Raw genomic sequence first — 140729 nt, forward strand, 5'->3', positions numbered from 1 at the left:
GCCTCTTTGTACACATGTTTTATCTGTAAAGCTATCCTATGATTCAGTCCGAATATTTCTAAGTAACCGACGCCCACCCAGCATAGCTGGCAATTTACAAAGCAACTTGGGCGCTAAAACGCGTGTCGTATCGAAGAAAAGCCGCAGGGGGACAAGTGGATGCTAACTTGGCAAGGAGGTGGCACCTCAGCTGCAGCTTCCTTTAGTTCTTCTCATTTCAGCTGGCAGAAGGATACTGTAGTAATTATCTTCAATCTTGTGGGCATTTGCGCGACACTATGGCCACCGACAGATCCGGTAGTAAGTAACGTCTGCCCTGACCGACGATGGGGTCACGAATTACCGGCGATTCCCGGTCGCCCACTGCTGCCAGCCTGTCAACAGCCACGGAGACGGCGACAGCAGGCGAGCCAGGAGTTGGAGATTCCCTCCGATCAGACGGCTACAAATCTATTTCCACTCCATCCGACGGCTCCGATCCCTAAACCTAGTTTAGGTCGGAATTACGGTCACCGACGGATCCCGTAATTAAATGCCATTTATCCGCAATATACTGTCATCACTTTACCAATAATCACTAATAAAACAAGACTCCTCTCCAACCCCACCCCAAACCCTCAAAAAAAAAAAAAAAAAAACCACTAATAAAAGAAAGCAAGAAAGAGAAAGAGAAAGATGGAGGGGGAGGAGTGCAAGGAAAGGCGAGAGAGAGAGCGGAAGAGGGGAGAAAGGGGAAAGTAGGATCGGGTGGGGGGAGGAGAGAACCGATCGGTGGTTCTTTAGCTCGGATGATGCGAAGAGATTGCTGCTGAGTGGAAGATATCCCTCTCTCCTTTTCTTTCTTGATCTCTCCGATTTGGGATGTTCTTCTGAAGATCTGGTGAAAGAACCGAAGGAAGAGGAGGGTTTTCTGATCCAAGGGAAAATGGCAGCCAATGCAGGAATGGTGGCGGGCTCGCACAAGAGGAACGAGTTCGTGATGATCCGGCACGAAGGAGAAGCCGGGGTACGTGTTTCTTATATGCACATTCGGTTTCTTTTGTCTTAAAGATCCTTTCTTTCCCGTTTTCTTAGACATCCTTTTGCTAGTCTGGTGTCTGGATCCGCTGGTGGACTTAGTGTTACTGGGGTTTGACTTGGAATTCTTGCTCCTCTTTGTGGATTTTGGTAATGGCTTCTGGTTAGATCGGTTAGATCGGGAGAAACACCTTTGATGCGACTGAATTTGGACTTCTTGTTCGTTTTCGTTAAGATTAGTTGGAATAACCAGGTGTCTACAGGCATCAGCTGAATTTCTTGATAGATTTCTGGACCGGTGGTTTGTGAATTTGCAATTCAATTAAAGTTGACGGTTTTCTTCTTTGTGTTCATGGTTTTAACCGTGTATTGCTAATATTGAGCTTCATCTTTTCTGTATTTTACAAGCAGTTTGTGGTTTTCAGTCAGATTTCATAGTTAACGTCATCTTTTTGAAAGTTCTCGCCTTATTCATGCTGCATTTGTACATTCATGGCTTCTTGCTCTTTCAATAGAGATCTTTGTATCTCTTCTACCAGAAGAAAGAGATCTTTGTATATCTGCTTGATTTTGCATAGTTTGTTCTCATGTCTTCTTGTATTTCTTGGTGGATGCTATAGGACTGGATGCCGGCACAAAAGTTTGAAATTGTCACAATTTTTTTCAAGAAATTGTCAGATCTCTGTCCCTTTGCTGCTCCCGTTTGATTACAATATCGAGCATGTTCTGTTGAATCTACTCTTCTCCCTACTTCATATGCAATAACCTCATTGTAACATTTAGATTGGCACGCCAATCGTGGGTTTTATTTTGAGATATTTACTGTTATGTGAGGTCTACTGCAACCTCTAGGAATTCTTGTGTAGTTGCTGGAGAGTGGTGCATCATTTAACTTTTCTGTTGCAAAGTACATTCTGTTTGAAACTAAAAATCAAGATGGTTTAAACTTTAAAGTCTGTATTCTGTATGCATGGATATGCATATATGCATAAACACAACATGTGTCTGTATACATGTATATGCATGCGTTTACACTTATACACACACACATATATGCATTCAGACTTATTTATATATATCTGTGTGCATGCATCTGTTAATTTTCTGATTTTTCTTCTTCTTATCTTCTTGGACTTGCACATATGTCAGTGGTATTTTCGATATATGCTTAAGTTGAAGGTTATATGTTTGATGTATTTTCTGATATGTGGTGGCTGTATGAAAATGCGTATTGCTTCATTCAATTTGTTGATCTAATTTTATTCCTGTTGAACATGCAGCCTAAGCCCCTTAAAAACCTGAACGGCCAAGTATGTCAGATCTGTGGTGATACTGTTGGGCCTACGGTGACTGGTGATGTTTTTGTTGCTTGCAATGAGTGTGCTTTCCCAGTTTGTCGCCCTTGTTATGAATATGAGCGTAAAGATGGAAACCAGTCTTGCCCTCAATGCAAGACTAGGTACAAGAGACATAAAGGTCAGCTTGTTGCTTGTAATAGATGCATTCTCTGTGTTTTTGGTCTATTTAAGAGTAATGTTTCCAGTTTCTAAGAGGCTTTTAAGTAAATAAAATAAGGCCTCATGACGTGCTTCAATGGATTTGATGTTGAGGTCCGTCATTCAATATCGATCTTACTATTTATAGCCTATATGGTGTTGCAGGTAGTCCTCGAGTCGAGGGAGATGATGAAGAGGATGATGTTGATGATTTGGACAATGAGTTCAATTACACGCAAGGCACTGGCAAGACAATGCATCAGTGGCAGCTGCAAGGCCAGGGAGAAGATGTTGATTTATCTTCATCTTCTAGGCACGAGCCTCAGCATTGTATTCCACGTCTGACCAATGGACAGCAGGTAGACCCAAAAAACAAAGATCATTGTTGGAACTATGATATTGTTTGCTTGAATTGGGAGCTACCTTTAATATCTTAGGTCTTATGTGCTACTCAGCAATTGCTGGAGCATTCACATGGTTGACTGAGGAATTGTATACATTCAATCTTGCTGAATTAGTGGGACATGTTAAGAACCGTCAATTAGAAGTCAATTACGGTACATTATCATTCCATTGTATAATTTAATATAAATAAGCTTTTAAGAAATGCTTTTTTTTTTTTACAAACTGAAAATCTGGAGAATGCTTAGAGAATCTTATTTTAAGAAATTCCTATAGAGAAGTTTGAATTTTAATGATTTAGGAAATCGTTTTAATAAGGAAAGTCAGCATGTCTGTTGATTTGGAGACTATTATAGTATATTTTGTGTAAAAAGAGTCTTGGTCTGATAGTAGATTGGATTAGAAAGGTTTTTGATCTGTTTGGTCAATTAGGACTGTACTTTGGAGTGATTTGTGTCTTTTTATATAAGGTGCAGGGGAAATCTAAAAATTGTATGCGATCGTGGCGATTGATTTTTCAAAAAAGAATTTCTTCTGTTGGATTAAACCTCTCTATCCTTCTCCCTCTTCCTTCTTACTGTTGTCCTCTTCCTTTTACTTTTCCTCTTTACTTTTTCCCTTTAGTTTGAATTGTGTACAGTTTTTTTTGGTCTCTATGCATATTTATCTATGTTACTTTGTCTAGCCAAGTGGCTCTCTTTTATTTTTTGTGTTATTTCTTTGTTATTTAATAAAACTATGCTGCTTTTCATAAATGGAATCGTGGAAATACCTAGCACGTCAGTCTGAAAAACATCTGATACTTATACCATGTTACCTTCTCCTAGCCTTAAACGCTATATCCAATCCTTTCAGGTTTCTGGTGAAATACCTGATGCTACACCAGATCGTCACTCAATTCGAAGTCCATCATCAGGTTATGTGGATCCAAGCCAGCCAGGTACCTTTTTTTTTCAAAAAAAAAAATCCTGTTGATGAAGTTTTTCAATGCATATGCTTCCCAATCAATTTGACTTCCTGTTTCTCTTAATGTGTTATGTGTTGTGAATGCAGTTCCGGTAAGAATTGTGGATCCCTCAAAGGACTTGAACTCATATGGTCTTGGAAGTGTTGACTGGAAGGAAAGAGTCGAAGGTTGGAAACTCAAACAAGAGAAAAATATGATGCAGATGACCAATAAATACACTGATGGGAAAGGAGATATAGAAGGAACTGGTTCGAATGGCGACGATCTGCAAATGTATGATCCGACTAGTCCCTGCTTTGACTCTTTTGTTTCTCTTTCATGTTTTTGTCCTGCTTTTGCCAAGAGGTTTGCATAGATGTCAGATTTCATGGTTAAAAAAAAAGCTATCTGATGTACCTCAAATTTGATCAGATACAATATGGTCTGGTTTTGGGTAGTTGGCGTCTGGACAAGCAATTTTAGTTTAGTGATTTACTTCTATGTGTTCTTAAGTTTTTCAACAAAATATATTAAAAGTAAGAAAATCTTGACTTTTTTGTTCGCATGTTCATATTTTTCACTTCTTTGTATTATTTTCATTAATTTTACCTTTTTGACTGAAACTGCTGGAAGTTTTATGTTTGATAATTCATTATCATAACAAGAACATGGCTTCTGAATTGAACCCTGATGCAGATGCAATTAAAGTACGATTTGTCATTGGAAACTGAGTAACAATCTAAGCTTAACTTGCTATAATTGCAGGTCCTTTTTAAATTCGTATGTGCTCCCAATTGTTTGAACTTATATGCCATAGAAATGTCTCTTTTTGAACTTGTTCCCTTCTATACCTTGACCAAAGTTTCATAATTACCATTTTTGGTGTCTAAACATCATGCATTCCAAGTTTTTGTCGTTTCTTTCAACTTACAGAATCTTGTATCCATGAAAACTGGTGCTTGTTGTGTGATGCTTCCAGCAGATATAAGGAAGCTTTTATGGCTCTGATACTCATCATTTTTTGCAGGGCTGATGATGCTCGTCAACCTCTGAGCCGCATAGTGCCTATTCCTTCTAACCAACTCAACCTTTATCGTTTGGTGATCATTCTCCGGCTCATCATTTTGTGTTTCTTCTTCCAGTATCGTGTCACTCATTCGGTTCCAGATGCTTATCCATTGTGGCTAACATCCGTCATATGTGAGATTTGGTTTGCTTTGTCATGGCTTCTGGATCAATTCCCAAAATGGTATCCAATCAATCGTGAAACATACCTTGACAGACTTGCACTAAGGTCGGTTTTATTGTTATTATTCTTGTCCTTTAGAATATGGTGTGTTAAGCAAGTTAAATGTTACGGAAGCACCTTGTACTGATTCTTTCAATACATTTACCTCAGATATGATAGGGAGGGAGAACCTTCACAGTTATCTCCGATTGATATTTTTGTCAGTACAGTGGATCCCATGAAAGAACCACCTCTTATAACTGCCAATACAGTGTTGTCTATCCTTGCTGTGGACTACCCTGTTGACAAAGTTTCATGCTATGTTTCTGATGATGGTTCAGCAATGCTGACATTTGAAGCACTCTCAGAAACTGCAGAATTTGCTAGAAAATGGGTGCCCTTTTGCAAGAAGCACAATATTGAACCCAGGGCTCCTGAGTTTTATTTTGCCCAAAAGATAGATTACTTGAAGGACAAAATACAACCTTCATTTGTTAAAGAACGCCGAGCAATGAAGGTAAACTTGGAAACTATATTGTTATTGTTGGATAAATATCCTCGAAGAATCTGTTTTAAAAATGTGTTAAACCGTGAAGTGGTTCATTTCAGAGAGAGTATGAGGAGTTCAAAGTACGGATAAATGCTCTTGTTGCCAAAGCACAGAAAACCCCAGAGGAAGGTTGGACGATGCAGGATGGCACTCCTTGGCCTGGAAATAATCCAAGAGATCACCCTGGCATGATCCAGGTGCATCATCATTTTCATGACATTCCATTGCCATCATTTCACATTTCATTTGTCTGACCCCTTTTTTCTTAAAAATGCAGGTCTTTTTAGGGCACAGTGGAGGGCTTGATACAGATGGAAATGAGCTACCTAGACTCGTCTATGTTTCCCGTGAGAAGAGACCAGGATTCCAGCATCACAAAAAGGCTGGTGCAATGAATGCTTTGGTTTGTATCCTCTGATCTATATTGGCTTATACAATCACATATGTTCTCATAGTTTATCTGCTAATAGTGGTCTCGTGTCTGTAATTTTTCTGGTGTTGGTCAGATTCGGGTATCTGCTGTTTTAACCAATGGTGCCTATCTTCTAAATGTGGATTGTGATCATTACTTCAACAACAGCAAAGCTCTTCGTGAAGCAATGTGTTTCATGATGGATCCTGCGCTGGGAAAGAAGACATGCTATGTGCAGTTTCCTCAAAGATTTGATGGCATTGACTTGCATGATCGATATGCCAATCGCAACATTGTGTTTTTCGATGTAAGAATTCACATACATGATATGTGCATCGGACCTGGTAGAATGAATTAACTTCTTACCAAACTTACATTTTTGCAGATCAACTTGAAAGGCTTAGATGGCATTCAGGGCCCTGTTTATGTGGGAACAGGTTGCTGTTTTAACAGGCAGGCCTTGTATGGTTATGATCCTGTACTGACTGAGGCTGATTTGGAACCAAACATAGTCTTTAAGAGTTGTTGTGGTTCAAGAAAGAAGGGAAAGACTGGGAACAAGAGTTACATTGATAAAAAACGGGCAGTTAAGAGGACTGAATCCACCATTCCTATCTTCAATATGGAAGACATGGAGGAGGGAGTAGAAGGTAAGGATTTGATGCATATAGTATTTCTAATTTAAATGTTTCAAAGGATCTGAAACAGATTTCCTCCAAGGATTTGATGCATATAGTATTTCTAATTTAAATGTTTCAAAGGATCTGAAACAGATTTCCTCCAAATGTCTGAGTTAAGTGTGCATGAATCATGATCTTACATTTGCCTATAGCTTCTTTTTTACATTAGATAATTACACACATGAAAGGTCTATCAAGATATAATATTTATTGTTTTAGGATATGGCTGAATCTTAGCCATTTTATGTAGATTGTTGGTGAAGTTTCTAAGCCTAATACCTTTTTTTTTTGATGTTTTAATTTTTATTAGGATTATCTTGATTCTTCTGACCTTTCTTCAAGCTTGAAGCAAAGTGTGATAATTCTGTGAGGTTATTCAATATGAACCTCGGCAATTAAAAAATGACTCTTGCAAATCCAACTGAACACTTCTTCCCAGTTCTGTGAAATTTTCTTAACCTCTCATACTTCACAACATCATGATCACCCACTTGTGCATGTCTTTGCTTTTCCCTTTTCTTTATTGATTCTCCTCCAACTGTGAGTGGAAACCCAGGGGGGTAGGGGTGGGCGGAGTGATGGGATGCGGGGCGGGGTTTAAAAATATGATCAGACTGTCTGTGCTCAAATTCTGGGAAAATTATGCATGTGCCCCTCTGGCAAATTGGGCAACACCCTGTTGCCATGTATTTTGGATTTTAGGTGAGAAAATAAGGATGGAAAGCATATGTTAGTGGGGGTTGAAGGACTTATTTGGCCAACTGATTGATTAGGTTGGGGGGGGGGGATTTAAAAATATGATCAGATTGTCTGTACTCAAATTCTGGGAAAATTATGCATGTGCCCCTCTGGCAAATTGGGCAACACCCTGTTGCCTTGTATTTTGGATTTTAGGTGAGAAAATAAGGATGGAAAGCATATGTTAGTGGGGGTTGAAGGACTTATTTGGCCTATTGATTGATTGTTGTACTATTAATCTCATTTTAGAGGAAAGCAAAGCATTGCAACTAGGTGGGTGATACTTGTGTTAAAGAAATTTGGATTGCATATTTTGGTGCTATGCAATAATTTCTGTCTAGGTGCTTGCATTGCATATTAGACTTTAGTGGAAGGGAGCGCAATAATGGTGCGGAATCTGGAGAAGATTGGCAGAAACTGTTTTCTGTGTTAAGAGTTTGGGGTGGGGGGTGGGGGGGAGGTTGATTTTTTTTCTGAACCCATTCTTTGTTTGTGCTAAAAAGCAAGTAGAGTATGGGAAGTTAATGGGATCTTCCTCCTAGAGAACAAGAAGTTTGATAGTGTTTCATTGTTTTTTCTTTTTCAAAATGAAAGGAACCAATGGAGGAGTGTGTACAGTAAAATGAAAAGAAAGCAAAAGGTTATTAGGTTTCATTATGCTGATACTTGTTTCTATTAAGTAATTGATACCTTTCTGGAATCCTGATCCTCCCTTTCACCTTATTATGATCACAATTTTTGTGATCCTTACCATATTATGTGCCACTTCTGAATAATATGCTTAGAAAGTCTTATTTTTTGGTTTTAGTGTGCCAACCATCAAATTATCGATCAATATTTTGAAAACTAACCAATATTTTTACTGTAAATATTATGGTTGGATATTTCACTATCAAATATCTACCACCATCAATGTGATATTTGCAATTTTAGGTTATGAAGACGAGAGATCATTGCTTATGTCTCAGAAGAGCTTGGAGAAACGGTTTGGTCAGTCACCAATTTTCATTGCGTCCACCTTCATGGAGCAGGGGGGTATACCACCATCTACAAATCCAGCTTCTTTGCTAAAGGAAGCCATCCATGTTATTAGCTGTGGTTATGAGGATAAGACTGAATGGGGTAAAGAGGTTAGCTGCCATAACATCTGATCTTGTTTCTTTGTCAGGATTATGTTACTGGAAATGACAGCCTAAGCTTGCTTTTTTTTTTCCCAGATTGGTTGGATATATGGTTCAGTTACTGAGGATATTCTTACTGGATTTAAGATGCATGCACGGGGATGGATCTCAATTTATTGCATGCCACCCCGCCCTGCATTCAAGGGTTCTGCCCCCATCAATCTTTCTGATCGTCTTAACCAGGTGCTTCGGTGGGCCTTGGGATCAATTGAGATCCTGCTTAGTAGACATTGCCCTATATGGTATGGTTATAATGGGAGGTTGAGGCTTCTGGAGAGGGTAGCATACATCAACACCATAGTTTATCCAATCACATCCATCCCACTGATTGCTTACTGTGTGCTTCCAGCTATCTGCCTTCTCACAGGAAAATTCATCATTCCGGAGGTCAGTCGCCCTTTGTTTAGCATCAACTTTTACCCTTTCATATTTATGCCCATGTCTTTGCATTATTTCTATGCATTATATTTGTTCTCTTATGTCTATGGCATTACGTGGCTTAATGACTGTTAGAACAAATAATCTAGTAATCAAAATGTGCCGTTTCATATGATCCAGTGCATCGCAATATTTGATCGATAAGGAAAAATATTGATCTAATTGCAATTTGCAGATCTATATTCCTTATATACAATCTGTCATTTACAGTTGTCTTACAATTTAGGAATTTTGTAGGGTGCTTCTTGATTATATGTGCTTATACCATGGCCGACAAAGTGGGTCCCTTTACCCACTAATTGGCTCTCTAGATCTCATAGCACACCCCTCTTGCCTATTGTCTTGGCTAGGATTTTGGTGAAAGTTCTTATGAGATCTTGGAAGGTTGGCATCAAGTTGTCACTCATATGGCCTTCTCAACTTATATGACATTAAGTTGTCACTCATATAGCCTTCTCAACTTATCTGTGATCCATAGCCAACCCTTCATTTTGTAGGGTAAGTTTTGGAAGACAATGACGATGGCGGTAATATCTTGGTAGTGCCTTTTCTGAACCTCAGCATATGCTATTATATCAAGGTTCTTTGAGCTGGCAAATAAGATGGGCTGCTTTTTCCTTGACTTAGAGGTTGCAGTCTTTGGAAGTATCATCTTTTGGCCTGTTCCATGATAGGATTTATGAAATTTGGCTGGATGGAAGAAAATGCATCCTCCATGTCCGTTTGTTCATTTGTTTATATATCCATCTGTCCATGTTTATGCATGGATGGTTTGGTTGGTGTGGGGGTGAGGGGAGGGTGCCAATTCTCCTCGCTAGCCCCATGTTTTTCAGCCTTAGCTCTTACTGCTATGGTTATGCTGATAGTAGGAGAAAATATTTCACTTGGTAAGATACGAGTTGTAGGAAATATTGCTTGATTAATTAGATACTATTAATAAGGAGGGGAGATCAGTTGGTGCCCAATGACCTTCAGAATTACATAAAAGAATTGGAATGCAAAATCTTGCAAGTAGTTGTCAACTTCTGGGTGACATTTGAGATGGGGATGCTGACGAATCTTTGAGCACTGGCTACTTAAAAGGAGAGTTGCTATTGCAAACTATTTTAAACTTGTCGAGGAAGTGTGCTGCGGGATAGTTCGTCTGAAAAGAATCTTCTTGATGAGGAGTCTAATCTATAGGTAAATCTGTTAGTACTCGAGATGCAGAGTTTGTCTTTGTCCTTCATGAGATTAAAGGTATTTAGTGTGGAGGACCTGCATGTCAATTAGGAGGCCATTACCTTGGCCAATACTGTTGCTCAAGGGTGTGCGTGCCTTTAGTAACATTTTCTCCTTCCTCATAGTTTTGGGGAGCTTTTCGCTGTTTCCTGTTAATTTTCTTCATAAAATACTTATTATTAGAAGGAAGTTTGTCAAAATTTTAATGAATAAATATCGTTCTGCAATGATTTATGGACTTATTTTCTCGCTCTCTGGTGTGATTTGTATTTTTAATGTTTGACGAAATTGAGGAAATTCTCTGGGCTTCTGAATCGGATGACAGCATTGTCCTATGACTTGTTGCAGATATTTTCCTATGGCGTGCATATATTTTTTAAACAGAAAAAGTTCTAATCTTCAAGTTGTGCATCACCTCATACAGTGCATCTTCTTGTGTTCCTCTTTTTTCCCGTTAGTGGGTCATTGTCTGTTTGACACTTTGCATCTACTACAAGTCAGCATATATGCCATAAAAAGTAACCGAGGACTCTAGACCTATAGATATGATGCAGAGATGGAATTGCCCCTCCTGAATTGTATCTTCATGTCATTTGCTATTCTTTTTAATGCTGACTTTGATATTCATCTTGTTCCTAGATTGACTACAATTTGATGCAGGAGTTATTGCAATTGGTTTTCATGTATTAAAAGAATGTACATTGATTGCTGATAGCCATGGGCAATTCCAAAAAAAAAAAAAAAGAAGTCACATGACATGCGTGGTTAAGTTGAATGTCTTGGCCTAAAGGATTTCTTTACTACAAACTTGCTAATGCACACAAAGGTGCAGTAATAATACAACCCACTGTAAAATTCAGTTTTGGGGTTGAGAAATGCAAATCAAAACTGTGGGATATTGTTTTAGGAGTGACTTGATACATGGACAAGAGACCTCCAAAATCATGTTATTGTTGCAATAGGCATTTCAGGCATATCGATTATATCAAATGTTTCATATTTGCGTTTTTATGTGATTGCAAAGTTGTCTCCTTACATAGCAATCTACATTTCTTTTATGTGCTTGTATCTTGCATAACTAGTTAAATGCGTGTCCGTTGAATTTATCCTTGACGTCATCCCAACATCTGGTGTAGCATATGTAAGTCAGGCCTCTAAACTTTTGATCCTGCTATGGATTATGCAGATAAGCAACTATGCAGGCATGTGGTTCATTCTGCTCTTCGTCTCAATCTTTGCAACTGGAATTTTGGAGCTTAGGTGGAGTGGTGTGGGAATTGAAGACTGGTGGAGGAATGAGCAGTTTTGGGTAATTGGTGGCACCTCAGCTCATCTATTCGCTGTCTTCCAAGGACTGCTGAAGGTGTTGGCCGGGATCGACACCAACTTCACTGTTACATCAAAGGCATCAGATGATGACGGGGACTTTGCTGAGCTGTATGTGTTTAAGTGGACAAGCCTCCTCATTCCTCCGACCACTGTGCTAGTTGTGAACTTGGTGGGGATGGTTGCAGGTGTTTCATACGCTATCAACAGTGGATACCAATCGTGGGGTCCACTATTTGGGAAACTATTCTTCTCCATATGGGTGATAGTTCACCTCTATCCCTTCCTCAAAGGTCTCTTGGGTCGGACAAATAGAACACCAACCATTGTCATTGTCTGGTCCATCCTCCTTGCTTCCATCTTCTCATTGCTGTGGGTGCGTATCGATCCTTTCACCTCTCCCACCCAGAAGGCTGCTACTATGGGACAGTGTGGTGTCAACTGTTGATTCTTCTTTAAGAGATACGTTTTCTTTTCTTTTTCTTTTCTTCTTCTTTTTTTGGTGCAAAAGTTCAGCTCGCTGGCTCCCTCAATATCAGTAAGAAAAGATCTAATAGTGTAAGAAGACTGAAAAGTTTCAATGTTTTAGCTATATTATGTTTGTTTCGCACGGATGGTGTCATTGGCACCATACTGCATTGGTGAAGCTGGTGTCTTGTGAATACAAAATCCCCCTTTTTGTGTAGCATATAATTGGTCTTGTCAGGGACGCTGTACGAATGCGATGGAACCCTTGTTATTTATATGAGTATGTCGTGATTATATTTCGTGGCATGATGTGATCTGTCTTATGTTAGAATGTCATTTCTCAAAAAAACAATATCTAAATAACATAAAGAGTCCACATCTGGTGAATACTGTCACCATATATGACGGGATTTGCGTCATGTATTACTAAATCATCATTAGCTTATGGGATTTCGACATGCAGGGGCCAAAAGCCAACTCCAATTTAAGTCAGGACTCAAGATTATCGTCTTTGTGTGCGCAAGATGATGGTTTCGGTGGTGCAAACCTGAGATGAAAGGGAAGATGGATTTTCCCATCTTTAATGTCGAATAGTTAAGGGATGCTTTCGGCAAACAACATCCAAAAGAACATGCTAGCATTTACCACTGCTGAAGCTAAAATGGAGGTCGCAATGTCTAAACAGCTCCAAGTATAACCTTGCGTGTAAGTTTGCCTTGCATCTCAATTATTAGCCATGCAACAAACTTGCACCAGCCAGTAACATGGTCCAGCTCATGACCAAGGACTTTGTTACAACTTCGAACCTGACCCAGCTTTCACGGCAGTCGGCTTGACTTGCTAGCCATCTCATGTAAATAAGGAAAAGCCAAAAAAACCAAACACAAAGGGCATGACGAAAACAAGTTGGGGCCCCGTTGTCCCCGTCATTAAAAAAAAGAGAGTAGACTACACGACTCCTACTACTACACGACTACACGCCTTTATTAAGCAAACGCGAGAGACACTCCAGGGCACAAGAAAACATAGTTCTGGTGCCTACAACAACATCTAATGAAAGCTCTGCCCCCTTGACTCACTAATTATTCATGCACATGGGATATGCGGCTCCTCCTTGACATGAATGGCTGATGGGAGGCATTGCACCTTCTGCTGCTGCTGCTGTTGCTGCTTCATGAGACTCACTCTTTTGCACACCCTCACCGGCTCTCCGACGACTAGAGGGATCACCGGAAGGTTGTCGCAGTTGCATATTTCAATCATGAAGCCATCTGGGTCGTGAAAGAAGAGTTGGTCTACGTAGATGCCGGCCTCCTCGACTCGCCTCTGGATGTAGTTTATGCCCATCTCTTTCAGCTTCTTCTCCACTAACGCCATGCTCTCGCACTGGAAGAGAAGGACAGGACATTTCAGTCATTTCATGATGTGCGAAACATTTTTTTGGTTGGAAGACGTTTCGTGATGCGACTCTGCGAGTGTTAGGTAACGCAACAACGCAACAACAAGAAGATGCCATAAAAATGGGATGGTGATGCGAAAGCCACTAGGGGACCGTATGCAAACTCCTTAATTACCCTCTCAGAAGCTGCCCGTTTTGACGTTCGCTTCACCCGCATGCATGCATCGGACAATCTGAAGAAAAAAAAAACATGGCTGGCTCTAGAAATATGGCATCGTGATGTGACATGCATCTATCTCTAGGGCGTGGGTTTTCCCCTTTTTTTTGTGAAAAGAAAAAATATTCAATGGTAGGTTCCTCTGCAGAAATATCTTAATAAGTACTGACAAGAAAAAAAAAAAACATGGCTGGCTCTAGAAATATAGCAACGTGATGTGACATTCATCTATTTCTAGGGCGTGGGTTTTCCCCTTATTTTTGTGAAAAGAAAAAATATTCAATGGTAGGTTCCTCTTCAGAAATATCTTAAAGTACTGACATCAAGTTGTGTGCGTGTGTGTGTGTGTGTGTGTGTGTGTTATGGAGATGAACATCAAATTGTGATCCTTGATAAGTAGAAAAAGTAACTGATGTGGAAAGCGAAGCTGTCAAGAAGTCTACATCATGAATGTCCCACATTTTTAGTCTTTTTATTAGAGAGTGGAGGCAAGGCACGTTTAACGCAAATTCGGGTCGATCAAGAGCCAAAAGAAAGAAGAAAAGAAATGCCACGGCAATTATTGCCATCATCGATTATGACATCCGAACTTCATGAAATGAATTCTACCCATATGATTGCCAGTTAACATGGCAAGGAGGGATCAAGATTTCCCTACCATGCAACCAGGACAAAGCTGCTCGGCTCCATAAATAGCTAGAAATTGGTTTCCAATCTTATGTGGCATTCCACAAATGGCTCAAACCTCCGTGAAATGCCACATCGAACCAAAACTTGGTTTGAGATACTGTATGCCTCAAACGTTTCTCTCCTTTTTTTATTTTTTATTTTTGCCACCAAAACTGATCAGACAAAATTTCTCACAAATTGGCAGTGTTATGTTGTTCTTGTGATTGATTTTTACTCTGTTTTTAGATTATTCAAAAATCATAGAGAAATGAAATATTTCTTTTACCCTTCGATATACTTGGGAGAAATTGTTGGTGAAACCTTTGATCCCAAGGGCACAATTCCTTAAGGTGAGAACTTATCAGAGTGCCATGTCGCTCATCAAAAATAGCATCAAAAAATGTAAAACTCCAACAGGATCACTTCAAAATTAAGAACTTAAAGACATTATTTACTTGGAAGGAGATATGGTCATCCTTGGGATTGATCTCTGTTTTCCTCGGCATGTTCTCTGGATCTTCCGATTGCAACAAATGGATGCCAATTCCATAGTTGAACAACCTACAGGTTTAAAAACAAACAAATAAATGAAGATTAATGCAGACGCCACGCTCCACCATAAGATTGGTAAAAACATCGGAGGAAAAAAAAAATCGGAACAGAGTGTTCAACATACAGACTTTCTCATGCATTTGCTTAACCTACCATGCACCGTCGAAGTCGAAGGATCCCGGCCTCCTAACGGGGACGAAGCCAAGAACATTTTGGTAGAAATCGAGCGACATCTCAACCGATCTGCAGACAAGGGATATGTGATTCAAGGAGGTGAGAGGCAAGGCTCCGGCGTTGTGCAGCATCTTCTCTTCTGCTATCCTATCCTATCCTATCCTATCCTACTAGATAGAGAAGAATTGTTTGGATAGCGGGGAACTGGATATGGATTGCTAGCTTCACCTAGGAATTGAGAATTGAGGAGGTGGGGGGGAGCGGAATTGATGGAAGATGTTATTCTATTTTGAGGAGGTCGGGAGAATGGGTGGGTGAAACAGTGGAGACGAGAATAGCGGAGACTGGAGATAGAATAGAAATTGGGAAGCGATGGAAACTGATTGGGAGGAGGAGGTTGCGGCAACCCGCGGCAAAATATAGTGCTCGGCGATGGCTGGCCAGTCGCCACTTGCATGTCCCTGCCACGTGGCAGATGCATGCACTCCGGACACGTGGTTCCACGTTGTTGCTATCTGGAAGACTCCATGGTCAAGCAAGAAATAGGTAGAAACGTATGGCGTATGGGGACCGGATCTAGATTAGATTTCGGTTCGAACGGGCCTGGATCCAACTTGGTTAGATTTCACAAGAAGAGGAGGAGGATCCGTTCAGGTTTGTATCAAGGTGCGAACCGATCTGCCTGCAAGATCTTGTCGTGATTGTAGTAGGTATGTAGGACGACATCCCGCTTCTTAGCTCGACACGTAGACCCATTTTTGTCGGAGCTGCACCGTTCAAAATCTTATCTACAATTTAAATGTCTCATCTGCTGGATTTCGAAACAATTGGAATTTCCAAGCAGTCAGGCTTTCCAAATGTTAATGTTAGAAAACTAAAAAAAAAGACTTTTCATAATTGTATAATTTTTTTATCCCTTTTTCTTTCTTTCTTTCTTTTTCTTTTGGTTATGTTTTGAAATATTTTTCAAAGAATTAAACAAATTCTAAGAAAAAAACAACAAAATCATAGCTGCACTATGAAATCTTATATTGTGAGGACCAAATTAATTTTAAAAAAAAGAGACTGAACTTGCATCATCAACTCAACCACTAAGTCAAAAAAAAAAAAAAGTGGGTGGCTCTTGGTTAAGCTTATCCAGTTATCTTGGTCCTGCACTCTACCGGACAGGAAGGTGGTGGATGGCGTCACGACACTTTAAAATGTCTCTCTTGGCTCCTTGCTTCCTCAAGCACGCTTATTTTGGTCTCGAGGATAAGATAAGGACAACAGTTCCCTGCACCGTTCAAAGAACGGTAGCGATCGCCAATTGCTATTAATCTCAAAGCAAAAATATATACCAAAATAAAAATCTCAAACCCAAATTTTATATTAATATATAAATTCCAACTAATACAATTAGGGCATTTTGATGCTGTACTTAAATTATTAGTAGTGGGAACTGGTGAGTGATATAAGATGCAGTATCAAACAAAATGTGATTTGGATGCCATGAAGGAGGTCGGTCGCTTCCTCAATGAGACCTTTAACTCCCAACCAATACCTTGATGGCAATGTTGGCCCCTTGCGAGCTTGAGCCAAGGATGATCGAGTGTGACCCCTCACTCCTACCTACCGAAACGAGGATATGAGCTGGAGGGCACTGAACCCGTCGCCCAAGTACCCCTCTGCCCCTGGCTTCTACTAGCTAAAAGGTCTCAAAGAAATGTAGTCTAAAATATTGGAGTCCGCTTGTGGTCCTAATTCATTGGGTGACTTGGGATTTGTCATGAGCTAAAGCTTCTCAAGTTGTCTCATGATGCTTGCCAAGTGAGATAGAAGAGAAATCCAAATGAAAGTGCTTGTTAAATCAGTTTACAATGTAACTCATGACAGAGTGGTGAATTAATTGGTCAAGTTCTGTTGATGATGTTGATGGAAAAATGCGCGCCACGTTGCATTTTGAGCACCATTAATCTGTTTTTGATAGCAATGCCGATCCAAATGGTAGGTGTTTTTTTTTTTGGTTTTTGCTGGGTACAAGTAGGGAGGCAACCTCAAAAACTAATATTTGAAACAGGGGCTGCCGTAGCTATCGGTCAAGAGAAGGAAAGCCGAGAAGGGATAGTAGAGTTTGTTGTAGAAATCATTTGGTTTGTGGGAAGAGAGAAAAAAAAAAAAGTATAATCAATAAAAAAAATTAACTAATGCTTTATATTTAGTTTGAGTTTTTATAGAAGAAAGATGAAAAAATAATTTTTTTATTATGAAAATAAGATTTTCATATTTTATGCGAAAGAAAAACTCATGTGAAACATAAAAAAGTCTAATTTCCACCGACTAAAAATTAAGATATCTTTTTTTTTCCAAAAATACCTATAAACTAAATTTACATGGAATGATGTAAGATTTTTTTTTATTAAATGTATAACAAATATTTTACATAATTTTTTCAAAAAAATATATACTTAACTAAATATAAGTTATTTTTTCATGATCAACCAAATATACGAAAACTACTTTTCTAAGTATCATATATTCAGACATTAATTTTACAAAAAAAATTATTTTAATAACAGCAAATTTTGTCTACGAACCAAAAAGGCATCCCCTCTCAATCTATTACTAGTTTGGAGACTGGTTACCCTCCTCTGCAGATGCTAGCTGACTTTGAAAGCAATAGGATTGGAGGTACGGTTTAAATAAAGGAGATTTTGAGTGCAGAAGCTGGTAATGGCAGTCTGATAGAGGGCGGTGCGTAGATAGCTGATTAGGTTACAGCCTCTTTTTTAGCAAAAAGTTGGCGATCCTTCATCTTTTTTTCGTGTGGCTGGAATCGAACATGATCCAAGTGCGATATCACTCGATAAAGATGTTTCAAGATTCTTTTTCCTTGTACATTAGATTACAGTCTACAAATTGTCGACACAGAGACCATGGTTTCTCTTTTTTTATATAGTAATGGAGCATCGTTTTGCAGAGAGAAAAAAACAGAAAAGAGAAGAAGAAAGAAAGTGGGTGGCAAGAGCACCACATCTCATACTGTTATTTAATCTTTCAATCGCGTTTCAATAGTTCGAGGTCATCGTCATCTTGTCACTCACTGTCAGATTTCTGTTTTTGTTTTTGTTTTTTGTTTTTTTTGTAGTTCACGGACTGATCTCTGTTTCGGGGAGCAAAATGTGAATGATGTGTATCACAACAACATTCGAAGGAAAAATCTAACTCGGCATGACTGTTAAGGAGAAAGAAGAAGTGAAAAAGAAAAAGTGATGGCGCACTAAAATAATGACCACACATGAAGGACAAAAGGGTAGGGATAAAATAAGTGAACTGGCTTGCTTGGTGGTGGGTATGAGAATTAAAGGTATATCTTATTTGCAATAAGTCAAGTTGTGAGCACTTGGAGATTAGACAAATTGCGTATTGGTTTCATTAGCACGATTTAGTCGGTTATCACATGAGAGTTTAAGATAATCTTATATTCTTACTATTGGAACAACTTGGAATTTCCTTAATATACTAGCTTAATATTAAGTGTCAGCAAGTCCTTGGTGCTTGGAATCCGCTGGGAAGTCATCCTGCGGTGGAAAGGATAATTTAAGCCCATTCTCAATTAAAGTTTTGCTGAAATGTTCACATCTACATGCTTTTGCACGTGTGGCATTTGCTTTTTTGAAGACCGTGATGAATGGTCGATCTGGTTAACTACATAAAATATACCCGCATATGAATAACGTCGAGGGGTTAGGAATTATTTAGATAAATTTAATTGTTGATGTGAACATCCACATCTAAAGCATGCTTGGCTGAGGGAAGTTAAACTTTGAAGAGGGAATAAAAATAAATGATTTTTATTTCATCACTTTGGTTGGGAGGTATAACAGCTCAGGATCTTATCCAAAAAAGCTAGTCGGAAGGTATTATTTAGGTTGTCTGATTCTGTATAAGTACTCAAGATTTATCAAGCAAATAATTAATGTGGGACGATACGCCCGCACAGCTCCTCACATATTCTCTCTATTTAATTCCTGATGCCCTCGTTAGGGCTAAGAGTTTAAATCCATTCAAATCTAATCACAAGCACCATGATCGGTCTGTGGTTAGTCTTAATATATTCGTGCTGCAGTGTCCCTTAGTCCACATAGATTATGAGTCGGATCTGCTCTGATACCATTTATAACAACCTAGGATTTTACCCGAAAAGACTAGCCAGAAGGTATTATTTGGATTCTTTAAATTATGTATAAGTATCCAAGATCTACCTAACGAATAACTAATGTGGGACGACACACCCTCACAGGAGGAGGGCCATCCCCGTTCTGATTCCACGGAGGAATGAAAATGCCCCAATTCTTCAAAATCCACTTTCAACTCTTCCATAGTATTTCAATTCTATTCTGATTCTGGTTACAAACCAAACACATCGGGGGATATTGCCATTTTGATTCTTATTCAAATATTTCGATTCTGATCTTGATTCCGGTCGCGAACTAAACACGCCCTAATGCAGTGTGAAAGTGTCTCTGCTTAAATCTTCCTCACACCAAATATACCTTAGTCTTAGTTGAAAGATGGGAAGTGATAAGTAGATTGGTTGTAATCTCCATCAAGTTACAAGTGAAGGAAAACCACATAAGTTTATTTTAATCCATTCTATATTTTGTCACTCATCCATTGGACCATGCTCGTGTTGCCCTGGAAATTTTAGGTGCTGCCCAACTTAAGAGGAATTAGTTAATTACTTTTCTAAATTTTATCCTATCAATTAGTTTGCATTGTACATCAATTTGAAGACAGATAATAAGAAGCAATGCCAATCGGCTTTCTCATCTTCGTTATTCAAGTTGATATATTTGTATGTACTTTCTGAATATCCATAATTTTATTAATTTGTAATCACAAAATTCATATCTTCTTTGTCTCCACCATCAGATACACTACAGTCGAAGTTCATCTTGAGATAGCTGGGGGTGGGGGCTCCCAAGAGACAAGGACAAATCTGGATGCTGTGAAAGCGGAGTTGGAGTCGCAAATGTCTCTAGCCATACAAGAAGAAGTTATTGTAATAGCCTTGCTGATCTCAGCAGCATGAAGAAGTGCTTTATCCGTTACGGTCCTCCGATGCACCCTTTTATTTTCAAAAATACGGAAATTTCTGTCAAGCCAAATAGGCACAAGTGATACCCCATTTTGTAGTGTTGGGTCTCCACAGAAAATCCTTCAGATATCATAGGAAGTCCTCTGTCGATACCACAGACCGCGGCAAGCTTGAAGAAATCAGAGCCCTCCTCCAAATATCCACCGCCCGTGGGTAGCCAAGTAGAACATGACTGATGAACTTCTCCATGTCAGGACACCGCGCGCATGCTGTAGTAGTCCTCACACCCTTTCTAGCTAGTACGCTTCTAGTCGACAGACAACTCTATGCCACCTTTCAGATGAACAAGGCCATACGTAGATAGACGCGCATTCTCCAAATCAAACCTCCATCGATCTGTCGAGACGTCCTTTCGTTGATCACAACATAAAAATCTTGAACGCATATCTTCGACCTCCCCATTGTACTTTAGACTAACATGTCCACAATCTCCCGAATAGAAATACATAGTGCTAGAACTTTTTTTGGCCAGCTGCTCTCCAAAGGCTTGCCAAATAAAATCTCAGATCTCTATTTTGGTGAGCAAAATTTGAATGATGTGTATCACAACACAAAACACATCACGTTCGAAAGAAAAAACCTAACTCGGCATTATTGTTAATGAGAAAGAAAAAGTGAAAAAGAAAAAGAGATGGCGCACTAAAATAATGACCACACATGAAGGACAAAAGAGTTGGGATAAAATAATTGAACTGGCTTGCTTAGTGGTGGGTATAAGAATTAAACGTATATCTTATTTGCAATAATTCAAGTTGTGAGCACTTGGAGACTAGACAAATTGCGTGTGGGTCTCATTAGCACGATTTAGTGGGTTATCACATGAGAGTTTACGATAATCTTATATTCTCACTATTGGAACAACTTGAAATTTCCTTAATAAATTTCTCGTTTACTAGCTTAATATTAAGTGTCAGCAAGTCCTTGCTACTTGGCATCCGCTGGGGAGTCATCCTGCGTTCGAAAGGATAATATAAGCCCATTCTCAATTAAAGTTTTGCTGAAAATGTCAACATCTACACGCTTTTGCTGAGGAAAGTTGAACTCCGAAAAGAGAATGAAAGTAAGTGGCTTTCATTTCATTAGTTTGGTTGAGAGGAGTGCCATTCCTATTCTGATTTCAAAGAGAAATGGGAATGCCTCGATTTTTCAAAATTCACTTTCGATTCTTCCGTAGTATTTAAATTCTATTTTGATTTTAGTTACGAACCAAACAGATATTATCATTTTGATTCTCATTCAAATATTCTGATTTTGATTTTGATTCTATTCGAGAACTAAACACGCCCCTAATGCATTGTGAAAGCAGCTTTGCCTAAAGCTTCCTCTCACACCAAATATACCTTAACCTTAGTTGAAAGATGAGAAATGATAAAAAGATTGGTTGCAATCTTCTTTGTCACTCATCCATCGGACCATGCTGGTGTTGCCATGGAAATTTTAGGTGATGCCCTACTTGAGAGAAATTAGCCGATTACTCTTTTAAATTTTATTCTATCATTTAGTTTGCATTGTACATCGATTCAAAGACAGATAATAAGAAAGCAATGCAAATCGGTTTGCTCATCTATGTTATTCAACTTGATATATTTGTATGTATTTTCTGAATATCTATAATTTTATTAATTTGTAATCACAATTTTTACGGTTAATCTTTTTTTCCCTTCATTAAAATTTTCATAAAATGGATGTCTTTAAATAATGGATATTATTTTTCTATTCCAATGTAACAAAACCAATAATTATTATGTGTATTTTGATATACTGTTATCGTAAATTCAAAAAATATCATATGTTTGACTTATTATTCGTGGGTATCAACTTGTCAAGCTATTATTTTATATAAAAAAAAAAGGTCTTGCGATTGGCTGCATGGTCGGAAGTCTGAAACCAAGCCTTTTGCCTTCAAAAAATCACTGAAATGGCTCCACATTGTACGTGTCACACTGTAGGATACGTAACTTATAGGATAACTACCAAAACTTTTTAGGACAACTTTCCTTTTTTTTTTTCAATCGAGAGAAATTTTTACAACTGGTATTTTAAAAAACCCTGCTTAATGCCTCCCTCGTTTCTGGCCTTGCAAACCGGGCTGACATTCTGCTGAGCGAAAGGAACCCTGAGCCGAATCCAGTTGGGCCAGTCCAGCCCATGAAAAGAATTAGTGGGCTATCATCGTCACATTCCAAGGCCCAACAAATTCGCCGGGCTCGATGTTCCGTGTAATGTTATCTGAGAAAACTCGGAGAAGGCAAAACCGTTACTACTTGGTCTCAGAAACTTTTTTTTTTCCTTTTCGGTAATAGAATTCTTAAAACTTTTGTGAGCTAAAACCTTTTTTTTCTTTTAATCGAATGGGTTGAGCTGGTTTGCCACTCTAATGTTCGAAATCATTTGAAGATCCCTGGATTTGCTGAATTGGAGAGGGTCACTAATCAACTTCTAGTTTATATGGCTCCACCCTGTTGCTGTCTAAGATCGGCTTGATCTAGGCACCGAGTAAAGAAGGATGTTGAAGGATTTGGCTGTGAGCTGGTCGGCCTGTACGAAGCTGCAGTCCGTTTGGGGTCGCGCCGAGGAACTATGGTTGCATTCGGAATTTTGGTCCGTAATTGAGCTCCGATCTGAAATAACAAAGATAAAAAAAAGTCCTCTTTATTGGAGAGTGTTCGGCGAGAAACCCTTCGATACCTAGGTTAGGATGATACTCAGAGAACATAGAAGGTTTTTGGGAGTGACAGCACAATGGTCTATCAAAATACCAGAGCACTTACCTAGAAGGTCCCACTAAAAGTGGATTGTATAGGTAAGGGCCAGCGCTTGCAACCAAAGAATTCAGGTATGTGAGTATGCTGTGATTGGTAGGCTACCACACGTTCCGAGAATTTTGCGTGAGAATTTCGATTCCCAATTGTGGTTTTGGAAATCGTCCAAGATCACGTTCGAGGTATTGCTAGTTGTGGAGGATTTTGAAATTCGAAAAGCCACCGACACGTTTCTTAGACTTGCCATATATGGCCGATCTTGGTTAGCAATCTAGAAGCTTCATGGAAAATTTTGGTTGCACATCACACCCAATTAAAGGTGTGCTTCTTCTGTGGAGACGGTGGCCTTGTCCGACCCCTCTAGATCACTTCGGTTACGATGTCGAGACCTTACCACTTCCACTGCAACACGGCTCCTCTTTCACCAGCTTTCCGAGGATTGTCCATCACGTGATATGATGTTCCTCCCTTCTTGATGGTTGGATTGTAGTCCCCACCATCCCACTCAATTTGAATGCCGAAGCAAGCCTATTTGGTCGTGGTTAGGGCAGCCCGCTCAGGCCCAAAATCTTTTGGACAGGCTAGAGCCAAAAGTTTTAGTTCCGAGATCATTTTTTTAGTGCTTATTTGGATATTTTTATAGAATTGAGCTAAAAATTATCGGGCTTGTAGACCCATCTAGCTTTCATGTTCTAAACAACCTATTCAAACCTAGCCTAGAACCTAGCGTTTGGGCTAATTCTATAGAAATACCTAAACAAGTCTTTAATAGGATTATTTTGCCCAAGCCCGGGCTGCCCTTTTTTTTTCAAAAAAAAAAAATTATATTATTAGTTTATGTTTGATGTATTTGTAGATTTAATTAACAATTTTTATTGATAAACACATTTAATGGGACAATAGCCATTAGATTGTTGCCAATATTTAATTATTCTTATTTATCTTTTTTCTCTGTAAAACTATTTTTAAATAATGTTTTATATTTTAACAAGATTTAATAAAACCGATCATTAAGCCCAAAAGTCGGGCCGTGCTTGGACTTGGAAGATAGGCCCCAAAGCTGTGCCGCGCTGAACCAAGGCTGGAGTCAATTGTGTTGGATCTTTGGATAGAGCCTGATCCGATTCCGAGCCCCGTCCATGAACAGGTCTAACTGAGTCCGCGAGGTGGCCTCCTGCCCACCTGTGGACCTTCGCTGGTCCCTCAGCCCAATATGGAAAGGGCCGGGTCCTCTCGCCTATTGGACCGAGAGTGGGCTCTCCCACCCGATGTCTCTCGAGACTGCAAAGGCTACCACGCAGGGGTAGGGGTTGTATCTTTCACGAGGAAAAAGGATTCATCTTCCTTCGCGCGAATCCACCGGCGGATCGCGCAATCTTCTCTTCGAGAGCTGTGCACGTTGATGAACGAGGAGTGTGGAGCGCTTTGAGAGCCGTGTGGAGAGCGATGGAACCGACAACATCGCGAAAGAAGATCCATCGTACTTTACAACCCGAACCACCCGCCGACCGCATCCATAAAGACGAAAAAAAAATCTCTGCCGCCGCCGTGGAAACTGAGAAACGGACTTCGGATTGGCTGGTGATCAAATGGTGGCTAATGCTAAGAAGCAGAGGAACGAGTCCGAGCGAGCCAAGACCGAGGTTAACGAAGGCAACCAAGGAGAAGACCGATGCTGCTGCACCTGCTGTGGAAGAGGAGGACTTCCTTCTAAGGTTCCTGTCTCCGGAGGCGCTCCTGCAACAGGGGAGAAGATGTAGACTTCGCCTCAACCTGCATTAGTATGCTCAGGCCTTGACCTTCGCCTTGGTATGGTTATCTACCAAGGTATTATGTTTGTTCTAGTGTGGCTTTTTGTTAGTTTGGGTTTAGTTATGCTTTTCTCAGATTGTCATCAATCAAAGACCCATTACTTTTGTCGCCTCTATCTTCTGTTTGTTAGCTTGGATGGTTTCTTTACCGTGCCCACATACTAATTACTTAAGGGCTGGGTATGCCTCCTAAACGCCAGGCTGCTAGATGCCTAATTAATCCTCTCTTCAAAGTGTGATATTATTGCCTGGCAAGAGTGAAAGCTAACCATGGCATCCCCATCCCTTCCCAGACTGATTGGTGGTTTTGAAATGGACAGCTAGGTTTGTCTTGGATTCTATAGGATCTGCAGGGGGCGGGCTTAAGGTTGGTTGGGACAGTAAAAAGTTTTAGATGGTTATCTTCAGAAGTGAATACCCTCTCTACTGCAGTGCGGTTGGAGGAAGTTGCATCCAAGCTGCATTCACCTTTTTCTACTGTTTATGGGCCAAATGATAGACAGCTCGGACATTCTTTCTGCGCAGAATTAACAACCGTTAGACTGAGATTTCCAGGTCCTTGGGTTGTTGATGGTGATGTTGATGTCACAAGAAGAAAGAGAGACGAGGCAGCTCAGAGGACAGTCGGGACACTCTACTCTGGAGCTTGCTGATTTTATTAGAAAACTTGGACTCCATCAATTAGAATCTAAAAAGGAAGGCTTCATAACAGCGAAACTCCTCTAGCTTGATTTCTGATCTCCAGTGAATCAGAAGCTTCCTTCCCTCTCTCCTACCAAAAAGCTTTTGATCGGTTCATGCTAGAATCATGTTCCAAACAGGCTATACTCAAACACAGAGTAACCCAATGTTTAGTTCCATATTAATTATTTGCTGGATAGATTTTGGATACTTGTACAATATTAATAAATTTAAATAATATATTTCGGTTGGCTATTTTAGGTGAGATCCTCAGTTGTTACAGCCCTATCAAACCAAATACTTCAAGTTTGAGAATCAATGGACGAGAGAACCTAAATTTTTGAGGCTATGCTAGAAATTACTGAAAATTATTTGATGGTGGGGGGACATTATGTGCATTGGATCTCTCTAATCTTCTCTCTCCCAGAACCAAACTTGAAAGAGTAGGCGGCTGAAATAAGAAGGCAGAACACCACTCAAACAAAAAACAGGGAGGCAGAATAATGCTTCTATGATCGAATTTCTCAGCACCACTCATAAAAAAGTAAGAGGTGCTAGCACTGGATGATTAAAATAGAGAGAAAAGAAGATGCATTTGCTGAAACACTGAGCTCGGATACAATGGCTCGAGGAAGGAGACCTCGACACTGATTTCTTTCATAGGACAACAAGCAATTACAAGCATAGAAACCATTATAGCATCGACATGAGAGAATGGTAATGAGATCACCAACCACGAAGATATTAAAGCAATTTCTTAAAAGTTCCGTGGTCGACTTGTTTGGCCACTCATCTTCTCCGACTATGGAGATTAACTGTGTTGAGGAACATCAGAGGAATAACAGTTTCATGTTGTATAGGTTAAGCATTTTTATGGTGCGTATATACTCTTAAGTATATTCATCTTCTCTTAGATTTTTGCATAAAAACTTTTTTAAATATTAAAATTTGCATGAATACTCTCCTAAATCAATATTTACGTGCATGCCTTCACTAAATATTATTTTTGTATGAATACTTTTAACATAAGAATTTAACTGATATAATTAAGCAAAATCACATCTTTTTAACTAAAAATTAATTCAAATTATTAAATTATATTTCTATCCTTGAAGCGGGTAACAGGTTTATGGATCTCGTTGAAAACTAATATCTCTATCTCCTATAAGAATTTTTTTGATCTTTCTTGATTCCTCTTTTTTCCTTCTTCGTTTAAAGTCAAAATCATTTTCTTGACTCCCTTGTCTACCATAGGCAGTACTTCTCCCTGTCTTCCATTTGTCCGAGTTCTCACCATCAGAATCTGAGTCCCTCTCTTACTGTCGAAGTTCTTTCTTCATTGTATTCTTTTTTATATGAAGATAGTCAAGTTCTACTTTTAGCTTTATAAATTATTTAAAGAACGGTGTTACGAGAGATTTGTAACATTTACCTTTTAATGTATGAGATTTGTAATAATTATTTCTTAGAGCTGGAAAATTTCTTGTGTACAGGCTGGTGACTGATTTAAAATTGTTGTAACAAGATGAACCTCATACATTAGATCTTTTTTTCTTTTAGAAAATGAAGCTCTAAAAAAAATAGCTTAAGATATACAACATAAGGGGTGGTCTTTTATTAGATGGTTACAGAGGTTGTTAGTAAATCTAAAAGATTCCGTGATCCTTCAATAATTTTGCTTGAAGATAATTGATATTGTTTTTCCACTTACGAGCATATTAGCAGTAAGAAAGCTTGATTGTTGCAATGTATCGTATGCCTTTAAGGAATTCTAATCACTTTCTATATTCTAATACATGCCTTCATAAGTTCATATATATATTTATAACAATAAATAGTATGAGCTATGATTCGATGAAATAAGATATAGTGGTTATAATAAATAAAGAAGAACAAAGCAAAATAATCTCAGCGAGGAAACTTCTATAATTTTTTGGGTTATCTAATTGTTAAGTCAATATTTTTATAGAAAATATTGAGGAGCAGGCACTAGATTAAAAATCGAGTGCCAAAACAAGTTGAATTGATAAAAATAAAATTAACTTTTTTTTGCATACAAATCTTTCTAAATATATAAAATTGTATGAACATCCTTATAAAGTTGCTATTTGCATGCATATCTTTCTAATATTTTTTTTTTTTACATGTCTACCTATTAAATATATTTTAATTATTTTTAATTTATGAAATTTTTCCGTCAAGCCCTGATTAATGAATCTATAAAATCTCTCAAATTGAATCTGACTAAATGCAGGTATTGTGTACATTCCCTCATTCCCATTCCGGAGCATCTTAATCTTAAGTTTCCTGTTTATCAAAAAAATCCCATTATTGTTTCACTATTTTTAAGCTGCTAATTTTTTAACGTTAGATGGTGCATGTGTAAGAAAAAAAAAAAAAGCATATAAAATAAATATTTTATAAAAAATATACATATAAATATTAATTATAGAAAGATATTAATATAAAATTTATATATTATATTCCTTATAAGACATATAATATGTACGCTATAATTGATATTTTTCTCCAAGACGGGAGGAATCGATGCCATCGATTGCGGAGAAATCATACCTCTCCCTGCGACGGCGGGAGAGATGCAAAGTGGGTCCTGGAGGTCGTGTTGGTAATTACGTAGCCCTCTTGAGAATCGAAGAATGGCAGCGACCCGGGTTAGGTTTCGGGAGAGAGAGCGCGTTCGATTCTTGTCTTCTCCCCTTCCTTCGGAAAGGTCCGCTTTCGATGCAGCGGCTTCCTTCGTTCTTGATCCTTTTCTTCGTTGGGTATAAAAAGGAAATCCAAGATTGACGAATTTTGCCTAAATTCGTGAACGAGGGATTTCGAGGACAGACAACCTTCAATTAGGACATCTTTCTTTCCAAAGGTTTGTTCTTCTTGATACCGCGATTTATGGTTGTTATTTATGTATGCCTAGGGGGCAAAAAAAAAAAATCATGGATAAAGGTAGGATTTTGATTTGTTTTCGTTGTTTTGTCCAGGACTGACTGTGTGGTTTGGGTTTGCCAAGAGAGAGAAGCCCTTGATTCGGGTCTTCTCTCTTTCAAAGGTTAGTTTCTTGATACAGCGATTCTGAAATTTTTCTTTGGTCATTCGTTAGGCGGGGAAACAAAAATCCAAGATTGCTGAATGTTGGGTAAATTTTATGTCGTGGTTGTTGCAGTCTCCATGAGTGCTAGTGTGGTTTCTTGGATGGCATAATACGTTCGAATTCTTTGTTTTGGATGCTTTGTGCTTGCTCTTTTGTGGAAGAAGATAAAAAATGTCAGGGGGCACGCCGGTGGGTGGTGGCTACGTGAGGCAGAGACGCAACCAAGGGTACTTCTTCAGTGGTGACGACCTCGAGAGGCAGCAGAACAGTGGGGGATACTCCTCGACTGGCGATGATGATCTTGAGGACGATGCATGTTCCAGGCCGCCAACCTATTCAGTACCAACCCTTCAGAGGGCTCGGACATGGAAAGAAGTCGTTGAGACGGTAATTTGGCTTGTCTTTGCAGCATTCATCATCTACTATGGCGACCGACGCTCGAATCTGATCTCTATCTTGTGCTGGGATGGGAGGATCAAGAGGTAAAATGAATTAGTCTCTTTATTGTCTGCTCGTTTCCTTTCAAGATTATGCTTTACTTTTAGAGAATTTTTGAAATCCATAAAAGTGGATGTGATGGCAATTTTTGTTCAAGAATAATATTCGGAAGATAAGTTAAAATAATATTTCTTTTATGAAAATGGAAAATTGGATGATGTCATGACTGCCCATTATTATATGCGGGAGAATTCCTAAGTTGTAATATCTTCTTCTTTTTTTTTTTGCTTTTTCCTTTTATTTTGCTCTGCTGTTGCTTTTGTTCTACTTACAGCTGGAAACAAAAGGATTCATCTCTACAGATGATGTGGAGCTCTTGAAGAAGTAAGGTTGACTATTGGTATCATATTTAAGCAAAGATTTGATATATGTTCTTACCGAGAAAGGCAAAGAGGAGATATACAATGGATCGAGACTTCTTAATTGTAAGATGGGGGAGGTTCCTTTTTATGCGGCAAAACAGAGTGGAAGATATGTGAGTCTGTGGCTGCCAGTGAATGTAATTTGGCTTGAATTTCACAACTTAGCTATTGAATGGTTTCTGGAATGAATCAGGAGATCTTAGATATAGATGGCTTGTTTGTGGATTATTGGCATGAAATCAATGTGGATTCTTTTAATTCTGAACTGAGTGGGGGAGCATCATCCATTCTGTTGAATATTTGAAAATTACATCAGTCACATTCCATTATATGAGTAGTATGTGATGCCTCCAACGAGTGACCTATTATTAACGGTGATTTCACCTTCTGTGTTTCCTAGGTGATAGAGAGGTGTCTGAGTATTTGAGAATAGAATAATTATTCCCCATCCTGCTTTTATGTTGAGGTCTAGGGAGTATGATGGGAAAATGTATATATAATTGCTAGATAGTTCATGTAGTTTTGGTGTATGACTCTAAAAGTTTTTAAGTATCTGAGAATTGAATTATGATGTGAAAGAGGCCTTCTTAGATTAGGTACGCATATTCACCCACGTTCTGCTCTTGTCCTCCTCTCTGTTGTCTATTTTGTGCTCGCTGTTATGTCATTTTTTCTGGTGATGTGATTGATTGCCATTTACTATTAATTAATGTTTCATTCCTAAAGAATACATTGATTTTTGGAACTTGAGAATTCAAGAGGCAAAAAAAATCCATATTTAAATGCTGAAGTGCTGTTTTATGTTCCAGCTGATCATTAATCTGATTTGGTTTAACTTCAACATGTCAATAATATGGATGGTATTGTTACTGCATCTGTGTCCTATTGTCATGGTTGGTGACAGTATTCATGCTATTTAGAGTGTCCCAACAATCTGGTCATTAGTGAATGTAGCAAGCTCAAAGGGTCTGATTGCTTTACCTTGACATCATTTTCTTGCTCGGAAACTATTCGTCATGTCACGTGTCAACAAGACATAGCTTGTTGACTTTTCACTCCCTCTCTCTCTTCTCATAATCTGTGATCAACTTTGACTTTGAGGTAAGGTAGTGTTAATGACATGCTCTATTGAAAAATTTTGTTGTGCATATTACTTTTTGTATTGCGGTATATTTACTGCATGCAATACTAATACTGGCTATTGCCCTCTTTTATGGACTAACGCGTTTTTTTTAAAACTTTTTTTCAACTTTCATGCCCCAAATAAATAAGAGCAGAAGGAAACAGGCAAGTAACCCCTTTGTTCATACGTTGGTTGCAGGGAAATGTTGGTGGAGAGGAACCAATCACCAATGGATTATAACTTGCCCTATGTTTTAATAATAAATGTATTTTTGGTCAATAAATTAGGAGAAGTGCGCAATGGAGTAAAGTTAGTTGTTGCAACATCTGTTGATACAGTAAAGTTGATCAAATAATACTATCATGTGCAATGTAGAGTCGTACCAAGGAAATGGGGCACAAAGGTGTTAGAGAGTTGGAAAAGAGCTTGGGAAAATTAAAGAGTGCTTGAATACTGTGAAAAAGACCTTGAAAAGCTTGATATGATTACAATTAAGCATCTGATATAAATTATTTGTGAAGTATTTGTCATACTGATTCTGAAATTCAATGATTTAGGCCCACTTTTTATGGTTTAAGAAGTCTTTTCTTATTGACATCATGGACCAAAATTACTTATATGATGATTGGTTGTTCTCATTCCTACATTTGACCTAGATTTTATTGGAGGGATACCGATGGACAAATAAAAAGATTCCTTTTTTACCTGTAAAATGCGAATCTTAATATAGCTGAATCTTAAAGTGGTACCTCACTTTTGCATTTTTCACCATTTTTGTTGTTTGACATCTATGATGTTCACATGGATCTGCTATTTGACATATGTGATTCCCACATGAATCTGCTAGATTGTTGTTTAAAAATATTGATTTTGCAGCAGTTTGCATGCATCTCATTCCTATTGCTTTTGTCATTGGTGTATCATTATATACCCTCTTTACCTTTAAAATGTGAAGCTTTGATATATCTGTATCCTAAAGCTGATATCTCAATGGTGCTTTTTTCACCATATTTTGGTTATTTGACATGTATGATATTCACACGAATCTTTATTGTTTAAAAATGTTGGTCTTGCAGCAGTTCTTTGCATGCAATCTCATTCCAACTGCTTTTTACATTAGTTTATCATTTTATTTTGCAGGACAGCTCTGTACCTGGGCCTACTAGGTGTTGCCTTGGATTTGGGCCTTGTGTTATATTCTACATTTTTCTTGTGGGGTCCACAGAAGCTTTATGAAAAAAATGAAGCCTTTTCTTCTATAGCACCATATATCATCATGTTTGGATTCATCTCCTTCTGCTTGTAAGTAGAATTATTTGATGTACTCATTTATGAGAGTATGGATCTTAGGCTAGAATTTAAACTAAAGTCCTCTGCTTGATGTAGACTCTTGTGTTTAGTTTGTTGAAGCTCTTGTTTTTCAGGTTCTCATTTGCTTTGTGGCCTATTTGGAGTTTTTTATCCATTCCTCTATTGGTAAGAGACTTGCATTTTTTACTTGAATGCTAAAACATCCCCGATTTACATTTCATTGATGCAGATTTTTTTGTATTACAGTTTACACTATTCATGGCTTTCATGGTTGTATCTCCGTATTTGCTGATTGGACCACTCAGGCTATCAGAATTGGCAGTTCGTGCGGACTGATCTTTCCAAATAAATTAGCTGAGAACTGATGAAAAACTGATTTTAGAAAGGTGATTTTCAAATATATTTTGTGGAACTAAAACCATCATGGAACAATTTGCCAAGCTATGGTAGACTGAGATTCTTGAGGATGGCTACAATGTCATCCCTTGGTGATGAGTTCAGAATTGATGAGGCTTGTCATCCATGCTGCAATCTGTTTGAGAAAATTGTCTACAACTTCTTCCAGCGCATGCTTATGATAGAATAGCTGGGTTCTGATTAGCTCCTCAAGCGTTTTGATAACATTTGGAGGTGAAACAACATTTGGCATCAGCTCAGTGTATGTGAAGGCGCCGTGGACTAAAATTATTTATAGAACATACCCATTTGTTTTCCATTATTTAATACAAATCAGTTTTTAGATTTTGATGCATGAGTCTTCTCTTTTTTGAGCCACCTTTTGTCAATTATTAGTCTTGGAATTTGTTCCTTGCCTAAATTTTATGCTGTGGAGAACCTGTTCTTCTAACAGATTAACCATTGGTTGAAGATAAGCAACATGAGTGGTACTTTCTGTATTTATTTAAAGTTTTTGAATTTTAAATCATGTGCTCTGTATGACTAATATGGTTACTTTGCAGCCATTGCTTGGATATGTATGGTATTTTCCTATCTCTATATCCAGACTAAATGTATAATATTTCTAACTGTGATAGATGTATATCTCCTAAAAAATGATTCACGTGGAATCACTTTTAATTGAATTGCAGGGAATCCATTTAAGTTGATTTCAGCGTACATGCATACTATTATATTATGTATCTCGATTAGGCAATGTCTTAGCAGGGTCCATTTTTCATGATAATGATCAAAGCAAAAGTGGGCATGCCTTCCAGTACTTTAAAGTTGGCAAGTCAGATAATATCTTCGAACCCTTGTGGTCATACAGTTAGAAATAACATAAAGTGGGCATCGAGGAAAAAGATGATTCTGATATACATGCATGAATTGCATTTTTCGGTATGTATGATGCATAATATTTAACTAATGGCTATATAATATGATAAAAAAGTTAGATTCTGATTAAATGTTAGCAAGGTTGGCATTTATAGTAATCTCCATCAAGATAACAAATCTATAATGTAATGGAAGAAGGGAAATATTTGAATATTTCTATTCTGTTAATGGTACAATAACTATCCGGAGACGAAATTTTATACCCCTAACTGGACTTATTGCACCTCCTCTGCATTGTTGTGGCATCCTACTCTCTTTACTTAAATTAGCCATTATAGAAATAGATTATTCCTTATAGTTAACCAACTTACCATATTTTCTTTAAGTTATGTGTTCTGTAATCATGTACAAGGAGTTCGTTGGTCCTTACATCATAGATGTCAGGCCTGAGGCAGGACATCTAGAAACATTCAATCACTAAAGAATTAGGAATTTAGGAAACGAGTAGCATTGCCCCTCTTTCCAGCCAAGGAGAAATTGATTGAATGACAAAGAGTAACCAAGGAGATCCTAATTCCATAAAGGCTATATCTATTTGAGATTTTGGATGTGAATCGGGCTACCCATTTTCAATGTTATGTAAACTATTTTTATTATTTGATGTTATAGGCATAATCTCAATTATAATTTTTATGATTGGGTTAGTAATTGAAGGTAAGTTTGTCTCCTGTTAGTGCTGCAAAGTGCAAACACCACCTTTCCTATCCAACTGTCATTATCATCATTGATAAAGTTACATGCTTCAGTTTTGCTCTTACTGTTTTTAAAGCCCATTTTGCTTACTATGCGATATGCAAAGAAAGCTGAACATTTCTTTGTTTGATTTGCTTCGCCTGCATTTCGACATGGATTCCTGCCGGTTGAAAAAAAACATCCGAGGATCTGTGACCTTCATGCAAAATGATTGCACCATGGCAACTTTGAGCTTGCCAAACAAAATGTTCCTACTATTTATATCGAAATGGCATCACGTTCATGTTGCTGGGGTACTTTATACATCCAGAATACTGATTTTGTAAGATAACTATAATGTTAGAGGCCTTGCGGTTTTAGCCTATAATGACACAGGCTTCAGTCACATTGCTAGCAATTATAGCTTCTTGCAGCATTTTAAACTGCTTTGTACTTGTTCTCCTAGTTGGTGAAAAGTCGTTGAAGTCAGGTTTTAACTTGAAGTCTCAGCTCTTAACATTGTTGAAGCATGTCTCAGCAACCAGGGGCACTGGACTTGCCACTGCAAAATTGTCGAGTTCTCTCTGGTTGTTTTGCATGTCCACCCTTGCTTTGTACCTATTTCGAGTGAGCAATTTTCTAATTATGATTTTTAGTTGGCATATGCCATTTGCTACCAGGGAGTTCCAGGTTTAATCTTCTCCTCTGCCTTGTGGTCAATGGTTAAAACATAGTGTACGTATGAGAAATTCTGATAGCTGCAGATTAATATGATCAACAATGAGGAATGAAGCACACTTATAGTTCTGTCATTATTCAATGGCAAGATTTGGGAACATGTTCTACATTCAATCCACTCAGCTGTCTCAGAATGCTGATTCTAGAAGGGAGGTCAAGCGAGAGAGGAAAGAATAATAATGTTTATATTGGATCTCATAATGTAAAAATTTACCATGGAGGGATACGGCAATGAGCAATGAAAAGTGCAGATTTATTGTAGGTTTCTAAGTTCTCATTTTTCTTGCAAAGGGCTCGTTTTCAAGTTTTTCTATTGTTACATCTCCTCCAACTTACAAAAACAGAACCTGACTGTCTTGTTTGCGAACATAAAATTCACGAGGAATGCTAGATGTTGCTGTGATTGATCTGGTTATAAGGATGTAAAGGAAAAGGAGCCTTGTTATATTTGAGAATGTTAACTTATATCTTTTTTCTTTCCTGAACTTTTCCCTTACTGATGTAAGTATGGGAATATTGCCTTTTATAATAGTTCTGTTAAATGGTGCAGCTTTTCCGTATTTATTACTTTTCACTGGTGTTTTGTTGGCTTTGAGACTTCTGTTCTCTGAACTTTTTGTATGGGAGGTAGAATAAATGAATAATGGATCTTGGCTAAATATTTAACCTATGTGTCTATTGTAATACGATATCTGTGATGCAGTGGCCTCCCCCTTCTCCCCTCTTTCTGATGCTCATTGATATCATATACCATGAGGGAATTGGCTTTTACTTTAAAGTTTTCATTTTAATCTGAAATATTAGTAGCAAATGTGGCCTTGCCTGCTTCCCTCCTCCTCCCTCGGGGTTCGGATAATCATTCGACATCATGTCTATGGAGTATACATTGGATTGCATATAATTTTTTTTCATTGATGTTACTAGTTGGCCTTTGAGCAACTAGTTTAGGAAAAAAGATAGTTCTCCTTGCCAGTTCATTAGGTTGAATTGTTGAAATATGTTTGGTAGTGAAGGGGTGCCTGCAAAGACATTGTAACAGGTGTGGTGGTTGCACTAGTAGTGGCAATACTGTTTTGAAGTAGCAGTTGCATAAGTGGAGGATCACAGAAAGCCGGACATGCCAGAAGGGTTGTTTTGACTCTCATATCATGCCGAATGGATAATTGAGATCATGCCTAAATGTTTATTCTTATTAACTCTTGAATGAGACCTTTCTGCACTTTATATGGATAAGGGATGTCTATCTTCAATTTCACATCAATAGTGCTGACATTAGTTTTTATATTATTTTCTTTAATATGGAAAGTTCATTGTTTGTGCCGCTGAGGTCTTTTCAGCCTTGTCATAGTTTTAATGATCTGCAAATGTTAAATATATTGCTAGTTTTTCCCCTTGAACACGAAAGTTATTCTTCTTATATTAAATGTCTGTCGTTATATATTCGACTTAGGAAAAAGTATATGATGTTCTGGACATGAAATGGTCACCTGTACTGTCTTCTGTGAAATAGAAGTTATGATGATGGCATTGATGCAACCTGTTCCTGCAGTATGGCAGATTGATTTTTCGTGTTTTGTATCTGTCATCTCTCAATATTTGGCATTAATCTTAAATCTTAGCAAGCTACCATCTTACATTTCCAATATTCTAAAGAATGATATATTATCTGGTTATCCATATAAAGATTAGTGTGTACTATAAGATGGCTTTCATGTAGAGTTTGTCAAGATGTTTCATTATCATGGGTTTCTTGTGTTGTCAATTTGTAGCTATCAGCCTTTTGTTTATTTTCGTACGGGTGCTGAAAGGAAAAAACAACCTGGCATACAACAGGAGTTTATATATATATATATCTTGAACTAGTCATTCATTTTATCGGTCATCCTAACCAGGGTTTGAACTGATCATTTTTCATGATTTCTTAAGTAATTTATTTGATTATTTTTGTATGGGTGCTGAAAGGAAAAATCAGCCTGGTGTGTAACAGGAGTTTATATCTATTTGTATCTTGAACTAGTCGTTCATTTTATTGATCATCCTAACCAGGGTAAGAACTGATCATTTTCCATGATTTCTTAAATAATTGAAGTTATTTGGATCATACTGGATAGGTTTTATCATCAAATTTGTTTCAGTCTTATCCATTCCTCTCCCATGCTTTAAATGGCTATCTTTACTAGTTCAGATGATGTTTGCGTGGTGCATCCTCAGAAGTTTTACATGCTATTAAGAAGACCCTTATGGTATTAAGTTTTGCATCCAACAAATATATGCACCTAGGTGCCACCACAGTTTACATGATGCTTCATTATTGTAACTTTCAGCTTGTCAAAAAATGATGATATTTACAAAGATTCCCTATTCCATCTGCTTGAAGTTTAATTTTGGACTCTAGTGATCCCAATTCAAGAGCCAAAAAAAAAGGTATGTCATGGACAGACTTAGATTTATTATAAACAACTTGCCCTGCAATGACCATCTCCATCAACTAGCTATGACTTTTAAACAACTTGCACTGCTATGACCATCTCCACCACTCAGTTAAGACTCTTGGTTTTGGTTTTTAAACACCCTATGCCTATCACTTATTTGCTCATATGGGTAATTTAGATTTCTGGAAATTAAGGGTGTGGTACAGTCTACTTGAAAGTACATAGATTCACTTCAGGAAGATCTAAAAGCGTATACAGTCCGACAGAGGAAATTGTTATTATTTTCTTTTCCTATACTAATTGGATGATACTGATGTCTTTCTTTATCAACCGTGCAGTCTTGCCACTGAAGAGCTTTCCAGAAAGCAGTGTTTGGTTCTGCTCAGGGCAAGGAAATGGCACGGAATTATCTTTGGTATGTAATAGTCAGAGGAAATATTTTGTTAAAGTTGTCGATAATAGTGATTTATTTTAATAAATCAATTTTCTTAAAACTTCATTAGATCCTTGACTCATTCATGTGGATACCAATGTTTGGCCCAGATAAATTAACAATTGCCTAGAAATCTACTTATTGATTTCCTGTTAAGATCCAGATTTGGTATTCCAATCCAATCAATCAATTCAGCCATGAAGTTCCCAACACCTTTTCCTTCTTTTTCTCGTCTTTCCTTCTCCATTTGTTTGTTCTTTGGGGCCTGAATGGGTAATTGCACGGAGTTTGCTTGTGATCGCATATCTCACAAGCAAGGCTGATATATCTCATTTAAAGATGCCTTTCTCGTGCAAAGGACAGTAGATGGTTTGCACGAGAAAGGCATCTTTAAAATATATCTCATTTAGCAAATAGAATACGGGGCCCAACTGGAGTCTTTAATCTGCAGTTACCGCTTTTCATTGGAAGTTTATGATGTTTCATAAATTGCAATAAATCGATGCAATTTGTATGTATGTGATTGGTGAAGTTGCTGTAGGATGGGGATGATATTGTGACTTTGGTCTTACTTGTTTGTTATTATAATCTTTGATCGTGATAAATAGAATTGACAAATTAGTAGGGCCGAGTCTTGATGTCTTCCTTTCACCTCTCAAAAATAAATTGCGTGCTAGGTAGGTGACAAGCAATGGCTGTCATAAATCTGTATTACACCAAGTTGGTATAAGTCTCCAAGTCACTACTGCTTTGACCTCAACAGCCATTCCTGTCGGTATTAGGGCCTTTATTTGTTTTGTGAGTCATGTCTACGGACTATAAAGCAATCTTAGTATTTGATGTTGTCTAGGTCAGGCTCCTTCAAATGAGAATGAGATGCACGCCCTAGCGAGCTTAATTCAATAACAGTTTAGCTTTCAGCTTTGATCCTGCGGGCTGTCCCTCCACTCTACAATTCAAACCATCTGTGCTAGATGCCGAGCTCACCAAGGCTCTCTGGTTCTTGTTCCTCAACACAAACAAAAAAAGAAAAGAAAAGAAAAAAAAATCTAATTCAAGGCTCTGACGTTGCTGAAAATAAAACCCTCTAAGAACGGATCTCATTTGAAAATTATTTCATGTATTCCCTTGTGAGAGATCATGCTACAGTGGGCAATGCTAGGGGTATATGCACTTGAAGTGTGCTATGGAAGGTAGTTTATTGGGTTGCTTGGTCGCCGGCTCGGATGGTTAACACCTGCCACATTATCTCCATCGGTACCATGTTGATGTCTTGGATCCAGGTACGATTGGATAGAAGAATAGATGGAAGGAGGAGGGAGACCAATAGTGCTATTGACCTTGTAACCTCACTAACCTCCTCTCATGTTTTCTACAAGATTGGCAAAATCTCACTTGGAGAGGAAGGTATATAAATCAAAGTAGGGGGCCAGTGCATGAGACTCCTGCACATTGCAGGTCGTCAGATGTATGCACTGTAATCCTCACATTCGAAAAGGCTTTCTATATTTTGATCCTATAACCTTCAAATGATAATAGAACAATCTTACTTTGTTGCACTAAGTCTTACCTCTTGAACATATTAATTTAAAAAATCTGAAACCCAATCCTCAAGAATATTGAAGAAGAAAGTCAACAATTTAGATATATCAATCTGAATAATGTAAGACTCCTACCAATCTCTTTATCTCTCAAAGTTCTTCAAAGGGAATACAAATCTTATCCATGGCCAATCACATAATGGGTGCCAAAGCCCAGTCCTGTAAGCCTCTTCAAAGGGGAAAGTGCACCAAAGTAGGAAGGAAGGAAAGAGGGAGGGAGCAGGATAGATTGTGGGGATACATGCGTAACCCATCGCGCTTTTCCTTTTTCGCTTCCGTTGTGTCCCTTTTTCTTCCTTCGGAACTCTCTTTCCGACCCTGTTAGATTTGGTGGATTGTTCCTAGATTCAACACTTGAATATTTTATCAAGAATCTTGCAGAAATCAAATTTGTTGGCCGATCTAGCCCGACATCTACTGAAAGTCTATAAAAGTTTCTGCCTAAATTCTAGCATGCAGGCTTATTAGTCTACAAGAAAAAAACACCAGAAATATGTTTTGTTTTATAAAAAAAAATTAATTGGATTCAGATGTCGGGCTGATTAATAGGCTTCTTGTTCATGAATCCAACTGAAAATATAGCTCAAGTCCTGCTGGATTAACTAAGACAACCGGTACCCGTCGGAGACTGACCTACGAAATCGTCTTGCCCATTGAACCTAATCAGGGGAGCGCGGTTGTGCTGCCTTTACGCCCGTCAAACATCATTCCCAGCGTCTCGGCCGCTGCCCCTCTCCGCCTCCGCCTCGGCGTAGTCCCCAAACCCTCCTCTCGGTCCGCCGCCCACCATCTCTGTCTCAACCCCTTGTTGCGCCCCGCTCGGCCGCCTCGCCTCCTCTAGCCGGGCCCCGCCTGTTCCGCTGCATCTATCCACTGCCTTTTGCCGCCTGTACGCGTTCAAGGCGTCCAGAAGCGGTTCGAAGAAATGCTTTAGAGAGAGGTACCACATCAACGGAGCACCACCGCCTTCCGCTCCGTGCCTCGTCAGTGACTGTACTGCTAGTCGTCTGCAAAGAGTGGTGACCGTGATCTGGCAAAGGCCTACTCCGTATCATCGGGTCAGGGCAATGCTTCGGCTCTTCTTCTCGAGAGCTGCCCAACGGCAGAATCCATTGCGCTTTCTGAATCCCCCACATGTCAGTCTCTCCTCTCTCTCAATTTCATCTTTTCTTATTAAGCTTTCGTCTTTGATTTCTATCTCTATGCGGAGCATTCTCTGTCTCCACTAGTTTTCTCCAAGGAAACTCCTGCGCTTATTTTTGTGTCCGCTATGTGTCGGGGCGATCACAGAGGGGGATGCACAGCAGGAACAAGAAGGCGATGGAGTTGGTGGCAAAGGGCTGGAGCGCTCTGCAGGAAGTGGATCGTGTAATCGACTATGCTGAACTCAATGACCCGCGTCTCATCCCTCTTCTCCGAGTAAGATAGCAAAATACATCTCTCTCCTTTACTCTACTTTCTTCTTGCTCTGCTTCGTTCTTTGCTTTGATCTCTGTTTCGAGACCGCTCGTCTCCTAAACCTTTTTCTTCTTTATTTTTCGCTTTGCCAGTTTTGTATGCTTTTTATCTTGAGATGATTGATTATGTATGAACGTTCTTTTGCTGACAGAGTGCAAAGGAGAACTTTGAGCTGGCTTTGGAGGTAGACAACATGAATACTCATGCAAGATACTGGCTGGCTAGAATGCATTTCAAATATCATGTCCCTGGGGCTTGCAAAGCCATGTCGGTAATTAACTTCTCTGTTTGTTTTGTATGTTCCGTTCATGGTTTGCATGTTCAAGTTGATTATGATGATTGAATCCTCCATATGCTAGAAACGTATATCCAGCTTGCTAGTTTTTTTTTTTTTTTTTTTGTTTCGAAGTCCTTGACTTATGAAGTTTCACAGCAAGACTGACTTTTCATTACAACCACGGCGACAACTACGAGGCAAGAAAAATAATCTTATCTTACTTGTTAATGATAAGTTTCAAATTACAAAGCTTGGAGCTCCGTAGAGACCCATACATAAGGGCTTGAATAATGAGTTGAGGACAAAACTTGATCACAACTTTGATTGACTTCCTTTTACTTATGTTTTTAGGGTAGCAGACTATAGAAGGGAAATGTTTGGTGGACTTACTCGTCTGCTAACAAATTTTTGTTGAGAAAAGGTTCAGCTCTGTTACTTGCCTTGCATGTTGATGTGGTTGTGCTAAACTATGGAATAAATCTTTCTTCATTCTGTTATCTTGCTATGGCTTTTGTTTTTCTATGTGTGAGAAATATGGTAGGAATAGTAGATGGACAACCTGCACCCCAAATATGACTAGTCGGTTCTTATGCGAGGTTTAGTAAGTTTTCCAATTTTGACTTCATAAGGAGGACGTGAAAGTATTCGAGATATTAAGGGAAGTGCAAGGCGCAATCTGCATGAGGTCAAAAGGTAAATGAAATCTTGAGGGCTGTTATGGTTGAACTTCTGCTTTATGAGGATCGGCCTGTCTTGGGTGGGGGTTGTTTGATGTTTGAAAATGAAAGATTACGAAGCTGCCTTGTCTTTGGGTTATGAACCTTCTTTTCCCTTTGATAGCCAAATGCACAAGCAAACATTCGCATGACGTCCTGTTTTTTATCATCATTTTATGCCTATAGCTTGTCACGATGTTATGTAGTAAAGATTGTATTTTTATCTTCTGTTTTCTGTTTTTCATACACAGCGGGGCTGCGTTACTTGTGGAAGCTGCGAACATGGGTGATCCAGATGCACAGTATGAACTTGGATGTCGTCTACGAGTTGAGGTCAGGCTTTACGTTGTTGAGAATTCTTTTTTTTCCTCCCACTTTGCAAGAAGAACTTTGAAAAATTTTGTGCTTACATAAAACAATATTGACAACCACTTGTGAACATTTTTATGTTGATAACTTCCATGTTTTGAGTGCTTGTAGTGGTGATACTTTGTGCTACATCACTTATTCAACTTCATAGCTGTTGGCCATGTCGATCTCTCTGAAACATTGTTCGTATGTTTGTGGTTAGGACAAACAAGGAAGTGTATATTTCTTTGAAAGTTCATTTCTGCAAATTGTTTCTCTAGCCTATGACTTTTGGAACCATTCCTTTAACACTGTCTATATATGAAATTTTTAAAACTCACCAACATGCCATAATCTGTTTTGATGTGGAAGAACATGCTGGGATGTAAGACATTTTTTATTTTTAATTTTTTTCCTGAATCTGAATGATAAGAATTATTTAGTAGCTCAACTAACAAGACTTTGTTTTTGTCATAAGTTTTGTCATGATTGCCACCTGTCATGGTTATTAACACATATAATTAACTTTGTCAAGTGATAGTTGATAACCGAACTCATGATACCTGCAACTATGCTCGCAAAAGATATGATTTCATTTATGTGAGCTATCTTTTGACCAGAATTCTAGAGAACACCATGCTAACCGTATTGAGGTAAGATGTGAACTTCCTACTGAAGGACCATTTTCTAGGAAGTTCACAATGAATTCTGTTTTTCAAAAAGTAGGTAGTAAATAGCACATCTAATTAACTTTGCCAAGTGATAGTTGATATCTAAACTCCTGGTCTGTTACTATGCTCGCGCAAAAGACATTATTTCATTTACATGAGCTGTTTTTTGACAAGAAATCTAGAAAACACCATGCCAACCGTATTGAGCTAAGGCATGTGAACTTTCCTAATGGAGGACCATGTTCTAGGAAGTTCGTAATGAATTTGGTTTCTCAAAAAATAGATAGTAAACAGCAACAATTGAAAGTCATATGGTTCTGGCTTCTTAGCTTTTTTTTTTTTTGTTTTGTGGGTTTCCAAATTGTGATATTTTAAAATTATGCATTTGATAAGATTATATAAAGCATATAAGCTTTAGTTACATCATACATTTATGTGGTACTTCAAAGAGCACAACCAGGCTTGACGCAGCTCTTGCACATCCTTCTTTTTTATCATATCAATATGATTTATGTGTAAAGCAGTCATTGTCCCTATATTTCAGAGCAAGCTTGTAGTAAATGGCAAAGCATATGATATATGATGTAACCTTTTGTGGTAGTTGGGCATGAGTTCCATGCGATAAGAGTGGATAACAACTATTTGTTTCTCACAAGTTAGATTACAGGTGGTGGATTTTTCTTGGCTGCTAAGGCACATCGTAGTGTTCATGCTATGGTCTTGACTGTTGACCCGTTAGATATGGTGCCTTCTTGCCTAAAGTCATACATGCCCAATGAAACTATATAAAATAATTGTGGTGCACGTCATCACAAAATTGTTGGCCCGAACTTAACACCTGATGCATCTTTACACTTGTTACAGGGCTGCTAAGTTGTTTTCATCATTGGAGGGAACAGTAGTGGAAACCACATTTCCATAGCCTGCCTCTTTTTGGATGATCCTCTGTTGAGCTTACATCCAGCAGAGAGAGCATCCTTGGTGCTAGGTTAACCAGGGAATGACTCAGGGACATTTGAGTCAGACTTGGTTTTGGCACCCAGAACTATTTACTTGTTGCAGGAATGGCCCAAAGACATAGGCCTCGGGCTGACCACTGCTAGGACTGTTGCAACTCTTTGTTTTTTGTAGAGTTCATGAGCTGAATGGGTCTAGCTGAATTGACTGGCCAGCTGAGGTGGTCAGGTTCTTTTTCTTTACTGAACAGTGACACATCTGTTCCAAAATATTCAATCCAACTATGTTTTTCAGGAATCCTCCAATTTATGTTAGATGGAGTCGAATAAAATTGCCTCTGGATGGCATTACGTGCACATGTCTGGAGAGTCACTGAAAAAAAGAAAGAAATAAATAAAGATTAAGACTTGGAGCCTGGGACAATTCCTTTTCACCTTATTGGCAATCCATGTGTAAGCGTGATTTAGTTCACAACTTGCTTGTGCTTCTCAATGTAATTTGAGAATATCATGTTCGTAAGTTTTTGGTCATTGGTCATCAACAAAAGATGAGTGGGATAACTAGACAAATATAGTGATAACCTATTCTGCAGCCACCAGTGTCATGATGCATAGGTTAGCTGGAGCTTTGTTTATTCCATACATAGACATTATTTATATGTTTCCATATAGAAAAACACCTTTGTCATTCATCCCGTGTTAACAAAATACGTCACCAGTCCCCTCCCCACAGTCACAGCCAAAGAGGAATGTTCAATTAAATTTTTAAGATATCTGTTCATGTTGGCATTTGTATTTTGTTCTTCTTGATGTTGTGTAGTTAAAACTTTTTGTAGTATCTGACACTAAAATGCTATTAACTCATATTGGTTAGTTGTTATAGGATGACCCTTATCAGTCAGATCAACAGGCTTTCTATTATTTGGAGAAGGCTGTTGACCAGGTATTTATTCTAGCCTGGTTGTAGAAAATCTTCTCGGTTACATCTACAGAATAATATATCTTCAGTCATTTTCTGGTTCTAGTTGCATCCAGGCGCTTTATATCTTCTAGGTGCTGTATATTTGGCTGGGGACTGTGTGAAGAAAGATGTTGCTTCCGCAATGTGGTGTTTCCATAGATCATCAGAAAAGGTGACTATCCTTATGCTCTTACTCATTTGCATTTGTTACATTAAGGAAATGCATGTCATGAATCCTTTTGAGCTGTTGGAGGAACATACTCAGCAACAGCCAGATGCTGATTGGAAATAAGGAATTTCACATAATGAAGTTCACACTCGTCCAGATATGTTGGGTAGCTAGAAAGCTAGCACATGCAACTAATGCAAGTTTTTAGGACTGGAACAGTCGCTTAAATTTATCAAGTGCTTTCCTGGATCTAGATGTTCTTAAGAAAACTGACTTGTCATACTGTGAATAGGATATCATGACATAAAATAAATGTTCATACCATGCATTGGAGTCCTCACTGTCTCTGCCCAGAATTGAAGTAACTTTTCGTTGGGCTATTTGCAGGGCCATGCTGGAGCAGCGATTGCATATGGGTCACTTCTTCTAAAAGGTGATTTAATTGATAAGTTACTTCTATGAATATTGGCATTTGGATCACTAGTTTCCTAATTTCTGTCTGTTTTTTGCCTGTTGACGAGAATGATGTGGGGCATCATTTGGATAACTTGGGTCATTTACATTTCCATGATAAGCAAACCATGCATTGCAGGTGTTAAAGTCCCAGAAGTTATCACTAGATTTAACTCGGGTAGGAGCCCCTCTACTGGGGGGATGAGGAAGAAAGGGGAGAGCCTTCGCCAGGACCCAGTTGAATTGGCCAAAGAGCATTTTCAGATTGCAGCTGATGCAGGGTGTGACCTTGGTTTGCAGTGGTTGAAAAGGCTCAGCGTCTCAGATGGTGAGAAACTTCAGCTACAGGAGGCGACCCAGTGACGGGCTTGTGTATCTGTGTGGATACCATAATATGGTCAAAGTTTGATGCTGCAGCCATGACAAAGTGTGAGACAACGTTGTCATGCACCTTGCAGCACTTGAACCAGGATCAGTTGACCATACCCATTGATTTCCATTTGAATGCCGAACTTATTTTGTGATGCTCTGAATTCTGCTGCTACATGTGGTCATGACTTCTTTGTCTGGATTCTTATTTAAGCTTGTCCAGTAAGGTTATATTTTGTTGTTGAAGAAATCCAGGCAGTGCGAAGATATAATTTGACTTCCTGGAATTGTCATATTTCTATCCTTAATTGTGTTCATTTGCAGGGTGATCGTATTTAGCAATATGGCTTTGTTATCTTTCTTCTTCATCTTCTTCTGGTGACAGCCTGTAGGACTGGCATGATTAGAAAACAGTTACTTTATCTAAAAAAGAAAATTAAGGGTGCCAATGGATCTGTTGGCTCACTTAATTTGCATTTATTTATTTTTTCTTTTTTTCACTTAAAAGAGCATTTTGCACTACTTAATGTGAATACATCCAAAAAAAACCTAAAAACAAAATATTTCTAAAAGCTCTAGGTAGATGTACCTTAAATGTCTAAGATTTCTCGTCGGAACGATTAGTCATAAAGAAGGCTATCTAGTCTGCAGCTCTATTCAGCTCTCGATAAACATGTCTTGTCCCAAAAAATACATCCTTTCGCTAAGCACCAAATGTTTTGAATTAGAGAATGACCCCATCTCCCAAGCTTGATTTTGGATCCAACCAATCTCCATTGCTGAGTCACCCTCCGTCAAGCTAACGTCGATCCTCAAAGTACATCACGTGTGACTGAGGCCGGCCCAAAAAATCCTCAGTTACGCTCCAAGCACTGAGCAAGGGAAGCACCATTCATCTCCAAGCAAAGCCTGCTCTTCCTCTTCTGCCACCATCTAACATATATCCATCAAAGTTCATCTTGAGAAAACTCGGAAGGTGGAGGCTCTTAGGTGATGAACACTATTTGGCTTGCATTTTCTAACAACTTGTCGAAACCTGGCGTAGATCCTAACATTCAAGCTACAGGAGAAAAAAAAGATCTATTCCTTCCCATAGAATTTGGGCTAGGTATAGCTTGGTTAATATGGGGCTATGTTTAAATGGATAGCTCAATCCACGAATTCTACAGAATTTTCAGTCCAATCTTGCAAGAATAGCTAAATAGGCCCTAAAGTGGGTTGGGTAGTTCATTGTATATGCACGACCGCACCAGCTGTCTATCTGCAGAATGGAGAAAAACATCGATTATTAGAATTTGTCTAATTTTATTTTATATATATTGATAATTAAATTATAGTATGGACTGCGATGAGAAGGGTCTCATATTCAACTTAGATCTCTAACAAGTCTCCTTTTCGGTCAGGTCTAAGTTGGGTATCTATTTCGATTTAAATGCTTTGGATTAATTTTTGTTACGTCCAATTTCTGCTTTTTGAGCATGGGTTGTTATACATGTATATAAAAAGGTATATATACATATATAGTGTCTTTTATTTTTTTAAAAAAATAGAAATTATCTTAGCCATCCCTCTGCAATGGTTCTATTTGGAAAATTAACTTTCACACGTTTCATCCGATTACACTCGACTCTTTCCACGTTTGCCTCCCTACCGTGGAGGCATGCTACTATGCCTCCTTCCGAGATCTCGTCTGGCTTCAACAGCACCGCAAAAGCACCATTGCACAGGCGGAGGTCCTTGAGATTGCACCGAGTAGTGGAGACAACATGGACATTGGCGAGGAGGAAGAGAAGTGTGGCGGCGACGAGGAGGAGAAGAGATAGGTCGTCGGTGTGCGGAGGCAATACTGAGGAGGATGAGGAAGACGAGAGGAGGGCGTGGGGGAATGATCGTTGTTTACCAATTTTATTTTAGAGAAACTTTATATTGGATTTTTTGCATGAATATTTTTCTAAATATCAAATTTTACGTGAATACTCTTTCCAAATTGATATTTGAATATATATTCTTATAAAACAAACACTTGCTTTGCTAATATATTTTTTTTTTCTTATTTTTGCATATATACCCACACCATCTAACGCCGTTAAAAAATTAATGGCTTCAAATTAAAATAACTAAAATATCCTTAATGGGTAGATGTGCAAAACAAATATTTATAAAACGATTGCGATAGGAAACAAAAAAAGTAATTTTAAAATTTATTAACGGTATTAGAAGAATCGTTATATTAGAAATATTTGTGCAAAAATAATGTTTTATGAGAATAAAAAATAAATATAAATTTAAGAGGATATTCATGCAAATTTAAATTTTTAGAAGAATATGCCTATAAAAATAACTTTTTATTTTACTCTGTACCATGGTTATGAAATTATCAGTCTTTCGAATGGGATGGCTGTCGCAAATGTTGTGCTAGGCGCTCTCGTGATGTTGTGGGATGATCGCAAATGTTATGCTAGGTCTCTTTCTATGCAGTTAGGCTGGGTCTGATGTAAGTTCAAGTTACAGATCAGCGTTTATTTAAATTGTTAGTCTTTGTACCGGGCCAGCATGCCAGGTGAATTAGCAGTGTAGATTAGCCCCATCGAGGAGCTCACAGTGAGTTTCCTTTGAGACTGTTTGCATCAGTTTATCAGAGGTCTGGCCTGTTGGCCTCCCTGTTTTAGAATGCTGTACTTACTGAGCGTCATAATGATCAGGTTTTGAGATTAATTTGTATAAAAAAAATACGATTTATGTTGTCAAGGGTCCAAAGGAAATAATAACAACAATTAGGTTGTAATCATAATCTTCATTATTCCCAGAATCACAAATCATAAATGTTGGATATATATAGCTCTGATGGAAGATGAGTTGTCGAGGGTGTATCTAAACTAGAGTGGACAGCAAATTTGAAAAAAGTTGAACCTTTCCCACTCCCAACTCAGCTCCCCATGCTGACATGGAACCTTGGGATAGACCAAAGGGCTTGCCTGGCATCTACCTATCCTATGTGCTGCACTTGCTATGGAAAGCCAGGGGAGTGGTGCAAGGAGTAATAATACTTAGCATATCTGTTAAATTTATTGTCATATATTTTGATTGGAAGATTTGTAGCCATTTGTTGGTGCTTTCTATTGAATGAATCAATATGCATCGAGCCATCGAGATTAAAGATGATTGATGGCAATGCTACACAACAAAACAGTATTCCAAATTCACCTTTTGGGATGTTTGGATGTACATATTGAATGTTATCTATTATTATTAGGCTAATTTCTGTAAATTCAACTTCCTTCTTTCACTCGTGCGACGAGTTTGTTATTCATAGATACAAGGAGGTTTTGTGCATCCCTCACTAATGTTGGAGTCCAACTTTGGCAATTTAATAAGAAAAATTTAAATTCAACAAATGGTGACACCGAAGCATCCATCCACAAAGATTCATGGTGGAAATTTTAAGCATTTAATTTAGAATTTTTTGCATGAATATCCTCATAAATATCAAGTTTTGCATGAATATTTTTTTTAAAATTGATATTTACATGTATACCCTCATAAAACACTTCTTTTGCTATTCTACTTTTGTTTATCTTTGTTTTTGCATATATACCCACACCATCTAACGTCGTTAAAAAATTAACAGTTTTCAATTAAAATGACTAAAATATCCTTAATAGATAGATGTACAAAAAAAAAACATTTATACAGGATGGAGGACAAAAATTAATTTTAAAATTTTATTTATTTTTAATTAAAATAAATATAATTTTTATTAACGGTGTTAGAAGAATCATTATATTAAGGACATTTGTGCAAAAACAGTATTTTATGAAATAGAAATAAATATAAATTTTAACAGAGTATTCACACAAATTTGAATTTTTAAAAGAGTATTTATAAAAAAATTAATTTATAAATGTAAGGAGAAGAAGAGAGGCAATTATCATATCATTAAAAATTTGAGCACATTGTTAATTATCGTATCATAATGTATTTTTTTAGAAAAAAACAGTGTCATATGCGTGAGCCCAGGTTGGTGGCCTCGTTTTGATTCATGATTTTTCTTAGCCGCTAGCCAAATCCGACCTTAAATTCGGGTTGGCCGAGTCCAAGTTGCGCCCGACTTCTCTCATCCGTCCCAGATCTGGTGCGGCCACCCGCTATTTATAGAACGGGAGGGATAGGGCTGGCGTCGCTCTTCCATTTTCTGCTTCACCTTTTAGGGCTGGGGTTAGGGTTAGGGTTAGACTTTGGGTTTCGGCGAATCATCCCATGGAGGAGATCACGGAGGGCGTGAACAATCTCAGCGTCGCCGATTCGAACAAGAAGAATCGGATCCAGGTTTCCAACACCAAGAAGCCGCTCTTCTTCTACGTCAATCTCGCCAAGGTATAATCTTTTCAATGAGAAAAAGAAAAACGTAATCTCATTATTATTAAACCCAAACTCTAATTCGTCCTTTTCACAAATCTGTGGTATCTCGATGGAAGTTTCTGTAGTTTTTTTGGGGTTCCGTTGATTTCTTCTTGTCGTCTCCTGTCCGAGTTCCTATATTTTTTCCTCCTGCGAGCTGCTGTGGTGCAGGGATCTTCCCCCTACGGAGTTTGGGTCTTGGATTATTAGTGGCGGTAATATCTTGTGTTCTTGAGATTGGAATCGATTCCTTTGGTTGTCGTCACCTATTCGCATGCTTAGAGCATTATTAATCCCTGAGCGTAACCCTAAACCGTCCCTTTAACAGTACAGTCTTTTGGGTATTATCTGTGGTTTTTGGTTTCAAAGATGATTTCTGTGGTGGTTGTCACCTGTCTTTTAGTGCAGAGGTGCTTTTATTTGATTTTTGCCTGCTCAAGCAAGTCGTCTTGTTTTCCTGGTTGCCTTCCTGCCTCTTAAAGGAGAGGTAGTACAATATATGGTTGGAATTGAGTTGTGGTTCAAGATCTGATACCTGGAGCATAATGATAGAGCTAGTGATCTGCGTATTGATAGGGTTTATCATTTTTCTATGGTTCTGTCTGGCATATTTTTTTTCTTGTTTTAAAATAGCTGGATTGTTATGACAATGGTGTTTAACTGTGAACGCAGAGGTATATGCAACAGCATAATGAAGTCGAACTTTCGGCTCTTGGAATGGGTACTGTTTCTAGCGCTCCCCTCTCCCTCCCTGTCCCTGATTATGAATTCTTTGATACACACTCAAACAGTTGTTTGAGATTTATGATTTATCTTATTTTCACCGTTTTATAGTTAGCGGTTAACTCATTAAATCTTTTATGTTAAATGTGGTTGACATATATAGTTTCATATCCATTAATAATTCTTGAATCTGTTGGCAATTTGTAATATTCAACTGCAATGACCTTGTCACCCTCATTATTAGGGATTATGATACTTCAGTTTTTTGTTGTTTTTTTCCTTGAATTTTAGAGCATGGATTGCTTTGTAAAACCTTTAAAAACTGAAGTTACTCAATGAATTCATGCTTGTCAAGGCCCGTAGAGCCTTTGGTGTCTAACTTTTTTAATAATTATGTGTAGATGAAAGTTGTTTTAATTTTTTTTTCTTTTTTTGATTTTTGAATAAGTTTATATGCATTCATGCTATTAGGATGTTTTTCTGCTTCACCAGTTTCAATAACTTGCAATATGCAACAATCATATTGTAAACCTCATATGTATTCTTTATTATCCTAGAGTTAGTTGTGCTATTCAAAATATTTACTGACAGTATGTAAATATTTTATTTTTCAATAATTCATTGGAAATAAAACACAAGATGTTCTATGATTCTATGAATGTATTTTTTTTAATTTTTCTGTATTTCAACTGTCAGTTTAACATTTTTCAAACTTCTTTCAACTTTTGTTCCACCAATTTTTTAGTAATCTAATAAGTTTTTTTCTATGTTTTCTCCAAATATATCTGTTTTGTATAAATGCTATCCTTTTCAAATTTTACTGATGTCTTCTAGACCTTTATACTACCGTTTAATACATTCTAGGTGGATTGATTGAAAGCTGATGTGTTCTTTTTGACTAGATTTGATAGTCCTCCAATTATGTGAGGAATCTCATTTTCATTGCACAATTTCGTATTTAAATGTTTCGTAGAGTTGTTTGTGAATATATTTACTTTTCTATTTTCTACCACTTTGACATGGAATTCGTTGAACTTCTTAATCATATTTTATTTCTGTCATTTTTAAATCTCTTAGATTATTCTTGAAGTAAAAATTCCTGTATGTATGTGCGTGTCTACATATGTATTTTCATATCTTTTCTCTTTCATCCTCATTAGCTCATAATTATATAGTTGAAGTATTTTGACATGATATGTCGCATTGGAAATAATATATCTTTTTACTATAATATAATTACATTATCAGAATTTCAGATTTTCATCTTTTAATGAGAGCCCCACATTTAGCCTTGGGCGCTATACTCATTGTCGCTGGATATTAGGTCATGGATATGATCTTTTTTTAACTGACTATATCCATCTTTCTTTTATTCTGACTAATAGTCCATTTCCCTTCTATTCTCATTGTCCTCTTTGAGGGTAGATATAAAGTTGGAAGCCATCACCCTATCTTGAAAACAACTGTGTTGGAGGAAAAGGTTGCCATAGTGAAATATCTAAAGGAACTGGACTAATACTGGAATGCCAGGTCCCATGATAAAAAAGTTTGTAACGCTATTAAATTTTGTTGAGAAAGTAAAGGGAAAACTTGAGGAGGCTGTTTAAGCTTTTTTGAAAAGTTTATATGGGTTGAACATTGTTGAGATCTCTAGCCCTCTTATTTTTGATTGATTGTCTTGGAAGAGCCAATGGTTTACAATATAGAAGATGTGATGAGAGTTCTGTGATTGATTGGCTGCTGTTCTTATGTTTAAATTCTATAGGATTGTTGGATGTGATCTTATGTAGGTTTTGCAAGAAGGTTATTTTTATCTTGATAAAAGGATCATAACCATATGTCATGGTAGTATTCTTGTGCTTCACTGTCTAATTCATCTACTTTGTTGCTCTTATTCTTTGTTTTGCCCCAAAAAAAAAAATACTTCTTTCTTTTGAGAGCTGTTGCATGTGATCTGATGTTGGTTCTCATTTATTCTTCCTCGTTGAGTTCATGGGGGAGAAGAGGTCAAGGACCAGTGGACCATGTGTTGTTATTGGTTGGATTGTAGTTTTGGGAGCCCCCAAGTTGTTTACCGCTTTTATTCATGTCATGAACATAAATGAACATAACGCTTGGGATGATACACATAATTCTGCATTCAGATGTGACATTCTTACATTCTGAATAAAAGATTTCAATGGATGATAATTTTGAAGTGTATTCTTCCTGTGTCATAGAATCGTAATTGAGGAATAGTGATGCATGAGCTTGTTTGCTCCTCTCTATTGAGACTTTGGTAGGAAACTTTGAAAAGGTGCTCATATGTATGTGGATGCATGAGCTTGTTTGCTTGGTTGGTGTTCGTGACGTCCTCTTTGTGCTTTTATATGCCGTACTGAGGGCCACTAACAATACTAACATTATCAACAACCAATATTTCTGACTATGCCTTCTTACTGAAGTAATATCTTAGTGGAATTAAGTGCATTAATAACAAAAAGTTCTCATGTTTACATGATAGTCATGGAAACACAACCATCAATGAACAATTTCAAAGATTGATCATGTTCTTTCTAGAAAGATCTTGAGGTTCATCTTGGCAATCTTCTTATCCTTTTATAAAGAAGGGAGTAGCAGCATATTTGGCGATGGAAATGAAATTGCTTGGAGGTTCTGTTCAAATGTAAGGAGGCTAGCTGTTACGTTTCAAAAGGTTCCTGGTTTGCTACATTTGCTTCTCTGGGTTGCTTGTGCTAAGTGATATTCGGGCATTTTTTCACTAGCTATCAGTGATCTTGAAGGCTGATATTACATATTGAAGCATCTGTTCTGTTCTACTGTTCATATAATTGTGAATGATGATATAGCTGTCTTTTAGGTTAGTCTAACTCAGCTATAGTTGTCTGAATGAGATACTAGAATGAGTGTAGTCCTCTATAAACTTTAGTTCTATTTTTACCTATGTGGCTATTTTTGTATATGACCTTTCCCTCCTGTTAAACTTCACTTTTTTCTAGTTGATTATGTAGGTTATAATGTCCTGTTTCCTCCATCCCATTGGTTAGGTCTGACATTGTTGTATCAGGTATAATCAAAAGTTCTGATGCTTCTTGGTCCGGTAGTTTTAGAATACAAGAACAAGATCACTAATGCAAAAACTGGCTTGTAAAGATATCTTTTGCTTGTCTATTGTCTACTCTGCTTTGTGGTTGACAAACACTGTGGTTGCTTTTATTTGCCTGGTGCACCAAAAGATGATAATTTGCTCTGAAGTCAATCCAATTTCAATGATTTATTGGAATTGATTTAAAGATTTGTCACAAAGAAACTTTTGGAAGAGGTGAAAGGGTTATGTTTTTTTGCTTACCGCCCCATTTGGTGTCACGACATTAAATTGAAGCCGAATTCTGGAGGAGGGTTTCAAAGAGAGCCTCTTTGTCCCTCTCTGTTGAGACTGTGGTAGGAAACTTTGAAAAGGTTTTGCATAATTTCGGTTGGGAAGCCTTAGCTGTCATTGAATGGTTTATTCCTATCATACGTCATTTCCTGTGGCCTCCAACACATGACAAGCCTAACCATGAGCTATTAAATGAATTGCCATTTCTACAGCCTGCTGATGAGCTGACATTGGACTTCTATAACATTGTCTCACTGAATTTATTGGTGAAGATGTTAGCTGAAGCCTAATACATTATCGGAATGGTCTATTTAGAACTAGTTAGCATGTAGTCCGTCCACAACTTCAATTAAAAAGGGGCTTTTCTAGACCTCCTTCTGTTCTTGACATTTCATTTTTTTTCGTCATATGCAGCATTAACATTTCTTCTGGAATAAAATGATTTTCTTTTATTCCATTTACAGTCTTGTGTATTATTGTTTTAGCACAAGGTTGGATTAAATCTTATTATTAATATTTTAATATTTTCATTTTCATGGACCATATGGATTTGCTTTTAAGCATTCTAGTCAATGCGCTTGCAACAATATTGATTTATTTCAAGATTATTTGATTAACCAATTTTGGAATTTTTCAGCCATCGCAACTGTCGTGACCATAGCGGAGATTCTTAAGAACAATGGTCTCGCTGTTGAGAAGAGTAAGATTCTAGGCTTTTATGCCCCTTCCGTTTTATGTTAAAGTGCTTGATGCTCTTGTTATTCTTGACGACCACTCTAATTAGATTTCTTTTTGTTCCTTTCCAAATATTTGTAGAGATTATGACATCCACTGTTGATGTGAAGGATGAATCAAGGGGAAGACCCATTCAAAAAGCAAAGGTCAGATCTGATTGAGCTGTTACATTAATGTGACCGTTATCTTGCGTATTGATTTGAGTTTCATGCCAGATTGAGATATTGCTGGGGAAGACAGAGAACTTTGATGAGTTGATGGCTGCTGCAGCTGAGGAGAGGGAGGCGGCCGATGGTGAGGAGCAGAGCTGAAGGAAGGAGCGGACAGTCTTTTTCGTTTTCTGTTTGGCGTGCCGGTTTTGTTTGTTTACCTGGGCATTAGATGGTCCATGATTATGCGTTAAAAGCACTGCTTGTTGGTGTGCTTTCCTCTTCAGCTGTGTCGTCTTTATCGTTGTAGCTGCCCTGTAGTAAAGAGTGTCATTTTTAGAAATTGAATTTAAAGGTCGTTTATTCTTCCAGTATGTTAGATTTACTTTTGGCGGGGAAATGCACGAGAATTTTGTTCAGGCCTGTGGCTGGGCGTTTATGTGCTCGCTAGTTCTGTGCGCATTAACCTCGAACGAAGCTCTACATGAAAAGCCATGACGCTGCCAAGTCTTTGACTCTTCACGAAATTAATCTGAAATGGAAAAATTCCGATAAGTACTTATTTTTTTAAAAAAAATTTAAAGATTAGTGGCATAAGCTGAGGAGTTCCATGGATGGAACCACCAGCATGGCTGATGATCAGCACGTTTTAGATCGTTTCTGTTCCATTGCAATGCGTTTGCACGTTTAATGGCCGTTCTTGCTACTGCGGTGAACGGTAATGGAATGCAGAATCTAGTTTGCAGCCGAGGGATCTAAACGTGAGCCAGCTTGTTGACTTGAATTTTAGTGATGATGACTCGCTTATTGTTCCGACTCCAATTGTACTAGGTGAAGCTGTAAAGGCTTGTCTGGTTGTGCATGGGAGGGTGGAATAAACCGCTCTCGTTGCTTGGAACAGCTGATTCGGTTTTTAATGGGAGTAGGCAACGGCTCTCATTGCTTGGAAGTTTTAAGGCGTAGCAGCTGGCCAGGATTCAGAATTATCCCAATCCCGTATCGTGCCATCATATTACGCTTGCCCTATTTTAACGCTTGCCCTAAAAACTAAGGCCGTTGCCCTCTTTCACCTCTACTAACAGCCTAACGAGGCTACTCTCCCGACTACTTCCACCTCTAAAGTGCAAACCCAGCGATACATGCATGCCTTCATTGGACTGCAGACTGCCATTAAGGACCTCATACCTGATGGGTGGTGCATTCAACCTTGATCAATCGATGGGCATTCGGATGGCACAGCCGCGTGATAGGCTGAATGAGCACAGCGGCAGCAACAGTAGAATGCATGCTGAAACCCATTCGCATCCTTATTGCTAGGTGACATAACGGGCAACATTATATTATTGCTGAACTTATAGTCCACAGCATTTTTGCTGAAACCCATGGGCATCCTTCCTGCTAGATGACATAAGGCCCTTGATGTTCTGATTCATTGTTGAAACCGAAAATATAGTCATAAAAATAAGCAATCATGATTTATTTCCGGACACTTCTTTGCCATAGGTTAATACCACACCTTATTGGTGTTTTCTTCATATGGCCAAAAAAACCATTTCTTTCAACTGTCTTTCAAGTTAAAACAAATAAACTGAAAATGGGCGAACAAAATTAGGCTGGATAAAGCCCCGAATCCTATTGCCAGCAACATCAGAGTTTCAGGAGCTTAAATTTAGGAAGCATATAAAAGAATCTAGACAAGGGCCAAAAATCTTAAATTTCTGTTTTGATTGCTCAACCTCTTTGCTGAAGAAAACTGGTGAAACTATGCATCATCCTCTTTGTCAATCAATATCCTTTTGCAGGCCTCATAGCACATGAACGAGATCCCTGCAGCAGGCATCAACTTCATGCAGCTCGGCCCCAAACCCTTGTAAAGACCCCCAATGCCTTCCTTCTCCAATATGCTTAAGAGAGCATGAAGCATGTTCTTGTAGACCTGCCTCCCACCAACAGCCCCAACCTGCATGTGCTTTCGAGCAACTTCAAGTGGGAAAGTAGCGCTGCTTGAGATTGCCCCAGCTGCTGACCCGATCAGAAGAGTTGCAAAGTTGCCTATCTCCTCCTCCTTAAATGTCTTCCTATATAGTTTTCTCAGGGTGTCATAGGCAAAATAATTGGTGGCAGCATATGGTACTACTCCGATTAAACTCGGAGGGAGACCTCTGTACAGCTCTGCAGGGCCTTCTTCGCGCAAGATTTTAACAAAAGCATGTAGCAGATTATCATACACATCTCTCTGCAAAAGAGGGATGAGAATAAAACTTAAAAGGTAATTCTCTTGGCTTTACTAACACATCATGAGTTGGGTGAACTACAAACCTGTATGGTTAGTCGAGTCTTGAGCAGCTCTAGAGGATATGTACAGAGTGTAGAGCTGACCCCAGCAAATGCTCCAGCAACTAGAGATGAAGGAACAGGCAGCTTGGGTGGTTCCCCTGTCTTAGGGGTCAAGATCTTCTTGGCTGTATCATAAGCAAATAACTGAAAAAAAGAACATTATCAGAAACGTGTAAGGAATGCAAAAATATTAACTCTAATTTCATCTCTACTATGTTATACAATCTTTATACTCAATATTTTTTCCATTTGTGTAGTTTCTTTTGTCAAAAAAATAAAGAATTAAACAGCCGGCAGAAAAGGCATCATTTTGTCCTCCTTTAACTGAAATTGAATTACCAAACCAACACGCAGACACAATAACAAGCATGCAAAGCTTTTCCACCAAAAAAGGAAGAGAATGCGGACAATGATCAGATATGTATTACTATGGAAACACAGTAGATTCCAAGACAATTTGAAAATGAAACGTTAGCCATCTAATTAAATCTGATTGTTATAGTGGATTTTTTTGGGGAAAAATCTATACTTGCACTGTGAATCAAATGGCCCAACTTAGGGACTCTTGAAAATCAATGTTGACCTATGAAGAGCATTGCAAAGTGGTGAAAACAAAACTCAAGGGTGCCCCCCCCCCCCCAAAAAAAAAGCTCCAAGTCTCTATATGAATACCTTTGGAAAAGGATTGGGTTCAACACTCATTGGACCATTTGATGGCACAATGCACCATGGGCCCTTGACTATGCTTCAAGATGCATGAAAGCATGGCTTTGTAATACCTTGCTTATGTGTATCGCATGAGCACGATCCAGGAGTCCATGCAGTATTGAACCATCAAAGTCGAATGAATGCTGGACCCAAACTGCTAGTGAGAACTCTGAGGTGCAAATTACTTTAACTAGAATTCCATTAGGAGACTCAAGATAAAAAGATAAATAACTAAATTCTGCTGCACATTCAATTTGATGGTGGACATTATGATTGCATGAATTTGATCAGAATATTCAAATCAGCATCCATGCTGACTGTACATGAAGAACTAATTTTTTCCATCGCCAGAAAACATTGCAGACAACATGAAAAACTAACACATCCCAGACAACATTGCAGTTCCTTGATGTTTCCTATCTCAAATTTGGTTTATGCCAAAGTCTACAAAGAACTTCTAACAATGAAACATATAGGCTGGATTTCACAATCTAATGAAGGATCAACAGCAGCATTTAATTCTCTCCCCACTGTAATGCCTTCAAATTCAAAATCTGCCAGAGGATTTTCAGAATGCTGAACCCAGAGGCCAGCCTAAATCATGGTTTGCATGCATTCTCAAGGTTACCTGTCTCTCCATGGTCAGCCTTTTCATGCATCGGAAGTGCAGACAACCATCTAGAAAATTATGACACTTTGTGCAAAATCTGCAATATTCTGTACCCTCAATTGCTGGCCACACAAGAACCAAATTTAGATTATAGCAATTGGTTCAGAGAACTGCACCATGGACACCATCAAGATATGGTTCTCAGTGGGTTAGAGTGAGAAAAAAGAAATTAAGTATCTGAAGTTTTGAGATATATTTTGTAGGATTCTAGTTGTCTTAGAGTATATGACAATTCCTCATCGAACAAAAATTAGAAGAATGGTAACAATTGCCACTATAGGTATTAGTGTTCATCATACCACCCCAAACCGCATGGTTCTGGGTGTATTGAACCGAATTGAGGGCAAACCGGCACAGTTTTGCCCCTTGGCTTGGAAAATGGCTCGAACCATTGCCAAGTGGCAAGAGAGCATATATGCACAAGTCGAAAATGAAGGGAGCAACGTGGAGTTTGGTGACAAGCCAACAGTTTTGGTAGCGAGCCAATGGGATTGTGAAGGTTATCAAGCCATGATATGGAGTGTTGAGGGCAGCGGACAGCAAAAAATACCCCTAGATAGGCTTCCTCTATCATATGATGATGGCTGCCAAGGCCCAGATCGAGGAGACAGACCCAAGCATGCACAGAATACATTAACATCATCGACTAGAGATAGGATTTATCATATGGGTAGGGAGTTGTATCTAGCATTTGTCATATATTGTTGTGTTTTGAGTACAACTGTTATACACTTAATACTAAATCAATTTCAAACTGTATTGATAGCCTACTATTTAAACCTAAGATTCCAGTATACTGTCCCTAGGTAGGTATGAATGATGAACTTACGAGTGCCTTGAACAACGTCATTTTAAGATGGAGCCTGATCTGAAAGTTGTTATCCTATGTCTAAACGAAATAAGTTAGCTTTATCAACTTTATCAACTCATGTTGATAATTGACATCATATAACATGTATCTTTTCTTTAGAAAAAAATGTTTAGGGAGGGCTCGGGCAACTTCGTTGGCCATGCAACTGTAACAAGCAAATAGAGATTAAGTCCAGGTATTTTAAGATATGGGTTACAACTGTTAAGTGGATGCTATACAGTTAGTAGTGTCTGATATTTAGTTTTCTTGAATCGGATCCTCTCTCAGATGGTCTCCTCCACTGGTTGTGAGCACAAGAGGTCTACCTTCACCCTCATCCACAGCAAAGAGAGGAACCATCTCATGCAAAAGCGATTGAATGATCTTGTGGATGTCCACTACAATCTACGCCTACGGTTGAGGTGCATTGAATAGGAAGTCGAGTTGAAGTGCAACGATCCACTTCAAAATGACTTCGTGCAAAATGAAGAGGATCCAATAATCGGATAGAGCATGATCCAAAAGTCATTATCCTATGTTTAAACAAAGTTAGGTAACTTTATCAACTTTGTCAACTCATGTTGATAATTGACGTCATATAACATGTATTTTAAGATATGGTCAAGCAGCTTCGTCGGCCATGCAGCTGTAAAAAGCAAATAGAGAATAAGTCCAGGTATTTTAAGATATGGGCTACAACTATTAAGTGGATGCTATACGGTTAGTAGTGTCTGATATTTAGTTTTCTTGAATGCTTTTACGATCAAATGGTGGATCCACTTCGGCATGGATTTCAGAAATCTAAGATGACTGGCAATTCGGATCCTCTCACAGATGGTCTCCTCCACTGGTTGTGAGCACAAGAGGTCTACCGTCACCCTTATCCACAACAAACAAAGGAACCATCTCATGCAGAAGTGATTGAATGATCTTGTGTATGTCCACTATAATCTACACCTGCGGTTGAGGTGCATTGAATAGAAAGTCGAGTTGAAGTACAACAATCCACTTCAGAATGACTTTGCGCAAAATAAAGAGGATTCGATAATCGGATGGCTTGAGGCCTAGCAACAGGAGTTAGAGTTGGATGAGCTAGGATCGCCTCCTCTACTAGCCAATATTGCAACTAGAGAGACTAGGATGGATGTGAAGCAATAGGCAGAATGACATATTTCACGCTCACTTCCAACCAATCAGCCATAGGAATCGAGGGAGAGTCGATCGTCATACGGCTTCATGTCGGAGATGTCCTCCCAATGGTTTGATTGAGAGATGTTGAGAAGAGACCATTATGGTACTCGGTCTAGTTAGGACGGAGGGCTCAGTCGACCCTTCTGGTAGAATCAAGGCAAGAAGGTAGCTGTACAGATCGGCAAGAAAAATAAAGGAAATGCAGCTACATATTCTTTGGAAAGAATCGAGGAGGAATATGTTCACTCTGATTCAGAGATGAGCAAGCCATCTGATGACTCAGGAGGGTCATTCAATGATGCTTCTAGTGGCCGGGGAGATAACGGGGCACAAGGCGCCACAGTTTATAACTCACAGCTCCAGGATGATCTTCAATTCATCGATGAGGCCTAGTTTACTCATACCATACATGACAGGAGCCACGATGCACAATCTAGTAGAGCATGCAAGCACACCATTGCATATAGGAGACAAGTTGCTCGTGATCGTTCATGAGATTATGCTGTTGAGGCAAATGATATTACAGGTGGAGTAGGATCCCTAGATATATCTAGTTTGGAGTTGTATATCGGACTACATCGATAGCCTACAACTCGTATGCATATGGATATAAATTGTCAGAGACGTTGCACTTGAGCGAATACAATCCTTCACAGCCTCAGCAATCGTTCAATTCGAATTTTGCTTTCAGCATCTTTGCATGGCTAACCCCACAATGCACTCAGAGTCAGACTGATGAATCCTCCCAGAGCAGCTATCCAATGGATCTTAGGAGGATCATGGAGGTCTATTGCAATATGGATTGCTTGGCGAGTTGGTGTGATGCTCCTTTAGAGTATTATGATAATCTCGACATCCATGAGTCACCTCAATACTCCACAAAATTTTAGCCATCGGTATGTATTTTGTACTTTAAATACATTAAAATTTGTTGTACTGTTTGTGTTTTTACTTATAAATACATTGCTTGGACAGGTCCTAGTTCCATTTCATAATAAAAAGCATTAAAACAAGGTTAAAACAATAAATTCGACAACAAATCAATAAAATTTTGAAGTACAGATCCTTAAAAAATTCAAAAAATTAAAACAAAATCAAAATGGCATATTGGTCAACTAACAGATATGCCATGGCATACCGTATGTCGGTATACCATATTGTACCGTACTGCCAGGCAACCAGTAAGGATTTCAGTTCGGTACAACCAACCTTTATAACTATTGATTTGTGCCACCAATTTTTGAACCAATAGATAACAAAAGAATAAGTTATATGAATCTAGTAACATACCATACCATACTACCGAGCAACCATTAGAAATATTCATACCGGTACAACCAATTCTTGGTAGGTATAGCTATTGATTTGTGCCGTTAATTTTCAAACTAGTATATTAAAAGAAGAATTTATGTTAGATGGATGACCTTAATTATCCAAAATCTTTCACCTAGGGTAACACATTTAAGGATTCTTGAACCCACGCTCGCCTCGCAAGTGCTTCCTTACTAAAAGTTCTCTAAACTATCCTGTTCCGCTCACCCACTCCCACATTGACTCTCGATTTTGGAAACTAAGTAGATGTCTATCCAATGAAAATATGGATTATTTGAAACTTAAGCATGAATGTTGAATTGGCAAATTATTAGTCATATTTTGGACCAAGGTTTGCAATCTCGATACTTAAATCTGTAAAAGTACCATCTTGGTACAGTGTCGGTACATTCGGTATAGGAGTTATTTTAGCACCAATACTCTGCAAAACAATTCAATGTTGATAGAGTACAATATGCTCGTATGCATCAGCATGAACCAGTAGAGCATATCATGGCTTGGACATTTATTTATAAAATTACTCTATGAAACCCAGCATGAGATTTGGTTGTGGTGAATAAATCATTTTAATGATTCAGTGTGAATGTTCAGGGATGCATACATGAGAGGCTCGTTTGAGGGTTGCCTTAACTCATATGTTGTGTTAAAGCACTTAAAACACCATAATAGAACTGACACCTAATTTCATGTCCTCCACTAGAGGCATAAACATTAAGCTTTATAGTTACTTCACCTATTATGAAAGGAACAGATGAGTCATTTTGTTATATTTACATTATGAAGTATAGGGCCATTACCCAGTTATAAATCAAGGTCATGGAATAGGCGAACTACAGACAGACCTAACCTTTCGTCATTTTTTCGTACAAAGTGGCTACCCCAGGATCTAACTTGTATCATTGTACCATAGCACAAAACAATGACCCCTTGAAATTACAAAGTATACAGATGAAAATGCAAAAATTTGGAATGGAAAACTTTGTTAACTTAAAAATTTACATAGCTAATAAAACAGGCCAATAATGAACTAAAACAAGCAACATTAATACATTAACTTCAAAATCGATGCACAAGGATAAAGAATTGAAGTACTGGTCCATAATGGCTGGAATGGTATAGGATTGGTACTTGGGAAGCAATACATATTGGTACAGGAAGAAAGAAAAGAAGTTTGTGCTGACTGCTGAGCCAGCATCAAGTACCAACACCATGTGACGATATTACCAGACAAACACCTGATTGGTGAGGGCACATAACTATCGATACTAAGATTTGTAATTTTGACCCTTTCAGAGTGATTGGTGCCTCATAGTCAGTTAATCTTCCAATGATGCTACATTACATATTCTTTCTGTTGATTCAACTCACTTGTTCTCACAGGTTTTTCTATGCAGCTCCAATAAAACATTAAGCTGTGTTCTAACAATTTCACATCCCATCATCTACAAATAATACACACGGCAAAGGTCAACTATATATCCATTGCCAGCAGGCACAGCACATTCATCATCTATTGGAAAAACATACAAGCTTATGTTGACCGTTGAGGACAGCCAGCCATAAAGCTATAATCTGTCACTATCACTATGACCTCCAAAAGTCATTTGAACTAACTTTTGTACATTCACACATATAGTTGATGAACTCAATGGAGCATGGTGGGAATGACCCGCAAATTTCCCAAACTCTGTTAAAAAGTTACTTTCATCCAATTAAATTATGATTGCTCATCACCTAAAAGAAAGAAAAATATAAATGAATCTATAAATTACAGACACATGAGCGATCCTCGCACAGAACCACATGCGATTCGAAGAAATACTTCACAAATTCATAGAAAATGATCCTTCTTTATGATCTTGTATGATCTCTTTTCTGATCCAATATAATTGCACAACCTCTCTTCCTTCTCCTTGTCTTCCTTTTTTCCCTACTTTTTCCCTTTTATTTTATGTTCTCATCTTTCTTCTTGTTCTGTTCTCTCTTCCTTCCTTCCTAAGCTTAAGTGAGAAGCCAGCATAAAATATCAAGCCTCCTAGTTTTTTCTTTGAAGGATCTTCCCTTTATTTCCCACATAAACTGAGATGCTGGGCCACTCATGACCATCAAAAGTCATGTTATTATCAATATAAACAGCTTTAAGAGTAAAAGAATAGATGTTTTCTCATTGAAGAATATGTTAGAATCTAGTAAAACCAAAAGGGAACATCTATGACATAGATGATAACCTTACTTACTGAAGTTCCATATAGTGATGGAGTTGGCAACAGCATGGCAACACTATTCAACAACAATGGTAATGATGATAGTGATTGGGATTGGCAGAAACGATAATATCAGTAACCACAGAGTAGTGTTGATCAATGTTGGTTTACAAACATTGGTGGTGGCAATGACGGTTTGCTAGAAACAGTGACAAAATATGGAGACACCTACAAAATTGGTGGAGGTAGCAACATTGTTGATAGTTGTAGTGCTGCTAGTGGCAATATTAGTAAGAGTGCTTGAAAATGTTTATGCAACTGGTGGTACTAAATATCATCTATATTTAGTGCCTTGTGAAGTTTTGAAAACTAAGGCAAAGTTCTGTTCTTGCTTAGGGAAACTATCTCGATCAAGTAATCTCCCACTAAAACAAAATATGGAATTCAAAAAGATTGCCAAATATTTCTCCCATGATCCTTTTCCCTTTTTTATTCTCCAAATTATTTCTGATGACCTGGCTGCAGTTTCATTTTCGAGTACTTTTTCCCTTCATGTCCTCTGTACAGCCCAATCTTTTCAAATTATTATTATACACTTATGACATGCACATTCAAAACTCAAAGCATGTAAAGAAAAATCTTTTTTGCCTTCATAATGTGAATATCAAGCAACATCGCTAGATTTTGGTTTGGTTAACAACCTTATCGATTGACCTTTTACTTTGAGGTCATGGGAACACACCCAGCTTCAGGCTTAAACAACAGGATTCTCATATGAAAAAATATTAGCATTGAAACTATCAAAAAAAAAAAAAATGGAACCAGAATTCGACAATGTTATCGTGCAAAAATTCCTTTCTGCCATGGTTGGCCGGTCTCTCCTAAACAACTCCTGATAGGCCTGGAGACGAAATGCAAGTATTATCATGAATTGGACTTCCTATTCAAACATAAGAAAAATTGCACGCCCTTGTCCTTGCTTGCGTCACATAAAGTAAAAAAGAGAAGGCCATCTCTGAGGAGATATACTCAATGAAATGACTAGATGCATCCTACAACTTGGAACCATTCAAAAATCGTTCATCGAATAAAAAACAAAGAAAATACCAAATGGTTTATTTTTCTATTCTTGATATGCTTGTAAAAGCCCACGCTCCTATCACAGATTTAAACTTGCAAACACAGAATACTAGAAGAACACAGAATCAATCTTAGGAAGGGAGCATTCCATGCAGATTCTTCTTTGGCACTCATAAGGGAAGATGACGTCTATAAAAACCAAAGCATTAAACATACGATGAACACGTATTAATCTCAAAGGTATCATGCCAATTGTATAAATCCAACAGAAAATTGAAGAATTTATTATTTCTAAGCAAAGACTAAGGTTTTTATTTTTAAAGGAAAAAAAAACTAAAACGCAACTAACTCCCTTTAAGCTTCAGCAAGTAAACAACAATGGCAAAAAAATCCATCAACTATACAAGGATACAGCACGAACAAAGCAAATAGAGAATCTGTAGCAGATTGGTAAACCAGAGCAAAATCAACATTCGCTTACCTCGATAGCCTTGCTTGGTGCAACTCGGATGACGTTAACAAAATTGCCACGAAACAATCCCTGCCATCCCTCCGTTCTCATGATCGATTGGAAGACTTCTATCGTCGAGTTCCCGTTGCTACCTACCATCAGATGCGTTCTGATCGTCTCCAAGGGAGCGACCGCGGTCCGCGAGACCGCCCCGGCGATCCCCCCGCTGAGCAGCCTCCTGAAATGGGGGTTTCCGATTCGGATCTTTAATTTCAACCCTCCCTTCTTCTTAGGCTTGGCTTCCTCCAAGACTTCTTCGCCGGCGTCCGAGACAGTTGGAGAACCGACGAGGCGGAACCCAAACTCCGGCGACACGTACTTGACGTAGAGATCGGTGCAGGGAATCCTGATTCCGTTGTCTTTGGGGTTGGGATTGGAAGGATTGGGCGAAACGCCGAAGCCGACTCCCATCTGTCCGACGCTCGCAAACAGACCGCCACCGCCGCCGGCGGCATGATAGAAACTCTCCTGGAGGTTCCAGGAAAGGCCGAAATCCGGCACGCTCTTCTTCTCGATGGCTTGCATTCTCTTCGAAAGCTAGATACTTGTCTCCGGCGGAGAACTAGGGTTTCGACAACAAAGTCTCCGAAGTTTCAGAGGTTTATGAGAGGACGGAGAGAGATGAATCGGGTTCTCTGGTCTAGTCTAGGGCACCGCACAACAAAACTATAAATAGGAATCTATTCTTGGCAATCTATAAAATATTATTTGCACGAGCCAAAGCTGAATAGTGCCGCAGAATAGGAGGACGATTACAGGCTCTGGTGAACTAGAGAGGTTTTTTTAAAAAAAAATGGAAACTTTACCAAATAAATCGGTAGAGAAAAATTGGGAGGCGAAAAAAATTAAGTATTTGAATTGGGAAAACGCAGTAGGCGGAATATCGGGAAGCCAGGAAAGAACAGAGATCTTTTTCCTGGGGAGAACGAGACGAAAAGAAAAGAAAACGTAGGTTTTATATGAATCGGATAGGTTATGATCTTACCGTATCCAAACTCAAACGGAATAAATCTAACCGATGTAATCGAGCGAAGAGATTCGATTTCTAGGGGAACTTCAGAAAAACCGAGGATTTATTACCTGAAAATTTTCTTTGGTGGAAACGATGGAAGCAGGGCTTTTTGGAGGGCTCAAGAAACAACCGAATAAGGGGAAGAATGAATCACGGCACGAGGAGAGAGGAGAAACGAGTCCCTGTCCTCTGTCTCTGGAATGATATGATGGGGGAGGGAGAACCGAAGCGGATTCTTGTCTCGTGGGGCTACCGAGTCCCAGCCCGGCTCCTCTCTCCCCCCTCGTTTTGTTCCTCAAGGGGGGGGTGGCCTTTTGCGATCGATTAAAGCTGGGTTTTTGGAGGGCGGCACCGGCATCGGCCCTTGCCGCTCTGGCCAGATTAAGATATCTCCGTTTATTTCTTACGGATCGGAGGGACGCCGTCGGACCCGAGTTGTCTCCGAGGAGTGTACATCTCTAATCGGGATTGGATCGGCCAGCTCACGTGGTTGCACGCTATGCATTGTGTAAACCGACAGCATGCAATTGCTGCCAGCTGAAATATGTTAAAAATATTTTATCTAGAACCTGCATACTTTTTATTTTATAAAAATATTATAATAAAATAATTTATTAAAATAAAATTAAAAAATTAAAAAAAAGCTTGATTCGCTCTAATATTTCGAAAGTGTTTTTTTGAAAGGCAACGTTCTTCAAAAAAAGTCAAAATTTTTGTGAAAAAAATACTTCACAAAAAAAATTAAAATAACTAAAATTTAAAAGATAAAAAATTTATTTTTTACAAAAAATAAAACTCTAATAAAATATATTTTTTATTTTAATTTCTTTTGGGTACAACTTAGTTTAATTGCTCGAGCTTCGCCGCACAACTTGCTGCTGCGCCTTGTAACAATTAGTAATTCAACCTTAGCATCTAAGACAGACACTGTAGATGTCGGGGCATGGCTATAAATGCAGAATGTATGAAATTAATATATACCATAAAAAAACATTTTCTCCTCATTTGGATAATCTTCCGCTCCTCGCTGACAAGCTCAGAGATGCTTCGCGAATCCCAAACCACAAATTATTGGGCAGTTGATATTTGTGTGGCAAAATCCAATCACGAACTCATGAATCCGAGAGAGGCCAAGACATCTCATCCTCTGAAGAATACCATAAAATGGGATCCTAGTCCTTGTAGATCTCTACCATAGGTCAGACCATTACTGCTAGTTTCGTTTCTCTAATTCAGATGGTCTTTCTTCCCCCTCTAGTCTGGAAGTACGGGAATCGAGCTTGGCTACCTCGGAGTTTGGAATTTTCTAACCCAAACGTGGTGCGGACACCAGTGCCAGGTCAGCCGGTCGCCACAGGATCCAGCCAGCTCAGCGGGTCCCAGCCGATTCAGCCAGCCTGATTTTATTTTAGATTGATTTATTTTATGTTGATTTGGTTTTTTTGCATATTGTCATTTGGGTTTATTTGCATATTGTCATTTTAGGAGCTTTTTGGAATTATTTTATTTGTAGGGGTTATTTGTTATTTTGTGACCCTATATATATGGGTCCATCCTCATGTTTAGGGTTTAATGAATTAATGCAAGAAAATTAGCCTTCTTCTTCTTCCTCCTCCTCTCCTCTTTTCTTCTTCTTCCCCTCTTCTTCTCCTCTTTCACGCTGCCTTCCGTCCCTTACATCCGTCCTGCATCAGCTTTGGTATCAGAGCTTTAGCAGGCTTTGCCTCTGTTGCCAAAGCCTCGATCCGGTTTATGCTGGGTTTGTCTCCTGTTCTTCCACGCCGGAGCCTCCAAACAGAGCCCCTTTCGAGTGATCCGTTTCCTCTTCCTCCCCAAACAAAAAGAAAAAAACGGAAGCTGAACGTGGAGGCCTGAGACGGCCGGCGAAGAACCGCGCCCGCATGCTCCACCACTGCTGCCGTGCGCCGCTCCCGAGCACTCCGACGTCGATCTGCCGTCCTGTGTTGCCGCTGACCGTGGCCGGATCCGGACGAAGAACGCCACCGCCCTCATCTACCGTCGCGGCCCCTTCCTTGCAGCCGTCGCCGCGAAGTCCGGTCGCCACCACAGGCGGAAGAAGCTCCGGAAGAAGCTGCAGAGCCCTCGCGTGCGGCCCATCCAGCACGACGCCGGCCGCCGTGTCCCCTACTTCGAGACCATCCTCCACGACGAAGCCCACCTCCGCTCCACGGAGAAGAGCGCCGCCCCTCCTTCCCGAGCCCCCACCGTCTTCAATCGCTGCCGTACCCCACGCGCCGATCGCCACGGACGCTGGCGTAACCACCTGCAACAACCCACGAAGAAGGAACACGCTAATGGGTATGTAACAGGTTATCGGGTCGGATCTTGCCCGTTAACCCGAATCCTTTTGGGTTTCATAAAAAAAAATGGTATCGGGCGTGAAACGGGTTAGCGGAGCGAGTTGTGCCCGTTAACCCGAACACTACCGGATCTCTGTTATAAAAAAAAAAAAAAAAAAAAAAACTATTCACCTTTCTTCCCCGAGAACTCCACCGCAGCGCCGCCTCCCCACCGACGCACACCGTCGCCGAGCATCCCACCCGAGCTCCTCCGCCCGTGCCGCTCCGCCTTCGCCGCCTCCGCCCGTGCCGCTCCGCCTTCGCCGCCTTCGCCCGTGCCGCCTCCTGCCGCCGCCGAGATCCGCCATCGCCTGAGCCCCATCTTCTCCCTCCCCATCGAGCCGCGCCGCCTTGCCGTCGCCGTCCCCGCCGCTCCCGCAACCGCTCGATTGCCACCACCGCTGCCTCCTTCCCCTCCTTGCTTCACCGCTGCCCCCCTCTGATCGCACACCGCAAAACCACCGCCTCCACCACCACTTCACCGCCTCCCCCCCCCCCACTCACCCCACTCCCTCCCTCTTTTATTTCATCATGGGATGTTGAAACCCTCTTCACACCACCTCAGGCTCATTTCGCCCCCCCTCCTCTTCCTTCACGGGCCGACTCCACGCACCCTACCACCCTCCTTCCTCATCGGGCCCAAACCACCCGCACACCCCTCTCAAAGCCCACCCTGCTTTCTCTGCTGCGGGCCCCTAACCCGCAGGCCTTTTGGGCCCAATTTCAACAGGCCCTTTCTTGCGCAAGCCCACCAACCAGAATTGATCGTCGCCCCAACCCAGGTCAGGTTTCTTCCTTACTGCAAATTTTATTTGTTTATCTAAATTTAGAATTAATTAACTCTTAAGTGCTCTATTGATATTGCTTCCTGAAAATTCAACACATCCACTCCAAACAATACCAAAATCCTAGTAGTAGCCTATCTTTGTTATTAATTGTAGAGCTATCTAAGCTTTGGGAGTTCTTTGAGGCTCTGTGCAGCCCTGCAACGCACTGAAAACTAGTACTATTTGACTGCAACTACTTATCTGAATTTATTACGTAATTCAAAGCCAATTTCAATTGCTTGAGTTAGCTTCCGATTATATTGAGCATATACCTTGCTATATTAAATTACTTTCATGCATTAGGTCTACTTAGGAACCTCTATAGTTGGTAGGATCATACATTTTGTTATTCATTTTATGCATCTACGTAGTGGTTGTGTCGCATCTCATCCTGAGTCCCAATTAGGCATGGATTCCAAAATCGAAGCTCTATTAAAAGCTATTCAAGACACTAATGCTCAAGTCCAAAACAACAATGCCCAAATTCATGACCTAACCACAATGTCCACCCAAGTTAATGCCCGATTTGATTCAATTGAGGCTTCACTTCAGAGGGTTATTGAACCCAAGAAAGCTGGTACCTTTCATTTACCGGGTCTTAAAGGAGACGAAACCCTAGAACATGTCCTAGAACAACAAGGCTCTGTTCGGCAGGGCAATTTTAGTAATAGGTCTGTTCCAGGTCATCATCATGCCTACCCTCGCCCTAGAGGACCTGGTCCCTTCCCTAATATTGATAGAGGTTGCCGACATAACGTAGAGCCCAGTGAACCTCGTGACCATGTTGAAGATGTGATGAAAGGCATCCGGGTTGAAGCCCCTACCTTTGATGGTCGCAATGACCCAAAGATCTTTTCAGACTGGTTGCATGAAATGGACCACTTCTTTGAGTGGTATAATTTGTCTGAAAAGAAGAAGGCTCGGTTCGCCAGAATGAAGCTCATTGGTCGAGCTAAACTTTTCTGGCAAAGTACCGAACATCTGTTAGCTAGGAGACATCAACATGAAGTAACTGATTGGGTAGAGATGAAAGAGAGACTTAAAGAAAAATACCTGCCCCTTAACTACCAAGACGATCTCCTAAACCGATGGAACACTAAGTCCACATTTGTAAGGCGCCCTGACACACGGAGCACTCCCACCGGCCTTAATTCCTTAGGGTCCAAACCTTCTGTAGGGTCCACTACTCATAGGCCCCCTCCTATTGCCCATGTCACAGGCCGAGACACTAATGGCAAGGGAATGCTTGGTGAGCCTCCCAAACCACATTCCAAAATTCGGTGTTACAAATGCCAAGGTTTTGGTCACGTTACCTCCCAATGTGCGAACAAATTTTTCGTTATTGCTCAGCAAGAGCAGGGAGGTGATATAGATGACTTAGAGGAGCAAATCTATGAACCAAACCTCGATGACATTCAGGACATTGAGGAAGAGTGTGATGACAAACCTGAAACCCTAGGATGCACCCACACTCCACCTAGCTCGCTTGCACAGTCAGATAACGAGTCTGACCAGTCTACCATGAGTGTAGTTGGATATGCCCTCGCACAACCCATCGAAATTGATGTTAGGATTTCTGAGCCTGCATATGCATTTACACAACACATTCATAAGTTGTATCAGGAAATCCATAAGGGCATTCATGCATGTACTGCTCAGTATAAGATGCAAGCTGATTTCCATGCTAAAGAATTTCAAATTTGGGGTTACGTAATGATCCATCTTAAGGAATTACAGTCTCTTAGTATTGAACCATTTAGGGTGTTGCACAAGGATGGCACTGAAGCCTATGCCATTGACTTTCCATTTGATTTTGGTCATAGCCTTACTATTACTATTACAGATTTGGTTGCAATCCCTGATGACTCTTTTGCTGCACACTTTCCTGCGCCCGTTGTTTATCCCATTATTGATTTCATGCCATCTTCGTTTCCTTTTACCCTCCATCGAGCACAAAAAGAGTATATTGATTCTATTTTAGCCGAGCAAATAGTTTTTACCAGTGATGGAGGCATCCAGCATTTTCTGGTTCGTTGGCGAGGACAACCAAGGTCCGGCTACACTTGGATCCAGCGCGAGGAGATACCGCCGATTGATCCGAACTTGTTGGAGTACTACCGGGGCTTTACCGAACCGCTTTCGTCGAGGTCGACTTCTTCCTACCCGAGGAGAGTTGGTGCGGACACCAGTGCCAGGTCAGCCGGTCGCCACAGGATCCAGCCAGCTCAGCGGGTCCCAGCCGATTCAGCCAGCCTGATTTTATTTTAGATTGATTTATTTTATGTTGATTGGGTTTATTTGCATATTGTCATTTGGGTTTATTTGCATATTGTCATTTTAGGAGCTTTTTGGAATTATTTTATTTGTAGGGGTTATTTGTTATTTTGTAACCCTATATATATGGGTCCATCCTCATGTTTAGGGTTTAATGAATTAATGCAAGAAAATTAGCCTTCTTCTTCTTCCTCCTCCTCTCCTCTTTTCTTCTTCTTCCCCTCTTCTTCTCCTCTTTTCCCGCTGCCTTCCGTCCCTTACATCCGTCCTGCATCAAAACGACTATGCGGGGAATTAGAAAATAGAAGATATTAGGGCCACAACCCTCTCCTCTCTATTTTTCCCGCTCTGCCCTCTTTTCCCCAAGCTCTTCTCTGCGTACAGGAAATAAAATTCCTTGTAAATCTGCAACTTGAGTTGCAGTACAACTTCAACTCCTACGTGGCTCCATATGTTCCTCAAAAGGTCACCACCAGCAAATCTCGCTAAGTTGCAAGGGTCCAAAAAAAAAAGTAAGCGGCAAGTTTCTAATCCGCTCAAACTTCTGGACCCGGCAATCAAATCTGAGCTTATACCAAGGCTGGGTGGGTGGGCAAAAGGATGGGTTTTCGCGTAAGGCGGAGGACGTTTGGACCATGTCAAACCCATAGCAATACAAAGCGCCAACTTCAGTTTCCCAGGTCTACCACAAAGTCATTTTCAGAACCAGGAATGATTAAGATATGTTGATGATCAACAGTTTCCGCCGTTATTCGGGCATTGACGCATGGTATCCCGACGAATGTGATCAAATGACGTCTAAGTTGTTTCCCAGACAGGGCTAATCTTGGCAGCTAAATCTTAGGTTTGGATGGAATCTTAGTCAGCCCTCCAATAGTTGGAAAAAGGTTCGACGATTGTAATTATTAGAGTATCCGGCTGGTAGTCAGCCCACATTCAACAAGGTAGTTGTCATCCCCCAAGAGGGGAGGTTTGGTAGTCAGCCCGCATTCAAGGTAGTTGCTATCCCCCTAGAGGCGAGGTTTGGTAGGTGAGTCAATGTCCCAGTAGGTGGCTTATGGACGGCAGACCAGAAAGCAGCCGCAAGTTTCATCGTAATGGTCCAATGATAGAGCTGAAAGCGGGTGAAATTATATCCAATCGTATCGATTTTTATATCCGATTCGAATCAAATTAATATTTAGATAAAAAAAATATATAAATATATTTAATATCTAATACATATTTATTTATAATAAATATAAATAAAATATAAATATGAATATGAATATATCAATATCCAATCTATTTTCATCTCCATCCGGCTGACTACCAAACAAACTAGAGAGCTTAAGTTCAGGCACAGCCAGCATCCAATTTGAAAATCTCCACAAGTCTCCAATTTGAAAATCTCCACAAGTCTCCATTCTCTTCTAAAGCATTAGATCATAACTTCACCTTTGAAGTGACTACAAGATTTGCATGCCGACCCATACCAAGTCATCGACATATCCGGCATTCACCTTCGACCTGAATACAAGATTGGCATGCCAATCCAAACCACGGGACATATCTGACCATCTTGATCCCCAACGGACAGGCCCAACAGCATATATGATTTTAGACACACAAATGACACACACGGACCGAAGACGCATCTACACGATCATTTTATATGAAATCATCAGATAGCATATATGATATACAAAGTAGACACCAAGATTTTTGAAGTCTAGGCAATATTTTAAGAATAGAATAATCCTACCTTCAGGCATCTTAAGGATTAATAACAGAAGTTAAATATACAAGTTGTGTGACGCTCATCAAAAAGAAAACCAAGCATTAACTGCATCTCGGAGAACAGGAAGCTAATGTAATTTGCTTGATAAAGACACAAATGAAGTAAACAAAAAGAACATGATATTGCTTAGCAAAAGGTATCGGAACATTTGGAAAACCTGAAGCTTCCTCATGAAACCCTAATAACCACGCTACCTTCATATAACAGCACCACTATCTAATTCTTCTTCTTTGATGATTTTTTGAGAGATTTCTTCTTTGGTTTCAATTTATTTGACGTATTAAACACCTCCCGATCCTTTTCCTTCTTGCGTTGCCTCTCTTTCTTCACATTGAACATTGTAACCGCCTGTTCGCATGAGGTTGCATAAAGAATAAGAAATATATTTAAGTAACAAGCAGAAATTGAGTAAAACCACAAAATTTAACAGAGTTTGTTTAACAAGTTTTATTAAAAATGAATGAGTTGGATAAAAATGATTGTTTGGTTGTTTTCCACAAAACCTGTTTTGCCTAAACTGACAATGCAAAACCTGAAAAGTGAGTTCATCAAAACATGTATCCTATTTTTCGTAAAACCCTTTTTAAATCTGTTTGCTAAAATTCACAGGCAAACAATAAGCACCTAAGGTTCAATGTGCAAATTAGAAATCTTACCTTGTTGACATCAAGTATGTCATGAGAGCTTTTAGCCATCAGCTGATTAAGAATTTTCTCCGTTTGCTGCTTTTCTTGGGTGCCCATTCCCTTTCCTTCTACCACAGGGAGGAACTAGACAAAAGAAAAGCAATTGAAAAACACCATCTAGATCTCATGTCACAATAAAAGGCATGTTTAAGCAGATACAACATAAGAGTTCGTATTTGCGTACAAACCTTTCGAAACTTCCCGGCATGCTTGGGAGCTTTCTCGCCTGGCAGCTTTTTGTCAAATTTCCCGCCACTTGCTGTTGCTGTTGCTGCCATCCCAGCTACATTTTCAAGCTCCTCTTTACTAGCTTTCTTTGGAGCTTCTTTCTGGCTTCCTGTGATGGGCAGTGCTGTTGCAGCGAGTTGGACATGACTGCATGGGAAATTTCAACTATATGTAAGATTAAAAGTCTAAACATCAAAAAGACAGCCAACCGGGTGTTATGTTAAATAGAAAATTTATCATTACAAGTTTAACAGCACACGAGAAAAAAAAAAAAAAAAGGTAAGCATGATAGCACAATTAAGAATAAGAAGAACGATAAGCTACTATCTACCACAGCTTACTGATCCTTAAATACAGCAATAAAGTTGCAGATAAGTTGTCATCCAATACCCTGGAGGGCAACTTGACAAAGTTGAATACTCAGAATTCAGAAAATATAATGCCTAATAATATTTAAGTGATTATGTTACAACATTAAGTGAACCCAGTAAACAACAAACAGCAAGAGACTTGAAAGAAGATAGGCATGTTAGCTATAATGAAAGCATGTGTATTTTCCGGGGAGATGTCACTTGATGGGGGCATTGCCAGAACTGTGGCACAAATATATACAGATAAAACAGTAAGTTCTTTACAGATTATATAGTAACCAAAGGGAAAAGACAGAGTGTTGGCAGGAAATCTAAACACTTAGACTTCATAACTAAAAATGGTGCATAATAAATTTCAAGAGAAGACAAAATGGAAAACAACCTTGGCAAAGCACCAGCTTTCATGGCCTGCTTTAGATTCTGCAGCCGGTTCTTTTCTTGCTTCTCAACTCGTTTCTTCTTCTCAACCTTCCTTTGGGCAAAAGGATCCTCCCCTGGCTCTGTAAGAACAGAACTATCGATATAGGACAACTAAACTATATAATTATCCACAATTTCAAAGAACATCAATCTACCAAACAAACAACAAATTTAACTTTCAGCCACTATATGCACTCTCCTAGATATTCAACTACATATAAGAAAGCACAAAAATCCAATTTAAGAGAAACACAGAGTCACAAACTTAAATTATTTTAATACATGATAACAATTATCATGGAATTAAAAAGCTTCAAAATATTGCTTATATGGAAGCCAAAATAACTTCAGTTGATAATACTAGATCATTTACCAATAAATTGGAAATGCAAAAAAAAAAAAAAAAAATACAAATCTACAATGACAGCCTACGTGCTCTAAAGTCCACAATATTCTGTGTCAAGCAACTTGCCAACATTACTGATAGTATAATCTTGCTCATTAAGATTATGGGACTGTAACTTTGAATGGCCATGATCATGTTCTGGAAGCAACCAATGCACAAGGCAGTGCAGCCTTTCAGGCAAGGTTGACAACTCCAGGCAATCTCATTAAGGTCTACAGGGCAGTGCTATAATTTCAGCTGGGCCTAAAATGAACACATGATTTCAGAAGAAAATGATTATTACAGATATAAAAAGGGGTAAAAAAGCAAGAAAAATAGGTAAGCCAGGGCTTAATGATTAACAATTATAGAATATCAGATTGACAAGAGGGGTGTGATGATGGTGTTGTAAATCTAAGAATGGCTCCTGGACATGGACAAGTACTGATGTAAGGTTATATGCTTCGAATAGTTTAAGCTTACAGAGAGCTAAAATAAATTATTGCAGATATTAGATTCTTAGATGAAGCTATAAATTAATATAATCCATTTTCCCATCTGTTCTATTAACAAACTAAATCTAAGAAAAAACATTTCAGCCTACCACTTTCAATTGCTTGGTGCAAATTTAAAAAGGCAGGTTCATCAAGTATAAAAGTTCTACTAAATTTAAAAAGGCAAGACAAATCCCACCAATTGAAAGAAGCACAATATTTGTATTTATCTTTATAATTTAGTTGGCTACAAATTGTTTTATGATAGAGAAGTCATATAAGCTGATCCCTGCTAGCATATCAGTCAACTAATAACTAAATAAAAAAAAGGCAAGACATATCCCACCAATTGAAAGAAGCAAAAAAATTGTATTTATCTTTATAATTTAGTTGGGTACAAATTGTTTTATGATAAAAGAGGCAGATAGAAGTCATATAAGCTGATCCCTGCTAGCATATCGGTCAAGTAATGAAGTTTGAAAGCTGTTTACCAAATCATTTCTAACATAAAGATGATTGTGTTATTAAAAATAGATTGATCAGAAATAACAGACAAAGATTCCCTTCATAAAGATTATTTGAGAGCTAGTTCTTAATTCATAAACCATAAAGCTTTAATAAGCCAGACATTTTCCAACTTGTTCTAACTCATAGAACCATATGTAGGATAGACCAAAAGGCTTTGAGCACAAGTATGAAGGAATGAGTTTCAAAGGGCACATAAGCTATCAAGCAGCACAATACGTTGACACCAGATTGCACCAATTGTTTGATCAGAACAATCACTTCATTAACCATAAATATGGTGCTTAATAAGGAATAAAATCTGTGTCTATGTAGAAATCCTCAAATCACTTCCCCACTTAGTGGTATTACTGCTGCAGTTGCAGGTAATATCTAATCTAAAAGCATGATCCATGTATGTTGAAACCAAGTTCCAAGGGTAAGTAATCAAATTGTATTTTTCTATACAAATGAGAGAAGTACTCAGACACATTCAACCTTGTTAGATTGAATTTCAATGTTACAGGTCGGCTACTTGTGATATGTCAAACCAATTTTTCTTAACTCAAAAACTACAATGCTTTCACAATCCTATTCGAAGCAGGAAAATGAGCACTTCAACGGTGTAGCAGAGATGTCACTTTGTTGCAACTTCAACCTACCGAACAACCTTAATTTTATATTGGGTTTAAAGAAAATCTTAACTAAAAGATTCTAGATTGCAGCTCAAAGTTGATGAGGACGGTAATGTTCTTGGCCCAAAGGGTGCCTCACTTGAACCCAAGAAAACAAATTGATTTGTGTTTATTTAGAGATTTTGCAAAAATCAAATGCCAGTGAAGAGGTATTTTTGATATTGTTGATGTCAAACTGAGTTAGGACAGTTACAAGAATATTTTGAAATGTGAATAGGCCATCACTTTAACACAAGAAAACAAATTAATTGGTGTTTGTTTAGAGGTTTTGAAAATTAAATGACAATGAACAGGCATTTTTGATATTACTGATGTCAATCTAAGGTAGGGGCAGCTGCAAGAATAATTTGAGTTGTGAATTCTACAGGTCAATCAATCCCATCAATGGTAGAGGATAAGAGACACAATACAGAAGAACAGATATCACCACAATGATCCAAGATGTGATAAAAGAATGGTCTTGCATTTACTAAAATAAAGAAAGTGATTATGGTAATGGTCATTTAGTTGGAGAAGCATAATCAGATGAGCTTCAAGCCCAAATAAAACAAACCAGTTTATTTAATCAAATAAAATTCAGACAAACAAATATTCTGAATAAGAACCAGGATTAAGTGTGCCATTTTTTGGACAGCAAACAATAAAAATTCAACCTATAATTCCATTCAAAACATGTCAAACGGCATTTACATTCCCTTTCATCAAAAAGAAGAATTGCCATCGCTCCTATACTGCATGATCACAACATTAAACATAGATTTCTCAATAGTAATGTTTATCAGATTATACAATTTGCTTGTTGCTTTTAGAAATTTACTATGACCCTGTACGCTCTTTATTTTAATACTATCTCATTCATCGAAAAGTATTGTAGGCACACAAGATAGAAACCCTGGTAGACCTTAAAACATCTTCTGAGATTCAAATGGCATGTAAGTATCAAAAAAAAGACTATTTAGAACATGCATGCTCCTCATTTTAGAATAAAGGATCATCGTATTGTCACCTGCAACTCAATACAAGACTGCAAGTTAGGTTGCTGTAGATGCATAGATTAAAATTTCAATAGTGCGGCAAACTTTCGTAAAATTTTCATTATATTATGCAAAATCATATGATAACCTAAAAAAGAAGACAGCTGCAATTGAGAACTATCCCAGCAATATCAATGATCACCCTACAATGAGGTTGGGTAGCATTGCAAAGAACACAGCTGACATGCAGAGTTTAATAGATAACTTGAAAAAAACTGTTATTTTTAACATTATCATCTCATGCCAATGGTTTGTCTCTCTTATTTTGCCAATCAGCATGATGAATCAATCTCTGTTTCTTTTTTCTTCTTCAAAACATCAATTAAATTAGCTTTGTAGGCATGATGGCTGCTTTTCTTTTGCTAATCAAAAATTCTATTATGGAATGTCAAATGTTCATTATGAATATGCAAAGAAGATTTAACAAGATAAACCACTACCATCCGTCAATTTGGCCTCAATTATTGGTACATCTTTGTCATCATTCACACGATCATAGCCATGGCGCCGCTTCCAAGCACCCGTTTGTTCGTCAAATACGCGCTTGTCTTTTTTGCGATTCTTTATACCTGCAATTGCATTTAAGCAATATCATCAAGCATGTTGGAGCAGAAAACAGATGGAATTTCTCCCCTGAGGAAAGGGGCTGGGAAAGCATTTCATTAGCACCTAACTCCATCACAGAACATTAAAGGCACAGGAACACTAACCTTTTGCTTTGGCAAACAGTTCCCATTTTGTGGGAGGCTTAGGCTTTGGCAGCTGAAAAAGCAACATAAAGTTTAATTAATGCTGTATGCACCCATTCAGGACAATAGCAAAAATAGAGTTCTGAACTGGAAATTACTGCATAAAGGTGCAAAATTGGGAAGACACCAATATTCAATTCACTTCAAACAGGGGTTCAGTATGCTTGAAACAAAATGTAATCAAGACATTTGTCAGTCATGGATAAGCAAAGGAGCTCTTTTAAAATATTAACTAGCTAGGTATCTCTAATATCACAAAAGGTCATTCTTCATAGCTATTCAACTATCACATGCAGTAATGAAGAGAAATTCATGTCGTTCTCTAAGAGGGATCCATGGTACACTTCACTAAATAACTGGAAGTAATAATTTAAAGAGGGACGTAGTTTAATCAACTTGGACCTGACATTAGCCATAGTTGCCGAATGAAAAAATGAATTGATCAAATTGAAGTAAAGTCAATTCCAAGGCAGAAGACTGGGGGGGGGGGGGGGGAGTTGCGGTTAGAGATAATAGTCAATGATTCCTAACCAACAATTTGGGCTCAAAATGCGATTATGGATTAAATTCCCTTAACTTAATTTTTAAAAATAATTGTGTGAAAAATCAAAAGTATGTTTATTAGGATACAAGCCTCCTGAAATAACAAATATGACAACATTTGCAGGACTCAGCCTTTTTAGAAAACAGAAATAGACGGGATTATGCTTGAGATAACAAAATTTGAATGGTATGTGCCATTCAGGAAGATAGAATGACATATCTATCAACAAAACAACAAGTAGAGAGGGGAAAAACTCACACAAGACAGGACACTTGAGCAGTGAAAAAGACCAGGACTTCTCTGGTTACTTATATCCTATATACGGAACTTTATCCTGGGTCACAACTACAGGACCTGAGTTTTGATTTATTAATAGAGCTTCTCCTTGAACCCATTAATTTTTTTTCAATTTACTTAAGAAAATAATGATCAACCAGCATCTAATTACTATTACTAATAACTGCTTGTCAAAGTAGGGCTGGATGAACCTGGTTCAGAGAGAGTCCTATGGTGCAGGTTAAAGGGTGAAGACAGAGATGCAGAGATCAAAGAAGATTTAGGGAGGACACTAGAGTACCTTAATAAGCTCGATATACTTGTGTTAGACATTTGACACAGATTACCAACATTAATGTATAATTTAATTGCATAGTGAACTTACAAGCAAAATTTGCAGAGAGCATACAAGAAATTAAATATCAATAATACTAAGTAACATTGAAATTTCAAAGCTTTCATATTGGCAGGTTAATGCATTTAGCAGTGTAATGGAATCCAAGGAAGAAAGCTGTGAAAGAAAAATTATTGAAAAGAACTACCATGGAGAAGATGATCTGACTAAGAAGTATGGTTGATGTAGGATCCACAAAAGCAGCCACAAATTAATGGCATGAATTCTTGCTTCATAACATTTTTTACATCTATAATGCAGTACCCATGTTTCAGCTAAATGATATTTTCCAAACATATGGCTTTAAGAGCTATTTTTTGTCTTAAAACAAAGGACACTGCCTATCAAAATGATAGTGCGAATTTTATGCATATCATTTGCATATCAAGTACAAGGTGAAACACAAAGACACACAGACAGAAAAAAAAAGGTATTCGGGCTGTAAACGATAAACAAAGCCAGTGCTGTAGGATCTGGTCCAAACACAATTTACTGAAACTCCAAGACAATTAGAGTTGCTAGACAACGTACTAACAAAGAATATGAAGAAGAAAGTAATTCAAATGAACCATCAGATCAAAGCTTACATGCTTCTCTCTAGGAAGCCTGGTAGTGGGCTGCGGCAGGTGAACGATGGGACCATCTGGGTCTTCAGTGGAAGGTAAGCTAAAGAGAGCATTAGCGATTGCTTGTACCAGCTCTGTCCCTTTCTGCAGGCACTCTTTTACCAGGTCTTCCCTGAAATATGATGCAAAAAAAAAACATCAAGTTCAGGTTTACCTCATGCTGCTTAAAACCCTTGGAAGGGTTTTGGGCGAATAAACACAAACCTATCAAGAAAACAATTATTTGTGACAACTATTACGCAGAAGAAACGAATTTAAAGGGATATATCGAGGAAATCGAGCAAATTATGTCCGAAAAGATCGTGAAAAATAGGTAGAAAGATCGGATTTCGATAGGACAAAAGTTAACATCTATAAAACTGGTGGAGGGAATGTAATGGAAATAGGGCCCGAGCCCCAGGGAAATCATAGAAGCAATCTTAACATTTTACTTAGCCCTATGGGTTAATATCTTGCCTCTAGAGGAGTCTTGGGAGGGTTTAAGGGTAACCTAATTATTTTCCCCCGAAAGATTAGGTCTTCAAAAGAGGAGGAGGAGGAGGAGGAAGAAGAAGCAGCCCCAAACCCTAAAAACTGAGTCGAGAATGTAGAAGTTTTAGGTCAAAATCATGACTTTCGAGGTTCTTGGGAGGGTTTTAGGGGTCTCAGAAACCAATCGTAAATCAATTTCTCGGTTTTTGGTTCGAGAATATTGCACCAAGACATTATATCAGAGAAGACCTTAAAAGGAACAAAAAAAAAGTCGGAAAGATTGAAATTTGAGAGGAGACAAAAGAAAAAGAAGAGGAACGAACAAACCTGGCAGAGGGGATGGACTGGAAATGATGCGACGGATCAAAAGCCATGAGGTTTCCCAAATCGATTTGGTATGTTTCCGCCCCCATCTCTCTCTTCACCCCTCTCTTTCTCACGCTCTTCTCTATCCCGGCGGTAGTCGACGACTGAGACGACGGAAGAGAAACAGACGCAAGGGTAGAGGCTAAAAGAAAACACCGCCAACCGCTAGCCGAGGTTTTTAGGGCTCTTTTCTAACGAGCCGGAATCGGATCTGTAAAAAGGCCCGGTTCATTGGATCGGGTTGACCCGGATCAGCTTCGGTGCGAGAGGGTGCGGATCCCGCCGAATGGGTTCGAACTAAACGGGACGCTCCTGTCATCGCTTAGGTCTTGTGTGAAAGACCAATCACGGCCTTTCACGTGCGACCTAACCAACTCTGAGATTGCATGATTTGTGATCTTTGACTCATCATTAATGTGTGTTGAACTTAGAACTGTCTGGAAGGGTGTCTCATATACGAGATAAATACCGGACGCAGGTCGTCTTCTCCTCGAGAAAGATTCGACCTCGGTGACTGAGTGGATCTGAGGTCGGAAGTGCTCTATTAAGGATCAATTGCTGCTCCACGACATTCGCAGAGTACTGAGGGAGTGCGACTCCTACTAGGCTGCGGGAGACGAACGATGCTGCAGACTTGGTTATTTCCTTTGCGGCTCATCACTCTGAAAGTTTTACTTGGACATACCATGGGGTTGTGCCAATGCCTTTACGTATTTTTTTTTTATGATTTTGTTGGCCGTATTCACACCCGTTGTGGGTCGCTGATGTAAAAAAAAAAAAAAAAAAAAAAAAAAAAAAAAAAAAAAAAAAAAAAAAGAAGATTGTATGATTTGTGATCCCACTTGATTGAGTATGATCGCACATCTTAAAGCGTGACTGAGAAGTTGCGCGCGCGCGAATGATGATGATTATTTTTCGCAATTGAAGGCTTAAAACCAGGTCCCACTTAATCCTCTAACGGAGGGCTCGTGGAAGAGACGGTGGCAGGGGAAGGTAGATGCAATCCGGGGTTATTAAGTATCCATCCCCCGTGCCAGTTGCGAAATTTGTTTTTTGTCCTTCAATGGATTTTGGGGTGTCTTCGTAGCCATTTTAAACCCCTCAAAGTGTCGCCACAGAAACATATCATGTCGATCCATTCTCTAGTTTTGATATTTCATGTTCAAATTATTTTCTTGTTTTTATATATACTTAAATATTTTGTGCAAGTCAATGCAATTCTTAATATAAATAATCACCAGCCCGACATATTACTAGAAGATTGATGCAACTCAAGGAGATTGATATTATTTTTTTTTCCATGGCTTTCATTTCTAGGTATGTCACTACCTTTGGTCCGCTTACATATTGTGTATTATTAATATAAGAGGTCAAATCCGAATTAAAATTATTGGATTTGCATTCCCTCTTCGAATGTTTGTAACACATTAAAAGACTAGAATTTTTTAATCTTCTTGTGTTTTGATGCTTGTAAAGTTGTACCAAGTATGCCACAATATTGGATGATGCAAAAAAGAAAAGGAAACAATGGTTAAGTCTAACTAATAAATTAGAAGCTACATAAAAGTTTAAGATGATGAACATGAAACCTATTTTAAATGCATATACAAAATCTAGGAGGCATTTGATTAAGAAGAAAAAGATAAGAATGCAAAATTCTGGGAATGTGCTTTTATTTTTTGATAGCACGAAAATAGAAGTTAGTTATGATTTTACTTTTGAAACAACTTTGAGTCAAGAACTAGATTAGTAAAGCCTAATTTAGTATTTCATAAAAAATATCTACATATTTTGTTTCATTCTTTTGTAAGATCCTAAGATAAGTTACATTTTGTAAGTATCTTTAAGTTATGATAGACAACTACTGTTGGAACATGCATGTACGTAATCAAGAATTTTCATACTTTATGCCGACTTGACATCTCATATATAAATTAGGCAGCTAGGAGCCAATTTATTAGCAATTAGGGCTACATGACAAAAATTTTGGTATATTTCTTGATAAATTTTGGTATATTTCTTGATAAATTTTGGTATACTTTGGTATAACACAACAAAATTTTTTTCTTGGGAGTATAGAGATTTTTGTGCATAATTGGATAATACACTTGCAACCACCCAACATCCTGCTAGTGAGATGTGTTGAGGAATTTCCAGCAAGTCATGTCATTCATATCCTGAGAGAGAAATTAGGCTGCAAACTTCATGACCAATATCTTGGCTACCCCCCTCGCTCCTTGTCTACGAGCACCGATTTTCCTTCCACAACGACGAATCCTGCCCATTGTAGCTTTCTTTGTTTGTCATGGTGATTATTCCCCCCCCCCCCCCCCTCCCCTTTTTTTTTGCTGCTAGACCGGATGGTTCATACAATACGTGTACGGATGCATCCAATAAAATCGAAAAACAGAATATCACGAAGCTCCCAAGGCAGCTCTCCATCTTCCATTCATAGGGTGCTATTGGAATGGTTAGCCACGTAGGTGACCGCCCAATCCGCAACCCCATTGGCTTCTCTAAACACATGTGCTTCGTCTGGACAATCCCTCCGTTCCTCACATTGTTCAGATATCGCAAAGCAAAGGATGACTACTAGCAGTAACCCTCGAGCCTTTCTGGATCCAGCTGATGACCGTGGAGCACGTATTTGCATCAAAAGACGGTGAAAGGTGGATGGTTAATAAGAGAACCTTGGTTAATACCATGTGAAAGAACTTGAAAGTCGACATGGCTGATTGGCATAGTGTTGTAACGCACTAGACATGGTAGAAGAATACCAGTCAAGTCAGGAATCAGGATTGCGTGCGTAGAAATATTAGAATCCGATAGCTTGCAGCGTCCATCGGAATAGATGGCATAGAAGTAATCATTTATGACTAGGATTGAGTAATATGGCCAATAAACTCCAGAGGAACGCATTTGCCAGGTTCATGATTCCCTGCAGTAGGTGAAGAATCGTGCTTGAGTAGATATGCTTACACCGTCAGCAACAAGCAGGGTTTTTTACACGCGAACCACTCGATCGGCAAGTCCCCGAAGAGCAAGCAACTTAAATAAAACCATTTGGGATTTGGAGTAGGACGCGCACTCAGAAAACAAGGAAAGCTCCTTGCTTAGAGGAAACTAATCCCGCGCGGGCACGCATGCGCAGAGTCTATAAATTAGCATGATGCAAGCGCCCCTGAAGCCAGCTCGGGCACCAAAATAAGATGGTCTTCTTGCCCTATCCCATGAGGCTTGCAGCGGTCGCAACGTTGCTCAGCTTAGAGCTACTCTACCAAGCATTCCTAGCTCGCTGCGACGTTGGCACCGCAGCGTCTTATGGCCCCCCTTATACTCGTGAGTAATCTGCCGACTACTTGCGATCATAACATGAAGAGAGATAGATGTATAAACCCGTAAATTGATTATCAGCAGCACAGCAGATAAGTTTGAGTTCGGACAGGCTTTGATCGTGATGTAATCTTCTTCTTTTCTTTGGTGTAGCTACGAGTTGTAATGGCTACGGCCAAGACCAGTTCCCTCCGAACAACATGTTTGCGGCCGTCTCCGGGGGGCTGTGGGACAACGGTGCTGCCTGCGGAAGGACGTACAGATTGAGATGCCTGAGCGGCATCGATCGGCCATGCAAGGGTGGAAACATCGTGGTGGTGGTGGTCGATAAGTGCGCGAGCAATCCGTGCCCTGCCAACCTCCTCTTGTCCAGAGAAGCTTTCGGAGCTGTTTCCCGCTTTACTGATGGAAAGATTAATGTCGAATACACGCAGTTTGTGCTCCATCTCGCTCCCAAACGCACGAGCATTGCTTCAAATTCCTGGTTATCCTCCATGCATGCCTATCTGACCGCTCAATTTGCTATGTTTCCGCAGGATTTGAAGGAAGGAGAGCTGCCAGATCACGGCGTGGCATGCAACCACAAAGGAGCGCTCGAGATGTACTGCTGTATAGAAGAAACTGAAATCCTTCTTTTTTTTTTTTTTTGTTTATCGTGAATAAGAGCAGACAAAGGCTGGACGAAAGCGTGTAATGCTACGCTGATAAAGGATTGTAAAAATACCTTTGCATAAATAAAGCATATAAAGGAAGTTGTACTCGTACTGACTCATTTAATCCTTCGCGTGCGTGCATGCAGCATCGATGCCCCCATTGTGCAAGAAATCCTACCTGTACCTTCTAATTTCAGAAAAGTTATTATCTATATATGATTTGTTTGGGTTTTGGACAGGGACTAAAGGTTGAAATATATTTCAACAAGAACAATTGCATTGATGATCCCGACTCACGATGGGAAGAATGGTCCCATCCGCGAGAGGGGAGGGGGGGTGCACTTGTTGACGCCTCGGCATGATCAACATAGGCCATGCTATTAATGCACAGTTTTTTTGGATTTTGGACAGAGACTGAATCGAGTTATGATTCAGCCAGAGCAATTGGGTTGGCCAGTTATAAAGTTTTTTTTTTTTTTTTGGCCACAGAACCAATTCTTGGAAATTTAAATTTCACGGCAGCTTCATCTGATCTTGATGTGATTTTCACTTGAATCCAGAACCGAACTCCATCTGTTGGCAATTAAATGGTTCCGGTGACTTCTTTACCTCCTCATTATATGATTTTATGAACTCTTAGAGGCATTAATTGGTACTGAGCCCCCTTCTTCTCAACAAGCTGAATGCTAGAGATATCATTCAAAAGAAAATGGAAAGGTACATTGGCTGACGGCCCCTTTCTGATGAACCGATAGGAACCATAAATCGCCTCTTTATATCTTGCTCATATGATTCTAATATGTGGAATTTAATTTCCACCTGCCTTAATGTTCTCAGTCCTAAGAGGGATGTTAAAAATCTCATCACTAAGAGGTTTTCTCACTTTGCTAAGGTTTTATAGCAGCCGGTTTTTATGCTCATAGCTGCATTCATCTGGTGCAGAAGGTGATCTGCTTTCATCGGTTGGAAGGAAAGAAACGCTTGTATTTTTTTGAATCGTCGATCTGCTTCTATATTTGCTATTCACAAAATTCTTTATCATCTCAATAGTTGCTCTACTCTCTGTGAGCAGAAGGTGCTTCTAGGTTTTACAAAAGCTTTAGAATAGGATCAAAACAATCTTGGGGGTTGCAAACACTTCAGCTTAATTTGGAACAATGTTGCTGCTTGCTGTCTTGTTTTTGGCTCAACAGGGAGGTTATTTGACCGTGGATGTTCATTGCATGCCACCTCGACCTGGATTTTGGATGATTCTTCTGCAAGGAGACCACTTCAAGGGGCCCCTTCTGTTTATTTTATTTTATTTTATTTTTTGATACTAGGGGAGGCAAAAGCCACCCAAGACATTATTAAAAGAATTGGTAATTACAGAGAGGATAAGTTACAAGAAGTAGAGAGTCTGTCAGATCAGAACTGCAGGTGTAAGTTGTAATTAAACAAATCTTTGAGAAAGCAAAGAAGATAGCCATTTGCTCGCTGTGTATGAGCCAAAATAGGGATAAAAGGAAAGGATTGTATCATCTTTTGAAGAGCATATTGGCCGGCCACTTTAGCAAAACCAAGAAGATCTTTCTGGGCTCGTTTGGTTCGCAGGAAGCATTTTCCTTCTTAGGAACATGATTTATGGGAAACAAATTCCTAGAAAGAGAATGCCTAGGAAAGTATTTTTGGCATGTTTGGTTGACCATGGGAAAGTGACAAATTTCCAAGGTGCTTATGTTTGGTTGGCCATCCACTTTTCTAGGAAAGTTATATATAATTCCTATTATGCCCTTAATAAAAATTAGGTTTTTAATGTCTCTTTAATGCTTCTTTAATGCTGAAGGGACTTTTTGGAAAAAAGTAAAAATGGAGGGATTCCCGCCTCATGGGAAAGTTACTTTTCCATGTTTCTCATGGGAAAGACTTTCCCATGAAATGTGGGAATCACATTCCCATGGGAATACAACTTTCCCTTCTCTCTCATTTGAAAACTCCAACCAAACAAGAGGCATATCATTACTTTCCCATTGACCACACTTTCCCCCTTTCTTTTCCCGCGAACCAAACGAGCCCTCTGATTGTAGAGTATAGATCAATTCTTAAAAAGATGCATTACCTTTCAAAACACCTTTTCTTCCATCGAGCTTTTGTTAAGGGACATCCTAGAGTTCTTTTCCTCCCAGCAACACCATACAGTTGCTACCACCAGCATAAGAAAAGCTTGTTCTGCTAAGGAGCTTGTATTAAGAAATATTTTTCCATTTCTCTCAACCCAGTAGCACTACATGGATCCTTGGTAATGGCTGAAGCTCAAGACTTGCAAATAACAGTAAGCAATGGTTGAACAAGAATTGTAGCTGAAAAAAATAAAGTTGCAATCCCTCAGTCATTGAATAGGCTGATTGTAGCTAAGACGCAAGTCAAAGGCAGGGTCGATCTATTCTGCACTTAGAGAAGATGTTGCTGGCTGAAATTTCATCATATGCAACCTAGGCAGAACCATGTTGACAAAAAAAAAAACAGAAGGAACCCTTCTTTTCATTTTGCTTTTTCTCGTCCCTTTTTATCTTTTATTTATTTGAAAGAGTCAGGTGATTCTATCCTAGAGCCTCTTCATGTGGCCATTTCCTACTAACCCTTTTTTTTATAAATTCTTCCTCTGCCTACATTGTAAATGTGTATTTTCTAATAATATTTAGGTGACTAAGGAATAACCCTTAGCCTCATTTTTCCTCAAAAAAGGAAGAAAAGAAAAACCTCCACGAAAGAGAGATGCAACTGCTGACCTATAGTGTTTATCAAAAAAAAAAAAAAAAAAAAACTACTAAGCTATAGCCTTAATTGCTAAATCGCACAAATAAAATGGTAGTGCTAGTTGTATATATAAGCTGAAGGGATGAACAACAGTAGCTCAATTGATCTTACATAAGTTCGACACTGTAATAGTTTTGTGACTCTCCTTGGAATAGGAAGTTTGCCATGGATTGGGATATGTACGTACAAATGGTCATACAGTCTACTAACAATCAAACGTCATGGGTTCGACCCTGGATAGTGCAATCCCCAGCCATCAGAGAACCTAGATACTTAAAGTGAAAATAGATTTCTCTCCCGTTATCTTCATCTCTTTCTCTCTCTCAAAAAAAAAGTTTTTAGTGCCCTCCGATCTGGTGGACTAGGTGGAGATTAGAATGGTTTTTTTGCGGGGTGTAGAGGCACCATGATCGAGCTGACGTTGATATATAAAATTCGAGCAAGCGTTAAGTGGCGGAAAGGACTCGATCCACCAAAAGATGCGCCTTGGGTGGATGCGGATTCATTCCACCTACTATTGGAAGAGATTGCGGCCACCTCCATTGATTGGTCTTCCGCATGCTTCCCTCGTTAGTTGGTGGACACTGGTCTCGTCCACATAAAAACTCCGGCAAGGGAGAGATCGTTCCCATCTCCTCCACTTTATGATGAAGTCTAAACTTTGCTCCATTACAAAAACCCACCACGCCATTTCCAGAGACAGACGGAGTTGGTGAAGGCCAGCACCACTTAGTGGAGAACGGCTCGGTGCCGTGAGCCTTCTAAATTCCCTGGCCGCCCAGAGAGTGTGATATCACCATGATGCGGAGCTTGACTCTATTGGGACAGAGAGGACACGAATCTCTTTGCTCTCCATCCAATTGGAACTTATCATGATGTTTGCAAAAAAAAACTTATCATGATAGAAGTGAGTTAGTGCTTCATGCAGTCAAACGAGATAGACACGAATTAAATGCTTGAAGGCGCCGCCCATGGCCCGCGGGATCAAGCTTGGGGCTCAATATAAGTTGGGTGCAAAAGGGAGAGTGGCCAGCCAAGTTAAGATAACAAAATCGTTTCAGTTTCGTACTGCTACTAGCGTTGCAGGGTTCCTGATGGAGAGAAAGCTACTCAAATGCCAAGCCCTGTTGATCGGATTGCTATGCGCTCTTGATATCACCAGGGTTTCAGCTGATGTCGGCACAGCTACATCATATGGCCCTCCATATCTACGTGCGTTTCTCCTTTTCTCCCTTCATCTATAATTAACCAACCAAAATCCTAGCTACGACCCTCCTCTTTGTGGTTGGAGGACTTGTGAGGGACCTAAACAGGGAGGGGAAAGAAACTTCTCCTTGCCTGCCGGAGGATCCAGTACAATCACTCATCACCATGCATGCATCGAACATAGGCCAGGTGGAGAACACAGGATCCACCTGTACCCCATGCCCTGCGCAGCCACAAGCTGTGAGTGACTGAACTGAATCCTCTCGTTCTAATATCAACAGGGAAAAAATAACCATGTCAGTTGACCTTATAAAAAAAAAAAACTAGTCAGAAGACATCAATAAAGTTTCTTAGCTGTTAAAACTCTAGCTTTCTTTCTAAGCTGACCAGCCACATAATATTATTTAAGTTTTTTTTATCCTATATAAGTATCTAAGTTCTGCCCTGAGATGGAACTAATTTTTTTTTCTTTTCCCTGTTTAAAAAAAACACATGCCTCCATGAACCTTTCAAGCCTCTACTTTTTTTTTTCTTTTCCTTGTTCAGAACAAAATTTGATGGTGCCAGCTTTTTTTTCAAGAGCCGCATTATATGTGTATGGTGAACTGTGAAGTACCTTGATGACTTGTTCGTTTCTAAGTGCAGCAACAAAATGCTCAGGCTACAACCAGGATCAACTGCCAGGGAATGGTCTCTTTGTTGCAGCAGGGAATGGGGTATGGGACAATGGTGCAGCATGCGGTAGAAAGTACCGGCTCCGATGCCTAAGCGGGCTCAGGCGGCCATGCAAAGATGGCACCATAGTCGTGGAAGTTGTGGATCTCTGCAGGAACAGGCCATGTTCCTCAACCCTGGTCTTATCCAACGAAGCCTTCGACGCTGTGTCCAAGATTCCAAATACAAAGATCAACGTAGAATACACACAGTAAGACCGACCCCCTTTCGGAATATTCATCTACCGATAAACAACATATTTCTTCTATTGATATGATGTCAGAATTCAGATAACGTGTGAAATATATTATTGCACACTTGCTTCACTCTTGCTGATTTGTGTTAAAATTAATGGGTTTTCAGGATATGATACGATGGAAAAGCAATTCACTTGCTGACCAAACAAATAGATGCGGAAGAAAGCAGAGTTACCGAGAGACATATTAAGACTGTATCAAGGGACCAGGCCTTATACTATATGAATATAAACCATTTAAGTGAATTAATTCCAGAATTTATGCTGAATGCCTCTCTCTCTCTCTCTCTCTCTCTCTCTCTCTCTCTCTGTGTGTGTGTGTGTGTGTGTGTGTCTTCCCCTCCCCCACACCCTCCCCAGCATTTTATTCCCAAGTTGATAACAGCAGCAGGACTTCAAATTTGGATAGGTTATGCAGTAAGTGATGCCTTCCTATAAGCCTGCTAAAATTCAACAAATGTAATGAAATTGGTCATCTCTGCCCAAATTGTGGAAGACGTTGAATCATGACAGGTGGTATCATCAAATCATTCCTTCTCAAAAAATAAGCTCTTTTCTAACTTGTTCGATAACTTTTGTAGCACTTAATTTCATGCAACTAATAATGAAAATGGCCACATTTGACATCACATGTGGCCGGCCGTATATGACATCAGGATAAATCTTATAAACTGACAATATCTTATTTCCTGTTCCATTTATCATGGCTTAAGTATTGTAATTTCAAGAACTATATTACATAACAAATCAAATGACCTGTAAGCAGTACTAGTTACGATTGTTGATGCTTTGATGAAGCTCAGAACCAAGTAGAAAAATACAGTGGATATGGAATGAAGTTGCCTATTATCTACAGGATGGATGAAGTTAGTCTACAGCAACATATTGGAAAATATTTAATTGTGCAGTGTAATGGAGGATGGAAAAGCCAACACTCAGCAGAGCTCTTCATCAAACAAGAATCTGATGGCGAATTAAAAAAAAAGGCAGTATGACCGATATCTATAGTCAGATGTTGGCAAAGAAATAACAGTAAGTCCCACTACAAAGATTGTGGGATAATCAGTCGTTTATGTATATAATTGTCAAAGATATCGATCTATTGCACATCGCAATTTTGAGTTAAACAGTACCTTGGCTCCAAATAAATTTTCATATGGCCCCTTGGCAATCATTTCAGCCAATAACCAGCAGAAGATGTATAGCTGCTTGCAGCTGACATTAGACACAATACTGGCAAAAATAAAGATAAAATAATAGAACCATAAGAAAGTGGCAAAGCCTTTTCAAAATTCTCCTATTTCCCAATAAAACTAATGCTTTTTTGGCTTCTGTTATAATCAACTTAAGCAATCAACGCTGGCTGATATTAACATATATAAATCCATAAGGTTTTACCTGCATAATATTAGAATGTTAAAAAGAATGATTGACCAGTTGACCACCGCTAGAATCAGTCAATCACCTGTCAAGCAAATGTGGTGAGGGTGACATCAAGCAAGAAGACAGATGAACTTTGCTAATTGGAACTCAAAGCACCACAAAGATCAGAAAAATGAAGGATCTTTCATATTCCGAAAGAAGTCAATAAAGTCAACCACCAGCTCAAAAAAGATGCAAATTGCTCGGCCTAACAAGCTCTCCTCTGTGGTGAAACGAAAGGCCTGTAACCATCGAATAGGTTACAGACCAGTAAAAATCTTATCCATATGCAGATAAAAATGCCAAGAGAAGAAATAAAACAAGCCAAGTATGGTTTTTCTTCAATGCTGCGGAGAAATGAAACTTACAACATGATCTTCCAGATGGTGAACTCGGCTGAGTTTGCTCGATGTTGAGGACGTTACGCTCTCTGATGCCAGTTTGCATTCAATACACGGATACAATTAATCAGTTAAGGGATCGATATAGTGAGCTTCCAAAGAGTTCGCCAATGAACACAGCATACTTTTGTACCTTATGATCAAATAATTCCAATGTAAATAGCACATAGATTAAAACAAATGGCCAGACATGATTGTGGACAGGAATGTTGCTGAGAAACACGAGCACGCACAGACAGCAGGAAGCTGTGGAAAGCAAATTAGGTTAGCAGAATATAGTTGCATGGGTCACATAGCATGCAGAGGTGTCCGCCAAAGATGTCAGCAAGAAAGAAGAGAGCATGGAAGTGGAAAACAACTTCATGCCACTCCCACCCCAACCAGCCAAAAGGAATTAAATAAAGAACCACCAATAAAAAGATAGGGAAATTTCAGTTATGAAGGAAGACTTCACCTTGCGCTTCCTCAATTCGCATTTGAAGTATCTCGTATCTATAAGCAGGGGGGCGTGGCCAAGAAGCAGCCAGCTGACTGCCCCCTTCAACCCGACCTTTATTCGCTGTGCGCTTCTTCTTCTTCAGAGCTGCTGCTTCCCCAGTGCCTTGTTCTGCTACCTGAGGTCTCAGCGATTTGTACAGTAGAATTTGTTCTTTTGGGATGGGGGAGTAACTATCCCAAGGGTCCTCAAATCTAAGTACTCTAGAAATCAGACTTCTTGTAACAAATCGCAGAGGCTACAGTCACCTGCTGCAAATGACCCACCTTTGTGCATTCGTTTGGAAAGAGACATTAACATTGGATCCGGTGCAAGTCTTAGGATTTGATCAGTTATATAATTAGACGAATTGATATGCTAAGTGCACGATGCACGATATATATATCTAGAAGGTGCAGAGCACAGAAAAATTATATAAGGTCATAAATAAAAATCCTTATAAGGTTTCAAAATAATACAAGAATAATAATACGATAATTATGGCAATGGTATCGGTCTCCTTGCCCAATGTATGCTAAAGTTCTGCTGAAACCGAAATATGCCGAGGTCGGCTCATACCAAGTTATGCCGAGGTCGGCTAAAACTAAAAAGAAAGGCAGGATTGATCTATAAAGAAGTCTGTTTGTCAGAAAATTTTTGGCAAAAAATCCTCACATGCTTAAGTTAGTGGAGATCTAGAGCAACAATGGAAAAGAAAGAATAAATGTGGAGGAGTGCTTTGAGGAAAAAGAAAGCTTAAGAATGCTTACCTGAGAATTCCCTAGTCACTTCTATATATAGGATGAAATCAGTGTCTGTTACATAATTTGTCAGGAAGCGTCATAACCGCACAATAACGACTTTTCATGATTGATATGCGACAATAATCGCATTGATCATATTTTTTCTGATGTACTAATGTAACTATTGTCTATATTATAATTGCAACTTATCCAATAACTATCGGTGTTAATTTTGAACAGGAACGATCAGAATGGCGCACCGGCCAATACTAAAGCCGTTCACTCTAGTTAAGGTGGAGACGAGAAAAGGACCGGAATAATCCTCTCCCAGCGATACAATGGAAGGCACGCCGCCAAAGTTTGACTCACATTCGGGGCCTGGCCCCGAATTGGACGGACTAGATCTTCTGTTCTACACCATCACGATGGAGCGACTTGTTGGAACATCTGGACGGTAGGGGGACGTCGTAAGCGCTGAAAAGACCACGGATACCGTCGTAGACCTTTCCTCCTCTATCCCCGTCTCCGACGGGGTTGCCTGCTTCGGAGCCTTTGGAATAATAATCTCTTGCCTTTCCCTCTCAAACCCTAGCCCTAATCGATCTTAAAACGAAAAAAGGGTAGCGGAGAAATCCTCCTCCGCGTATCTGGATTTCAATTCTTTGGTAAGCCTGATTTCTCCTAAATTGTCCTCCCTATCCGTCAGATTCTTCCTATATTTCTTTCTCTTTATGGATCGATCGTTTTCGATGTTTTCTGCACTAGATATCTCGATTTTTTTCTCTCTTTTTAGTTATATATATATGACGGTGTGGAAACTCCATTTTTTCCTCTGCGATTTAGGTGTTAGTGTTCCTGGATTTTAAACCCTAATCATCTAATCGGCGATGGATGGGAACAAAGACGAGGCTTTGAAATGCCTGAGGATCGGAAAGGAAGCCTTGCAGTCAGGGGACCAAACCCGTGCCCTTAAATTCCTGACCAAAGCCCGCCGCCTCGACCCTTCTCTTCCGATCGATGATCTCCTATCCGCTGCTGCGGATGGAGGATCCCGTGGCTCTTCCCCGCCGGATGGTCCTGGCAACCCCCGCGAAGAGCCCGAGAGGCCGACCCCAGGCTCTGCTTCGGCATCCTCTTTCGCTACTGCTAGGGCTGCGGCCTCAACTTCTTCCGAGGGATCTTCGAGGGCTTACACGGAGGAGCAGATAACTGTCGTCAGGCAAATCAAGAGGCAGAAGGATTACTATCAGATCCTGGGGTTGGAACGCAATTGCACCGCGGAAGATGTTCGGAAGGCGTACCGAAAACTATCCCTCAAGGTCCACCCTGATAAAAACAAGGCCCCCGGTGCCGAGGAAGCCTTTAAGGCCGTCTCTAAAGCTTTCCAGTGCCTTAGCAATGGAGAGAGTAGGAAAAGCTATGATCTTGTTGGATCCGAGGAGCCTGCTTACGATAGGGCTGCGGCAAGGCGCCGTGCGCGTGGGTTTGATGGCTTTTATGATGCCGAAGTTGATGCGGAGGAAATATTTAGGAATTTCTTCTTTGGAGGAATGGCCCCAGCAGCCACATCGTTTGGTCCATTCCAATTTGGAGTCGGTGGCATGGGTGGCCCAAGCTTTCACCAGATGCAGGGTGGTGGTAACTCCAACCTCCGTGCTCTGATTCAGATCCTGCCTGTTATTATTCTGATTCTGTTGAACTTCCTCCCATCCAAGGATCCCGTTTATTCATTTTCTCGCGCATATCCTTATGAACACAAAATTGTGACTGCAAGAGGCGTGCCTTATTTTGTCAAGTCACCAAAGTTTGAGCAGGAGTACCCTTACCAAAGCTCGGAACGTGCTTCTCTGGAGCAGCATGTTGAGAGGGACTATCTTACGATCCTTGCACAGAATTGTCGAGTCGAGCTGCAGCGGCGTCAATGGGGTCTATCATACCAAACGCCTAACTGTGACATGCTTCGGAAGTTTCAAGAAACAGCATCTTAATGTCATCGGCTCAAGGTCTGTGTTTCTAATTCAAATTGTCTTCTTTTTCTTCATTACTATTCTATTTTATGATGCCACAATAGAGTTCATCATAGCAATTTATAAAATATCATGCAAATTTCTGCTCTTTTTTAAGCACTTGAGTGCAAGCTGTAATCTTGGCACAACATGGCGTGGATTCTTCATTTTTCGTATATGTCTACCTCTAAGTTGTGCTTCAAATTCCATGAAATATCTTTTTGCGAAATTCATGGTCTGTAATTCACATATGTAGAGTTTGTCTCCTTTTCTTTTGTTTTTTTAAACCAAGTTTTATGCACACACCTTGCTAGATGTCGTTGTATTGTGTATAGGGAAGACAATAATTGCTAGGTAGAGCAATCTGGTGTTCAATTCTGGCCTCACAAGCTCAGGAACATCATCATGAGAGCTAATCTTGCCCTTAGATTTTGAGAAATGATACCCTTAACTATGACGATGATGATGATGGGAAGGCATCAATAGCTAGATAGAGCAGTCAGGTGACCAATCATGGCCTCACAATCTCATGAACATCATCATGAGAGCTAATCTTGCCCTTAAATTTTCAGCGATGATACCCTCCTGATGATGATGATGGTCTCGTTCATTTAAATTGTAAATGGCGCACTCTCAAATGGAAAAGCTTCAAGATGCTGTCTAAAAAAGGGAGGAAATAGGTTCTGTGGATGATATCTTGGGATCTCATCTGCTGCATCTACAATAATGCTAACTTTTATGAGCCTCTAGCGATGGCATACTGATCAATCTTATGAGCCACTGGCTATTGGCATTATGTGGAAGAAAAAAGAAGAAGAATTTTGTGTTTTGAATAGGGATTTTCTGTGTGAAATGGGTTTAGGGAAAGATTCCTGCACAAATTTGCTCTTTATTACCTTGAGAGAATATCTCCCTTTACCACATTGAAGTAGATAAGTGGAAACCAATCTTTAGTAGGTAAAAATCACCCTTTGCACATTGAGGCAGATAATTGGAAACCAAACTTTAGTAAGTTTTATATTTCCTATGTAGTTTGGTGATCAGGCTTGGTGTTTTGAATACTTATACCCCAATAGGCCAATATGCAAGATCTATGCATTGAAATGACCAGATATGGCCCACACACTGTATAGTTAGACCCAAGGTTCGCTGTACCGATCGGTACCGGTCGGTACCGAGCGTACCGTACCCGTACCGATGGGTACCGATATCGGTACACCAATGTCGGTACGGTCGATACCGAGCGTACGGTACCGTACCGACACTCGGTACGCCTATACTAGTGCGGCACCGGTACGGGGTTCGGTACCGGTACGGCGAACCTTGGACTTAGACCTGTCTAAGCTATTGATGATTAACATATATCTGTCACCCATATATTTACTAAGTCTAGCAGGATTTCTAACTATTGCTCTGGATGGAAAAAATCTCAAATTATAGGGAAATAGATCTAAATTCCTTTGAATGAAATTCTTGTAATTCAATACATTCTTTTAGTATTTCTTGAGCACTTAATACATCTGACTTTTGAACATATGTGAGAAACATATATTGTATTTAAGAACGTAGAGGAACTTAGTTATTAGATATGGATGGTCCTAGCATAGCTTCTATGCGGACTCATACTTTGATGGTCTAAATCAGTTGTTAAGACATATCTCTTTCATGGATTAGCCAAGTGATCGTCTGGCTAGGTCAATAGTTTGTTTCTTATATTTTATGTGATTGCTCTTGTTATGTTTTTTTCTGAAGAAGCACACTTACACCAGCAGTCGAAACATTAACTTTTAAAAATCTTCATATTAATAATATGGATGTCATAGTATGCATGTGCATAAATAAATACCCATCCATATAGGCATGTTCATGTTGTTAAATCAATGTTTAATAGTGGTCGACAACAACAATTGTGCTAAAATGCAGGCAAATATTATAAGCGGTGCTGCTTTTTATGAGGATAGGAACAGGCACTGCCAAAGCATATCTTTTGAAACCTCACATTGGATTTTGTTCACATGCGAAGGCACTTTTCAAAATGCCCTTTTTTTTTTTGAGAGCACTCATGTGGAGGACTGCTTCGAAGTCAGAATTATGAAACATTGAAACATATATTATTTCATACAACAGTGACAGCTTAGCTAATACTGGCATCATTTCCCTTTAACAAAAAAAAGAAAGAGGGTGAGGTGGACGGACATACCGGTAGATATTAAGCATGAATATTTAGAATCAAAGCAAGGAACACCTGAGATAGATATCATCAACAGATATAATAGCTATCATGAGTGGCCATGGTCCACTCATGAAGCTAGTTGCATTTCAATCCAACTGAATCAGAAGGTTGTTAAAATCTCAATGGATTGAATACTGCAGATCTTGATGGCTGACAACTGTTAGCTTTCTGCTGGAATCTGATTTCATCAAATATTTTCTTTCCATACTTTTCTTTTAGTGGCATATAATTTGTTTGAGCTTCAATTATTTTGGGACAACTTTGCAAAACCCATGGTTATCTAGAGGGTTCGGAACAGACAATTTGAAGATTTGGTCTGGAGAGGTTTATCAGGGTTCTCAACTTCTTATTCCTCCGTTATTAAATGTTTAGGGATTGTAATATGTTTTTTTCTGGAAGTTGTTACTTCTATGTCCCTGGGAGAGTTGTCAGCAAACTTGTGACCTTCGCCATTTAATTTAAGATTTTAGCTATCAAGTGCTTAGATCTTTTTATGAACATCAAGGAAGCTGTGTGGTTAAAAAATGCTACCATGATATCCAGATATCTATGAGCTTATTGACCTACTTTTACCTGACCTGAATATCAAGCCCCATGAACAATTATAATCGACTGAATAGTTTCAAGGCTGTTTAGAAAAAGCAGCAAACCTGCACCATTGACTAACTATGCATCTGTCTTAGTTCAAGCAGGGATTTAATTGAATTTTGATGAATAAAGTTCGTTTCTAGGAATTTTATTGAATTTTGATGAATAAAGTTCATTGTGTCTTTGGCTGCAATATATGCATTTCTTATTTTACTTGTGATTAATCTCGGACATCATTTTCAATTTCTTTTAATACATGTATAGTACTCAATTCGGTTGATTTTGTTCTTATAATTTAAGTGATTTTACTTGAGCAGATTGACAAGAAATATACTTCAGATTTGGAGATGACTTGTTGAGGAACACCAAGCTAGCTTTTTATATTCTTTTTGCAACGGAGAAAATTTGGGTGAAGTAGTTTGCCTTTTGCATTGCACGACCCATGTTTGGTCTATACCATCTTCAAAAAACCTGCAATTTCATTGCTGCTAGGAATTTGATACTGGTCGTATTAATGTCGATATCAGGCGGTGCCTATCCCTTTCAGCCTTTGGTTGATCAAATTTAAACTCTTCCAACCTACTTGGTACATAAAAATAAGTATGTTTCTGATGTCATTTTGTTCCATTTGTATTAAACCGTTCTCAGCATGACGGAATACTTGCCCGGCTTTTCCCATGTAATCTGAGTTGGTTTTCTTTAACCGCTCAAGGTTGTTCTTAGAGTTTGGGAGGTGGTTTTTAGTCTGCTACAGGATCTTTTTCTCTATTAAGCTGTACTCAACAAAATATACAGGTTCGGCAACGAGGGTGATAGTTTGCAGGCCAAGCATGTTGAGACACCACCTAGTATGGGCAAGAACGCCTGCAGTGGCGGGTGCAGAGCGAGTTCGGACAAGAGTTGCAAGAAGCTAGGGCTTTTAGAAGGATTTAAGGGAAGCCAGCTATGTTTGCTTGCATCTTGGACGCAGAATTTGCTGAAAATGCCCCTTAAGATGCTTACTTTTCCGGAACTAAATTTTAGATTTTGCTGAAGCCAAGCAAGCGAGGTTTATTCTGACCATGCCCACCCAACTATGAAGTTTCTTGCATAAGAGAAAAACAACCAAGGCCCTGTTTCCTGATTCGACATGGCAATATCTCAAGTAATATCCTTTCTTCTATGATAGAGACTGTTAGAAAGGTGATTTACTTTATCCCATGAATATACAGATTAGCTGAAATATTAGTGGTAAATTATGATCAGGTGGTGAGCTTTCTCACCTCTGCAGCACCTGTTCAAATGGGAAGATCTTATCTGCTTATAACAGGTGGCTGTTTAAAACTAGGTTTTATGATTGTTTTTTCGTAAAATTAATTTTCAGGTTTGTGGCTTGCTATTTTTTTTTCTCCCCCAAAGAAATAGATTAAGTTGTGCGGAGTCCATCTATGATCTACCCGAGGAAGAGAATGCAGGGTATTGGAGCTTTCTCCGGGTAAAAATTGAACGATAGCCGCTAGAATTTGGTGCCGGTTCACATCCGTGCTTGTACTGCAGGAGAAGGGATGGTAAAACAGTAGAACCCTATGTAAGTCTACGCTGAAAAGTGCAACAAGATTAATGATCTCTCATATCGGTTTGAGGTAAGAGAGGAGCAGTGTATGAATTGTGTATGGGAACATACATGACAAACAAGAACATTTCAGAATCGTGACTCCATCCACGGAGTGCTTACTCCATTTCTGCGCCATCTTTCCATATTCTCATTTCTAAACCCAAATTCTGAGCCACTCTATGAATCTCTTCCGCCAATGGATGCGTCTTGTCGTATGATGAAAACTTGTGCATATAAATGGAATCCCTGATGCCAACATCCACCCAACTGAAGCCCACCTCCTTCTTGACCCCCCTCTCCCTCATTCCCTTCCTGATCTTCGACACGCTCTCCCATTCCCCCTTCTCAGCGTACAGGTTGGAGATGAGCACATAGGCCCCCGATTCCATCGGGTCCATCTCCATGAGAGCCTCCGCCACCCTCTTCCCCATCTCCGCATTCCCATGCAGTCTACAAGCCCCCAACAAGCTCTGCAATGCCGAGAGCCCTGGCCCTGTTGGTATTCGTGTTACGAGCTCCTCCGCCTCAACCAGCATCCCTGCCCGCCCCAACATGTCCACCATGCAAGCATAATGCTCCGGCCATGGTTCGATCTTGTACTCACGCACCATCGAGCCAAAAATCTTGCGACCGACGTCGACCATCCCTTTGCTGCCGCAAGCCGTCAGAACTGCAAGGAATGTGACATGATCAGGATGAACCCCTGAAGCCACCATGCCTTCAAACAGGTCCATCACAAGGCCGTAGTTCCCATGTTTCGCATGGGCTGAAATTATTGCCGTCCAACCGACCAGGCTCTTCCGAGCTGTCTCGTCGAATGCCCTCTGAGACTCTTCGATGCTCCCATGCTTTGCATACAAATGGATAAGGGCACCGGAGACGTACTCGCCGGTGTTGAGACCCAGCTTCATGACGCGGCAGTGGCACCTCTGACCGTAAATCAGCGAAAATGTTTCGACAGCAGTGATTGCGCTCAGAATGCTTCCGAACGTATACTGATTTGGCTTGCAGTGGAAGAGCAGCGATGAGAATATCTCCAGGGCTTCTTCGCATAGCCCGTTCTGGGCATAGCCCGAGATCAGAGCATTCCAGGTGACGATCTCCCTGCGACTCATGCCGTCAAACAACTCCCTCGAGTCCTCCATGGACTCCAATCTTGCGTACATGGTTATGAGACCATTTGAAACATGCACCTCTGCTGCGATGCCCGTCACGAAGCAGAGCCCATGAATCATCTGAGCGTCTCTCTTTGCATGTTCGCCGGATAGAGCATAGATCAACGCAACAAATGTGACATCGTTCGGTTGAGTCCCGTACGATCTCATGTCATTAAAGAGAGAAACGGCATTATCTGCATCGATAGAAATCATGGTCGTCCATGTGATGACGTCCCTTTCCTTCGTCTCCTCAAAAACCCTCTTGGCACAATCAGCAGCCCCGTTTTTGTAGTACATCGACATGAGGACGTTAGCGACCGAGACATGTTTCTCGAGTCCTGCCTTTGTTGCGAGGCTATGGACCTGCTCGCCAAACTGCAAGCTTCCCTCGTGACTACAGGCCGAGATTACGCTGGCAACTGAGATGCGGTCGGGTCTCACGCCGGCTCCCCTCACCATCTCAACAAACACCTGAATCGCATCCAACCCACAGTTCTCTTCCTGGGTAAGCCCACAGAGCAACGAGTTCCACGAAACCAGATCTCGGACCATCATTTCATCAAACACTCTGCCAGCATCCGTGATGCAATGACACCTCGCATAAGCCGTGATGAGTGCATTCCCCACGAAGGTATCAGAACCGAACCCGGACTTGAACACGAGGGCATGCAGCTGCTGTCCGGATTCCAGATCCTGAAGGTCGGCAGAGAAGGAAAGAGCCATAGTGAAGGTCACGGCATCCAGAGGGACTCCGGCTCGACGCATCTCCGCGACGAACTCCAGTGCTTCGATGCCGGAGGTGAACCCGGAGAGGATGGTGTTCCAGGAAACGACGTCCGGGCTGGGGATGTGCTGGAAGAGCTTCCAAGCCAGGTCCAAGGATCCCGACTTGGCGTACATGTTCATGAGGGAGTTGGATACCGGGAGGAAGGAGTCGAGGCCGGAGGAGACCACGAGACCGTGGATCTGGAGACCGGGTTTGCCGCGGCATTGCCTGAGGGCCATGGCGACCGTGGTGGGGTCGAGGCCAACGTGGGACCGGAGCCGATCCCGGATGGTTTCGAGCTGGTGGGAGAGGATGGCCCCGGCATGGATTCTTCTGCTAGGAATTTCGTCGAGCAGTTGGTGGTGGGAGTGGGCACGGAGGCCTTCGAAACGGGCGTTGGCGGGCTGCAGAGAGCTCAGATAGCGGAGGAAAGAGCGGCGCATGTGAGACTGAAACAGCAAACATCGCCTTCCGCGAATGACGGCGATTAACAACTCCTTTTCTAAACAATAAAAAATAAAGAAGACGACAACGTGTCAGGCGCCGAGGAGTGGAGTTGTCATTGCGACAATCACACTACTCTTATGTACATATAAAAATATTTTTTTAATTATATACAATAATTTAAATGAGTATTTTGGTTGCTATTTGTATGCATATCTTCATAAATACTCAATTGCATGTATGCTCTTTTTTTTTTTTTGGCACATATCCCCACATTATTAAATGAGTGTAGTTTAAATTTGAAATAACTGAAATGTGCAAAAAAACAATATAAGAATATACGTATAAATAGAAATTTTACAAGAATATTTACATAATTTTGTATATTTAAGAAGATATATGCAAAAAAAAATCTATTTTATTTCAATTTATTCATCTTGTTTTAACATTTAGATTAATCTAGTATTTGCTCCTCAATATCTTCTATGAAACAATAGCTTGAAAAAAAATAGATTCAACAATTAAATAATAAAGAGAGTTATGGAAGTTTTTTCACTAATTATGAGTCTGTTTTACTTTATTCCTTTTCATTTATAACTAGTGTATATCTTTTTTAATTGAAAACCAGCTTGTAATATTTATTGTTATTGATGTATACATAAGGGCTTGGATCAGAATATATAAAGAGATTCAAATCTTCTAAAAATACACGACAGATTGCAATAATCAAGCTTTTTTACTATTGTTATACTCCTGAGTGCATGAACAACATTAATCATCCATAAAATAAGCTATTGAAGGACTTTGGAACCCTTTAAACTTAACTACAAGAGGAAACATAGATATAAGTCCTTCCGGCAAGCCATTTGCTTGGAGAAGAGATTGTGTAATATTGGCCTAGTATATTATAACATTGGCATCTTTTGTGATAAACAAGAAGCACACCTTTAAATTCTTTTAAGTTTTAATCTTCAAACAAACTTATTAATTTATGATCATGTCTGGTATTATCTAAGACTTGAGCAATAAATTTCTAAGCACAAACCAAATCTTTATGGTCTCTTCAAGCTTTAAATTAAAGGTGTGCACTATATCATTATATAGATTCTTTTAGCAATAGCCATCAATATCAACTAACCAGCACTTTTGTCTTCCAAAGTAATATATCATCCTCGTAGAATTCTTAACCTTCTTCCAATACCCTTTGAATTTCATTTTCAATTTGGATAGTGGTTGCTCTAAAGCCTGCATATTGAATAAGTAAATATTCATGATATGGCCAATAAGAGAGAGAGAGAGAGAGAGAGAGAGAGAGAGAGAGAGAGAGAGAGAGCTCATCAACCCTAAAAAAAACTAAAGCAAAGGAAGAATGATGTTTTTATCAATTTATGCTATCATAACCACAAAAAGAATAGAGATAAAATTGACATAATATTATGAGCCATTCTTAGCAAAATACCAATCAAAACATGGTATATAACATCCGAGACTCGAAAGAAGCATAAGATTCGTTAGTTTCAATTCTACCTTTTCTCACTATTCTTGTTACTTTTTTGGTCTTAGAATATAATTCTGATGAAATTTTGAAATACACATTTCAGTATCCTACGAAAACAATTACCTATAAGAATTTTATAGGTTAATTTAACGAACTGAATGCCCTTTCTGTTCGACATTTTCTGGATTTCATATCTGGACAATGGACCACATAGAATCATAAATATCAGCTTAATGAAAATATTAAACTACAATCAATCCATTTGGCATAATTAGGAGGAGCCGTGTGGCTTCTGCTACCATACAGTCAATATCATCTCAATGTACTTTGTTGGAAGCCAGAACTTCAAACGATGCGTGCCTGTATAAATGTACATTTCGAAGTTTTACTTTTATCCTTGGCCATCTGTTTGTTAGCAGAGAGGCTTAGCCGCCCAAATTTATTGATATGATAAAATTTACGTAGGTGAAGGAGGGGAAAAGAATGTATAGAATTTTTGTTTGATTACAATAGTAAGCAACCGAACAACTAGAATAAGACTTCAACCGAAAGTTTCAAATCTAATTCACTGCCGCAGAACATCTGAACAAGACAAGGGACAAAGAGCCAGCGGAACCAACGATAACATCTGAAACAGGGTGCTCTGAAACTTTTTGTTGAAGTAAAAGGGAGGCCAAGCCCCCAAATTCTATTAGTTGGAGATATTTACAAGGTCCGGTGTGGTGTGGTGCAGGGCGCTCCCCAGCAGCCATTGTGGACCAAGTCCCCGGATCTCCGAGAAGGAGATCGAAAACCTCCGACGACATTTTGTGGAGGTTCTGGAACTACCGACGGAGCGGGTGGAGACGGCAAGGAGGGCGTGGAAGTTGCGCTCGAAGCCTCAGGAGGAGGGTTCCGACGGAATGAATAGCTAAGGATCTCAAAATTCGGAGGAAATTGGAGTATAAGGTTGAAGCTTTTCCGATGGCAGAGGACATCTACGTCTTCTGGTTCTAGCGTGAAGATGATCGGGATGCGGCCCTGTTTGGTGGGTCATGGGTGGTGGCCGGCCAACTCCTTGCTATAGAATGGTGGAAGTCAGATTTCATCCGCGACGTGGACGAAGTAAAGAAGGCCGTGGTTTGGGTCCATCTTCCCTCTCTCCCGTTGGAGTACCGGGATAAGGATTCTATAATGGAGATCGTTGCGGCGGCGGGCCAACCTTTGGCTCTAGATGGGTTCACCGAGCATGTCATGTACTCTTGTGCTCCGAGGGTGCTACCTTGGATTAGGTGGGTGATTGGCAACAGTCAATTGATCTATGTGATGGAGGATACTTGGAATTTGAACCTGCCCGTGTGACTATGGCCCACTATGGTTAGCATGGACAGCTCGAAACTCATGGTGCGTGACTTCCTAAGCCTAGGGGAGAGGAGTCGAGACGCTAGGTCGACCGGACAGAAGCACCTGGAGCTCAACTTGCCGGTCCATGGTTAAGGTCTTTGATCACGGAGAGCTGCATGGGGCAAGAGCAAATCTGAACTAAAATAGTACCTTTATACCAAAGGCGAAGAAATAAAAGCGGGTTATAGAGACTCCGCATTCACCCATGGGTTGCTTTGTTCCCGTGTAAGGTGGCATAAGGTAATTTGTTGACCAAGGGTGTACTCTACAAAAGAGGAGTGAAGGCTTACACCCAGTTGTGATAGTTGCCCGTAGGTAGAGGAATCAATAAAGCATGCCCTATTTGGATGCCCAGGGGCAGCCCTAGTATGGCGATTGACAGGTACAGTCTGCGGATTTTTACAATCTCCGACCCCGACCACAGCTTTCCTTAAGTTCCTGAAGGAGTCCGTGAGAAGACCTACTGATTTGGCGTGCACCTATACTGCTTATCACATCTGGTTGAAAAGAAACGTTACATTTTTTGAGAGTAGAGGGCAGAGCCCAAAAATTGTAGTGGACATGACGCTTATCCATGTAGCAGAGCATACCCAAGCTGTGACTGTCGATATATTTAAGATAGCAAGAGACACATGGTGCGCCAATTCAGCTCTGATGGCGCCTCGAACAATATTTATCGCTCGGGAGTCCCTACCCCTGAACTTTCTCAAGATTAATTTTGACGGTGGTGTGGTAGATGAGAGAAAAAAAGATAGAGCTGGTTTTGTCATCAGAAGGCCTTGCTTTAGCTTGATTGTGGTAGGGGGTTATCGACTCTTTGACACTTCCATTCTTGAGGCGGAGATGAGGGTAGCTTGGGAGGGCATCTCTTATACTCGTCTCATTCTAGGGGCCGATCTAATTCAGCATGAAGAAGATTCGGTAACTGTCATTCAGTGGATCCAGAGTTACGCCAGGGTTGGTGTTGAGCACCCTCTTCTGCATGATATCCATGGTCTTCTACGGGATTGTCTAGATGCCCGTGTCATTTATGTATACCGGGAAGCAAATAGAGCGGTGAATAGGATGGCATCGTTTGCCGCCTAACATTATTGCAGTTCGCTTTGGGATTGTATATGTTCTTCACCCTCTCCCCCTCCAGCCTTTTTTTTCTTTTCTGATTTTGATGGAGGTACTCATATTAGAACGGTATAAAATTCTTCGTATTATCAAAAAAAACAAAAGAGATATTTACAAAAATAGTGAGAAGGGAATGAAGAACACAAAAAAAAGACCTACAGAAGCATAAGCAGAGGTTGTACTTCCTTTCAGGCAGGCCGTCATGCCTCTCTCTCCATAAAAAAAATAAGGGCAAAAAAAAGAGAGCAGGAGAAACTAGAATTTAGAAATATTGTTATATACAGGTGAGATGAAGATGATAAATAATAACTATTACTTATGCTGTAGTATATACTATCTGCAAGCATGGCTACCAAATAAAAACTGCTAAGAAAAGCAACAAGAACCACTGCAGTACAAAAGCTCGTCGAATGTCTATTGCCCAGCCATGGTTTTCTTGTAATAAATAATAGGAGCATAATATATAAAACGGGAATATATTTTTAAAATTTTTAATAAAAATAATATATTCAAAATATAATGATAAATATTATAGGAAGGAGTTGAATCTTTGATTTATGATTGAAAGCCAGATATTCGTGAAGTATGAGGAATAAACAAGAAGATAATAATAAGGAAATGCGGCTGGTCAAACGCCACCCACTTACGGATACTTTAAATGAGTTGGCATTACAATAATAGAACTGGATTGTCCTACTTTTATATTGGATGGGGCTCCCAACATGGAAAATTTGTGCTTATCAAATACATGAGTTCTACGCGGGTTGGGTCGATCTGGGCCGCGGCCTTTGCTGCAGGGACGGGGCCCGCTAGCTCTATTAGGGGGGATCCTAGTGGATCTTCAGCGGGGGGCCTACAAGCCCAGTCAGCTGAGTGCTTGGGGATTGGGGCTGCGCAGGACTTTCAGGATGTGCAGGCCCAGGATGATCCGGCTTGGGATCTCGTGGAGCCAGCTGGCCCTTTCCAGTATAGGTCTCCAGGTCGAGGACCTGTCCCAGTGCAGGGGACCCACCTGCTTGTTGGTCAGACCCCTCCTGGGCGGGACCATTGGGATTCTTTTGTGGGTTCTGGGAGAGGGCCCGATGGTGTCTACCGTTTTGGTACTCCGACCCAAGCTTTGGGTGAGCAGCACTTGGCTAGCCCAGGGGTGCCACTGGAGGCAGGTTCGGTAGAGCCCCTGACGCTTCGTGATGAGGCGACAGGGGTGCCGCTCGGAGAGGCGCCACATGAGGGTCTCCCGGAGGCAGATGCCAGTGGTGACTGCTCCACGGGATTAGCTACGGCAGAGGGGGACCACCCAGCTGTCGTGCGACTCATCAGGGCGGCAGTCATGTGCGAGGTATCTGATGAGGTCGAGCAGCTGGGGGATGTAGGCCGCCAGCCTGAGCTAGCTCCCGAGGCCCAGGGGGAGGAGGTACCTGAGGCCGACCGAGCAGTTGTTGATCCATGAGGATTCTAGCCTGGAATTGTAGGGGGGCGGCCAAGCCGGCCTTCATGTCCTCCTTTAAACGGCTAGTGCAGCTCCACTGTCCTGAGATTTGTTTTCTTTGCGAGACACGTTTGTCGGGTGATGGGCTCGGTCGACTGAGGCGACGCCTGGGGAGGGACTGGAAGACCTATGCAGTCGAGTCCCAGGGGCTGTCTGGTGGCCTTTTGATCCTGTGGAGGCGGGGGGTGGCGAAGATTGATGCCTTCCACAACTGCTCTCAACAGGTAGTGATGGTTGTTTCGGAACCTGAGGCGGACCCCTGGGTGCTGTGCGGTGTGTATGCGAGCACGGACTACAGGGTCAGGAGACCCCTTTGGCATGAGATTACCAGCTTGCTTGCCCAGGGTATCCCAACGGTGGCAGTTGGTGATTTTAATTGTATCCAAAGTGCGGATGAAAAGAGGGGAGGTGCGCCTTTCACTGATAGGATTGATAGGAGGGAGTTTCGCGACTTTGTGCAGCTAAATGGCTTGGTGGACTTAGGCTTCTCGGGGCCACGGTTCACCTGGTGCAATAATCAGCCTGGCGGTGCTAGGGTGTGGCAGCGGCTAGATAGGGCCTTTGCTTCCCCAGACTGGATCCTTCGCTTCCCTACCTGCCGAGTTAGCCACTTACCCCGGATTGCATCGGACCATTGCCCCTTGTTGATCTCGACCTCGTCGGTATCGGGTCACCATAGTCCTTTTCGTTTTGAGAAGATTTGGCTGTCGTACCCCCAGTCCTGGGACATTGTTCGAGAGGCGTGGCGTGTTCCGGTGCGGGGGGACGCGATGCGGCGAGTCTCACGCAAACTCGAGTTGACCAAACGGCGGCTCCGCCGTTGGAATCGCGAGGTAGTGGGTGATATTTTTCGGAGATTGGAGGGGGTGGAGGAGGAGATTACGACACTACAGGAGAGAGAAGACCTACGGGGTGCACTCCCGGAGGATGACATGTCTCATCTTCGGGGGCTTCTTGCGACGCACCACTCACTGCTACGACAGCATGAGATTTTCTGGCGACAGAAATCTCGGGTCCAATGGGTTAACGAGGGTGATCGCAACACTAGGTTTTTTCATCGGACGACGGTTATTCGGCGTCAGCGGAGTATGATCCACTCACTGCGTGATGGGTCTGGCCGCCGAGTGGAGGGTGAGCCTGCCGTTGGACAGGTTCTACTCGACTTTTTCCGCGCCAGATGGACTGAGGATGAAGGCCCTGGTGCTGATGACCACCTTCCGCGGGCTGATGTAGGTATTACTGATGATGAGAATATGACCCTGGTTCGGCCGGTGTCGGCGGAGGAGGTGCAGGAGGCAGTCTGGGCGCTAGCAGCGGACAAAGCTCCAGGACCAGATGGGTTCCCCCCTATTTTCTTCCGCAGATATTGGGGTATCATTCGGGAAGCTGTGATCGAGGCTGTCCAGTGTTTCTTCACCCAGGCAGCCATGCCTGAGGATTGGAAGGCCACTTTCATTACGCTCATCCCGAAACGCCAAGAGGCAGTGGAGCCGGGTCACTTTAGACCCATCAGTCTATGCACAACCTTGTACAAGGTTGTGGCGAGAATCATGGTGGGCAGGATGAAGCCCCTACTGCCAAGCATTATCAGCCAAGAGCAGGGGGCTTTCATTGCGGGAAGGAACATTTCCCACAATGTCATGCTGGCTCAGGAGATGATGTGGGATCTCCAGCGGGCATCGAAGCGGGGCAGTTTGATGGCTGTCAAGCTGGATATGGAGAGGGCTTATGACAGGATTAGATGGAGTTTTCTCCGGAGGGTACTGGAGGCTTATGGCTTCCACAGGCGATGGATTGGATGGATCCTAGGGTGTGTCCAGGGGCCTAAGTTCTCTATTTTAGTCAACGGCACACCTTCGGTATTTTTTGAGTCCACCATGGGGCTGCGACAGGGATGTCCCTTATCCCCTTATTTATTTATCATTTGCTCTGATATATTGTCCCGTGCCCTCCAGAGGGCGTGTGCAAGCCGGGAGCTGGAGTCCTATGTTCCAACACCGGGGGCGGGACCTGTCTCTCACCTACTTTTTGCTGACGATTGTCTTCTTTTATCCAGAGCGCGGGTTTCGGAGGCACGTGTACTTCGCAGAGTGTTGGCAGCTTACTGTGCGGCATCCGGACAGAGAATCAACTTCACGAAGTCGGCTATCCAGTTCAGCCCCAGCACAGAGAGCAGAGTCCGACAGGAGATCAGGAGTATCTTGCAGATGCCCGAGCAGGAGGGGACTCTGGTTTACCTGGGAGTTCCCATCACGGGCCGGAGGCTACGAGTGGCGGAGTGCTCGGGGTTGGTGCAGCGGGTCGAGAGCAGGCTGGAGGGATGGAGGGCATCTTCACTATCCATGATGGGGAGGCTGACCCTTGTCAGATCGGTGCTTGGGTCCATGCCGGTATATCTCATGGCCAACACTGTGGTCCCTAAGACGACTCTGTTGAAGATTGAACGTCTTCTCCGGAGCTTCCTCTGGGGGTCCCATGGTGGGGGTCGTGGGGTACATTTGGTGGCCTGGGAGCGGGTATGTCGGCCCACCAGTGAGGGTGGTCTGGGAGTTCAGTCCCTTCTGGAGCGGCGTGAGACACTCATTGCACGGCACGCAGCTCGTTTCTTGTTGGAGCCACATGGGCTTTGGAGTCGGGTGATGGCAGCCAGATATGGCCGAGGGAGCCTCGAGGCGGCACGGCGCGGTCGCCGCATCTCTTTCATGTGGCGGGAGATTGGGCGGTACCTGCCGACCGTGTTAGCTCATACCAGGTGGCTGATGGGCGATGGCCGGACCATTGTTGTGACTGATGACCCGTGGGTCGATACCATTCCCTTGAGATATTGGCCGACGACGGTGGATTTCGAGGCAGCAGTAGGGCTCCGGGTGTGCGACCTCCTAGCACCAGGGAGGGCAGAGTGGGACGTGGACAGACTCTACCAGTTGTTCGGGGCACATCTAGCTGAGAGGATACTTGCCATGCCAGTACCAGGATGCGAGGGCCCAGATGTCAGGGTTTGGAGCACTTCGTGCAGGGCCAGTGTGAGGCTGGGTGATCTGGCCCGGGTGATTCAGCGCGAGCATGAGAGTGGATGGGACGGTGCCTGGATTTGGAGGTCTAGGCTCCACCCGAGAGCAGCACTTTTCCTATGGAAGGTGATGTGGGACCGCCTTCCGACGAGAGCTGTGCTGAGCCGACGTGGTCTGGGGATCCCTGCGGAGTGTGGGGCCTGCGGTGCGGATGAGTCAGTTGATCATGTACTATTTGGATGCTTGTGGGCGCGGCAGACATGGCAGTGGACGGGTATCCCAGAGGAGGTTTGGCGGGAGAGGAGACTGTTTTTGCAGATGATACGTCAGTGGCTGACTAGTCCGCGGACATGTCAGGAGGCCATCCGAGCGATTTGCACCGCCCACCAGATCTGGTTGGCAAGGAACGCTCGCACCTTTGGCGAGCGTCGGATGTCGCCGAGGTTTGTTGCGGAGTCCGCTCGAGCATTGGCGATGGAGTTCAGACCTGCCAGCCCTTCAGATACGAACTTGATAGCTCGGGACACCTGGGGTTCTTTCTCTGCTCAGGCAGCTCTTCGGACGGTGTTCTTCACCTGGGAGCCCCCACCCCCGAGTTTCCTCAAGATCAATTTTGATGGCTCAGTACTGGACAGTGGTACACGAGGCGGTGCCGGCTTCGTCATACGAGACCCTCACTCTCGGGTAGTGGCAGCGGGCGGCTGCCGGCTTTTCGACACATCAGTGCCAGCGGCGGAGTTGCGAGCTGCCTGGGCCGGCCTCTGCCATGCGCGGCGGGTACTGCGGGCTAGCTCGATCATCTTGGAGGGCGACTCATCCACTGTTATTGGGTGGATTCGGCGGGAGAGCATTGACCATCCTCTGATCCGGGATATTAGGATGATGATGAGGGACGTTGTGGCCTTTGAGGCCAAGCATGTATTCAGGGAGGCCAACGGAGCGGCCGACTGGGTTGCTGCATATGCAGCACACCATTCGGGATATGCCTTGTGGGCAGGAGAGCGGGAGTTGCCATTGGCACTACGCGAGATTTTGTTTTTGATGTTCTTGGGTGTATTCGGACACGCACTGTCTGAACAACCCGTTTCAAGCACAAAAAAAAAAAAAAAAAAAAAAAAATACATGAGTTTGGAGGGAGTTTTCAGTATGGTTCAGTCCTTTTCAAGAATGACTAACATTCCGCATGTGCGGGCACACGCAAGGATAAATTTTTTATATATAAACTTTGCTGTAATAAAAAAAAGAGTTGGATAAGTGGATCTTTTAGTCCAAGAAGTGAATTAGAAAACTTTTAATTCTGCAGAATTCTAGAAAACTATATATTTTTTCTTCGTGGGATTATGGAAGAATAGTCTAGTTAATTTAAAATTCTAATATGCTTAATTTTTCTATATTTTCTATATTTGTTCTGAATTTTATAAAAGTTAGAGTTTTCTCTCTCTTATATATTTAATAGAGATAATCGGTACATAAATTTAGTACTATTTTTAACAGTTGAAATACATATTTTTCAAAAAAAATATTTGTTTATCACCATAATAGAAGTACAATTTTTTTTTCTAACATTGTATACTCTTTTTTCCGCCTTAGACTCATAACATTTACTTTGTTTAGTTTCACCTATAGGAGACGTTTGATATGGAACAACCATCTTAAAATCAAGGATGGTATGGATATAGATTTAGTAATTTATAGAAGTAAAAAATATATTTATATAAAATATATTAATAATTGGTATATTAATAAATATATTACTATTTTATTATAATATATTTTATATGATTAATAAATATATTTTATGAAATATATCGAAAATAGTTTCGGTATATATATCTCAAGTGATCTTAGATTTTCATGAAATACCAAAGAGCTTAGTTGTAAATACCTGAAAATCTTTAATCAATGAAATATAACATATTTTAGGTCATTGGAGACCATGTTACTTTAAGATAAAGATCACTAGTGATTTAAAATTATTTTGATGATCCTACATGGGCCAACCAAACTCTACTACGCTATTTTATTGGTAATCCGAATAACAGCCTAAGACAGAGTTTGCTTTTAGCTATTGGATTGCTCGTTATCATATTTTCGGAGGGTGGCAGAGATTAAAAGCGCCGTTCATCTTTAAGCGTGGCCTGTCAAATAGGGAAATGCATTTCACTAATTTCTAACATCCATTTATTGCTTGTGGTCGCAAATTTGGCGCGCAGGTCGGCAAATTAATTTAGATATCTGGAAGCCCAGTAAAAAGTGTCTTTATTGTTGTCTTTGGGCATGGAGGTTGAGGTTCATCCGGCCAGCCCAGTAAAAAAAATATTTTAAAATTTTATTTTTTCCTATGCAACATAAGTTACATAAGTTTAGCATAAATATTTTAAAAAATTAAAATATAATAAATTATAGGGCGTTCAAGGCAGCTTATATATATATATATATATCATTTTTTTAAGCTTATCGTCAGGCATTGGTCATCAAATCCATTGATGACACGTGTCACAGACATGGCAACCTAATCCACCACCACTACGGGAATCAGCAGGCCCACGGCACACAAATTAAAGATTTCCAGACACTCCATCCCGACATCCCTGCTCGCGAACGGTACACGTGTCGACATCATCGTACCTGGAACCACTTTCCGACCACTGAGATACGTCACATCCAAAACGTCAATCGGCGCATCTTCGTTATCCGCCTTTCCTCGCCCTCGTTTTTAAAAGGCCCGATCTGGTGACCAATAATTAATCGAGGGTGACGCACGCCCCTGCGGCCTCCATTCTTCTCCAGACGAGCACCGTGCCGGCTGCGACAACAAGACTTCACAGACCAAACTCACACAGCCTACGTGTCCGAATCCTATTTCAGCAACGGGAGACTCCAGCAATAAGATAATGATACATAGGCATCTAGTGTTCCCGCATGAGATTCGTGCTGCTTCCAGTCCCCTACGTGCCTTTTTAATTAGTTTAAACCTAAAAATAGAGAGGCTTTCATGCGTGGGCCTCTGGGGGCCGTCTCGTTTTACCACCTAGAAACTGACAAATTAATTAAGGGTCCCGCCTGCAGCAGTGGGCGGTGGTTAATGCCTTAATGGGACTGGGAGTCTCCATCCTGGAGAATTAAGCTACCATGATGAGGTTGACTCTGTACTGTATATATACTATAATATCGCTTATTATATTATTCTTTGTATCCTTCCAGAGATTAAGACCAGGCTAATCATGATAGAGTGGAGCAAATAAACTTCTTATGTGCTCGATCGAGAGTTTGTCCGCTAAACGGGACACATGAGAATAGGGACGAGCACCATCCATACATGCAATTGGCATCCCCTTTTTTGATCCCTGGCCTCTTTCATCTTCTAATTGCCCCCTCCCTCCTCACCTGATAATATTAATATAGATAGATTCCACTCCGCGCGAACTTTAGATGTGGAATTCTATCTTTGCACATTTCGATTGCAATATTTGTGAACGTAATGTGGAGGCAACAAGTATTAAGCATTGAGAAACTTTCTGCGCCACATATATTTCCCATGAACATTCCAGCTGCTGTGCATATAAGTTTTGGCTGCATGCATCGCTGTACCCATATAGATGACTTATGATGATATGTTATACCAAAAGCCAGATTCTAAGAAAATATGCGAGATATGGTCCCATTAACAATGAAAACAAACGGAGAAATCAAGAAGTAGTCCATGAACTTCAATAAAATTTATCAAAAAGAAGGAGAAGAAAAAGAATTTCAATAAAAAGCGAAATTAGCATCTTTTGATTTCACTCTTAAAAATATCGATAAACTTTTAAAGAGCACAAACGATTGAAAGATGATATCTCCCTTAGTTCAAGGATATATAATTTTTTAAATATGCATCTCTATATATGTGTATGCAAATATATATATATATATATATATATATATATATATATATATATATATATGTATGTATGTGTGTATATTATAAACAAAAATTTAGTGTTGAAATATATAGGATCCTCTGCATCACAAATTGACCTCAGAACGAAATGCTGTTGGCGGGGTCAAAAGGTGACTTTAAACTTTAGACTGATCTTCGTCCGTCCATTGAGCTACATATTTTTAAATTTTATCTGAGTATATTGTAATAGAAGACTTGTAAGACTTGCTGTGTTTGACTACACACGTAGACACACCAATATAGGCAATTTGGCACTGACTTAAAGTTGCGCACTTCCCAAGCTATAGTGAGCATTACGAATGTTCGTTCCAGTTGAATTTAATCGATTAAAATCATTTAGTTTTACAACTTGTGCAAGTCGATAAATGATATTCTTATATGTTCAAAATGGCACTTCAACCTTTTGCACACAACCAAAGGCGATGCGTCGAAGAACAGTAAAATTTAGAATGACATCTCTGTGCATGCTGTTGCTTTTTTTCTTCTTCTTCTTTATGTGCACCCCACTTTCTTTTAGCCATCAGGGCACCAATTATTCAGCCTGCCGTCTGAGCAAGTCACGGCAAACTTCGAATTGAGTTGTTAGTGAATCCGATCTACCTCTCTGGTGAATCTTCCAAGAAGACCACACTTCAGTTGAGCCACGAGGTTCACAGAGTTGTGAGAACATGTGGGTTTGAAGTCTTCACGGAAGAACAAGGCATGTAGCTAGCTTAAAGCGCACGTAGGCATAGTTTCGAAGAACATAAATATCGGCCTTCCATCGTGGTGTTCGGTACCCAACTTTAGAAACAATTGAAAGAAATTTGGAAGAAAGAAACGGAAAGATGATGGAAGGTGCGACAAACATGCATATGATGCACGTTATTGCCAGGGGCTGCTTGTTCTCTCGCACCATATACTTCTTTTGACTTCTTTGCTTCCCTTCCATCATTTATCTTCATTTTCATTATGGAAGTCCAATCAAAATTGATTAGTTGGTTCATAATCATGCTAGTAGTTCGTTATAACATACGTGCACATATGCATGCATACATACATCTACATGGTTGTAACAAAAAAAATATATAGAAGTTACAAGTTTATCAACAATTAGAAATATCCCCATGGTGCCGATAGTTCTAATTAATGAACTCCTTCACTCTTCATTGTACATGCCAAGAGCTACAAGTTCTTGCCATCAAATTTCAACCTCTTAATCAAATTATCTCATTCGATGTAACATGCTATACACATGACTTCAGTGTACGCACGTACCCTTACGCATGGACATGGTAGCATGCGAGGAAATTTAAACAGCAGTGGCTGCGCATATACAAAAACGACCATATTCAGTTGAGAAAACTATCACATTTCGATGCTAGATTTAGAATTCGACTTTGGATGCCGGAGGGTCTCTCATGAACATACATGTTTGGTGGAAATTAAGTTCCTTAATTAGGCGGCTCTATTAGAACAAAATAACCACAAAATGCCAAGGGAAGGGAAAATAAAAATCCTCGAGATGAGATACAATAGCTTCCTCATGTGATGATGAATAAGAAAAAGAAAAAATCTTAGGTGAGCAAGTTAAGAATAGTTACAGGTTGGCTTGTGCTTGCAATTCAGAATTGCCAAGAAAATAAAACTCATTAGAATAAAATAATCGAGTACAATAATACGTCAATAATGTAAGCATTATTCCATTAAAGAATAATTGCTTTGGTTTGAGCATGCATGGACGCGAAGTTCAAAGTTTAAGTTGATGTCAAATCTGCGTTCCTAGAAACTTCTGGGTCCATCTCCGGAAGCTTCTTGGCAGGGCAAAGAGCGTAGTAGGTCGGGGTTTTGTATATATTAATTAAACGTGGGAGTGCCGGAACCAGCGGTGAGAGTTTGGAATTATTAAAGGCTTTGACCGCCTCCTCCCCAACTCTGCCATCAGTAGGTGGAGTGCTCCTTTGCCTGATCCGCATGCGCCGTCCGTATCTCCTTTCCTTTTTTGATCCGTCTTCAGACTGGACGCGTGTGCGCGTGCAAAGCTCGCACCAAACTCGATCAGATCGAACCCGCTCGATCTCTCGTTCATCGATCGAACGAGCACAACACACACACACACACACACACACACACATAATCTATTGAAGTCCATTGGAGCATGTATTGCTGATATATGGAAAGAAAGCGTATACTTGTATTTAAAAGGATGGTCTACACTGCTTTATGGATGGTGCTATTAGCATTTCATTGGAGCACTTCAATAACCTCAAATAGTACAATAACTCAAGACTTCATCTAGAAAGACTAGTTAAAAAAAGTATTTTTTTTGACCCCATATAAATATCTAAGATCTATCCAATGCATAACTGATATGGAATTAAATGCATGCTTGCACATGCCCTTATATACGCGCTATTTAAGCTATGATATGCTCGACATACTAAAGATCCAGATCTATTCAAATTCGATCACAAGTACTACAAATATAATCACAAACACCACAATCATCCTATGGTCAACCTAAATATACCTATGCTGCGGTATCCCTTAGTTTATATGGACCATAAGCAGGATCTGCTCTAATATCATTTGTAACGATTCAGAACCTTATCAAAATAATACGTTCAGTTAGCCTTTTAGGATAAGGTCTTAGATCTTTACTTATGGGCTACTTGGTGGTTTCAAAAAGGCAATGTAGGGGGAATGAGACTCCTCATACCTATCCCTGATTGAGATACGTTTCAAGCTAGAATTTCTTAGTGTTGGTTGATGAGATTTGTGCTAACATTGTGCTGGATGCACTACCAATAGATGCGCATTCATGTATATTACTTTTTAGAGTCACAATAGGCATGTATTGAGCTTCGTATGCACGACAATTTTAGGCTGTCGACATCGTTGAAGGAAGTTGACTTCGGTCCATTATTCATGTCCCTACACGCTGTGGACAGGCCCACCCATGTTCAGGGTGGAATAAGACACGCTAACCAGGATAACCCGCCAAGCTGCCTCGTTTCCCTTTCCACTAGTCTACTTCTCTGAACTGAACAGAGCTTAGCTGAACCAACCTATCCCAGCTCACATGGCTCTTAACCCAGCTGCTTACACGGGAATTCGAAATCTGGTATATATTCACTTATAATGGGGCTTATCCGCGGGAGGTTATGCGTTATCCTGTCCTACAGTGCTTCCACCAACCGGAAAGCACATCAGAATTATATTATGGGCCCGGAAACGACCCTCACACAGCTCAATTCTCTCGTCTTCTAACGAGATTTGAGTTTCTTTCTTTCTTTTATAAAAAAAAATCTACAGGTGCTCACATGTGGATAAGACTCGATCAAATTGCCTTCGGTCATTCAAGGACTCATATTGCTTCTTTTGGCCTGGAATGATGATACCCAAATTAACCAGTCTAGCCCAGAATATATATACCCTAGAGATAACCTATCATAAACTTTTTCCGCTAGCTTTTTTAATTGGTAGAGCAAGTTTTTTTTAAAAAAATGAGAAAATATTTGGGAGATATTACTTCCTCCGGACTAACCACCAAATTAGTAGCTAGGCTTGGTCAGAAAAATTAGATCTCATAATTCTCTCTCTTTTCGCTTGTAGCTTAACCTAGATTACAAGACGTAGTTTAACATAGTAGGTGGGGAAGGAGGGGTTATTCTATGATAAATTATATCCTTTATTGTGTGCACCAATGTGGCTGTGCACTATCCAATTATGTCGTCTCCTTGCTACAGATCAATCGCCGAGATGAGCGTATCATGTATGCAGCCCGTAAAAATAAGATGAGATGATTGACATGGTGCACATCCACATGATGCTAGTATAATTTCCCATTATTCCCCCGGCCATCATTGATCCATGATAATTAACTTGGCAGACAATAGGCTTTTCGAGAGTTCAAATAAAACCTTGTGCATAAGAGTCTGTAAATAACCTATTTTCAGAAATAAAAGCTGGGTGACCATTTGCCTCTTGCAATCAGGGAAAAAAAATTGCCTCCCTTACAATCAAAAAAAAAAAAAAAAAAGAGAGGTTCAAATAGAAATGTGGTTTGCGTTTTAATAAGTTTGTGGAACTTCTGCACCTTAATTTCATATTCTAGTTTCACTGCGGCAATATAGTCAAAATTTCTTTGATTTTATGTGGTTATCGCATATCAACCTACCTCCATATATATGCATCATAGAGGAGAAACAAAAGAAGGTGACATTTGGATGTGGGGTAGGAGGAGCACTAGAGTGAGACATCGTGCTGTGGCTCAGACCCTCTACAACCATAAACCCGCCCATCCACGCAAAGGTACGAGCCACGGCAAGGCATGTTGCAAGATTCCTTCTCTATTAATTTCTTGATCTTGCCAACCTTCCCATCACCTTTTTCTTGACTAATCTAATGTTGAGACCCTCAAAGAGAGAACAAAATCTTGGACTCCCCGGAGCCTTCCTTTTCAAATTAACTTGAAGTGCCAATTCCCTATTTTCTAAAAATAAATTGTGTACATTAATTTTCAAACGATAGTGGAGGTCTTTGTAGGGTGAGGGAAGGCTTCCAACTTCGTCTATAAAAGGGGATCGACCCAGACCCCTAAGATTTGTGAATGGGAGCATAGAAGCGAGAGATCTCCAGTTTCACAGCATCTCTCTAGCTTTTGAAGCCCTTTTGCACTGTTGTGACCTCTGAAAAGATCAACATGGTGTGTGTCACTGGGTTTGTTATCCCCTCCAAACTTTTTAGGGTCCATGCACAGCCTTTTCGGATATTCTCTTCTCTTCCATGGTTCCCATTTTTATTTTTCTTTTCTTTTGTTCTTTTGAATATGCTTCTTAGGATGGAAAGATGAGGTGGTCAGTGGAAGACGCAGTGGATTACAAGGGATTGCCTGCCGACAGATCCAAGACCGGCGGTTGGGTACCTGCGGCTCTTATCTTAGGTCTGTCATCCAATTCTTCACCTCTGCTCCCTACCCTCAACTCTCCTTTTTCTTTTCTTTGTTATTTCAATATCCAATATCCACTTTTTCTTCTTTTCTTCTTTTTTTTTTGTTTGTTTGTTTGTTTTCTATATCTTTGGAACATCTACTACTTATCCTGCCGTGGGTAAATGATCAACGATCTTCTAGCATTAAGATAGTAGAAAGCTCTTTGCATTGGATTTTGTGTGTTTGTAGATATAATGCTGCGCTTTTTTTTACCGGTCTAGCTTTTCTCCTTCCCGTAGGTCTAAACTCACCATGATCAAACATCAAGATTACTTTGGACTAGATCAGTAAATTATATGCCAAACAAAAACTTAAATTTAATAATAACTTTGTCATCGGGAATTTACTTAATTTTCACCATTATCAGTGTCCTATGTAGCATATAATTTGACACATGGAGAAGATAGAATTCCAGGTTGAGTTCAGTGTCAACATGTCATATTTTAGTCCAAGTAAATTTCCTGCCCATTTTTCCTTGGTTGTCAAAGACAGCCTTGTACTTCCAACAAAAATGTTTAATTTGCTTAAAATCACTGCAAGAGAAGGATGACAAACTTACCAGCTTTGTTAGATGGCAAATAGCAGGTGATCCATTTTGCCTAAAACAACATATATTAAGAATAGCAGGCGGTTCATGCCAAAAAAAAAAAAAAGAAGGACAAGGTAAATACATATAAACGGACAAGTGCCATGAAGTCAACTAGCTAGATTGCTAGAGTTTCAAGTGTGTTCTTTTCTGTTCCAATAACAGATATTTGCCAACTAAGGAGCAAGAATTTATTGGGACCAGGCGAATTTTGTGGCTGAGCATCTACGGTTAAGCTTATCCACATTTCACCATCGGTAGAGCTAGACCAGCACAGGTAGTAACCTGCCAGCTAGTTTTGTCCTGACCAGTGTACACACTATTCTACCACATCTTGGATACTGTATCCATGCAGGGCTGAGTATCCATGCACACGAATTTTGAACTAGTGCCTAATCGTCACCTTTTACTCAAAGTGATTAGATGCATTATTTCAACTTCATCAAACCATTCAGCAAATATGTGCTGCTCCCTGATCAATATAACTTGGTATTTAACTACAATCGTGATTCGGGTCAAATTATAGTGCTATCATGCTTCCTAAAAAATTATGTGCTGTCTCGAAAGTTGCTAATTAATGTTTGTTGATTCAAATTGGGACGCAGGAATTGAAATATGCGAGAGGCTATCGACGATGGGAATCGCGGTGAATCTGGTGACGTACTTGGGTGGCACGATGCATCTTCCAAGTGCAGAGTCAGCTAATGTTGTGTCAGATTTCATGGGCACGTCCTTCCTGCTGTGCTTGCTTGGAGGGTTCCTAGCTGATTCCTTCTTAGGCCGATACCTCACGATTGCCATCTTTGCCGTGGTCCAAGCATTAGTATGTCCCTTAAACCTATAAGATCGACTGCTGCAACTAAACAAGTCATGAATTAGTTCTACTTCAGTAAAAATTTCGTCTTTGGAGTTAATCACAAATTAGAAGGGGTAGGTGAGGAGCTAGCTCCGACTAGTAATTAATGGCCAACGCCAACATGAGAATTGCTGCAATCAATTGACCTTGAGATCAGCAAGAATGTCCTTAATTTCAGAGACTTCTGCTATGCTGCTACGTACGTCCTTTTAATACAAAGAGATTAAACTAATTGTTACCGTTTGATGCCGGCGAATAATTATAGGGGACATGCATGCTCTCCGTGACAACGAGGCTGCCCCAGCTTCGCCCGCCGCCCTGCAACTCTCTTTCTTCTAGGAGCACCAAGTGCGAGCAGGCCAATGGCTTCCAGCTGGGCATCCTCTACTTGAGCTTGTACCTGATTGCGCTGGGCACAGGGGGGCTCAAATCGAGTGTGTCGGGCTTCGGGACCGACCAGTTTGACGAGAAGAACGAGGAGGAGAAGACCCAGATGGTCTACTTCTTCAGCAGGTTCTTCTTCTTCATCAGCACCGGCACCTTGCTTGCAGTCACCGTCCTGGTCTACATCCAAGACGAGGTGGGCCGAAGCTGGGCCTACGGTATCTGCTGCATCTCCATGCTTATTGCCATCTTGGTGTTCCTCTCCGGCACAAGGAGATACAGGTACAAGCAGAGCGCCGGGAGCCCCATCGTCCACATTCTTCAGGTTGTCGCGGCTGCAGCGAGGAAGAAGAAGCTGCAGTACCCTTCGAACATTGCTTTCCTGTATGAGAATTCCCCGGAGGCCTCGAGAATCCAACACACCGACCAATTCCGGTGAGAATTTATGATTTCCCGGTTCCTTGCGATGATGGTAGTATAACTAGCTTTTGCATCCGTGAGCATGACGCTCGTTCTTGGAAATTACTGCATTCGATAGTTGTCTCGACAAGGCCGCAATCGTGGCGGAAGGAGACGACGAAGTGAATGGTGAGACCTCAAGTCCGAATCCTTGGAAACTATGCTCGGTGACCAGGATCGAGGAGGTCAAGATGATGATTAGACTGCTCCCGGTGTGGGCTACGACGATCATGTTCTGGACCATCTATGCTCAAATGATCACGTTCTCTGTAGAGCAAGCAACGACCATGGAGAGGTCGATCGGTGGCTTCCAAATTCCAGCAGGATCGCTTACAGTCTTCTTTGCCGGGGCAATTCTGATCACCCTGGCGGTCTATGACCGCATGATCATGCCCCTGTTGAAGAAATGGAAAGGCAAACAAGGTAATAGATATACATATGTGATTGGGACTCGGACACATATACATGCATATAGTGCTGTTGCATTGAGTAATGATTTTCGTTCGATGCCAATTATATATATCTATATATAGCATGGAGGTAGTTCCTGACACAAATGCATGCATGTGTGGTTGGTTGCGACATCCCACAGGTTTCAGCAACCTACAGAGAATCGGCATCGGCCTCGCCCTCTCGGTGATAGGGATGGCAGCTGCGGCCGTGGCAGAGGTGAAACGGCTCTCGGTCGCCAGGGGAGCAGGTCCTGCTGCCGCCCATCACAGGGGCACGACGCTGCCCATCAGTGTTTTCATATTGATCCCACAATTTTTCCTCGTGGGCGCCGGAGAGGCATTCGTGTACACAGGTCAGCTCGATTTCTTCATCACCCGGTCGCCAAAGGGGATGAAGACTATGAGCACCGGCCTCTTCCTCACCACCCTTTCGCTTGGCTTCTTCCTCAGCAGTTTCTTGGTTTCGGTCGTGAAGAGCCTGACGGGAGGCAAACATGGGAATGGGTGGCTGGCGGACAACATCAACTATGGGAGGCTGGATTGCTTCTATGGCCTTCTCGCTGTGCTGAGCGCCATTAACTTGGGAGCCTTTCTGGTTTGTGCCGCATGGTCCAAGCCACAGGCCGCTAAGCCCGGGCTGCAGACGGAGAGTGCGATGAAGAGTTCATCTGCAGATGATGAGTGCTAGGAATGTGTAAAGGCTTGGAAAGCATATCTTGCTCTCTTTCTCTTTTTTTTGTGATAAGTATCAGATGTTCGCTTTAATAACTTATCTGGGGTGTGTTCCTTTCCTTATTTGTTTAGTTTGTACTATCCGGTTCTTAAAAGAGTGCTTTGAGTTTTGTTTTAAATCGATTATTTGGCCTTCTTTCCATCAATTTTTTCTTTCTGCACGCGCGCACGGATTCGCAAACAGCGTTAAAAAAAAAAAAAAAAAAAAAAAAAAAGGAAAACTGAAAACAGAGTATTTGAATGGGTTGGCTTCAATGCCAAAACCAACGAATGAGTTTTGTATTTATAATAAAATTGTACAGCTGGAGATTACATTTGTGATAAGATAAACATACAGCTGGAGATTACATTTGTGATAAGATAAACATACAGCTGGAGATTACATTCGTTGCAACAAATAGAGCTACGTATTAGCAAGTAGTTTTGGACCTTTGACTGAGTCCAGATATTATTGTGAGTGTGATGAGTTGGAGTTGGTCATAAGGTTAACACCCCCTTGCAAACTCATGGGAAGTGGACGACCTGTGAGTTTGTCACGCAAATACTTAAACCTTTTCACAGTATAACCTTTAGTAAATATATTTGCAACTTGGTCTAAAGTGCAAATATAATTGAGCTGGATGTCCTTATTGACAACTTTTTCACGGATGAAGTGGTAGTCGACCTCAACATGTTTCGTCCGTGTATGAAATACAGGATTCGATGCAAGTGCAAGTGAGCCAATATTATCTCAATAAATCCGAGGACGAGACATCATAGGAACACACAAATTCCGAAGGAGCATTCGAAGCCAGTATAATTCAGCCGTTGTAATAACAAGGGACCGGTACTCAGCTTCCATACTTGAACGGGATACCACATGTTGCTTCTTAGCAGTCCATGAAATGAGACAAGATCCAAGAAAAACTCCATAGCCGATGGTAGACCTTCTGTCATCTGGATTGCCCGCCCAATCGGCATCGCAATACGCATTAAGCTGAAGAGTTGTAGGTGTATAGTAAAGACCATATTCAGCAGTGCCTTTAAGATAGCGCAACACTCGCTTTACGGCCATCCAATGGATTGTAGTCGGAGAATGCATAAATTGGCACAGTTGATTGACGGAGTATGCAATGCCGGGGCGTGTAATAGTGCAATATTGAAGGGCTCCAACGATGCGTCTGTACTCAGATGGGTCCGGAAGTGGATCACCAGTATGAATAGAAAAAATTTTAAGCAAGAGCACTAAAATAGGCATGGTCTGTATTTGTAATTTGCACTGGCTGCGAAGGCTTAGATGTGGGGTTACGGGCATCTTAATAATGATGCCAGATTCGATTGACCTGAGATTTAGTCTGGTTGTTCCTTTGGTTCTCACTTCTCAATTCCCATCTGGTCAACATACTAATCTGCTACCAACCTTATTTATTTTTTATTTTTTTGCTAAAAACAGCAGTATCAAACGTAACGTGTATACCAACCTTATTTCTCAGCCACATATGGTCATGGCACTTACTTTCATCAAAAAAACAAAAATTTGTGGTCATTCATGGCCCTTCCAGTCAGCGTCCTTGAATATAGAATTACGAATTGCATTTTGCTTAAAAAAATGATAGTGACATGATTTTAACTTTAATGCAGCTAAATATGCCTTTTGGTGCTAAATTAGGATAGGGACACTTTTTTTTTTTTGGAGGGGTGGGGGGGTGCGAGATAAGGGAGGCCGAATGCGGCCCAGAGATAGAGACGTTTTGGATGCCTTAGTCGTGCTACAGTTGCGCGCACTTCTTTCTCTCATTTTCATGAGTTTCACCAAGAGCCAAATGCCTTTGATCCCTACCATTTCGCCACTGTTTTTTTTTTTTTTTCTTTGGTGAAAACGACATTTTTAATTTCGCCACTGTTTTAATGCCATCCTTCATCCCGATGCAGGAAACTTTCTCTCACCGGATATCTTTGCCGGTATCAATCAGTAGTTACGTGATTGACTGCATGGCATAAATCATCTAAATAGGTAATTTCTAATTGATCGGTGATGATGTGCAATTTCTTTCCTTACTAATAACCACCAGAAGTATGCAGATGATGATGTGACATAATAGATGAAAATTTTTATTTTGATATTACGGTATATAGGTGATGGTATGGTATATAGATGATGACGTAACATATAGCACGTGCCCAAAAATGTCCGATCACTAAAAGCCACATCATCATCTACATTCTGCAAATTATATTTTGGTCCTCTAAATTTCACAAATATTTTTAAATGAGCCTTATAGCTTAAAAATTTCTCATTAGGTCTCTTAATTTTTAAATATAATTTAATATAGTATTTTCGGTCCATTTCTGGGAATGCCTTCCGGAAACCTTTTATTCGGACCCATATGCCCCCCTTAATTTGGAGGGTTAAAAGTATAATTTACTCTCATCTCTTTCAAGAAAGAAATCGGGTAATAAAAAGCGGAAACTAGGGTTACAATCTCGGACCATCAAAGGGGAAGGAAAGCCACAGCCAAGCATGCACCCTGATGAAATCACCATACAGCCCTACATCTTTAGAGAACAATTAATACCCAGCTTGCTAAAGACGCCTTGTATCTACTTCTCATTGCCTTCCTGAACTGCTCACTTGGAAGTTGGTACCATTCATTTAGCCACATCTTCTTGACTCTCCTAATAACTCACAGGCCAGACCGTTTTATACCATTAAAGATTTCCGCATTCCTGTAACTAATTACGACGGTTGGAGCACTTGCATGAATTATAATCATGAATAATTCATATAGGACACACGGTTTATTGGACAGTTGATCGATGAACGATCCCATCACTGCTGGAATAGTTTAAGAAGGGTCATTCATTCAATGGGACGAACGAATACTCGAACGCCAAAAAAGAAGAACGAAAGAGATCAAGAAATGTTTAGAAATGCAGTCATTATTATGAATTTTGACTGTGCTTTCTCTGCTAACCAAGCATGCATGCATGGGCCCCTATCTGTGGGGTGGAGGACATAAGGGGAAGACATCTACGCGTGGGCACATTATTGAAGGGCCCCTACGTGTGCAGTTAGCTCTTCAGATGCATTGTTATGCGACAGGGAGCTAGGGAGGAACAAACACCAACGACTGCAAGGATCCATTTGGCAAAGCACGATCTCATCGGAGTCACGGAATCCCCTGTTGAAGATTGTGATAATATTCTCATGTCACCCGCAATGCGGGAACACTGTAGGTCCTGCCGTCCTGGTCACATGAAAATATTCTGATACCCTCCTCTCGCAGCTATGTTTCTCGCATTCCCATCATAACTAAAGCAAACACTACGGTACTCACGGGAGTCTCATCTCAGCCAGGAGTTACAAGCTCATCATCTTGTTGCAATGGACAAATGGAAATTCCCTTCCCATTACAGTAACTACTTCCACTACCCATGGTGCATGCAGTGATATATGCATCTTAATTTTTGAGTTTTCAGTATTATGGAGAAGCTGTATCACCGCTATGATGCATGCAGGCCAAAGGAAGTCGATCTAAGTCTCGTTTATCTGCGCACAAGAGTGGTACTGGAGCTGTAATTACAATTTGATCTCGTGTCTTTCAAGTTGGTTTATTAAATGAATCAAAATTCTACACGAGGCGCTGTTTTGCGGGTTGGCATCCTATACCAGACTTTCCATTCAAAAAAAAGACATCATTTATCAGTCTTCTCAGATGGTTAACACGCACACACGCGGGGCAAAGACTAAGACATAATGAGCGCTGGTGTTCTTGCAATGATGATGGCTGCGGGAGTAGGCACTGGCCTTTGCCGAGATGAGTGCGCTTAGCTTGCCGGAAATGACATGAGTCGTTGGTTCCTTTTACTCGAGTCCGATGGGAATCGCAATTATACACCAATTCCATTCAGCAGCTGCCATGCTTTGTGGATGGCAGCGTTTGGGCGTCCGGGGTTGAGTTATCACTATCATAATTGTACGAGAATACTGCTGATAACTGTTCATTAAAAGCGAAAGTTCAGATTAAGATTCCCTACAAATAAAAGACCAATCTTATCCTCAAAGTTCATGCATGGCTGGCTCTTCTACCTGGTCTTCCACTTGGTCATCTATATTGGTCATCCATACATCGCTATTATTCTCTAAAGATATAGGGCTGTACAGTGATTTCATCGGGGTGCATGCTTGGTTGTGGCTTTCTTTTTCCTTTGATGCTCCGAGATTGTAACCCTAGCTTTTGCTTTTTGTTACTTTAATTAAAATGAATTAGGCACCCTATGCCCGACTTTTTTCTTGAAAAAGACAAGGGTAATTATACTTTTAACCCTCCAAATTAAGGAGGGTGTATGGGCCCGAATGAAAGGTTTCCAGGCATAAATTGGCTAAAAATACTATATTAAATTATATTTAAAAATTGAGGAACCTAATTAGAATTTTTTAAACTATAAGGATTATTTAAAAATATTTGTGAGATCTAGAGGACCACAATATAATCTACGGAATGTGGACGACCAAGTACAATTTTATGGGAACTCACGAGTTCGCGTCTTGTGGCTGCTCTCAAGTGCATCACACACGATATATTTATTACCTAAATAGCATTTTGACTTGCTGACTACAATTGGATCGATCGGACTTAAATGAGAGAAATATAATTTGTCTTCATTTCGAAACCTAGTCAAAAATCTTTTCAAACAACAACAACTAAAAAGAAGAAATCCAAAGCCATCACAGACGCGCAAAAGGCCCCCGAAATAGAATTCAGTTGACCTGCCTCAATGGTATTTCCACTCAAGTGCTTTTATTTCCATTCGTGGAAAAGAATCCAATAATTTGGCTCCATGCCGGCTTCTCGTTTTCAGCTCCTCTTGTCACTGGATGGAGTGAGGCAATCAATAGATGCTTCGGCATCGTATAGCTGTCTGAATGCGACGTTAATAGGTTTTGTGGACTGTGAGAGGCTCCACCATGAACCCATCAAGATGGAAAGAAAAAGAAGAAAGGCATTCATGGAAGGATGACGCCCACACATCAAAGATCGAGCATCATTTCTCCATGGTGGGTTGGCGCCACTTATTAGCTCATCCATCATGTATCTGAACAGCACGGTTACAACGTTTCAAACTGAAACGTTTCAACAGTTAAAACGGATTCTGGTGCTGTAACTGTTAGCTCAATAGAATCCGTTGGGAAACCATCTCACTGTCTTACGCTCTATATAAACCCATGTAACTCAATGATTCGGGTATGGAAAAAGATATAGAAATCATTACTATCATTCTCTCTCAGTCTTCTCTATACAATCTTCTTCATGGTATCAGAGCCAAAGATCCTGTGAGCTCTCTCTATTGTTCCCATATCAGAATGGAAGATATCTAACAACTGATGTCAGAGAAATCAATCAATCTTGAAGTTCATCTACCCATGATCTCTCCCGGGTCTGTGCATGCCACAGGAGCTGCTGAAGACTTCCAATCTCAGGATGGTCAAGTTATCCCTCCGAAGCTCAAATTCTTACTTAATCAGATACGATCCTTAGTACCAAATCAGCTTACCTCTGACAACTATCTCACATGGAGATCTCAAGTCATCAGGATCTTCAGAGCCAGTGGTTACTATGGCTTCCTCGATGGCTCATCCACACCCACCAGAACATCTGGTACCTTAGAGTCAACAGTATCCGAAACATGGTTCTTCACGGATCAATTTCTTGCCACAGCACTGAACTCCATCATTTCCTCCTCTGTTCTCCCATATGTAATTAATCTAGAGCATTGCTATCAAATCTGGGCAGCTTTGGATTGCAGATTAAACTCTGCTACTAGAACCCACATCATCCAGCTCAAAAATGAGCTGCATAATATCAAGAAAAGAGATCTATCAATGTCTCAATACCTTGACGAAATTAGATCCAAAGTTGATGCATTAACTGCTGCAGGGTCTCAGATTGATTCAGAGGATGCTGTCCTCTACGTTCTCAATGGGTTGCCACCTACGTATGACTCATTTGCAACTGCTATTCGGACTCGATCTTCCTCAATCTCCCTGGATGAACTCTATGCACTTCTCTGTAGTGAAGAAATTATTCTATCCACTAGGGACAGAGAACAACCATCTCCAGATTCCACATTTGCTCTAACTGCTGTTCAAGGACGAGGTCGCAGTGGCAGATTCTTCTCAACATTCAGAGGTGGCGGTCGAACTAGATCATTTCCCAGAACTGGTGGCTGGACCTCTCCAGGACGAGGCAACAGTGGCCGGTCCATCATCGAATGTCAGATTTGTGGAAAGCGTGGACACTCTGCTATACATTGTTGGTATCGCTTAGATACCAATTACACCAGGAAAACTACATCATCTGGTCATCAGGCACTCTTCACTGCTCCGTTCCCAGCAGCCCCTTCCTCTGGCAATTGGATTCTCGATAGTGGAGCCACTACTCACTTAACAGCAGATGCTTCACAAATCAACCATCTAGCACCCTTTCATGGCTCGAAGCAGGTCTCAATTGGGAATGGAGAATCACTTCCCATTCATCACTCCGGCACTGGTATTCTTCCCACCCCATCTCACATCTTCCATCTTTCTCAAATTCTTCATGTTCCTGCCATCTCCCACAATTTACTGTCAGTTCATAAACTTGCTGTGGATAACAATTGTCTTCTTATTTTTGATTCCACTGGTTGCATTATCAAGGACAAACACACCAACCAGACACTCTTCCAAGGACGATGCACTGAGGGACTGTATCCGATCCCATTCACCTTTGCTCAGCAGTCTTCTCAGCCTTCAGTTTCATCCAAAGCACTTCTGTCCACTCCTTCCATCAATCTCTGGCATTCTCGTCTGGGGCACCCGGCTGACTCCGTCATCTCTCATATTGCCAAACACTCTTCCGTTCAAAGCTCCAGGAATCCAGCTGCTGTGTGTTCCACCTGCTGTATGGCCAAGAGTCACAAGCTCTCGTTTCACTCCGTGGGCATCCTCTCCAAAAATCCTTTGGAACTTATTCACTCCGATGTATGGGGACCTTGTTCCATTCCTTCTGTCACTGGGTTCCGTTATTACGTTTTATTCTTAGATGATTTTTCCCGCTTCAGCTGGGTCTATCCTATGTTCTCTAAATCAGATGTATTCCATCACTTTGTACATTTTAAAAATCTGGTTGAGAAACAATTTTCTACCTCTATTAAGATCTTCCGGTCTGATGGTGGTGGTGAGTTTAATAACCACAACTTTCACACATTGTGCTCCTCTTCTGGCATTATTCATCAATTTTCCTCTCCTCACACCCCTGAGCAGAATGGCTCTGCTGAGAGGAAACATCGCCATATTTCTGAAGTGGTCCGCAGTCTTCTTATCCAATCTTCAGTCCCTGCCAAATTCTGGACAGATGCTCTGCTCACAGCGGTTTATCTCATCAACCGTCTTCCATCCCCATTACTTCATCATAAGTCTCCTTTCGAAATCCTGTATCATAAGATTCCTGACTATAGCATTCTTAAAACCTTCGGCTGCCGTTGTTTTCCCTGGCTTCGGCCCTATGCACGCACCAAACTCTCTCCCAGATCCATTCCATGCATTTTTCTTGGCTATTCCACTCGCCATAAAGCATACAGATGTTATTCTCCTACAACGGGCAGAATGTTTATCTCTCGCCATGTTAGGTTTGATGAGACCCACTTCCCATTTTCCCAGCAAGCTACCACTTCTCCTTCTTCCACTGTCCCACTACCTTTCACTCTTCTTGTTCCTGCATCTTTGTTATCTTCATCAAACATTCAGTCATCTCCTTCTACTACTTCACCCATTGTCTTACCACCACCCACCTCTTTCAGTTCTTCATCATCACTCTCCGCGTCCTCTTCTCTTACACCAACCTCTGTCACATCCTCTCCCTCTCTTCCTGGTTCTATTCCTCCCACAAAGCATGCTTCAACACACCACATGATTACAAGATCCCAAACAGGCTCTCTTAAACCCAAACAGATACTCTCCTTGCTCAGTCATTCCACTGATTCAGAACCTACGTGCTTCACTATGGCTCATACCAACCCTCAGTGGCGCTCAGCTATGTCCGAAGAGTTCAATGCTCTTCTTGAGCAGGGGACTTGGGAATTGGTTCCTAGGCCTTCGAACCAACAAGTTCTGGGCTGCAAATGGACATTTAAAATCAAACGTCACTCCGATGGTTCCATTGCTCGCTATAAAGCCAGGCTTGTTGCTCAAGGTTTTCATCAGCAGTATGGCATTGACTATTTTGAAACATTTAGTCCAGTGGCCAAGTTCCAAACTATTAGGGTTCTCATTGCCATGGCCACTACACTCTCCTGGACCATTCGACAAATTGATGTGTCTAATGCCTTTTTACATGGGAAACTAGATGAGACTGTATTCATGGAACAACCAAAAGGATTTCTTGATCCTCTCTACAGTAATCATGTTTGCAAATTGAAGAAAGCTCTCTACGGGCTCAAACAAGCTCCCAGGCAGTGGTTTGCTACCTTCACATCCTCCCTGGTTCAGCTTGGGTTCACAATCAGCACAGCTGATCCTTCGCTTCTCTTATTTCATCAAAATTCCATCTCTGTCTATGTTCTCGTATATGTCGATGACATTCTTATAACAGAAAATAGCAGTACTGCAATTACAAAGCTTATCCTTCAACTAAGCAATCAATTCAAGATTAAAGATCTTGGAGTTCTGTCCTACTTCCTGGGGATTCAAGCTCTCTACTCAAATGCTGGAGTTGCTCTCAATCAGTCCAAATATGCTCAGTCTCTTCTGCAGAAGGCTGGGCTATCAGAGTGCAAACCTGTGTCTGCTCCTTTATCAACCAAGCAACACTCTTCGGTGAACTCTGCCCCATTCTCTAACCCAGAGCTCTTCCGCAGCTTGGCCGGTTCACTTCAATATCTCACTATCACTAGGCCAGATATTACCTTTGCCGTCAACTACATCTGCCAGTTCATGCATTGCCCTCTTGAGGTTCATTATCAAATGCTCAAACGGATCCTCCGTTATATCAAGGGGTCAGTAGATCACTCACTTCATTACACGCCCGGCTCATTCGATCTCTCTGCATTCAGCGACTCTGATTGGGCAGGGGACTCATCTGATCGGCGGTCCACCACTGGTTATTGCATATTCCTTGGATCAAATCTCATCTCATGGATCGCTAAGAAACAACCCACTGTTGCACGGTCCTCTACTGAAGCTGAATACCGGGCTTTGGCAATCACCACATCCGAAATCATCTGGCTCCGACGTCTTCTTCATGAGCTGCAACATCCGGCCACTACATCCACAGAACTGTTTTGTGACAACATCTCCGCTTTATCTCAAGCTACGAATCCCGTCTTCCATGCTCGCACGAAGCATATTGAGGTTGACTACCACTTTGTGAGGGAAAAAGTTCAGTCCAAGGAAATTCGTCTTGCTCATATCTCCACTGAGGACCAACCGGCAGACATCCTTACCAAAGCTCTTCCTGTTCAGCGGCATCTTCGCCTCTGTACCAAGCTTCGAGTTCTACCCCCGAACTCAGCTTGAGGGGGGATATTAGCTCATCCATCATGTATCTGAACAGCACGGTTACAACGTTTCAAACTGAAACGTTTCAACAGTTAAAACGGATTCTGGTGCTGTAACTGTTAGCTCAACAGAATCCGTTGGGAACCATCTCACTGTCTTACGCTCTATATAAACCCATGTAACTCAATGATTCGGGTATGGAAAAAGATATAGAAATCATTACTATCATTCTCTCTCAGTCTTCTCTATACAATCTTCTTCACCACTGGCTTTCTCATCTGCGAAAACTAGTGACGAAACCCAATCAGTGGGAAGGCGACATCATCTTATCCAACTTGCAGAGCAGCCGGCATCAATTGCTACAAGGATACAGAAGATAACGGCAACAACATCTGATGTAAACCCACTCGTCATGGTCATACGAGGAGATGTAACTGCTAACGCCGGATGGATGCATGATGCCGACCGGTACGTGCTCCAGCGGTTGGCACGCTATCCCCATCCAGTCGATCAGATGGAGAAGGAAGCATTTGCAGTCATATGAGAACCGCAGCGAGTCTTACACTCAAAAAGGGAACTGCGAGTTGCGAGCAGACCTTGATTGGTGGTGGACAACGCTCGAGAGGTCCACCAAAGATCGATTCGCAGCCTGGAAGCAGATGACGTGTTAAAAGTTTTGCCCTTCAATTGCTGTGCCCTGGCCTATTCTGACCTAATGACAACTTCGGCCACTCCACAAAAGATAATCTCCTAGTCCAACTTTGCGTGGCTGACAAAAGAGACGCTCGCCAACTTGCAAAATGGAAGGAAGCCAGATTCCAGTCTAGTTTGGAGAGCTATTATTCCCTGCAATGATCGAGCACTACCGTCTGGAAAACTTATCCACTTTTTTCCAAAAAGGAATTTTTCTTTTCTTTCTTTTTTTATAAAAAACAAGGAAGCCAAAACGAGAGGGAATTTAACCAAGATAGCAGACATCTTGCTTCCCAGGTATCTTTGGTAAAGATATAGTTCGTTCGACCCCTCATCCATCTTCATTCGCTCATCAAAATTTAGTCGCATGGGTCTCGTTTCCATGTTTATGCGGGATAATCATAGAACTAATTGCACCACAATTATAAGGGCGCGATGTGTAGATATAAAATGCCATGACATCCAGCAAATCTGAGATCCGTGTTAACCAGCCAGTTTACTCCAAAAGCTTAAGCTAACAAGGAATAGATCACCAATGTATATATAAGAGGATGACCACCATTAATTCACAAGAATAAATAATCATGCTGAGAAAGCAGACATTAATATGTACCAAGTGCCAATAAATTCTGAAAAGAAAAATCAGTAAAAATACACTGGAAGGAAATCCTTTTCTTCTTCGTAAAATATCAGCCAGTTGGAGGCCCCACATAGAAGGAATAAGCAGGTGAAAAGAGATCTTAAGTATGCATACATGCATCATGGTCATGGTTGGCAGATAGATTCCCTGGTAAAGGAATTTTACAAAGAATCGGTCGGTTAATCGGGTGAGCTGGTCTCATCATGCACCATACCACCAGCCATTTGTGTTTGATGTCTGGATGCCGTTTCTGCGCAATTCGTGGACAAGGGAGCCATCTTTTTGCACAGGAATAAACAAATGATAGTTAAAGCAGAATCAATTCCTAGGTTGGAAATGCAAAAGCTACGTAGCCTCTGAGCTTAATCAATTAACTGAAACGCATAACGTACAACAATCATGATAGAGTTACACGTCTAGAGAATTCAGCAGGTCAGCCTGAAAATAAATGAAGGCCAAGCAGTAGTAGCTTGGTTTCACCTACAACACCCAGCATCAAGGATATCCATAGTTCAAACAAGTATAACAACCCTGATGAATGAACTATACAAGCTTAAAAGGCTGGGAACAGTGACGATGCAGATTATAATACAACCAGAAAGAAGTCACCTTATGTTAATATTCAAGAGTAGATTCCTCTTTGGTACATATCAGAGATGAAATATACAACCGGCCGGCCAGAAGGGCTAGCAGTTATGCCACCACAATACAAGATTTGTGTCTCATTTCACAGAGTGCTACGTACTCTTAGTTGCCAGAATCAGGTGAAGGTGCAGTCACTACAGAAAAAGTCGGTTTGACCGACGCTTTTTTGCCGACGCTTGTAAGAATCAGGTGAAGGTACAGTCACTACAGAAAAAGTCGGTTTTATCGACCCTTTTTTGCCGACGCTTTTTACAAGCGTCGGCAATTTTCGGTCTATCATCTAAATGTGGCGACGCTTGTAAAAAGCGTCGGCAAAAAACGACGCTAATTCATGCTGGTGTAATCGCAGGCCTAAAACGACGCTAAAAAGCGTCGTCAATCCCTTTTCAGAAGACCTCTTTCCCATGGGGCTCCTTTTCCTTGCCATGACCTTCTCCCCCCTCTCCCCCCTCTCCACCCACCCCTTGAAAAACTACTCTCCATCGCCTCTTCTCCCCTCCACGGGCCGCTCAAAACCCCTCCCCCTCGCCGCCCTCCCGCTCCAGCCACGAGAAAGCCAGCTCCGCCCCGGCTCGGTCGCCGGATCCGGCAGCGGAAGCAGGGAGGGGAGGTGCGGAGGGTCTGGTGGCCGGATCCGGTGGTATTGGTTGCGGATCTGGCGGCGGACTCCTCTCGTTTGGTTGCGCATCTTTGTTCGGGTTCTTGTTGATGGGGAACTGCTGGAGCGCGAGGATCAAGGCGGAGAGCCCCTGCCACAGGTCAGCTTCAGGTATGATGATGAACTGGTGAGGCTTTTTGGTTTTCGAGGCCTCTTGATGCTTGGCTATGGTTTTTTGGATGACTTTATCCATTTTTGGGGGGTCTTTAAGTTGAGATTGTTGCGCTTTGATCTGTTTAGAGAGTTATACTTCAATTTAAAAAGATTTGTTGCTTGCTATCAGCCAGCTAGTTTAATTAGAAAGTTTCATGATCATTTATTTTGCCTGCGTGCTTGAGTTGTTTGGGTCTTTCGATTTTCTTGGGCTATAGATTTGGGCAGTGATCTTGCGAAAGGTTGCTCTGACTTCTCGTAGCGAGGATGAGATCTTGCAATCTTCCAAGCTGAGGTGCTTCACCTTCAGTTCCACCATCCGGCCATCCGGCCCCCAGGGCCTCATGTTCCCCATGATCGAGTCCCCCGGCGCCACCGAGCTCGCCGTTCTGCTGTTTCCCGCCGCGCGGCATCCGCGGGTCCGCCGACACAGTGGTGCGCGCCTCCGCCTACGGCATCGACGATGGCTACCTGGCGCGGGTTGACGAGGAGCTGCTGGTGATGTGCCAGGTGGAGACGGCGGCGGGGCTGGCGGAGATCGAGGCAATCGCCGGCGTCGAGGGGGTCGACGTGGTGCAGATGGATCTGAGCGCGAGCATGGGGCATCTGTGGGATCTGAGGGATGCGATGAAGGAGGCGGAGAGGAAATTGGGAGGAATCGAGGCTCTGATTCAAAATATTTTTTAAAATATTTTTTTTAAAAAAATATTTATAACGACGCTTTAAAGCGTCGGCGAAAACTCAAAACTGGTTTGGGCTTTCCTGACACTTTAAAGCGTCGGCAAATATCGTTTTTGCTGACGCTTTTATTAGCGTAGGGAAATCCCTGTTTTTACCGACGCTTTCCCTTAGCGTCGGCAAAAACCGGACCCACACCCATCTGCCCGACGTCTGACCCACGCTTTGGGATGCGTGGGCTGGAAATTCGCCGACGCTTAAAAGCGTCGGTAGAGACCAAAAAAACCGTCGGGAGATATCATTTCTTTTGTAGTGAGTAGAGGGAGTGGAAGTGGAAGATAATGCACCTGCTCCATAATCTTCATCGAATCTTGAACTCAAACCCACGTTCTAAGCACTTCCTTACTAAAAATGTTATCCTAGGTAGAAAATTCTGGTTGCTAAGGTACTGTTTAACACAGAGAAATTACAATAAGAAAAAACACTACTTTCCGATCCTTAAGAAAAAAGAATGAAATGGTAGCCTAGTGCACGAGGCTCCCGCCACTACAGGATCTATGGAGGGTCAAATGTACACAACCTTAACCCTACATATGGAGAGGCTGTTTCCGTGGTTCAAATCAGCGACACCCACTTACAAAGAATGCAATTGATAATATGATACATTAGCTAAGAGCAGACAAGACCACAAAATCTTGCTTCCACATTTTCTTAGAGCATTAAACAAGATGATACATCACTAACTACGAGGTGAAGGAGGAAAACTTGTATGAAGAAAACGTGCTGCCTTTTAGCATCTTCCAGGAGCATTTTTGTCTATTATTTACTGCTTGTAACAGAAGAAGGCTTCGATATGGATGAGAAAAGATTCACTACCAAAGCTGTGGAATTGGGATTATGCCTTTTCCATGATCACAAAATTACACCAAGAACAAGGTAGCTTGCTTCAGCAAAGCAATACAAATAGGGCAAAAAATTTCATCTACGTGATGTCCCTACATGGCCAAATAGAATTGTTGATCAAGTATGTTTAATTCCCTATTATCACTGATATACGAATCAGCCTCAGTCAATTATATAAGCATATCTTGATAATGTCTTGAAAGTTACCTGCAAAGGAAAAGAAATATGCAATACCTGAAGATAAGATTTCTTGTTATAGCCGACAAGATACGGATCAACAATTTCCACCAGCTGGGTCAATGAATCAAGGCTGTTTTCTAGATAGGATATCATCTGAAGAAAATAATTCTCTTTCAGCCATAATGTGACATGGCATAAATTCGATTGTACTTCATATCTACACTTCCATGCAGTAAAAGCTGGACTAATGGAGCTCAGATAATCAAGGAACAGTACACACAAGCAGATATTTCCATAAACTTAACCTGAATATTTTCTTGTAACTATATGAGAGGCAAGCTTTTTATGGTAGAAAGAAAATTATACAGTTGCGTAGCAAACGAGAAGGTAAGCTTACTGCCTGATTTAGAGAATCCAGAGAATGATTTCTCATATAATTCTGGGATAAGTATTTCAGTTCTTTACTTTTCATACCCTATTTAATGTTCATTTGCTTCATGTAGAACGTGCTGGTTAAGAGATATCTTCAAGAAAAGTTGAAGGACGAGTTCTTGCCAGCTACAATCTTCTTCGTAGGGTAATGCAACTGCTTCAGAATCTTCCGAGAATCTAGGACCCGCACCAACTTCCTAAGTGCTAACTTACCAAAAGTGATTCTAAAGTATCCACTTTCCTGCAATTGCACCCACTCCCGCTCCTGTAAATGCATCCGATTCTAGCAACGAAGACCATGTTATCTGGTCCTACATGCAAAAAAGAAAAAAAATTCATAATAATCACCAAATATTATACTTGTATTCAAAATCCTGTAAAAAGAAAACATGAATTTGAAAACCATTGCCAGAATCCAACTCATCACCAGAACATCCAGAAGTACATACATAACCACAATATATAGACCAAATCAATGTTTCAAGTAATGGTGGCACAACAATATCCCAATGTATAAAATAGATCCATGTTCAAAGGTATTGAGGATTTCCCACACTTCAACTCCTAGTAAGCTAGCTCCAACTTATGCAATTTATTGACAAATTCTGCAATAATCTTCAATTTTTCATTAGAAGATTCAATACCAAGTCTATATGGCAAAAGAACTAGAAACTCAAGCTTTCTGAGTTTCTAGTGATTTCAAATAATACTCTGCTTTCATCCAATTACTTCACAAGTTATAAAATTCTCAGCTTGTATTCGTCGAGATGTTTTATCCACTTCAATATTTATCTTTAATTTCACCTTTTGGTCTGTATGACTAATTTTCAAAGTTCTCCTGAACTCCCAAACTAGTTTCAATATGCTAGCAACAGTTCATTGGCTGGTAATGCAAGAAAACAATCAACACAAACACTTACAAGATCCATAAGATAAATGTTTGAGAAGATCCATAAGATAAATGTTTGAGATATCGGGACTCTATCACACTCCAATTTCTACTAAGTGCTGGCTGATGAGTCATAGGCTCATAAGGACAACTCTGAATGCATAAACATCACTGTTTTTGTGTCATGCACCCATCGCAAACATAGCTGTTACTCAAGTAAAACAATTTTATCAGGCCTCTCCAAAAGAAAAGCATTCTAGATTAAGAGGATCCCAGCTTCTAGGAAAAGGTTATTATTGATAGACATGTATATGAACATCAAAGATTTGCAGTGGAATGATAAGACCTTTGTTCATGATATTTCCAAGTAAAAAGCATGCATGTGGGGTTTATAATGCTTTTACCTTCCCATAATGGTGATTATGGAGTTGATTTAATCCTCTCAAAGATAGATTGAGGCCGTGAATGCAATGACCCTTTGAGAATTACTACCCATGGCCTCTTCAATCCACACGCTCTATCTATGAAAGTGTTGCTTAGCACTGGATCTCCAACAACTACAGCCCAAGGAAATGCTCTACTGGATGATAGGGATGTCAACAGGGACGGATACCTGAATATTTTACCCATTCCCGAACTGAATGGCATAGTTTTACCCGAAATTAAATGGGGATGGTTTCCATAATGGGTTTAAAAATTAAAACCGTTCGGTTACAGTTTTGATGATTCTTCAGTCTGAAACCGAACCCAACACCGAACCCAAAACCTAACCTGAAACCAAACGTACCCGATATTTAATATCCTTTATATTTATTGTAAATCCAAATTACTAACTCCATGAGAATGGCCATAAGATAATCCTAGCCCCCTATCCCACTAAAGATATGAGAAAATTTTGAAATGAATAAAAAAATTGAACGGTTTTCCATTTTTCGGTTTTGGTTTCAGTTTTGCGGGTTTTCTTCGATGGCGGTTATGATTTTTTATTGATTTGGTTTCGGTTTTGAAGCAGTAGTACATTTCGATTTTAGTTTCGATTTTTTCACTAGCTACATCAAATCTTCCCTATTGACATGGCTATAGGAAGAACTTGTTCTACTGCTTTACAACAAGCCTTTTCTCTTCCCCCCTCTCTCTCTCCTCTCTCTTTTTTTGGAGAAGCTCTCTCTAGCTAGCCTCTCTCGCCTTATTTTTTCTCATGCTATTGTTTCTCCCGCGTGCCTCTCCCATTTTGAAATAAATAAATCTAGATTAAATAAATAAATAAATAACTTTCTAAATTGAAAGATGAGATTATGTAAGATTGAAATTGTAAAGATCCGCCTAGGATTGGGCCGGCCTCTGAATAAGGCGGCCCAATACAAAGAAAGAAAGGGGGGAGGGAGTATCCCGATCGGAATAGCCTCCCTC

At 40.5% G+C, this 140729-nt stretch overlaps 13 protein-coding genes and 2 long non-coding RNA genes across 16 annotated transcripts in view; 9 read left to right on the forward strand and 6 right to left on the reverse strand.

Moving 5' to 3' along the window:
- The first annotated feature begins 628 nt into the window (after nt 1–628).
- On the forward strand, nt 629–12409 carry LOC103708767 (probable cellulose synthase A catalytic subunit 1 [UDP-forming]). Its single transcript, XM_008793838.3, has 14 exons — nt 629–1006; nt 2298–2493; nt 2679–2872; nt 3771–3855; nt 3969–4155; nt 4889–5155; nt 5261–5606; nt 5699–5836; nt 5917–6042; nt 6146–6358; nt 6437–6701; nt 8403–8599; nt 8687–9037; nt 11496–12409. The coding sequence occupies exons 1-14, from the start codon at nt 926–928 to the stop codon at nt 12081–12083; spliced, it is 3234 nt and encodes a 1077-aa protein (XP_008792060.1). The 5' UTR covers nt 629–925; the 3' UTR covers nt 12084–12409.
- Nucleotides 12410–12789: 380 nt separating this feature from the next.
- On the reverse strand, nt 12790–15506 carry LOC103708766. The gene is made up of 3 exons (XM_008793837.4): nt 15094–15506; nt 14844–14949; nt 12790–13489 (listed from the first exon to the last, which is right to left on the reverse strand). The coding sequence occupies exons 1-3, from the start codon at nt 15243–15245 to the stop codon at nt 13190–13192; spliced, it is 558 nt and encodes a 185-aa protein (XP_008792059.2). The 5' UTR covers nt 15246–15506; the 3' UTR covers nt 12790–13189.
- Nucleotides 15507–28040: 12534 nt separating this feature from the next.
- LOC103708764 lies at nt 28041–32854 on the forward strand. Of its 2 annotated transcripts, XM_008793835.3 has the most exons (6): nt 28041–28392; nt 28508–28575; nt 28690–29099; nt 31741–31902; nt 32025–32076; nt 32158–32854. In XM_008793835.3, the coding sequence occupies exons 3-6, from the start codon at nt 28789–28791 to the stop codon at nt 32245–32247; spliced, it is 615 nt and encodes a 204-aa protein (XP_008792057.1). In that variant the 5' UTR covers nt 28041–28392; nt 28508–28575; nt 28690–28788; the 3' UTR covers nt 32248–32854. The 2 variants fall into 2 exon arrangements, with proteins under 2 accessions (XP_008792057.1, XP_026661089.1); XM_026805288.2 differs by lacking the exon at nt 28508–28575 and having other exon boundaries at nt 28048–28392; nt 28627–29099.
- A 6327-nt stretch (nt 32855–39181) lies between these two features.
- LOC103708824 lies at nt 39182–45803 on the forward strand. The gene is made up of 8 exons (XM_039128741.1): nt 39182–40258; nt 40413–40541; nt 40732–40847; nt 41825–41906; nt 44432–44491; nt 44574–44681; nt 45066–45111; nt 45271–45803. Exons 1-8 carry the CDS (start codon nt 40190–40192, stop codon nt 45492–45494), a joined length of 834 nt encoding a protein of 277 aa, XP_038984669.1. The 5' UTR covers nt 39182–40189; the 3' UTR covers nt 45495–45803.
- A 3796-nt stretch (nt 45804–49599) lies between these two features.
- Nucleotides 49600–55303, forward strand: LOC103708763 (uncharacterized protein At2g34160-like). The gene is made up of 5 exons (XM_008793834.3): nt 49600–49874; nt 50571–50619; nt 54638–54700; nt 54817–54881; nt 54951–55303. The coding sequence occupies exons 1-5, from the start codon at nt 49758–49760 to the stop codon at nt 55044–55046; spliced, it is 390 nt and encodes a 129-aa protein (XP_008792056.2). The 5' UTR covers nt 49600–49757; the 3' UTR covers nt 55047–55303.
- Nucleotides 55304–56337: 1034 nt separating this feature from the next.
- On the reverse strand, nt 56338–67228 carry LOC103708762 (adenine nucleotide transporter BT1, chloroplastic/mitochondrial-like). Its single transcript, XM_008793833.4, has 3 exons — nt 65738–67228; nt 57204–57365; nt 56338–57120 (listed from the first exon to the last, which is right to left on the reverse strand). Exons 1-3 carry the CDS (start codon nt 66290–66292, stop codon nt 56647–56649), a joined length of 1191 nt encoding a protein of 396 aa, XP_008792055.2. The 5' UTR covers nt 66293–67228; the 3' UTR covers nt 56338–56646.
- Nucleotides 67229–73961: 6733 nt separating this feature from the next.
- Nucleotides 73962–82430, reverse strand: LOC103708761 (ribosome biogenesis regulatory protein homolog). Its single transcript, XM_008793832.3, has 8 exons — nt 82225–82430; nt 81388–81538; nt 79548–79599; nt 79278–79406; nt 75688–75805; nt 74895–75081; nt 74677–74790; nt 73962–74368 (listed from the first exon to the last, which is right to left on the reverse strand). Exons 1-8 carry the CDS (start codon nt 82308–82310, stop codon nt 74237–74239), a joined length of 969 nt encoding a protein of 322 aa, XP_008792054.1. The 5' UTR covers nt 82311–82430; the 3' UTR covers nt 73962–74236.
- Nucleotides 82431–85434: 3004 nt separating this feature from the next.
- On the forward strand, nt 85435–86373 carry LOC103708760 (EG45-like domain containing protein). The gene is made up of 3 exons (XM_008793831.4): nt 85435–85602; nt 85750–86029; nt 86133–86373. The coding sequence occupies exons 1-3, from the start codon at nt 85473–85475 to the stop codon at nt 86137–86139; spliced, it is 417 nt and encodes a 138-aa protein (XP_008792053.2). The 5' UTR covers nt 85435–85472; the 3' UTR covers nt 86140–86373.
- Nucleotides 86374–89904: 3531 nt separating this feature from the next.
- Nucleotides 89905–91501, forward strand: LOC103708759 (EG45-like domain containing protein). The gene is made up of 3 exons (XM_008793830.4): nt 89905–90257; nt 90897–91176; nt 91329–91501. The coding sequence occupies exons 1-3, from the start codon at nt 90017–90019 to the stop codon at nt 91333–91335; spliced, it is 528 nt and encodes a 175-aa protein (XP_008792052.2). The 5' UTR covers nt 89905–90016; the 3' UTR covers nt 91336–91501.
- A 3201-nt stretch (nt 91502–94702) lies between these two features.
- LOC103708758 (chaperone protein dnaJ 49-like) lies at nt 94703–99765 on the forward strand. Its single transcript, XM_008793829.3, has 3 exons — nt 94703–94927; nt 95106–96265; nt 99407–99765. The coding sequence occupies exon 2, from the start codon at nt 95150–95152 to the stop codon at nt 96248–96250; it is 1101 nt and encodes a 366-aa protein (XP_008792051.1). The 5' UTR covers nt 94703–94927; nt 95106–95149; the 3' UTR covers nt 96251–96265; nt 99407–99765.
- On the reverse strand, nt 99491–103223 carry LOC103708823 (pentatricopeptide repeat-containing protein At4g32430, mitochondrial). Its single transcript, XM_008793918.3, has one exon. The coding sequence runs from the start codon at nt 103047–103049 to the stop codon at nt 100800–100802; it is 2250 nt and encodes a 749-aa protein (XP_008792140.2). The 5' UTR covers nt 103050–103223; the 3' UTR covers nt 99491–100799.
- A 5273-nt stretch (nt 103224–108496) lies between these two features.
- LOC120111466 lies at nt 108497–113206 on the forward strand. The gene is made up of 2 exons (XM_039128518.1): nt 108497–112114; nt 113177–113206. Exons 1-2 carry the CDS (start codon nt 108497–108499, stop codon nt 113204–113206), a joined length of 3648 nt encoding a protein of 1215 aa, XP_038984446.1.
- Nucleotides 113207–120070: 6864 nt separating this feature from the next.
- Nucleotides 120071–124053, forward strand: LOC103708757 (protein NRT1/ PTR FAMILY 6.2-like). Its single transcript, XM_008793826.4, has 6 exons — nt 120071–120180; nt 120315–120417; nt 121657–121874; nt 122173–122726; nt 122830–123173; nt 123343–124053. Exons 1-6 carry the CDS (start codon nt 120178–120180, stop codon nt 123888–123890), a joined length of 1770 nt encoding a protein of 589 aa, XP_008792048.2. The 5' UTR covers nt 120071–120177; the 3' UTR covers nt 123891–124053.
- A 10630-nt stretch (nt 124054–134683) lies between these two features.
- Nucleotides 134684–138148, reverse strand: LOC120111529. Its single transcript, XR_005512730.1, has 2 exons — nt 138053–138148; nt 134684–135059 (listed from the first exon to the last, which is right to left on the reverse strand). It is a non-coding gene; the product is annotated as an uncharacterized LOC120111529 (long non-coding RNA).
- A 139-nt stretch (nt 138149–138287) lies between these two features.
- Nucleotides 138288–140729, reverse strand: part of LOC103708756 — a 10595-nt gene continuing 8153 nt past the window's right edge. The window contains exon 4 of the long non-coding RNA XR_005512729.1: nt 138288–138741. This is a non-coding gene — a long non-coding RNA (uncharacterized LOC103708756). The remainder of the gene's footprint in view (nt 138742–140729) is intronic.

The sequence above is a fragment of the Phoenix dactylifera genome, chromosome 8 (genome assembly GCF_009389715.1).
Source record: "Phoenix dactylifera cultivar Barhee BC4 chromosome 8, palm_55x_up_171113_PBpolish2nd_filt_p, whole genome shotgun sequence".
NCBI classification, from domain to species: Eukaryota; Viridiplantae; Streptophyta; class Magnoliopsida; order Arecales; family Arecaceae; genus Phoenix; species Phoenix dactylifera.

What these genes read in the sequence shown, in the direction of transcription:
- LOC103708823 (XM_008793918.3), bottom strand. Translation starts at nt 103,049, where the DNA reads ATGCGCCGCTCTTTCCTCCGCTATCTGAGCTCTCTGCAGCCCGCCAAC.
- LOC103708824 (XM_039128741.1), top strand. Translation starts at nt 40,190, where the DNA reads ATGCTTCGGCTCTTCTTCTCGAGAGCTGCCCAACGGCAGAATCCATTG. An exon ending in CCTGGGGCTTGCAAAGCCAT is followed by an intron (nt 40,848 to 41,824) that starts GTCGGTAATTAA and finishes TTTCATACACAG; the next exon opens with CGGGGCTGCGTTACTTGTGG. An exon ending in GATGTCGTCTACGAGTTGAG is followed by an intron (nt 41,907 to 44,431) that starts GTCAGGCTTTAC and finishes TAGTTGTTATAG; the next exon opens with GATGACCCTTATCAGTCAGA.
- LOC103708761 (XM_008793832.3), bottom strand. Translation starts at nt 82,310, where the DNA reads ATGGGGGCGGAAACATACCAAATCGATTTGGGAAACCTCATGGCTTTT. An exon ending in GGCTTCCTAGAGAGAAGCAT is followed by an intron (nt 79,600 to 81,387) that starts GTAAGCTTTGAT and finishes TTGCTTTTTCAG; the next exon opens with CTGCCAAAGCCTAAGCCTCC. An exon ending in AAAGCTGGTGCTTTGCCAAG is followed by an intron (nt 75,082 to 75,687) that starts GTTGTTTTCCAT and finishes TTTCCCATGCAG; the next exon opens with TCATGTCCAACTCGCTGCAA.
- LOC103708760 (XM_008793831.4), top strand. Translation starts at nt 85,473, where the DNA reads ATGGTCTTCTTGCCCTATCCCATGAGGCTTGCAGCGGTCGCAACGTTG. An exon ending in TTATGGCCCCCCTTATACTC is followed by an intron (nt 85,603 to 85,749) that starts GTGAGTAATCTG and finishes TCTTTGGTGTAG; the next exon opens with CTACGAGTTGTAATGGCTAC.
- LOC103708758 (XM_008793829.3), top strand. Translation starts at nt 95,150, where the DNA reads ATGGATGGGAACAAAGACGAGGCTTTGAAATGCCTGAGGATCGGAAAG.
- LOC103708767 (XM_008793838.3), top strand. Translation starts at nt 926, where the DNA reads ATGGCAGCCAATGCAGGAATGGTGGCGGGCTCGCACAAGAGGAACGAG. An exon ending in GTCTGACCAATGGACAGCAG is followed by an intron (nt 2,873 to 3,770) that starts GTAGACCCAAAA and finishes CAATCCTTTCAG; the next exon opens with GTTTCTGGTGAAATACCTGA. An exon ending in GAAAATTCATCATTCCGGAG is followed by an intron (nt 9,038 to 11,495) that starts GTCAGTCGCCCT and finishes TGGATTATGCAG; the next exon opens with ATAAGCAACTATGCAGGCAT.
- LOC103708762 (XM_008793833.4), bottom strand. Translation starts at nt 66,292, where the DNA reads ATGCAAGCCATCGAGAAGAAGAGCGTGCCGGATTTCGGCCTTTCCTGG. An exon ending in CACCAAGCAAGGCTATCGAG is followed by an intron (nt 57,366 to 65,737) that starts GTAAGCGAATGT and finishes TCTTTTTTTCAG; the next exon opens with TTATTTGCTTATGATACAGC. An exon ending in AGACTCGACTAACCATACAG is followed by an intron (nt 57,121 to 57,203) that starts GTTTGTAGTTCA and finishes CCTCTTTTGCAG; the next exon opens with AGAGATGTGTATGATAATCT.
- LOC103708759 (XM_008793830.4), top strand. Translation starts at nt 90,017, where the DNA reads ATGGCCCGCGGGATCAAGCTTGGGGCTCAATATAAGTTGGGTGCAAAA. An exon ending in ATATGGCCCTCCATATCTAC is followed by an intron (nt 90,258 to 90,896) that starts GTGCGTTTCTCC and finishes TTCTAAGTGCAG; the next exon opens with CAACAAAATGCTCAGGCTAC.
- LOC103708764 (XM_008793835.3), top strand. Translation starts at nt 28,789, where the DNA reads ATGTCAGGGGGCACGCCGGTGGGTGGTGGCTACGTGAGGCAGAGACGC. An exon ending in TGGGATGGGAGGATCAAGAG is followed by an intron (nt 29,100 to 31,740) that starts GTAAAATGAATT and finishes TTTATTTTGCAG; the next exon opens with GACAGCTCTGTACCTGGGCC. An exon ending in TTTTATCCATTCCTCTATTG is followed by an intron (nt 32,077 to 32,157) that starts GTAAGAGACTTG and finishes TTTGTATTACAG; the next exon opens with TTTACACTATTCATGGCTTT.
- LOC103708766 (XM_008793837.4), bottom strand. Translation starts at nt 15,245, where the DNA reads ATGCTGCACAACGCCGGAGCCTTGCCTCTCACCTCCTTGAATCACATA. An exon ending in TTCGACTTCGACGGTGCATG is followed by an intron (nt 14,950 to 15,093) that starts GTAGGTTAAGCA and finishes TTAAACCTGTAG; the next exon opens with GTTGTTCAACTATGGAATTG. An exon ending in ATGACCATATCTCCTTCCAA is followed by an intron (nt 13,490 to 14,843) that starts GTAAATAATGTC and finishes CTTCTCTTCCAG; the next exon opens with TGCGAGAGCATGGCGTTAGT.
- LOC103708757 (XM_008793826.4), top strand. An exon ending in TTGCCGTGGTCCAAGCATTA is followed by an intron (nt 121,875 to 122,172) that starts GTATGTCCCTTA and finishes GAATAATTATAG; the next exon opens with GGGACATGCATGCTCTCCGT. An exon ending in CAACACACCGACCAATTCCG is followed by an intron (nt 122,727 to 122,829) that starts GTGAGAATTTAT and finishes TGCATTCGATAG; the next exon opens with TTGTCTCGACAAGGCCGCAA.
- LOC103708763 (XM_008793834.3), top strand. Translation starts at nt 49,758, where the DNA reads ATGGAGGAGATCACGGAGGGCGTGAACAATCTCAGCGTCGCCGATTCG. An exon ending in ACTTTCGGCTCTTGGAATGG is followed by an intron (nt 50,620 to 54,637) that starts GTACTGTTTCTA and finishes GGAATTTTTCAG; the next exon opens with CCATCGCAACTGTCGTGACC. An exon ending in GACCCATTCAAAAAGCAAAG is followed by an intron (nt 54,882 to 54,950) that starts GTCAGATCTGAT and finishes GTTTCATGCCAG; the next exon opens with ATTGAGATATTGCTGGGGAA.
- LOC120111466 (XM_039128518.1), top strand. Translation starts at nt 108,497, where the DNA reads ATGAGGATTCTAGCCTGGAATTGTAGGGGGGCGGCCAAGCCGGCCTTC. An exon ending in CTCAGGCAGCTCTTCGGACG is followed by an intron (nt 112,115 to 113,176) that starts GTGTTCTTCACC and finishes TTTCACCTATAG; the next exon opens with GAGACGTTTGATATGGAACA.